The 121896-nt window shown below is 46.4% G+C and overlaps 1 protein-coding gene across 2 annotated transcripts; it reads right to left on the reverse strand.

Annotated features, from left to right (window-relative positions):
* Window positions 1–15600: 15600 nt before the first annotated feature.
* LOC138579683 (N-formyl peptide receptor 3-like) lies at window positions 15601–110798 on the reverse strand. Of its 2 annotated transcripts, XM_069649924.1 has the most exons (3): window positions 110618–110798; window positions 76047–76169; window positions 15601–17542 (listed from the first exon to the last, which is right to left on the reverse strand). In XM_069649924.1, exons 1-3 carry the CDS (start codon window positions 110792–110794, stop codon window positions 16121–16123), a joined length of 1722 nt encoding a protein of 573 aa, XP_069506025.1. In that variant the 5' UTR covers window positions 110795–110798; the 3' UTR covers window positions 15601–16120. The 2 variants fall into 2 exon arrangements, with proteins under 2 accessions (XP_069506025.1, XP_069506026.1); XM_069649925.1 differs by lacking the exon at window positions 76047–76169 and having other exon boundaries at window positions 110618–110790.
* Window positions 110799–121896: the final 11098 nt, after the last annotated feature.

The raw sequence follows: 121896 nt of genomic DNA on the forward strand, positions 1-121896 counted from the left end.
CTCTCTTCATAAATACCTTCCTACTCAAGCTCTTTGCTCCTCCACCTCCAACTCCCTCAGGGTCAGTTGCTTCTCCAAGCAACGAGTTGGTGGTAAATCTCTTTCTCAGGCTGGGGCCTCCCTCTGGAACAGCCTCCCTGCCTCTCTGAAACTTGAGGAGAACCATCTCCGGTTCCGGAAGCACCTGAAGACCTTCCTCTTTGCTTCTGCCTTCCCTCTTCCTCTCCCCTGCTGATTTCCTGTCTGATACTGCACTGGTCACCTGGCTATACTCTGATTTCGGGCCAAGGTCCCTGCCCGCCCAGTTGCACACCTGCACTGCCTCCCGGCTCCCTTGCACTTGGGTCTGTATCTGTAAACCTACCTGCTCTTTTGGACACCTGCTGTCTGCACTTACCCTTGCACTTGCAACCTGCTGGCCGCACTTCTTGTTATTGTATTGGTCCCATGTACAGCACAGCCCCCTCCACTGCTCTTCCCCCTCCCCTGCACTTGCGCGATCTCATTGTCACTTGGCCTAGTAAGATGGCTGTCTCTGTCCTCCCTCTGTTCCCCCTTCCTTGCCTCGTCGCACCTTGAAACACTTGTGTATAGGCGTGTTACAAATGCCATATCATAAGTGCTTTAAGGCTCTACGCTAGTGTCTCTGCATGCTAATTCCCAGATAGGTAAAGCTTGACACAGGGTTAGCAAGAACAGGAACAATTGTATTTGACTGTCAAAGGAGCTATTACGCTCTAGGATTGTGGTTACGTGCATAGATTTGAGGCCTTTTGGCCGAAAAAGGTCGAATAAAAAAAGCTGAATGTGCATTTGGTGCACATTCGGCATGGTAAAAAAGACAGAAGCCCATAATACGAAACAAGGGGAGCGGGGTTTGCGTGGGTGTCCCCTCTCCCCAATTTGAATATTATGGGCTGCAGAGGTTGCAGGGGGGTCCCCCACATACATTGAATGCACAGAGGGGGGTCAAATAACCAAAGTTCCAAAGGCTTGAGTTACAAAATGCGAACAAGTGGGCTTCACAATTTTGTAACTGAAGCTTTTGGGATTCGGTTTTTCAATGTAGATCCGTTTGAAGATAGGGATGTATGACAGTGGTTGGCATCTTTTCGAGTGATAGCCCTGTGCTGGCTTAGGGGAAGATAATAATTAAGCTCAGTTATGGAGAAGAGAACATAGGTGCTGTTGGCTCTAATGTGTAGTCAAGGTATTCATTTCCAGGTTGATAGATACAGACAGTCATCTTCTGGTCTTAGAGCGCGGTGCATGTTAGGTCGGGTGGCAGTGAACGTGCCTGGTCATAGCATACGATTATAGTGATTTCATGTCTTAGGTTTGGAGTCGTGGTCATTTGAGATTGGAGCGCTGGGGGGTGTCTGGTCAGCTATTTGGCAGAAGGGGGGCTGCTAGGCCATTGTAATCGAGCCAGCATCTACTAGCCCAGAGCAGTCTGATCTCTTCTCTTGATCCGGCTTTCATGCCACAACTGTTCCTACCTTTCGGTGATGCTGCCATTCAAGCCGGCTTCCATGACCTGATTGTTCCTACTTTTCTGTGATATTGCCATTCTAGCCAAATTCTGGCCATTGGTGGAGGGTTTAGCGGCCATAGGCGGTCCTGTATATGGATTAGGGAAAAACCAGCTTTTCAGTGCTTTAAGAAAGGCATGTATTCTTGGTTGTGTTGAATGTGGGGAGGCAGTGTTGGCGCAAAGGTTGAGTAGGAAGACCCTCCAACCCTGGCTGAATTGGAAGCTGGAATAACTAGCAGGACGGCCATGCTTGACCTTAGGGTGCGTGTTTGAAGGTAAGGCATAATCTTTTCTTGTAGGTATTCCAGGCCGACCTTGTTCACTACTTGGTGGGTGAAGCATAGGATTTTGAAAGTGGCCCTTCGTCCAATAGGGAGCCAGTGAAGGGTGCAGAGAGCAGGTGAGATGCGATCCCTTCCTCCCAGTGCAAGGAGGAGGATGGCAGCCGCGTTTTTTGAATCTTTGGAGTTTGTTAAGTTGGTACGCTGGAGCACCCAAGTAGATGGAGTATGGTAGTCGAGTCTGGACATGACAATGGACATAATTGCAGCCAGTCTGTTGGGGTAGGTGGGGTAAGGGAAGATGCATCTCAAAAGACTAAGGAGGTAGTAACAGGATTTAGATACATTATTGATCTGGTGAGACAGGATTAGGCCCAAGTCCATTGTGCTGCCAAGGTTTTTGACTGTGGTGAAGGTGGGGGAGAGGGGTTCTTGAGGGAGACAGGCCAGGCGAGTGGAGTAGAGCTGTATTGCCGCACACCATGATCTCTGTTTTCCTTGGTTACTTGTCATCCATAGGTCTATATTTCTGAGAAATGCTGCTAGGTCAGTCGTGGATCAGAGCTTGTTTTAGGTATTCTCAGGATAATTTGTGTATCGTCAGCATAGTTATAGCAGGTGAGGTTTTGCAAGCGGATGATCCTCTGCAGAGGGGTCATCTAGAGGTTGAACAGGAGATGTGAGAGGTAGGTGCCTTGGGGTACTCCAGTGTTCACAGGGCGTGCAGTGGAGAGGAAAGGGGGTGGTGGAAAGTGATTTGTTTTCTGTTGTTGAGGAAAGAGGCAATCCAGATGAGTGCCGAGTTTCGGACTCCTAGGGAGTGGAGTCAGTCAGGGCGGATTGAGTGGTTAATGGTCTCAAACGCTGCTGAGAGATCAAGGAGAACCAGTGCTGTGCATCCTTCAGAGTCGGACAAGGCTTTAAGGTCATCCCAGACCGAAATCAGGGTTGTTTCTGTTCCATGGCAAGGCCGAAAGCCTGACTGTGCGGGGTCTAGGAGGTTGTTGGATTCAACGAAAAGGTTGAGCTGAGAGTATGCAGAACGGTCGATGAGTTTCGCCAAGAATCCGGTGTTTGAGATGGGCCTGTAACTGGTAGCCTGGAGGGGGTCGAGCCATGCTTTCTTTAGAAGGGGTTTGGCATGCACTATTTTGAAGGGATCTGGGAAGATGCCAGAGGTGAGGGAGTCGTTGACTATGGACCTCGCCCGTTCTCTGCCACAGGTGGAGGCAAAGATTTTTTTGAGGAGAGAGGCAGGGCATGGGTCAAGGGGGGAGCGGGAAGGTCTGCTGCTGGAAAGTAGTTTGCAGGAAAGGCTGTTAGCAACATTTATTCTGCACAAAGAATGCAGCAATGTCTAGTAATAACATTTATTTTGCACACTCAACTCACAATAAATTAGCTGAAATATTTTTTACAAATGGAAGGTAGGAAGAAGCTGCATTTACAGAACATTCAAACTGCAAGACTTTGTTCCCATTAGTTTGGCAAGGGGACTGCATTCAGGACAAATAGATACATTCCTCATCATATCTGCGTTGGGCCTAATGGGCAAAGGGCAAGTTGTGTTTAAGTATACAGAATACTCTGTGCAGAGGAGACTGCAATGAACTGAACTCATTGTGGAGATAGGGTTCCTAAACCCAAATCTCAGCTACTGGCGCTGGCACACAGTTTTTCTTGGGCAGAGTCGTTCATCTTCCCTTGTCTGTGATACTACAGTGTAAAACAGGAACACCCTGAAGCGTCTGAGAGAGGAAGTAGGTGCTATAAATCTTGCAGCGTTCATCCATTAATATATTTTCTGCGCTATCTTACCTGCTTGCACCGGTCCGACCTCTCTTCTGCAACCCTTTGCAACTACCTTCATGTGCACGATCAGGAGAGTTGCTAGGTCTGGAAAAGACCCGGGGCTAAGCTGATGTTGGTACTGTTGGGACTGGGGGCTAGCTAGTCTTTTGGCTGTAGCTCCTGAGATTCTATCCTAGCCCCCTTAGCCCCCCCCTAGCAACGCCCCTGTGCACGATCACAAACTTATCTAAGTAGACATTCTGATCTTTGTAGGCCTAAAAAAACACTATCACTCATCTTTAGTCCTGCGTTCTCCTACATTATGAAGGGCTCACCTGTGCATGACTGAACATTTAAAAGAGCAGCAATGTCACTGTTTATGACTCGAAAGTGGAAGGAAACCACTAGAATTGGAAAATCTCGTCATGCAATCTCGCTTTGGTGTCTGATGTTTCATATGGTGTTTATTGAAACGTTTATTCATTTATTATATCAGTGCCGCCCTTAAGAGCACCCCAATTAGAATAGATTGTTTTCACAAATGTTTTACTGTTCATTCTTGCAACCTTGTTTGATGATTGTAAATGAGCAGCTCAGCAGACGGCATTGCCAGAGCATCTGAACTTCTGATGTCTGTCTTACATATAATGCCATCCATCTTTATTTCGTTAGAATGAACCAGTGCGTCTTGTCTTTTTGTTTAAAAAAACAAAGTCTGCTGGGCTAGCTCATGGCAAAATCAGTTGTTTTAACATGCAGTGTTGTTCACAGGGCCCACGGTTAAACAAAACTGTTTGCGGAGCAGTCAGGCAACAACATTACTTACAAAAGGGCCTGCTTCAATTCAATTGTTCTTCTAGTCCATCGACTCAAGGCCAGTGTCTGGCTCACAGACTGAATGCACTGATTCCTCACCTCATGAAAAATCATTTCTAGAACAAGCTTTCCTCACCACCACACACCCGGGTGTGGTCAGAAACACCAAGAGGAGAGAGGGGACCAAAGAGAGGCCTGAAGATCCTGCCTTGTGCTCGTGACATCATTTCTTGTCCCCGTCCCATCCTAGCTCTACACAAGCTGGGGTGGAGTCAGCAAGCTACTGACCCCCACCCAACCTTTGTGAGAGACAGGATAGGGTGCGGTCAACCTGTGCCTGGGGGTGTTTTGATTTTAACGCCCCCGGGCTTCTATTTCTGCCTGTTTGCAGAGCTTTTGCACACTACCCAGAGTCCAAACTTATCTGAGCATGTGTAGTGGGGAGGCTCTGTAGAGCGCTCCCCACTGTGCATTATATGTGTACACATAGGCAGTGCCAGATACGAGACTGGCTGATGCAAGGGTCCTTCCTGCTGGAAGGTGGGGCACCGCCCATAACGCTCCAATGGGCCAGTCACTCGTGTGTGTGTGTGTGTGTGTGTGTGTGAGCATTTGGGTGCCAGGGACATCATCTAGGAGTTGCCAGGGGTCGCTAGAGCAACCCCTGCAGTCTCCCTTGCTTGGTCTTTGCGACCCCTATCATATTGAAAAAACAGACGTAACAACATATAGGTGGCTTCCTGCCTGCACCGCTGGACTGGGCGCCACTGGGTCTCCTCCTGCTTTCCAGGGAGCCGTAACTTTTCAGTGGTTGCTTAGCAACCACGAACATGTACAGGTTTTGAAAGCATGGGAGGGGTGGTTCTAAATGACATTGTGTGTCTTCTTTCTCCTTCAGTTCATATACAAGGAAACACCTTGCCAAACATGAAAGCAGCTTTTCCAGGCGTAGCAGACCCGTAGTGCTACCTAACTCCTCTTCCAGTACTTTTGATTTCTTTAAAAAGCTGGTTGAGTACATCCATTCAGTGTTTTCTCCCATGGTACTTATTGCAGAGGAAGCATCTGCTGGCATTCAGCAGAGGAGACAGAGCCAAGCACCTGTCAGTCTCTGCTGTGCCTTTCGCAGTACTGGCGTTTCCTTCGAGTTAGTGCCTCCCGAAATGGAGGCAAAGTCCTTCCCATGCCGGCCGGGCTGAGTGGTTCCACCTCAGGCAAGCCAAGGCAACAGGGCAATGAGCGGTGCAATTGGAACCTGTGACAACACACCCAGCATAGCGACTCCAAGCAGACGAGTGCCCGAGTCAGCCACGACAAGCAAAGCAATACCTATGAGAAAATAACCTGTGCCAATAAAAGGTCTTGGCAGTTATCACAGATCCCAAGGAGAGGTGGTCTTCTTGTCTGCCAACACGAGGACACTGATAAGATCGCTGTAAACACTTCATGTTTAATGATGGGCAGTATAAAATGCACTCCACCTATGTGCTAATTGATTTGCTTTATTTTCCCAGGCTGGTGTCGCCTAGACAGAATTGGGGAACGACCCTTGCAATGACTTTGTCTAATCAGACCCTAATAAAGGCAATTTGTTTGATAAGTCTGGATCCCTTCACGCAGGGGAGTTGCTAGGTCTGGAAAAGACCCGGGGCTAAGCTGCTGTCGGAACTGTTGGGACTGGGGGCTGGCTAGTCTTTTGGCTGTAGCTCCTGAGATTCTATCCGGGGCTACAACCAAAAGATCAGGGGCTATAGCTCCCTTAGCCCCCACCCCCCCCTAGCAACGCCCCTGCCTTCACAGAATTATCCAGGCCATCTACGCAGTAACAGCTTCTGAATGGAATCTCAATAGACCTCGGATGCGTGCTTGAACATGTGGCCGCAGGGGCTTTTTTTTGTAAGAGGAACTGTTTCTCTGAAGTAGGCGGGTAGATGGCCTCATGTGTCTGTCAGACCTGGTGGCTGCGAATGCAGCCTGCGCAGTGCAGCCACAGCCCAGGAGCTTCAAACGGAATAGGATGCATGGTGCATTCACCATGCATTTGATGTTTAGTTCATAGAAGAAACAAATGCACTTTTATATGTGTTTTTAAACAGTTGAGACATTTTGTCAGCAGCACCATGCTACCTAAAACATTCTCTTCCAGTTATCTTCATGGCCTCATGAAAACTCAGATAAAAAAGTAAACAAGTATTGGCAAAGCCAATGTTTCTGTTCTGTCACATGCTAAGTGCTTTTTCACAAGCCCCCATAATGCCATCGTATGCCTGCCCCCATGTTGCCAGTCACCAGTCTTGTAACACAGAAATACATCTATTTCTCTATTTTCGTTCTAGGGCTTAAAATATGCGCTTTTCACTGATCTCGTTACAAGCTGCAATTTCTCTTCCCACAGACTATACAGAAGTGTTATCACCTTATTGCCTTCTAACACTGGTTCCTCCACATCAACAACTTGCTGATAAAGAAGGGTTTAGATCTCTTCAATGGGCATTTAGTGTTTAAGCTCCCTGCTGTCTGGCCATCTCATGATTATCGGCAGCTATTAACCTTATCTTTGTCGCCACTGTAATGTATACACCCCACAGCGGCCTCAGACTGCTTTCGCTCTAAGCAGGGGGCCCCCAAACTTCATGTTGAAATGAGCCCCACACAAATTCAGCCAGGGCTGACCTTAACTGAGAGATCTACAACCTTCACTTCTCCAGATGTGTCAGACTATACAACTCCCTTCCCTAGACTGCATAGTCAATGGTGAGTAATCATTAGAGCCACAATCGCATCCTGGAGGAACAAGAACTCCCTCCACCCACGCTGCAGGTGCAGCCCACAGCGAATCCCAGCTACTCACAGATGTGAGGTAAGGAAGCTGGCCCCGGAGTATATATTCACTCCGATTCCCCTCGACAGCCTACTATGGCACCAGCAATCTAATTACTTCCTCAGTGCTTCCGAGGCACGGAGCACCCGCCCTCCCATCCCGCAGCCATTCTCAGACCTAGGAAGGCTGAACCACGGTGATCGGCGTGGTCAGCGACACGAGAAGCCATCGCCATTCCAAAATGGCCACCAGCTTCACTGTAACACCTTCGGCATATCCTCCATCCATGGTAACGGCCCCTTGAGCCACACAGTAGCTCATTGGTTGAAGCTACGTTCATACGCGGATTCCATTCGCCGGCAGGCGAAGTAGCTGGCCCTCCCCCTAAGGCCATACCCACAAGGCCTCCCTGTCTGGAGCCATCCTCAGCCCACGATCGCATCCTGGAGGAGCAGGAGCTCCCTCCACGCACGCTGCAGGAGCAGCCCACTGCGAATCCCAGCTACTCACAGATTTGAGGTAAGGAAGCTGGCCTCGGAGCATATATTCACTCCGATTCCCCTTGACAGCCTACTACGACACCAGCAATCTAATTACTTCCTCAGTGCTTCCGAGGCACGGAGCACCCGCCCTCCCATCCCGCAGCCATTCTCAGACCTAGGAAGGCTGAACCACGGTGATCGGCGTGGTCAGCGACACGAGAAGCCATCGCCATTACAAAATGGCCGCCAGCTTCACTGTAACACCTTCGGCATATCCTGCATCCATGGTAACGGCCCCTCGAGCCACACAGTAGCTCATTGGATGAAGCTACGTTCATACGCAGATTCCATTCGCCGTCATGCAAAGTAGTTCGCCCTCCCCCTAAGGCCATACCCACAAGGCCTCCCGGTCTGGAGCCTGCCTGCGCTGTTGGTGCCAGGGGCCTGAAACGCTGCCCTATTCTTCGGATATCCCCGTTAGATAGCGATTCTACATCCACAAACCCATTGGGGTAAGTGCCTGCACTGCGCCTGATAGACCTCTTCTACCCACTTTGACACTCGCACGGTACCAAGCCGGACCCTTGCAAACAATTGTTATGACTTGTGACTTGCACCTCTATGCCTTCGGTCCTCCGATGCAACCCTTCCGCTCCACTGCACTTGAATTAGCCCCAAATAGCCCATTGTAAACATTTTGCGAGCAACTCACTCCTATGCTTCCCACATGTTGCTGCGCACACTCTTTGTCACATTAGTACATACTTCCCGAGATGCAATGACCCTGCTTAGCGGCTCTATAATGACACTTAGAGTGCTTCCTAGCAACTGCATTCAGATTGCTGTCACTTGCTTGACTCCTGGCCATACCTTCCACCGCTCTAACATATTGTACTTAGTGTATCCCAGATTCTACTTGACCATTTAAAATTGTTCCTAGACTGCCTATTAGTAACTGCATTTAGACTGCTGCAACTTGCCTGACCACTGCCTCCTTGCTGCATATTTTATTATCTTGTAACCTTGCTTGCTAAAAACTGAATCTAGTTGATTCATCGCCTGTGCATACTGCAATTGACCCTTTGTTTTTGCCCTGGCTGCTAAAATCGAATCTAGGTGATCTATTGCTTGCATTTACTGTAATTGACCCTTTGTTTTTGCCCTGGTTGCTAAATTTGAATGTAGGTGATTTATTGTTTAGTGCATACCGTAAATTGATCCCTGTGCTATACATATGCATGCTACTATGCACGGACATCCCCAATACATTGTCTGATTCCTTATCAGTTTGTTGTCCACAATGTACGTACCAATGCTATACACTGTTCTACTTAGAACTCTCCTTTACATTACTAGCCTACAAGACTACACTATGCCCATTAATCTAGCCCCACCGGCGCCAGCGCAGTATGCCTTCAAACAGGATGCCATGATAACCGTACCATGCACTGTCTCTCAGAGGAACCTCAAATTACGCACCAGACTACCTAGGCCTTATGACCCCCCCAACTAATCGTGCGCACAGCAACGCCGCTTGCAGCATGCGCAATTCAAGCCATCACCTGCGCCCACTCCAACTTAAGAGCAGACTTTTCTGTGAACCGATCATGCCCCTGAAATGTAAACTTAAATCACAACTAGCTACCTCGAAACCACCCCAGCCTGGAATTAGAGCGGCCCTTATAAACGCACACTCTATGGTAGCCCATGCTACCGATATAGCTGACTTACTACACAATGAAAACTTAGACCTTCTAGCTGTCACTGAATCCTGGCTACACCCAGCAGCAGGCCCAACAATTATGCTAGCTGTGCCAGATGACTATACCCTTCTAAGACTCGACCGCACTACCTCTTGAGGTGGTGGCCTTGCTATTATAGCCAAAACCAAGTTATCAGTGAATCTCTCACCACTACTTAACACAAGTTCATGTGAATCCTTAACGGCTAAGCTAACCATATCTAATACGCAAACTGTATCCATCCACCTAATATACAGACCTCCTGGTCCATTAGGATCTTTTGAAGATGACTTAACAAATATTGTTTCACACAATCTCAAGAACTCCTCTCAATGCATCACATTAGGTGATTTTAACCTCGGCCTCAACGACCCGTTAGACGTCAATGCTACTTTAATCAACAACTCCCTAGAGGAACTAGGTTTCACGCAGAAAATTACAGCTCCCACCCATACCAAAGGTAGAACTTTGGACTGGTTAGCTGTGCATAATTGCCCACTCACAGTCTCATCTATAATCCCACAGCCATGGTCTGATCATCACCTGATCACATTCTCCCTAAAACCCACACCATCGCTGCAACACAACAGCATAGCCCCAGCTGTACCAACCAGAAATAAGAGAAATATCACTCCTGAAAACCTCATGCCTATGATCCTTCTGACTTTCAATGCCATTCTGGAACATATGACTCCTTCAACTATGGTAGACCTCTACAATAAAGTAATGTTATACTCCCTCGATGCCATAGCACCTCTTAAAGTGAGAAAGAGCAAACCTCGTAAACATGTGAACAACTGGTTCTCTCCCCACCTTAAGGCTATTAGAAAGGAGAAACGTCGCTACGAGAAAATCTGGAGCTCAGATCCATCTGAAATCAATAAGATAAACCTAAGTAATCTAGCCTCCCAGTACAAAAAAGAAATTATCCTTCCAAAACAAACTTCATACAACCTTCGAATCTCTCAAGCAAAATCCAACACCAAAGAGCTCTTCTCAATACTGAAAGAAATAGAAACTCCTGTCCAGCCGCCTGACTCTTGCATCAAAGACAAAAACTGGTGCACAGATATTCAAAATGCTCTTGCTAATAAAATTACTTCCTTGCAAACTAAAATCAGCAACAAAAAAGATTCCCTCCTCTTCACCTCTAAACTGAACAACAACAGTTCCACTCCTCAACCTACTACGAAGTCAACTCCTGTGCCCACCCCCCTCTTCAACTTTAGCAAAGTCTCCACTAAAGAGGTTGAAAAAGTTATACTTGCACTTAAACCTTCGAACTGCCATGGAGACCTATGCCCGGCTCAACTGATAAAAGATGCAGCCAGAGAACTCTCACCATTTATTACGAAACTAATAAATGCATCCTTCACAACCGGCATCATACCTAACAACCTGAAACAATTCTGGGTCCTCCCACTCCTTAAAAAACCTAATCTAAATCCTGCCATCCCCACGAACTACCGTCCCATCACTACAGTGCCATTTCTCCTTAAAATCCTTGACAAAATAGCATACCAACAAATTCAACACTACCTCGAACTTAACCACCTTCTAGGAGTATGTCAGTCAGGTTTCAGACCGCAACACGGGACTGGGACTGCGCTTATAGATCTAAAGGCACAGATAGATGAGCTGAGAGACGAGGGCAAGACAGCACTTCTGTTACTCCTCGATCTCTCAGATGCATTTGACCTAGTCAACCATGAGATCCTCTGTGCACACTTACAGTCGGCAGCACACTTCTCCCAGGAGGCAACTGAATGGATCCAGTCCTTCCTTAATAACCGCACAATGCGAGTCTTTTCACCATCAGAAGCCGCTGACCCCATGCCCATCACCTGCGGTGTGCCACAGGGTTCTTGCGTATCCTCTACACTGTGTAACATTTTTACAAAGCCCCTTTTTGACGATCTAGATGGCCTGGGTATCACCTACACGAACTATGCCGATGATACTCAGATCCTCATCCCGTTGACGGGAGATTACGACAAGGATTTGGGCTTTGTAAATCATGTGTACCTCATCATCCAGGCATGGATGGCCTCTCATGGTCTATGCCTGAATGATGACAAGACTGAACACCTCATTTTAGGAACTGCACCTAACCTTAACAAATTGGGCCAAAACTATTCCTCTTTTGTCATAGACAATAACATCATTACCATAGCTAAGGAGGTCAAAACCTTAGGATTTTAATTAGACTCTACACTCACATTAAAAAAACAAGTCAATGCCATGGCCTCCGCTACATCGTATACCTGTAAACTCATCAGAGCATCTAAACCATTGCTCTCACCAAACAACTGCATAACTATAGCCAGCGCATTGATCCTATCCAAGTTGGATTATTCCAATGCGCTTTACATAGGCAGCAATAAATACATTACAAACAAAATTCAAATCCTACAGAACAATGCCTTAAGAGCAGCCCTATGCCCCCCGAGGAAAACACACATCTCAGACACGAGAAGATCGTATAACTGGCTCTCCGCAAAAGACAAAATCTTCCTTAAATCGGTCTCCTTGACCCATAAATGCTTACACCAAGCGGCCCCACAGTATTTAATAACAAGATTTACCAGACCGACTTCCTGCCGCCCCCCTTGAAGGGCTAACTCAAATCTCCTCACCGTCCCAAGATTCAAACGTACTATGGCTAGAGGGAATAGCTTTCCTGTTAAAGCAGCACAATTTTGGGATTCCCTACCACCACCGCTAAGGGAAGACCTTCCCTACCCACAATTCAGATCCAATACCATCCGCTGGATCAAGGAACACGATACCCAATAAGATATTTAACCACATCCACTGCGCCACCCATTGTAAATTGTGTATAAATCCCATATCTTCTCACCTTTATGCTTAGAGTTATCTATAAATTGTAAATGATGTATATTCACTTGTTAATTATACTTTGTTGTCTTGACCCAAATGTTCGATGCTCCCAACTCTGTAACCCATTGGGATCCATCTACTGCGTATTCTGTAACCTAAGCTGTAAACTCCTCTTGTTGCTTGCGCCCTGCTACCCACGGGTGAGGTGCGCCTTACAAATAATAAAAACAAACAAACAAACATAGTCCAAACTATCTGGAGAGCGACAGGTTGCAAACCCCTTTGTGGTAAGGTGTAACTAACACACACCCAGCTACTGCCATTGTATAACATCTGTAGCCTCAAATGTCTCAATATCACACTATATAAAACTTCACAACAGATAAATAAATACAGGTATAGTCATGCATGGAAGCCTACAGTTAGCTGAGAGTCCCAAGCAAGCCGTCTTCTCAGTAAGTGACCTGTTGCAATTTTGCAGTGTCTTCACCAGAGTCAAAGGTCTAACACATGCACATGGCCGGCCATCTAGAGGCACAAACCTGATATGTGGATGTTTGTGCCAGCACTGATCTTACAAAGGGCCTGCCCTGACACACTGAGCTTCAACTGGGCTGCTCGTATCATGACTGACACTATCCTATCTCCTCTTGCCTTCCTGAGAGCACTCTAGCAAGTTGGGCTGTGTTGTTTTTCTTCATTCTCTTCAGTTCCACTGGCCGTTGCCCCATTTAACACACTCTACTATTCAAACCTTGAAGACTGCAATGTGTGTGTGGGTGGGGAAGAGAGGTGGGGGGGTCAACATCTGTAATACATGTCTCCATGAAAAAGCCACAAATCTGGTACACAGAGAGACACAGATAAGTATATACTGGATAGCTCAGGGGCAACGTGTTTGTCTTAGAAGCAAGATAACACAGAGCAACACAGGCTTGAATCCAGGTGCTGTGCTTAGAAACTGGACTCCGGTATTAAGAGAGTTATAAAAGCTTAATTAATTTATCCTAGAAAGGGCTATTTAAGTACTATTTTTCAAACGCTTCATTTCATCTACGCCTGAAGTAGTTAAAGGACTTTGCAGCTCTAATATGATATTAACTTGTTTTCTTTTGGATTAACAATGTATTATATCATTGGCTAACAAGGTACAAGCAAACTGAACTTAAAATATGGTATATAGCACAATGTTATATTATAAATAGCCCACGATGGATGGAGGGTAACTCTCAAAATAAGTCATGCCTGAGCTGGGGCATGGTGCATGGCACTGCTCCTAATCATTGCAGCCACATCTAATTTGATATCACACATGCCAGCTCAGCAGTGGAAGGCGATGTGTATTCTGACCAGACTGGCTGATCCTGCCAAGTGGTAGGACATGAACCTGAATGTCCATGCCTCTTCTTTGATCTTTTTGTGAGGGTAGTCAACACCCTCCCACAGAGAGAGACACTTAACAGAAAGCCGTCATGGGCCCAGGAATCAAAGGAGCACACCCATTGAAAAGGAGTAGCCTCACACCAGAGTGCTGCAAACAAAGGGGCCATTTATCTTATTGAGAATGGAAGGGGTGGGGTAGGGGGGTGTAGACAGGGACAGCTCTGTACAGTTGGGGGAAGGTTCACCATCTTGTTTCTCTCTGCCTTCCCTTTCTGTCCCCTCAACTTCCTCTAGCACAAAGCACTTTGGGAGTAATGTCAGAAGGGCAAAGTCCAATTCTTTCAAGAACGGAGGTTGCCCATTGATCTATGAATGTTTCATAAACTAGCTGTGGCCTGTGTCAGAGATTTTGGTTACCCAGTTATTAGTACTGCATTATGTGTGTTTCAAATATAGGCCCGAGGGCCCACGTCAGATCTGGAAAATTACATTCCCCAAATGTGTGATTGTGGACAAATTGTGCCTCCCTCTGTGCCTCGGTTCTTATATGTGGCTGAAATGAGAGTGCCCGGAAACACGGGTGTTAGACACTTCTGAAGGCCATGTGCCATCCTTTCCTATGATGTCACTTGGATTACTTGTCATCATAGGTTAAGAGTCGTGTGATGTCACTTCCGCTACCCCTGGCATTTTGGTGAAATGACGTCCCTGGTGGGTGCACTGGCTGACCTGGGTTACTGAGGACAAATTAGTTTGGATAATGTAACGCATTTAAAACAGCAACATTACTTGTATTTTACATAGGGCCTCCTACCATACTATTGCAGCTTCATAACACTGTAAACACCCTGTGTTATTCCCTGAAATCAGTGATCCTCATTTTATTGATCATCATGACAGGATGAAAGGCTCTGTCTTGACCACCGAGATTGCAATCTGTGATGGTCAATGGGCCAACATAACTGTCACAATCAGCTATCATTCCTTGCGATTCTGTCTTAAATATAAAGGCTTTGAACAAAAACATTAGCAGGCGTCATGTATCAGTTGTGTTAAGGCGCTGTGCAGTACCGTCAATCACTATAACTAAGAACATGTATATTACCTGGATCGCACGTATTACATCTTTCATCCGTTGAACAGCGCTGTAAACTCATAGCAGAATATGGGGAAACTGACAAATTAACCTTAATACAGCTTCCTTGCCAGGCACTGCAAGGATCAGTGCGTGCACGCTACTCTGCCTTGCCATATGGTAAGCAGATAAGACAGCTTGGGTGCTGCAAGTGCCAGTTCCAGAGATGTGTGTGAGCAGTAGGTGCCAGGCTTGAATTCTGACAAGGCTGACTCGACATTTCACCTTTGGCTTGGCTAATAATAACACCAAGTAGTTAAGCAACAATGAACAGCAACTCACAGTTCACCAACATTCCTGGAACCTACCCTGCAATTTGCGCATATCACATGTGTAGTGTAGGATTCCTTCATATGTTTCAGAGCAAGGTGGGTACAGAGTAAACATGGCTGACTAACTGCAGGCACAGACCTTTGCACATACGCTGCCATAAGCCTTATTGTCTAGATCCAGTGTGAATTAGGCAATAACCTCTTGACTAATAGGTGCAGTCTATAATTATATAATTATAGATGCTCACCTTATGTTAAATGGCCAGAGTTGGCAATGACATATTAATTAAAAATAGATGTACAAAGAAGAACAAGACAGTAGTAAGCTTGCATATTAGTAGCGACAACCGTATGAGCATTGACAAATGTTTAGCACCTATTAAGATGCAATATTTTTGTAAGGAACAAGTCACTCAATTGCCAGTGGTACATACTTGTACACCGAACATTCTATTCGGTGTCAAGGATATTTTGAATAGTACTTCATAGAACAACGGAGCCCTTTAATTGATTTAACAAAACAATTTACTTGAAATAAATTACTTCTGAATGATCCAAATGTTAACCATATAATAAGCAGACAGTAGATGCAAAGTACTTATGATATTCATGTTCTAGGTCCAAATGCTCATGTCTAGTATTTATCGTGGCATGAGAATCCATTTTGGCTGTCTATTCTATATGTGAATCATGCTATAATTTCCACAAGCAGTAAAAATGCATTACCATATTTTTTAATACATGTCATATACAGTAAAAGGTTATTTTGCTCCCCTCTTCTGCCCTCATTATCTATGCATTCCTCCAAAGATCTCTGATACTAGAACGATTCCCACAAAGTCTGCAATCCCAATCTTCTTGAGTAAGGTGTCTAAGTAGATCAGAAAAACCCTGTCCCCTTCTGCATCGTACCAAAGCCTTATACATTATGCCATTTGATATTATCAAACCATTTTCCTCCTGACAATTGTACTTCAAAAAGATATAGTATGAAATACACTTTTTATAATATCCCCCTTTTTTTATTTGGACTGATCATGGTGAAGCATTGACTGGGAATTGTCGGTTGCGCTTTGCCATATGCCAACCATGGACTTTTTCAACTCTGCCTTAACTTTCTGACCAATTAAGACATACAAGATGGGGTTCAAGCAGCTGTTGAAGGATGCTATAGAAGATAGCAGAGGCATCACCGAGATCAGGCTGTACAAGCGCCGGAGATCCATTTGGTGTGTCGCATCCATGATCATCATCTGGACCACTGTTAATGGCATCCAAGAGAGAAAGTATGAAGCCACCATGCTCAGAATGACAGCATACAGCCTGGTGAAGTTCCCCTTCTTCCCAGACTGGGACTTGCTCACTTGTAATATGACGAGGACGTTGGATGCTATGATGACGGCCAGTGGGATGAAGATGCCAACGACTAGCAATGGCATAAGAATGGCCCCCATCGAGGAAAGCATCCGTTGCCATTTGTCCACCTCATCGGCTTTGGTACAGTTCCTTAAGGACGCCTGCCAGACCTCATTCTGGCAGTCTTGTTGATTCAATGGAAGCCGTGGAAATGACAACTGAGCATCACGTTTGACTAGCGACTGGACAACAGATTGAACCACCTGCCCCCAGTCCTCCATGACACCATAACCAGAGAAAGGGGAGCCGTTGCCTATGTTGTCATGGGACATCTCGTCCACTCGGCTGTAGTTTATTATTGCTGCTGCAGTGAAGGGTGGGTAGCCAGATGTTGAATGATCTGCATGTGAGCTGCTGAGGGTTGAAATAACAAGATGTTCAGATTGAGTTGCAGTCTTCGGCTCTGGGCCACATTCTGAAGAATTTAAGACGAGATTGCCAACATTGAACACTTCCTCTCCATAAAAGACAAGCTCACACTGCTTCCCTCCACTGCCTCTCGTCACTTTGCTGTGCAGCATAATCGGGACACTTAGCAGCACTGTGACTGTCCACAGGGCCAGGCAAACACAGAGGTAGAAACGCCTGGACACGTGCTTGCGGTGCCAGAGGGGCAGTACTATGGAAAGGCAGCGGTCGATGCTAAGACCTGTGAGGATGAAAATGCTGGCATACATGTTCACAGTGAAAGCAAAGTGATGGGTCTTGCAGAGGAAAGTGCCGAAAGGCCAGTGCTCCAGAAACAGGGAAACCAGCCATGGGGGCAAACAGAGGAGGAAGCCGAAGTCAGCCACTGCCAGGTTTAAGAACCACATGTTGCTTTTGACCTTCTTCATCTTGACTGCAGTCAACCAGATGACCACAGCGTTGCCCAAAATTCCTATGACACAGGTGACAATGGCGAGGATGACGCTGGTGATCCATATTGCATCGTGGTTGCTCCTTTTCTCCTGCAGAATGCCACTCTGTGAAAGGTTTTTCAAATTCCATAAGTAGATGCAGAGTTCCTCAAGCTTATTTGACAAAACCTTCAAAGGGAGCAAAGAGGCAACAGATGAAAAATAATGGTAACACTGTGATTCTCCAGCATCTTCCGCACATGCACTTAGCAACTGTAAAGATTCACAATTTCATATATATATTGTGCTTAATGTGTGACCATCTCACTACTAACATACCCACGATGAAGGTGTCTGATTTTGGGGTGCCATTTTGAGAAGTCAGGCTGCATATATCAGCCTGAGTTAATACCCATTGAAAGCAAGTCCACTTTAACTTTGTGCTCCCAGATGCATAGCATAAGATCACAATGATGGCATCAGAGAATTTCAAGGGTTTTGTTATACTACAGTTTCTTTGGGGATCCCACCAGTCATGGCGTTTGGCCTTGGCCACTGTACATGTTTTTTTTTTTTTTTTAACCATTTTTATTTTTCAATGGAGACATAATCAATTACAACATATAATCGTTACACTTTGTTGTCATAATGCATAGACCAACTTTCCCTTCAGGGTTAACGTCACCTGTTGCTGTGTAAATTGTCTCCAATTTCTTCATCTGTAAATCATTATCCCTCCACCCTCCCCACTGTCCCTTTATAACTTTTGTAACAGTTTTATTTTCTTGCAGAGGTCAAAATATTTTAACTTTCAACAAATGTGCAAGAGTATAACTTTTGATATTATGAGCCCACGTCATAACTTCATTGTCTGTTACTATACAATAGGTATCTCCCAGTTTTATAGTTTCATTCTTAACTTCCTTCCTCCCTCCCCTCCCAGATCTTTTTTCTCTAGGTTCCAGAGTTTTTTGTCCTTTTCGCTAAAATGTAAGAAATAGGCTTCTCTGTCTTCTACAAATTTTGGAAGGGGGGGCAAGTGGACAGGAGTCTTTGCAGTGTCTAATTCTTTCATACATAAGATCTTGGGTGTAGTAGTTACACAGTTAACTCCCTCCTCCCCTTTTTTTCCCTCCTTGTTCTCTTTTCTCATCATGCTGATTCTCTATCTCTTTCTGCCACTGTACATGTTTTACCAATACGTTTATTTGGGTTCCACTAGCCATGGCCGAAGGCTGTCGGCACTTTACATGATACACCAATAGGCTTCTTTGGGTCCAATAGCCATGGCCTTCATCATTGATGTTATCAGTGATGTCATCGGTGATGCCATTGTTGTGGTCATACGATGCACAAGAGGCACAAAGTTAAGGTGGACTTGCTTCAAAATACGAGTGCTGAATTTCAAGGGTTTTGTAGCGTTAAATCTGATTAACTTAACTCTCTCTTAACAAAGGTTTCTTCACCGAATTTCAAGGGTTTTGTTATACTATAGTTTCTTTGGAGCCCAGTAGGCATGGCTTTGGCCATGGCCAGTGGCAGAAATACCCATTACCCCTTGCCTAGTAGATGTGAACACTGCAAGTGTCAAATTTCCAGTTTTTTTCATTCTCTCCCGATACCCATGTGTTTCCCCTGATAACAGCAAGGTACTACACATACAGCAGCAATGAACTACCCATGCCTGCAGTATTCCCCACATTAGCCAAAAATGTTTGAAAAACTAAAACTCTTCCCAGTCCACTCAAGCACTTACCAAGTGACCCGCTCCTCTTTCCCCCGACTCCCTCAGCTGCTTTTTCCCTCTGTGGCCCTCCCCAATTACCCCTTTTCACTCATGTGTTCCTGTGATGTATTTTCTTTTCTGAGCGTTTCTTCCGTTGTAGCTGCAGGAATCTCACAAGATTTCTCCAGTATTCCCCAATAATCTGAAAACTTGCCAACTGTAACTGGCTCCCCAGACCACCCGCAACTCTCCAATTTCATATGGTAGTCTTATCCTGTCCCCGCCTCTAGCCTAATGCAATTGTATCTGTTTTCCGCCTCCGAATAGCTTTTTGAGCATTTTTTTAATTTTTGTATTACCCTGGTATTACCCAGGTAATCGCTCACATTGATCAAAAAACAAATAGCAAACTTTCTTTCTGAAATGTCGCTGTGCTGCAAAGCACCATTAAAAATATGCCTATATTTTTTAGAGCAGCGGGCACCGCTTTCCCCATCAAATATTTCAAAAACTACTGGACAGATTAACCCCAAACCTATCCCAGAAATCAAGTCAACTCTTTGTGCCCATGTTGTTTCCTATTTGGAGCAAATCCGCCCAGCAGTTTTTGCGCTTCAGCTTCACCAAATTTGGACGTTTTACTCGATGGTAAAATCAATGGAAGAAGACTAAAAACAGGATTTTTCCTTTCTTAATAACTTTTTGTAGTTTTTTTAACAAATCTTTCACATAATTTACAGTCTGGGGGGCCTGTGAGAAACTTTTGTTTGGAAAATGTCATCCAAATCTGTCATGCAAGTGCAAAGTTATTAGCAATAGAATTTTCGGATTTCCTACGACTCAAGCCTATCAGCTTAACTATAGGGTGGCAAGCACCACCCTATAATATTTAAATATATATATATATATATATATATATATATATATATATATATATATATATATATATATATATATATATATATATATATTCAATATATGCAGTGAAAAACTTTGTTAAAAGGACATTATGGTTACAAGTAAAATCGAAAAATCCAAGAGATTTGCCAGTTATGGTATGCTAAGCAACCATAACTTGTGCCACCACTGTGCACTGCTAAGACTAACACCCATGACAGCAAAGATGCCATCACAAATGTCACCACTGATGACATCACATATCTGGGCTACTTGTTTTTGTTCACTGACAGTGACAATTTAAAAATTCAAAAGCTGCTATATATATAGATATTAACCTCGTATGTTGTTAAAGTACTTTCCTTACGGTTTGGCCTCAGCTCCTGGTGCACATAGCTGGGGAAATAGGCAGGCCTCAAACACACAATTAATTTGTATACATGATGATGAACTCTAATGTTATTGTCATTTTCTGATGATGTTGTTTCTATCCTCCTTAATGGAATTTCCCTGTATGTGACTCAGATTTCATATGTATTGTTTGTACTAACACAAGTGTGTAGTAAGTCTTCTATTGTTAGCTATTAATTCCAAAATTAACATTAGTCAAGATTCTGATAGGCTTGCATTTATTATTTTACTGGCCAATATTACCAGATTAAAAATACTGTACTTCTATGGTGTATGCTGCACCCATTGCCTATGTGTGTTTTATTAGGTTGCTGTATTAACAACAACATTCCAATATAACGTTTTTGTAAATTAGTACATTTTTTAATACATTAAGTAGTTAATGAAAGGTCTCCCGGTCACCCCTGATATGTTGCTATCAACATGGTAAACACCTTGTAGGGACTTTCATCAGAATTAATTTGATATGTTCTGTCATCAGTGATGTCATCAATGACATTTGTGATGTCATCTTTGATGTCCTGAGTGTTAGTCTTAGCAGTGCACAGTGGTGGTGCGAGTTATGGTTGCTTAGCCTTAATTTGCTGCAACTTTTATATCATACTTAATCCAAATGTACCACCACCTGTATCGTCGGTGGACAGCAGGTAGTATTAAAAAAAATCAGAAGCATAGGGGAAAACAGAAAATGTTGTACCCTTCGACCAACCAAAACATAAACATAAAACAACATTATTAATATTTACCACATCCAAATATACCTTTTTGTACAATACAACATTTCAAAATGTAAACATTATTTTTTCATTCAGCGCACAATATAATGGAATGCAGCAAGCACAAACTATAACTGTAAACCTCATACTATCAGTTTAGTACAACTCTTCATACAGACTGAGATACACCATTGCAAAACAACCTCTTACCAAATAGTAAGTACACTGTATTTATTTCTCTATTATTACCATTCATTATATAAACATTTCTCATAAGCAAATATCATCATTTTTTATTTGGACAGAAATGGCCAACACACTTGAGTGGCTAAAAGAAAACTTTCCCAAAGAAAGAATTAGTGATGATGATTAATTATGGAGAATCCTGACAATCAGAAAGACAATCCCAATCCCAAACTGTACACAATTAAATCATGATCTTGTCTTCAAAATTGGATTAATTTAGCAAATACTTTAAAGAACTTCTAAATTATGTTAAAAATCATGTTATTAGTAATGTTAATTACCACTTTCCTACATGTACCTGTCCACCTTGCCCTCAGCAATCACCCCAATCAAATGTACAAAATGTAAATCAAAGACGGTTTGATGAAACCTCTCTCCCTCCATCCCCCGATCAAGACTTTATACGAATTCCAAATTGTCCCATTTATGTTTCCCATTTTAATAACCCATCTCTTTGATAAATAAATGTATTTTTATACTATAAATATCTTGTATATTATTCTGTGAAAAATTATTTTTTTTAAAAACCCAACTTGAGAGTCCGGAGACTATACAAATGCTCGGGGTCCATTTACACAATGGATGACATCGGCGGACAATGTGCCGTGTCCGGAAATGTCCGGTCTTGCATGACGCACTTTTAATTTTGTCTGCGGACAGCGCACCCAATTGTGGATATTCCTGCACATGTGCCCGGTGTCTCCCAGTCGCAGAGGTCCGTGGACACCCATTGGCGTCACGGATGTCCCTGGACGTCATCATGTGACTGCACCTGTGCAGCATAAAGGCGTGTCCGCGGGTGGTGTCCGTGCACCGCGGACAGTTTCAAACTGCATTTTCTGCCAATCTAGTATGTTTCAAGTTCAAAGTTTACCCTCCCAGAGCTCCGACCTAGACCCATTCCTTATTGATCTGTCAACTTTTTACAACTTTTCCAAGGCCTATTTTCAACTCGGTAGTCCATGGACAGTTGCACGGTCTGTGGCCGGTTCCTCTGAAGGGACCCACCCATTACTTTAAGTCATTCTCCATTTTGCTCTCCAGAAGACAGCACCAGCAGAGACACCTGCTTTGGAGAGCACCTTTATCTGCATTTATCTGCATCAACAGCATCTTTCATGGCCATCCCTCCTTCCCAGGGGCCACCAACTTCACCACCACCAGCGGGAGGGCCTGGACAGGGGAACAGACACAAGGATGCAGGGTAGGATGAAGAGGACCAGGATGATGAGGTAGAGGAAGTGCCTACCTTCAGCACCTACAGAGAGTCATAGGTGTGGTGGTCCTTTAAGACCGTTGGGTGGGTCCCAAAGGCTCGGGCTGCCCATGTTGAATTCATTGAGTGTGGGGTCATACTCAGTCGCGGACAACACGGAAAGTACTCCTTCGGGACCACTTCCATGCACCACCACACTCTATCCAACCATCCGGGTGCTTTGAGAAAGGCAGTTCCTTTCTCATGGAAAAGTAGGCCATCTTCCTTTACCCCATCTTCCTCAATCGCTCCTGCCACCACACAGGCTACTCCTGTGGGGCAACACAGTCGTCTGTATGTACTGTGACACACCATTCTGCAGGGTGGAGCAGTTTCAGAGTGCTTTCGAGACTACGGTCAAGGAGCACAAGAAACATTTCCTCTATCTTACAATTAAGGCATGCCCAACATCTTCTCTTGTCCACCTGTCCCTCCTTTTCTGTGGTTGGTGCCACTTCCCTCCCCCACATTACCTCATTGCCTCTTCCATAAAAAAGGGCCCAAAAAAATACAAGCCAGAAATACCCCCCAAAAGGGTTCCTTTTGGAGCCACCTTTCCCAGTTAAAAAAATAGAACTAAAAAAACAATCAAAGGACCTTTTGCAGTCTGCATAGTCCACAGACAGTATAACAGTCCACGGCCACATGGAATATTCCAGGCACAGGGGAATTCCAATCAATTAAATAGTATTTTGTAAAAATATTGTGGCTCTTAAAAGAATCTTTCTTTTAAAAAATGTAGGGGGTTTTATATCCTGAACTAATAAATGTTCTTCTGAACTTAATCATTTTTCTAAGTTTCACAAAAACTGCTTCTAATTTGTTTCTTCTATTTTTGCTTTTTATTTACTACAACTACTACAAAAGACTCCACTACATATTTCAATGCATTTTGAACATTCAAAAGAAAAATCTGATTGCCAACATCTGTCAAATGCACTCCATCTCTCCGAAAAGTATTTACGCCATCCAACTTGCAAGCCGATTCATGGAATCATTAGCGCGGCGCAAGTGGCCAAAAACGTGCGAATCGCAGTGGAATAGCGAAAATCGCAGTGCAAGTGCGAAAATCGCACGAAAAGCAGCGCACATCGATTCATGGAAGGCCGTGTGCGAGAAAACCATCGGATGTGCGATAAAAAAGTGCGCGGCGCACGTTGGCGCACAGGCCATCTAACGGCGTGCGCCAGGTTACAGCGAAAATCGCACAGGCCACAGCGAAAATCGCACATAGCGCGGCGCACGCAACAAAAGTAGGCGGAACACGGGGCGTAACACTCGGAATGGGGAACAACTTGCCAAAATGTGGGCGTCACGGGGAAGCACAGGGTACAAGTGCGCGGAACGCCCACACGCTCGCCTACAACACGTATTCATGGAATAGAATAGGGCAAAAAAGCGCACGCTCAAACCAGCGCACAGGCACAAACACGACCGCCACAAGAAAGCAGGCGGTAGCGTCTCTGCGCCTGTAAGAAATGTGCGCCAAAAGGTGCGCCAACAAATAGCACCTATATACAGCCATGATGAATGCCCAATACTGTGGCCCTCCAGGACAAATGACGTGCAAAGGGGTACCCACAAACACAGACACGCGCTGACAGAAAAAAAACGTGTGCGTGTATACCGGGGTGCGCGGGAAGTCTCACACGCGAATTGGCCAGGTACGTGGATTACAGGGGTGCGCGGGAAGTACCACACGCGATTTGTCAGGGTACGTGGATTTCAGGGGTGCGCGGGAAGTTCCACACGCGATATGGCCAGGTACGTGGATTTCAGGGGTGCGCGGGAAGTACCACACACGATTTGTCAGGGTACGTGGATTGCAGGGGTGCGCGGGAAGTTACACACGCGATTTGGCCGGGTACGTGGATTTCAGGGGTGCGCGGGAAGTTCCACACGCGATTTGGCTGGGTACGTGGATTTCAGGGGTGCGCGGGAAGTTCCACACGCGATTAGTCAGGGTACGTGGATTGCAGGGGTGCGCGGGAAGTTCCACACGCGATTTGGCCGTGTACGTGGATTTCAGGGGTGCGCGGGAAGTACCACACGCGATTTGTCAGGGTACATGGATTTCAGGGGTGCGCGGGAAGTTACACACGCGATTTGGCCGGGTACGTGGATTTCAGGAGTGCGTGGGAAGTTCCACACGCGATTTGGCCGGGTACGTGGATTTCAGGGGTGCGCGGGAAGTTACACACGCGATTTGGCCGGGTACGTGGATTTCAGGGGTGCACGGGAAGTTCCACACGCGATTTGGCCGGGTACATGGATTTCAGGGGTGCGCGGGAAGTTCCACACGCGATTAGTCAGGTTACGTGGATTGCAGGGGTGCGCGGGAAGTTCCACACGCGATTTGGCCGTGTACGTGGATTTCAGGGGTGTGCGGGAAGTACCACACGCGATTTGTCAGGGTACGTGGATTTCAGGGGTGCGCGGGAAGTTCCATACGCGATTTGGCCGTGTACGTGGATTTCAGGGGTGCGTGGGAAGTACCACACGCGATTTGTCAGGGTACGTGGATTTCAGGGGTGCGCGGGAAGTTACACACGCGATTTGGCCGGGTACGTGGATTTCAGGGGTGCGCGGGAAGTTCCACACGCGATTTGGCCGGGTACGTGGATTTCAAGGGTGCGCGGGAAGTTCCACACGCGATTAGTCAGGGTACGTGGATTGCAGGGGTGCGCGGGAAGTTACACATGCGATTTGGCCGGGTACGTGGATTTCAGGGGTGCGCGGGAAGTTCCACACGCGATTTGGCCGGGTACGTGGATTTCAGGGGTGCGCGGGAAATTCCACACGCAATTAGTCAGGGTACGTGGATTGCAGGGGTGCGCGGGAAGTTCCACACGCGATTTGGCTGTGTGCTCCCAGGTATTACCTGTACACCCTCCACGGCCCCTGCAGGCAGCACACACCACAGGGGACTACCCTGCACACCTGCTCATGTCACCCACCACCCCCACCCCCCAGCCACCAGGGGCACCCTCCACCAGGCCCCCACCCATGTCACCCACCACCCCCAGCCACCAGGGGCACCCTCCACCAGGCCCCCACCCATGTCACCCACCACCCCCACCCCCCAGCAGTGCAGGGGCATCCTCCACCAGGCCCCCACCCATGTCTCCCACCACCCCCACCCCCCAGCACTGTGGGGCACCTGCCAGCAGGCCCCCACCCATGTCCAACCCATGTCTCCCACCACCCCCACCCCCCGGCACTGTGGGGCACCCTCCACCAGGCCCCCACCCATGTCACCCACCACCCCCAGCCACCAGGGGCACCCTCCACCAGGCCCCCACCCATGTCTCCCACCACCCCCACCCCCCAGCCACCAGGGGCACCCTCCACCAGGCCCCCACCCATGTCTCCCACCACCCCCACCCCCCAGCACTGTGGGGCACCTGCCAGCAGGCCCCCACCCATGTCACCCACCACCCCCACCCCCCAGCAGTGCAGGGGCATCCTCCACCAGACCCCCACCCATGTCTCCCACCACCCCCACCCCCCAGCACTGTGGGGCAACCTCCACCAGGCCCCCACCCATGTCACCCACCACCCCCACCCCCCAGCCACCAGGGGCACCCTCCACCAGGCCCCCACCCATGTCTCCCACCACCCCCATCCCCCAGCCACCAGGGGCACCCTCCACCAGGCCCCCACCCATGTCTCCCACCACCCCCACCCCCCAGCACTGTGGGGCACCTGCCAGCAGGCCCCCACCCATGTCACCCACCACCCCCACCCCCCAGCAGTGCAGGGGCATCCTCCACCAGGCCCACACCCATGTCTCCCACCACCCCCACCCCCCAGCAGTGCAGGGGCATCCTCCACCAGGCCCCCACCCATGTCTCCCACCACCCCCACCCCCCAGCCACCAGGGGCACCCTCCACCAGGCCCCCACCCATGTCACCCACCACCCCCACCCCCCAGCCACCAGGGGCACCCTCCACCAGGCCCCCACCCATGTCACCCACCACCCCCAGCCACCAGGGGCACCCTCCACCAGGCCCTCACCCATGTCACCCACCACCCCCACCCCCCAGCAGTGCAGGGGCATCCTCCACCAGGCCCCCACCCATGTCTCCCACCACCCCCACCCCCCAGCACTGTGGGGCACCTGCCAGCAGGCCCCCACCCATGTCCAACCCATGTCTCCCACCACCCCCACCCCCCAGCACTGTGGGGCACCCTCCACCAGGCCCCCACCCATGTCACCCACCACCCCCACCCCCCAGCCACCAGGGGCACCCTCCACCAGGCCCCCACCCATGTCTCCCACCACCCCCACCCCCCAGCCACCAGGGGCACCCTCCACCAGGCCCCCACCCATGTCTCCCACCACCCCCACCCCCCAGCACTGTGGGGCACCTGCCAGCAGGCCCCCACCCATGTCACCCACCACCCCCACCCCCCAGCAGTGCAGGGGCATCCTCCACCAGGCCCCCACCCATGTCTCCCACCACCCCCACCCCCCAGCACTGTGGGGCACCCTCCACCAGGCCCCCACCCATGTCACCCACCACCCCCACCCCCCAGCCACCAGGGGCACCCTCCACCAGGCCCCCACCCATGTCTCCCACCACCCCCACCCCCCAGCCACCAGGGGCACCCTCCACCAGGCCCCCACCCATGTCTCCCACCACCCCTACCCCCCATTACTGTGGGGCACCTGTCAGCAGGCCCCCACCCATGTCACCCACCACCCCCACCCCCCAGCAGTGCAGGGGCATCCTCCACCAGGCCCCCACCCATGTCTCCCACCACCCCCACCCCCCGGCAGTGCAGGGGCATCCTCCACCAGGCCCCCACCCATGTCTCCCACCACCCCCACCCCCCAGCCACCAGGGGCACCCTCCACCAGGCCCCCACCCATGTCACCCACCACCCCCACCCCCCAGCCACCAGGGGCACCCTCCACCAGGCCCCCACCCATGTCACCCACCACCCCCACCCCCCAGCAGTGCAGGGGCATCCTCCACCAGGCCCCCACCCATGTCTCCCACCACCCCCACCCCCCAGCACTGTGGGGCACCTGCCAGCAGGCCCCACCCATGTCCAACCCATGTCTCCCACCACCCCCACCCCCCAGCACTGTGGGGCACCCTCCACCAGGCCCCCACCCATGTCTCCCACCACCCCCACCCCCCAGCCACCAGGGGCACCCTCCACCAGGCCCCCACCCATGTCTCCCACCACCCCCACCCCCCAGCCACCAGGGGCACCCTCCACCAGGCCCCCACCCATGTCACCCACCACCCCCACCCCCCAGCCACCAGGGGCACCCTCCACCAGGCCCCCACCCATGTCTCCCACCACCCCCACCCCCCAGCCACCAGGGGCACCCTCCACCAGGCCCCCACCCATGTCTCCCACCACCCCCACCCCCCAGCCACCAGGGGCACCCTCCACCAGGCCCCCACCCATGTCACCCACCACCCCCACCCCCCAGCCACCAGGGGCACCCTCCACCAGGCCCCCACCCATGTCTCCCACCACCCCCACCCCCCAGCACTGTGGGGCACCTGCCAGCAGGCCCCCACCCATGTCCAACCCATGTCCAACCCATGTCTCCCACCACCCCCACCCCCCAGCACTGTGGGGCACCTGCCAGCAGGCCCCCACCCATGTCCAACCCATGTCTCCCACCACCCCCACCCCCCAGCACTGTGGGGCACCTGCCAGCAGGCCCCCACCCATGTCTCCCACCACCCCCACCCCCCAGCACTGTGGGGCACCTGCCAGCAGGCCCCCACCCATGTCTCCCACCACCCCCCAGCCACCAGGGGCACCCTCCACCAGGCCCCCACCCATGTCACCCACCACCCCCACCCCCAGCAGTGCAGGGGCATCCTCCACCAGACCCCCACCCATGTCTCCCATCACCCCCACCCCCCAGCACTGTGGGGCACCTGCCAGCAGGCCCCCACCCATGTCCAACCCATGTCTCCCACCCCCCCCACCCCCCAGCACTGTAGGGCACCCTCCACCAGGCCCCCACCAATGTCTCCCACCACTCCCACCTCCCAGCCACCAGGGGCACCCTCCACCAGGCCTCCACCCATGTCACCCACCATCCCACCCCCCAGCAGTGCAGGGGCATCCTCCAACAGGCCCCCACCCATGTCTCCCACTGCCCCCACCCCCCAGCCACCAGGGGCACCCTCCACCAGGCCCCCACCCATGTCACCCACCACCCCCACCCCCCAGCCACCAGGGGCACCCTCCACCAGGCCCCCACCCATGTCACCCACCACCCCCACCCCTCAGCAGTGCAGGGGCATCCTCCACCAGGCCCCCACCCATGTCTCCCACCACCCCCACCCCCCAGCAGTGCAGGGGCAGCCTCCACCAGGCCCCCACCCATGTCTCCCACCACCCCCACCCCCAGCCACCAGGAGCACCCTCCACCAGGCCGCCACCCATGTCTCCCACCACCCCCACCCCCCAGCAGTGCAGGGGCATCCTCCACCAGGCCCCCACCCATGTCTCCCACCACCCCCACCCCCCAGCAGTGCAGGGGCAGCCTCCACCAGGCCCCCACCCATGTCTCCCACCACCCCCACCCCCCAGCCACCAGGGGCACCCTCCACCAGGCCCCCACCCATGTCTCCCACCACCCCCACCCCCCAGCAGTGCAGGGGCAGCCTCCACCAGGCACCCACACATGTCCCCCTGCCCCCAGGTCCTGACGATACTCAATCATGGCAGTAATGGGCAGCATACCCAGCACAAACACCCAGGCAAGGATTGCATCCACCCACATAGTGAATGCAATTACATGATACAACCCCAATGGCAAGTATGTAAATGAACACATGTCCGTCACACACACATACACAATGGGTGAAGTGAATGTCAAAACCCATATCATGACATGTATGAAACCAATGAGAAAATACCACAAGTGAAAGTTAAAAAAAATGTATTAAAGATGAAAAATAAGTAAACAAATCAAAAATACAACAATGGGGATAACAAAATAAATGGTCCATGTCCGAGAACAAATGTAAAAATAAAAAAAACAAATTAATCCAAAAACAAATGTTGTCCAAAGCAATATCATGTGGAAGGAAAATAATGAAAAACCATTTCCTCATGGTGAACACAATAATTAATAAAAAAAATGTTTCTTCAAAAAGCAAACTATATACACGAATATTCCAGGGTCCATGAGCCCAACACCATAAATGAAACCTACTACTACCTAATGAAAAAAATATATACAAAAAAGTGGCCATTGTCCGAGCGGTCCAAAAAAATAAAAATGAATAAAGGAAACCTAACACTAACTAACTAAATAACTATATACAAAGGCAGCGGGTAAGTCCTGCGGCTCACTCGGTGATGTTGCTGGCCAGGGCATCATCGAACTCCATGTCGATGTCCTGGAGGCGGGACTCTGTCCTGGCCCCGAGGTCTCGCAGGGATAACCCCATGTTCAGCTCAAACTCCCTGCGAGCTTCCTCGAGGCACTCAGCCCGCCTCAACGCCCGACGCATGGAGAACTCCGCCCTGACCATGGTGAGCCGCTCCTCTTCCGCCCGCTGCCGCTCCGCACCTATCCGCTGGACCAACTGCTCCCACACGGAAGACACCACCATCCCAGGGTTGCCCTGCCCTCCGGCCGATGCCTGCCCCTCTGATCTTGATGGCCCCGAGCCATGATGCCTCCCACGTCGAGCCTGCTGCTGCCTCCGACGCCACTGCCTCTGCCAGCACGACGGCATCCAGGCTGATGGAAACCACCAACGCCTTCGTGCACGTGCCCTGCCCGATGATGCTGTCACATCTTCCATCTGCAGGGGTCCAGTTGCTGTGTTGTCCACCCCTGCTGGACCTCCCACTCCCAACTGTGGCAGGGATGGGATCCCCACCGAGCTGGCTGCATTGGTCGGGGCAGGTCCACAGGGGGCCCTGGTGGCATCTGGGCCGGAAGACGGCAAGGAGAACGACTGGTGTATAGCCTGCACAGAGGAGGAGAGGGCCGCCAGATTGGCCAACACATGCAGCAAACCCCCGAACATGGCCGATCCCAATTGGGCCACGTCGGCACGGTGCACTTCGTGATGACGTGCGTGCTCCTCCCGGGAAGCATGCACGGCATCACGAATCACAGCCGTGCGCATCGCGACCCCAATCAGGACCTTCTCCACACGGCCAGGGGTTCCCACGTCCGCAGGTGGAGGGGAGTCAGGTGACATGGACATCCCCTCTACCTGCGGACGGGCCTGGGACGGGGCATCCCTGCTGGTGCATGGTGGTGCACTCACAGGGTCAGGGACAGCGACATGCACAGGCCCCTCCACGGTGACCTGTGCTGCCTCCTGCCCCTGGCCCTGGACTGCACCACTTGCACCAGCAGGGATGCCCCCACCAGGCCCCATGTGTGCCCCAGTGGCGGCCTCCTCCTCCTCTGTGCAAACCACCAACCTGGATGGCTCCTCACCGTCTCCCACCGTAGCAGGCCCCTGTGGGGGCTCACCCACCCCTTCCGCTGCAGCCGTGGGGGCATCCCCGCCGCCTTGCTCCACAGCGCCGTCTCCGCCCTCTTCTTCACTAGCCGCTGCGTAGAGGGAGACAAAGAACACAAGCATCAGGGTACTGTACAATGGTCCCCTAGACAGGAAGCAATAGCAGATGAGCACCACTGTCAAAGTACACTTCCATCATGTCCCTCCACAACACATGGGTCAGTCCAGGCAAAACACACACAGTAACAGGCATGGTGCATGCCATGGACATTTCCATGCATGTCCAATGGACTCTTGGAACATTCAATGATATGTAACTCACATGCATCATGGCTCATGCCTATCACATGCACACACTTCACCTCAGTCACATCCATCTGGCCCCAAACACACCAAACACAGCGGATACAAGGGTAATTTGGCTGCTTCACTGAATCTGTGCATTGTCACACACATGTGTCATGCATCCATGGCATGCACAAGTCACAGACACGCAGGTCAGGCACACAGACATGGCTACCATATATGTACCTGGCATCAGCACCCATCCCTCACCCCCACCCATGTCCAGGTACAGAGACTGGCATGCTCTCATGTTCAAAATCTGCATAGGGCTCCCCATGCGGCATTTGAACACATCAACAACCATGTGGGTCACACATCACTGGTCGCACATGCATTACTATGATGTCCCTGCACACATACATGCATACATGGCCTATGGCACACATACAGGCAAGTATCATAGAACCAGCACACCGCAACATGCCCTGTCTCACACAGTAATGCTTGGACACTTACCGCTCAACTCCAGACGGGCCTCCCTCTCAAGGATCTGGGCGTGGAGCGCTGGGCGTACGCGTTCCAGGACCCTCATCTGGATGGAACTCATGCGGCCCCGGCCCCCCTCCACGAGGCGCCGGGCCTTCACAAGGGTCCTGGACCTCAAGTCCTCCCAGCGCTTCTTGATCTTCTGGACGTTGCGGGTTGCCACCCCCTCCGCGTTGATGGCAACCACACAGTCGGCCCAGATCCTCTCCCGTCCTTCCTTGCTGGCGCGGGACGATCCAAAGAGGGCATCATACTGCCCCAGGACATGCTCCACCAGGACACCAACTTCGGTGGCAGTGAAGCTGGTGCCCCTCTGCCCCTCTGGCCTGGGGTTGCCACTGGTGCCAGATGTGGAAGTGCCCGACATGGCAACCCCAGAGGCAGGTGTGGGTGGGCAACTGGGTCCTGGGGCTGGGCTGTGGAGCGATGTAATCCCAGTCGGGAGTCTTCAGTTCCAGCAGGGGTGGACACAGCAACTGGACCCCTGCAGATGGCTGATGTGCAGGCACCAAATGGCAGGGCACGGTGGCAGCAGGCAGGCAGGCAGCAGCAGATGGCACGTGGGAGGCTGCTCGGGGCACTGGGGGGCAGTAACTCGGCCTTCTGGGCAGGAGCGTGGTCTTCCGTGTGTTTTCGCGTGGCCAGCTTGATACGGAGTGATTTGGCACGTGAAAATCCTGCACGTCAGCGTGAAATCCGAGGAAAGGCCCTTAGCGCGTAAGCGCGTCAGCACGCATACGCGATTCTATTGGACCAGAGTCCCTCAGCGCGTAAGCGCGTCTGTGACGTGACCCGCACGGGTGTTCCCCACTCAGCACGTGATGACGGAGCACACGTGGAAATACTGCACGTCAGAGTGTCATCGCGTGTAATTGGACAAAAGTGCGCGTACACGCGATTGGCCTATGTACGTGTATTTCAGGGGTGCGCGGGCACTTACACACGCAAGTACGTCAGCGCACCTGTATCCCGTGGTGCGTGGGAATTTCCACACGCTATTGGACTGGGAACTGGATTCCAGGGGTGCGCGGGTCACACGCTCGCCTAGAACACGCGCAAAGAATAAATTTGCGCACTTTAACAATAACAAGCTCAGACGCCAGGATGAACATACCGTTCCTAGCAGCAGTGGCAGTGGGCTACCAAAGGAGGAGGAGGAGGATAGTCAGGGCCAGAATATTCACACCCAGAACCAGCCTTTTCGGGATGCCTGATGACCAGGTGTATGGGAGGTACAGGTTTCCACCACACATAATACTGGACCTGGTGAGTGAGTGGGAGGATGACCTCACATCACCCACCCTGTGCTCCCAAGCACTCAGCCCCCTGGAGAAGGTCCTCAATGTACTGCACTTCTTAGCCACTGGATCATTTCAGCGGACAAGTGCCATAGTGGGTGGGGTGTCACAGGCCACCCAGTCACGCTGCCTACACCAGGTCTTGAACATCATCACTGCACGCCCATCAGTCCGCAGGCACATATACCTGCCCAGAACACCTGCAGAAAGGCATGCTGCCGCCCTGGATTTTTACGGTGTGGCACGATTCCCCAAAGTGCTAGGTGCCATCGACTGCACCCATGTGGCTCTACGTCCCCCCAGGGCATCTGAGCACATCTATAGGAACCGCAAGCACTGGCATTCCATCAACGTGCAGGTAGCATGTAATGCCAAGGGAATCATCACCTCAGTATATGCCAACTATCCCGGGTCCACCCACGACAGCTTCATTTACCGAATGTCCACCCTAAGCCGGGACCTAGAAGCTGGGCGGCATGGCGATACATGGCTGCTTGGTGAGTATGTATGCCACTGCACATGCATGCATGTTGGATACTGAGCAAGGTCACAACCCCACCAATGATACCAATCACCACCACCACAGGGGACAGTGCCTACCCTCTCAGCCCCCACATGATGACGCCAATTCGGAACCCCACCACGCCACCCGAGGTAAGATATAACACAGCCCACATTACGACCCGGGGCATAGTGGAGCGCACATTCGGAGTGCTAAAGTCACGCTTTCGCTCCCTTGACCGTTCTGGCGGGCAGCTGTTATACGCTCCCCCAGTAGTGTGCAGGATCATAGTGGCAGCATGTGTCCTGCACAACGTTGCAACACGCCGGGGCCTGGCCGTGGACATGGTGGTGGCCCCACATCCCCAACCACATGCACAGCCGCTGCGCATGGGAGGGGAAAGGGCACGGGGGGAGGCAGCCCGTACACAGCTAGTGGCTAATTACTTCACATAGTGATCACACCCGTGTGGAGTGCACACTGGCCTGGCACATTCCATCTGACAATCAATGATGACTCAACCTGACACTGATCCTGAATGTCTGGAGATTGAACCGTGAAAAGCATATCGGCCTGAGATTGTTCACCTGGAAGTGTTACAATGTGTGCATCCCTACCCACACACACCACCAATGCAGTTTTGTGAAGAAACACATTCAAGCAGCTAAAATGAATACCCACTTGCTAAATGCAACAAGAGGACAGTGCCATGTCACCCAACCCATCCCCAGCACCGCCACACAACACACTGTGCCATGTCATGCTATGTGCAGGTAAACAAAGTAATCCCCACAACATGACAAGTGTCACGATGTACAGTGTCCCCAATTGAAACTTGCTACACCTGAAATGCTCACTGTAATGCAGGACCAACAACAAACTTTAGCAGGTACTACCATTAACATGACTTCACTAATGTAATAAATCAGTAGTCTCACCACCTGGAAATACCTGCACTCCCACCACTTCCAACTGTACAGTGTTGGCGCCATGTAGAGTTGTAGGTGCACTGCTGCCAACAAGGACCCCATCTCCAGACTAGATGGCCTTGTGTAGACATGAGGAAGGGACCTGCAAATTGGGAGGCAGACACAGATGATGAGTTACACATCAATGCAACATGCAGTGTACAACAGAACAGCAATATGCACTAGGAATGTATACACAGTATTGACTAGACTACCCACACATGTAGTGGGAGTCCAATGTCACCATGTACTTCAATGTCACTTGGGCACACCCTTTGCAAGCCCATAGAAACGGGAAGCAGGAGGGGTGTGTGTGACTCAAACCCACGCATCTGAACCAAATACATGACAAGCCTGCATGTGCCCAGCCACAATGCAGCGTATGCCCACAGGAACCACGGAAGCCAACAAATTGTCCCAAAAAAATTGGGAAAAATATAAGAATAAAAATAAAAATAAAAATAAAAATAAAAATAAAAATAAAAATAAAAAAAATCAAAAATGGCCATTAATGGGCCCGGGGGGGTTGGGGAGGCCACCCAGGAGGTCCGAGGACAGGGTGCACACCAAAACCCACCTGTGTGGATCCTGGGAAAAAAAAACACCTCCATGGGCTCATGGCCCACACGGCTACCCTATTGTGGGAGTATCACTGCTGTCGCTATTATCACCCTGTGCAGCTGCATCCGGAGGTGGTTGCACTATGGGAGGCAGCCCACGCAAGGCCCTACTCTGTTCCTCCATGGCTGCAAGCATGCGGGTGTGGTAGGTCTCATTCTGGAGGATGAGGGTGCGGAGGTCCCCATGCAACAACTCACGGGATGCCCGGACCTCCGCCCTCGGTGCTTGCATCTCAGCTGAGAGCGTACGGGTGAGACGCTCCAGCTGCTGTTCTGTCCTTTGGTGTGTTGAAGCCTCAAGCTCAACAAGAGTCGTCCTGAGTTGATGGAGCTCCTGCCTCAGGGCTTCCCTGTGGCCCTGGGACTCTATGGAGATGGCCTCCTGCAGAGTCGCCAGTGCCGCCCGCCTGTCCCTGTTGGACGCCAACATGTCCTCCCTGTGTGACTGGCAGATGGAGTCGGTTGCCTGCTCTAGTCGCTCCATCAGCCTTTCAGGGGGGACAATGGAAGTGGCCACCCTAGCCATGGCCTGAGCCATCATCTCGGATGATGCTGCCTGTTGGGTAGCCATACCGTAAATGGATTGCTCCCATGCGGTATTGCCAGGTGGCGTACGGCCACCACGTCGGCGGGCACCAAACCTGTCTGGGGCAAGGCGGACTGCGCCTTGCTGTGCCGGCACTGCCTGAGGCTGCAGGACTGCATTCCCCCTCTGATCTGCTGGCCCAGGAACAGGATCAGATGTCGCGGAGTGTGACCCTGCATCCGTAACCACCAAAGGCCTAGCTGCCAACACTGACATCCCCATTGAGGGTTCTGACCCTGGTGCAGGTGGGTGGGACAGAAGAGAATCCCTCCCTGGAACACTCACCTGCGACGGCACGTAGGTCTCATCATCCGAATCAACAGCTGAGTACAGCTCGGGGGAGGTGCAGCCAGAGACACCCCTTGAGAGCACGACCTGCAGCACTTGTGGGTTCTCACCCACCAGCACACCACGTCCCTCACTGGTGGTTGGTCGGCCCTCGGACCCCTCCTGGCTCTGCACCATCTCCACAACCCCAGCAGTATCAGGTGCGTCTTCCCCTGCAAAGACATAATAACAAAGAAATGGAAACAGGCATTAGCACCATGGCACACAATGAGGGCTGAGAAGCAAGAGAACCAGTACTTGATTGACACATGTCCCACATGACTAAGACCCTCCCATGCATGCACCCTCACTGCGTATGAAGGGCAGGCAAATGGCACACACTGATGACACAAAGATGGAAGATGAACACATTTCCTGCATGCTGCCTGGCAGTGGCATCACACATTGGCCTGTGATTGCCAGGTGACACAAACATGCCTTCACACAGATGGCATGTACCATTGCTATTGAGGCAAGATGGAGAGGAGGGCAGCACTTATTCATTCAGTCCAGTTCCCGCATGTAATAGCTTTTCTAAATCAAACAGGTCTGATTTTCACCTGGCGCTGGCAGTCCTAAATGGTCCAATTGCACAGGGACATGTGTGAACATATGATATCCAGGTAACAGTCACTCCACTTTACCATAGCCATGCCAGACATGTGACTAGAGGACTGAGAAATGCCTAGTATAAGTGGTGGAATGCAAACAATCTGTCTGAATGAACAGAGAAAAATAAGCAACAATGTTGTGGCAAGGTGACACTTCAAGGTCAACTGGCGTGCTGTTGGGCTAGATGTCTACTGTTGGCAGAAGGGATACTGCAATGGCCAAATGCAGCTGCGCAGGATGTATTGCATGAAGCACATGGCTGACCCATACGACTCAGGCGCACACACTCTCACCTGGCACACAAACAGAAGCCCTCACACACACACCATGCACATGGATGACACACACATGCATGTGCACTCACCGGACAATGCCTCGTAATCAGGAAGATCTCCCACGCCTTGGATCTGTTCCTCCGTGACGTAGGTCCCAGCGACTGACTCATGTGGAGTGAGTTCCATGTCTACTACTGGAGACCCACCTCCAGTCACTAGAGTTGCGGCATGACTTGAGGCCAGCTTCTTCTTTGCCCTGCGCTTTAGGTCATTCCAGCGCTTATAGCAATCATTGGCTGTGCGCCTCACGATTCCAAGGGCACTTACGATGTCCGCAACGGTCTGCCAGTGTGCCTGGCGTTGTGCAGGTGTGGTCTTGGATCCTGCAACAATGACCATCTCGTTATCATGTCCGGACACATACTCGACAAGTGCATTCAGTTCGTCATCCGTGAAGCTGGGCTTCCTCGACGGGCCGGACTGTGTAGCCGTGTCTGGGGCATCAGCCTGTGCCGGACGAGCACTCTTCCTCTTCCGCTTGGAAGGTGGTGGTGATCCTGAGTGTCCTGCGCCGCTCTGGACACTAGGGGCAGGAGCCCTGGTGGGCTCTGTATCAGGTGTGTGGGATTGCACACTCAGCATGGGAGTTGGTGCAGGCATTGGCTCAAGTGTAATGGTGTCAGGGGGAATGTCAGCAGGATGGACTAGGACCGACACTGTCCTGGCTGGGTGTGTGAGAGCTTGGGTGGATGGAGCCGCAGCTGCCCCTGCAGCTTCTCCGCCCTGCCTACTTGGGGCAGCAGATGACCTTGCTGCCCCAGATCCACGTGGCATGATGGCATCAACGTGCACCAGCGCACGTTTCGTAGCCCTGCTGACCTGGAAGTCAGCCATGGAGTCAGCCAGGTCTGGTGCACACAATGGGCTGGTCCAACAAGGGCTGAGCATGGATGGTGTCAGCCACATCAGCCTCAACGGGAGGGGGGAGGAGGGGATTATGGGTGCCCTTGACTGGTCCTCCACACATGGGGGGACAGGCTCACCCTGCAAGTTACGACCACGTCCCCTATCGGATCCACCACGGCCACCATTTGTGGCTCTTCCACCTTTGCCACCCTTACGGAATCCTCGCCTCCCAGCCATGGCACTGATATTAATGTGCGTATGGGAGTGGCTGTAGACTATTGTCCTGGGCAATTGGGGGTCAAAGGGGTTGGGTACCAGATGGTAATTGTACCCTAGTGCTCTAGCAAGGCTGAATGTAACCCCTGGGGAAAGATGACGGGTCACGCAACGCACAGGAGGCCCAAAAAAGGGAGATGACGTGCACGCAACCCCTCCTAGACCACGTGTGCAGAAAGAAAAACCTGCACTATGCTGTGGCACCCAGTAACACAAGAATGAACGTATGCGTGTCACACGCAGCCTAGAATGACCTCTGAAGGGGTAGGCTACACACGGGGCAAGCACAGATGTTAGATACGTGCGTGACTCACCGTCTGCCAGGTAAAAGAGCGTGAAAAATGAGCGCGTTTGGTTGGCAACACCCCCGCCAAAAGAAGATATGTACGCTGTCTGAGGAGACAGGACAACAGTAGAAGGGAACACTGTTTGAGGGAACAGGCCCAGGTAAACCAGTACAAGAGAAAAAATAGAAAAAGCTGTCAGAGGTAACAGGGAGTACGAACTTGAAACGCCGTGAAGTAAATCGCGTGTGAAACGACAAGAAGTACAGAATTCACCCACTCGCTCTCCACGAAAAGCACGTACAAGGAATTAGTGTTCTACACTTACCTTATATGCAGGCCCACACGTACAGCGTCACTTACGCGGCGTGTACGTGCTAGGCCCATTCCCACCAATTACACGCTTTGTCACTTCTGCGTGTAGGTCCATTTGCACCAATTACACGCTTTGACACTTCTGCGTGTAGGTCCATTTGCACCAATTACACGCTTTGACACTTCTGCGTGTAGGTCCATTTGCACCAATTACACGCTTTGACACTTCTGCGTGTAGGTCCATTTTCACCAATTACACGCTTTGTAACTTCTGCGTGTAGGGCTATTTCCACCAATAACACGCTTTGACACTCGGACGTGTCACGCAACTTTTTCCTACGCGTGCACGTGACTTCATAGACGCGCATACGCTAGTGACGCGTTTACGCGCTAAGGGCCTTTCATCGATTTACACGCAGACGTGTGGGATTTTCACGTGCAAAATCACTCCGTATCAAGCTGTCCACGCGTTCACACACGAAAGACCACGCTCCTGCCCAGGAGGCCAAATTACTGCCCCCCAGAGCCCTGAGCACGCTCCCACCTGCCATCTGCTGCTGCCTGACTGCCTGCTGCCCACGTGCCCTGCCATTTGCTGCCTGCACATCAGCCAGGGGTGCTGTTGCTGTGACCACCCCTGCTGGAACCAAAGGCTCCCGACTGCTTTTCCGTCGCCCCACAGCTCAGCCCCAGGACCCAGTTGCCCACCCACTCCTGCCTCTGGGGTTGCCATGTCGGGCACTACAACATCTGGCACCAGTGGCAACCCCCGGCCAAGGAGGCAGAGGGGCACCAGCTTCAGTGCCAGGGAAGTTGGTGTCCTGGTGGAGCATGTCCTGGGGCAGTATGATGCCCTCTTCGGAAGGTTGCGTGCCGACAAGGAAGGACGGACTCGGATCTGGATGGACATCGTGACTGCCATCAACGCGGAGGAGGTGGCAGTCCGCGACTACGAACGTGTCAGGAAGCGCTGGGAGGACTTCAGGTCCAGGACCCTCAACAAGGCCCGGCGCCTCATGATGGCAGCAGATGCTAAGGGGCGGGCGGGGCCACTTGTCGGAAGATCAGATGAGTGTCCTGGAACGCATATCCCCAGCGCTCCACATCCAGGTCCTTGAGAAGCAGACTCGTCTGGAGTCGAGCGGTAAGTGTACATGCATACTGATTGTAAGCTGTGCGTGTGGTGGTGTGCCAGGAGTGTGCAGGTTGAACATGTATTTTTATGTGGCCAAGTAGGGGGGTTGTACAGGGCTGTGAGGGTGACACGTGCGAGGGGTCTCATGTGTGACACATGGATGGTGCTTGTGTGTGTGGGCTTGCATGGCACAGGATGTGGAGGAATGATTGTCAGGTGTGACATGGATGTCGATCGAGACACTGCGACAGTTGGCGGAGGTGTACACATGCATGCAGGTTTGGTGTTGTGTGTGCATGTGTAGTGTACTCCCTATGTTGCATGTGATGTGTGGATGACCTTTGGCTGCCCATGCTGTTGTATGTGAATGGATGGTGCTGGCTGTTGCATTATGGCTGTGGTATGGCTCATGTGTGCAAGTTGAAATGACATGTGTGTTGGGGATTGTGATGCCATGTGTGAGGTTTACCAATGCCACTCATGTATAACTGTCATGTGTGTATGAGTCCATTTTACAGTGCCCTGATGCCTGTGTTTTCTTTCTCCCTGTCTGCAGCGTCAACTGATGAAGAGGGCGGAGAAGGTGCTGTTGAGCACAGCGGCAGGGGTCGCACCACCAGCCGAAGACGCAAGGCCCGGATCCCCTCCCAAGTTGTGATCTCGTCGGGGAGTGAGGAGTCTGGTGCGGCGTCCCAGGCCGCAGCTGGCGAGGGGAGGTCCAAGAGGCGGAGGTCGGAGTTGGACTCCTCGGCAGCAGAAGGGGCAGCTGGGGCCCCACAGGGCCCAACGGGGGAAGATGGCACGGAGTCATCCAGGATGTTGGGGTGTTTGGTGGAGGGTGCCCCTGCACTGCTGGGGGGTGGGGGTGGTGGGAGACATGGGTGGGGGCCTGGTGGAGGGTGCCCCTGGTGGCTGGGGCGTGGGGGTGGTGGGTGACATGGGTGGGGGCCTGGTGGAGGGTGCCCCACAGTGCTGGGGGGTGGGGGTTGTGGGAGACATGGGTTGGACATGGGTGGGGGCCTGCTGGCAGGTGCCCCACAGTGCTGGGGGGTGGGGGTGGTGGGTGACATGGGTGGGGGCCTGGTGGAGGGTGCCCCTGGTGGCTGGGGGGTGGGGGTGGTGGGAGACATGGGTGGGGGCCTGGTGGAGGATGCCCCTGCACTGCTGGGGGGTGGGGGTGGTGGGAGACATGGGTTGGACATGGGTGGGGGCCTGCTGGCAGGTGCCCCACAGTGCTGGGGGGTGGGGGTGGTAGGAGACATGGGTGGGGGCCTGGTGGAGGATGCCCCTGGTGGCTGGGGGGTGGGGGTGGTGGGAGACATGAGTCGGGCATGAGTGGGGGCCTGGTGGAGGGTGCCCCTGGGGGGTGGGGGTGGTGGGAGACATGAGTGGGGGCCTGGTGGAGGCTGCCCCTGCACTGCTGGGGGGTGGGGGTGGTGGGAGACATGAGTTGGGCATGAGTGGGGGCCTGGTGGAGGCTGCCCCTGGTGGCTGGGGGGTGGGGGTGGTGGGAGACATGGGTGGGGGCCTGGTGGAGGCTGCCCCTGGGGGGTGGGGGTGCTGGGAGACATGGGTGGGGGCCTGGTGGAGGCTGCCCCTGCACTGCTGGTGGGTGGGGGTGGTGGGAGACATGGGTGGGGGCCTGGTGGAGGCTGCCCCTGGTGGCTGGTGGGTGGGGGTGGTGGGAGACATGAGTTGGGCATGAGTGGGGGCCTGGTGGAGGGTGCCCCTGGTGGCTGGGGGGTGGGGGTGGTGGGAGACATGGGTTGGACATGGGTGGGGGCCTGCTGGCAGGTGCCCCACAGCGCTGGGGGGTGGGGGTGGTAGGAGACATGAGTTGGGCATGAGTGGGGGCCTGGTGGAGGCTGCCCCTGGTGGCTGGGGGGTGGGGGTGGTGGGAGACATGAGTGGAGGCCTGGTGGAGGCTGCCCCTGCACTGCTGGGGGGTGGGGGTGGTGGGAGACATGGGTTGGACATGGGTGGGGGCCTGCTGGCAGGTGCCCCACAGCGCTGGGGGGTGGGGGTGGTAGGAGACATGGGTGGGGGCCTGGTGGTGGGTGCCCCTGGTGGCTGGGGGGTGGGGGTGCTGGGAGACATGGGTGGGGGCCTGGTGGAGGATGCCCCTGGTGGCTGGGGGGTGGGGGTGGTGGGAGACATGAGTCGGGCATGAGTGGGGGCCTGGTGGAGGGTGCCCCTGGTGGCTGGGGGGTGGGGGTGGTGGGAGACATGGGTGGGGGCCTGGTGGAGGCTGCCCCTGCACTGCTGGTGGGTGGGGGTGGTGGGAGACATGGGTGGGGGCCTGGTGGAGGCTGCCCCTGGTGGCTGGGGGGTGGGGGTGGTGGGAGACATGAGTTGGGCATGAGTGGGGGCCTGGTGGAGGCTGCCCCTGGTGGCTGGGGGGTGGGGGTGGTGGGAGACATGAGTGGGGGCCTGGTGGAGGCTGCCCCTGCACTGCTGGGGGGTGGGGGTGGTAGGAGACATGGGTGGGGGCCTGGTGGTGGGTGCCCCTGGTGGCTGGGGGGTGGGGGTGCAGGGGGACATGAGCAGGTGTGCAGGGTAGTCCCCTGTTTTGTGGGCTGCCTGCAGGGGCCGTGGAGGGTGTACAGGGAACACCTGTGAGGACCCACCCAGCCTAATCGCGTGTGATAATTCCCACGCACCCCTGTAATGCACGTACCCAGCAAAATGGCGTGTGATAATTCCCACGCACCCCTGTAATTCACGTACCCTGCCAAATCGCGTGTGATAATTCCCGCGTACCCCTGTATTACACGTGCCCTGGCTAATCGCATGTAAGACTTCACGCGTACCCCTGTAATACACGTTCCCTGGACAATCACGTGTTGAACTTCCCGCGTACCCCTGTAATACACGTACCCTGGCTAATCGCGTGTAAAACTTCCCGCGTACTCCTGATATGAAGGTTGCCCGCTTTGCGTTCCTTGTTTGGCAGCCCTGTAAACTGGTCCAGGGTTAGCGCAGCCCTTTGCGATGATTTAGCGATGTTGATGGCTTTTCCTTGCGCGAGGGCGTTCTTGGGGGCGTTACTGGCGCTGCTGCAGGCTCGCTGCGATACTCTGCGCCACGGCTAGTTTGGGAGCATGAAATCCATGAATACGCTGTGCGCGGAAATCGGTTTTAGCGCACGTGCCTGGCGCACACAATCGCACGCGGACACTCTGCGCCAGCCGCTTGCGACACTTTTCTGCGAAATTCTATGAATTGCCCTGTTGATATTTTCATTGTCAAAGGATGCCATTCCTAAACCATATAAAAAAAAGTACATATACTTTTATTGACATGCTGCCTAGCTTCTCCCATTTTTGGACAAAACAAGTTTGGACGTCGCCATATTTGCCTTTGATTGATTTCAGAAAAATATTTCTTCGCAGCTGAAAACAGTTCCATTAGGCTTTTCAACATATTCTTCATGGCAAACTGCAAAGATACTGCAGTCACATAGCCCAAACTGTTGCCTCCACAATGCACAATAATAATATCTGGATGTTCAAAGTGAGCCATACTCTCACAGAATGGTAATAAGGTTGCCCGGTTTAACCCACAAACTGCATACCACAGAACTTCCATTTCTCCCCGTCCAATAGTAGCAGAGATGCTAAGACATTCAGTGTAAACCTTCAATGAATGGATCAAAGAATCTTCCACCATCCACACACTCTGCTTCTTCATAGCCATTTTTTACTTTTGTGTTTGTAACACTCCCTCATTAGCTGCTTTCAAGCAGTCACACATCCATCCATCCATCAATCACATCCAAAAACTCTACATGTAACACTGTCATCTCAGTTCAACACGTCAGATGTACTCTTGACATCTCAGAGTATATGTCTCCTTTTAGTCACAGTCACCTGCATCAAAAACTACTGTGAAACTCTCCAAGATTTCTATTTGCAGATTCAACAATATCTACATTTAACAAAACATACTATAGGTATGCATATATTTTTAAAGTAATATTTTAAAACATCTCTATAAATAGATGTATATATATATATGTAGGGTTACTACCACGTACCCTGCAATAAACTTCTCAATAAGCATATTCTCTTTTTTAACCACTCTATCAAATGCCATATATTGCAGCATTCTGCAGCTGGTCACATCAAGTGGCAGTTACTTACATGTACTGTGAACATATTAAACTTCCACACACCAAGTGCCACTTAATAATGTTCTACAAATCTTTTGCATCTGGGTTTTCTTTCTTTTAGAAATAGGTTACACCCACTGATGCTGTGAATGCACATATGCATTTTTTAACTGTCAACAAAATGCTCCTAAAAAGAAACATTTTTAAACGCAGATCATTTTGCATTTTTTCTTCCATATACATGTCATAATTTCCAACCTTTCTCATTACATCCCTCATGGTGCCACCATTCTCCACCTGCTCACATATATGGGTATACTGCAGTATATATACAACACTTCTCCTTATATGTATAATGTACTCTTCTTTTCCAACAACTACTATAAGATGCCGCACAGTGCTCCAACTGCAACCTTCCATTGCATTACCACTAGGCCACAGTTTCCCTATTCTTTAAAAACACTACAACACATTACAAATACCAGTACCACAAACATAGCACTTCTCTTATTAAAATCACAAGGACAACAATTGCCCTACAGCAAAAACAAACATTTTTCATCCATTTTTACATGTAGCCAAACTTTGCTGCACAACTTACATATTAGCCCTACAAGATACTTTCCTGTGCTGCAAAAGTAGCCTAGATATTCATCTTTTTTTACATACCCATTTTTGCCCTATGTCTTATAATGTCCCAAATAGCATCAAAGTCCAATTGTTCTAACAACATAGTTAACATACTTTACTACACCACCCATAACACAACTTTATTAACTCCTTTTCTCAACAACTCCTCCCACCTTAATAAATAACAACCTCTCTTACTAAAATACTTCACAATTACCACATATACCCACTAACTTTCTTTTACAATTTACAGGTAAAAGAAGATTGACAAAGACAGCCACCAAAGAAAAAACACCCTTCACATCCTACACAGTAAGTATAGTAATATAGCATGTATATCTCTCTAATTGTAACAACATGCTTTCACTATATATTATCCTAGAGTATTCTTTTCTACTCAACAATATTGTATTCCATTCTTACTCATTATATTGCAACATTCACACTCTTTCTATAACCATCTAAATATTGCTATTTATTCAATGCACCACCCATTCCTTACTGCCTAACAAATCCATCTCACATCAACATCTATACCACAATTTCACTTCCTTACTATCCCATACCCCATCCACATGCGGACCTAATTCCAACCCAACAACTTTCAAACTCATTGCATTCCAAATCACTAACACACATTAGCACACATACACAAACTTCCTCGTCCCTTTTCAATAACACCCACACAACCTTCATACCTATTCACTAAATCACACCATTATAACAACCACTATTTTCCTCAAAACATCATAATGTCCATACTTATTCAATCACACCACCACTCCCTTACTCACTAAACCAAGCCCATCACACCTGTACAGCCTCTTAATCGTACAACCTTTCCAACCACATGTATCATCCCACTGCACAAGCACACAGCACTCTATTCATCTCTGCAATCACATCCACACACCCATGCATAATAGATACATATACATTCCACAAGTTTCAAACCCACACTTTCGTTGTTTGCAACAGACAGAACAGAATGCCTCCTAAAAACCTACTCCGTAGAAAACAAAGAAAAAATAGAGCAGATAAAAATAAAAAAGCCATATAGTCATCCAGCTCTAAAACAATTTATAGAAAACATTAAAACAGAACAGCTAGTTACCTCACTGAACAAAACTAAACCAACCAGCACTAAAAAAAGTAAGGCCTCTCTTGCAAAAACTAAAAGTAAAAAAAGATGTACAAACAAAAGCAGACCTATTAATGAACCTAACACTATATCTAATAATGTTAACGTAGCCATAGTAAAGCATTCCAAAAAAATAAAAGTCCACCGTAGAGTTCTTCATCTTATAAAGACAGCTAAAATTCACGATTTACCCTTAAACACAACCGCAGAAAATGAATCCTCGAAATTTACAGTGCATTTCTACTAAAGAAAAAGTTGTTTATATTAATTTTAAACAGAATGAAACCACTAACTAAATTAATCAATAAATTACAAAAAGTACTTCTAAACATGTACAATGTCAATATATATATATTTTCAAACTTCTGTGAAGGTGAATGGATGCACACAAGCAGCACAAAACCATATTTCAATGAAGAGGCGTATAAACATGAACACTAAAAAAAACAATTGCCATAGACAACAATGGCTGAGGGTATAAAATGGTAGGAGACACAAATATTTCAAAAGAAACCCTTATAGAAAAAATATCCCCAACTAACTTTCAACGAACTGATCCTTTCGGCCAAACAAACCACCCAGTGTAAAAATAGACATGCAGGTCAATATGTAACTTCTGCCAACAAATCTTCAAATCTTTACGACAATTTCTCAAACACTATGTGAAACTAAAAGACAAAAGAAGAATGAAAACTTTACAAACCATGGACTCCTACTCAGTGCACATCCACACTGGACTGCGAGAACATTCATTAGCCTGCATTTCGGGAACTGCTTGCAAAAGCACCTTCCACAGCAAACTGTTACAACACACCATTACGTTATATGAAATCTTGTGCACAGCCTGTACTATGCAAAACGTCCTGCGCTAGAACTGCAACTATAATAATCTAATTGGAACAGCCAAATAACTCCTTTGAGAAATAGAGCACATCCAAAGTAAACACCAACCTCCTTACAAACACATACAAAAAAGAAATAGCTAAGCTTCAAAACACATCTGCTGAAATAACAGATAAAGTATGTATCTGTTGTCGCAGAACTTTTTTTATAAAAAGTGCACAAAAATAGTACATATGGCTTACAAAATAGAGGACAATGAGGAATCCCAATGGTTCCAACTAGCTTTATATCTAACAACAGTAAATAAATGCAAAATAATGGACCCCTCAATAGAAATGTTTGTACATACTGCAACACAAAGCTTGACAATAACCAAATGTCATCACGTGCTATCACTAATAACTTAGAAATATACTCACTTCCAAAAGCTCTCCAACAGCTTAACTTGTATGAGAGCATTATAAACAGTGCACCCATTTCAAGCTATGATACTCCTTCAACCGAAAACAGACAAATCACCTCCATCTGAGTTACTAAAAGGAATGTGTGGCAAAGTAGTATATTTGCTGTTAGATGTTAAAGAAAATGTAGAAACTCTAGCAGTACAATGGCCAATAGATCATTTTTCGATTGTACTAGTTAATGGTGTACTGGCAAAATGAATTGGCAACAACTAGTTGACTTAAACAAAGTAAGACAAGCCCTACAAAATCTCAAAGAAAACAATGAATACCACAAAGACATAAACATAGAGGAAAACTTAAGAGTAACCACCTAAATAATTCTAGATTTACCACAAACTGGCCAATTTAAATGTGTAGATCCTCTTACTGCAGCCAACATTTTAGACCAGTATACAATTCACCCACCACACACCAAAGACACCATAGAAGATGCATTGGAAACATATGAAATGTGTCAAGCCAAAGGATCCCCAATCAGCATAAGGGAGAAAAGTGTAGAAGCACGTTCTTTTCCTCTGCTCTTTCCTACAGGAAAAGGGTGACAATATGATGAAAGATCCACACAAATTAGTACATCAGAATATCGCTCTTTGCAAATGTTACTAAAGACCCCAGATTCAGACAAAATGTAGAATACATTTTCCTCCTCCTGTTTGAAAGTGAACTAACAACTCTATGTTGTGGAGTTGCACACACATTTAAAACAGGCTCTAATTTTTTGTAATATGTCCGTCCGCATCCCTCCTGCTTCAAAAGATAAAAAACAAAGATGACGTTTTGCAGTCAAGTATCACAAATCTCTTTGCAAACATACGTGGTACAAAGGAACATTAGTCCCGATGTCACGCTGATGTAGGTTGTATGCTAAGGAACCTAGCTCAACCCACATGGTTTGTTACTTTAAGTTGTGCAGAATGTGCATGGGATAACTTGCATGACTTATAACGCAGTGCAAACCAAAATAAAGAGGGAATAGATATAAAAACACAAGGAGAACTCTGTTCTCTTGATTCTGTAAATGTATCAAGGTACTTTCACCATCACTTCATTGCCATGCTGCACTTCATCTGCAGTAAAGTACCCCTCCACTTGGAGAAGTGGATCACTACTTTTGGAGAAAGGAATATCCATCCAGAGGAGCACCACACATCCACATGCTTTTGAGGCTAAAAGATGCTCCCAAATTTGGCCATGACAGTGATGCCACTGTTTTACAATTGATTTAAAAATGCATTATCTGTAACATCCCTTCAGAAACCACACATAGTGACCGACATACACAAATCTTAAGCTTCCAAAAACATAAGTGTGGCAAAAACTACGATTTTGTAATCAAAACAAACAAAGGTAAATACTATATCAAATGTCGCTTTGCCTTCCCTAGACCAGTTGTCACAAAAGGACAAGTAAATACCTTGATATCTTCTGTTAGACACAGTGTAAAAGACAAATCCCCTTAAAACACATACAACATTAAAAGGGAGGAAGCATCCAAGTACATCAATGATTACAATGCAATCATTGCCCTCTTGTGGAATGCAAAAATAGAAATGCAATACATTGCAGACAATTCCACTGTAGTTGCAAGATATGTCACTGCCTATCTTACCAAAGTTGCAAAGCCGAGAAAACAGAGCTAAAAAACCCCTAGGATGACATATTATCTGACAAAACACTGTCAAAAAAAGTTTCGGTATAAAAATGCTCTCCCATAGAGAATGTGGGTGCTACGAAGCTGCAGACCATTTAACAGGTATACCCTCCTATGGGAAATCAGAAAACATTGTCTGGCTAAACCTTGGTACAGCTTCATCACGAAAAAGGGTATTAAAATACTCCCAAGAGATAGAAACAATTGCCACAAATGATCCTAACAGCAAAGACATTTTAAAAAACAATGTAATTGACACATACTACACAAACAGGAGTACTGCTTTCGCAAACATGTGGCTGTACAACATAGCTCAAAACTACTCCTACAAAAACAATGCCACATCAGATGAGACAAGTCGCAAATACTCAGTCTGAACCTGTGAAGGAAGCCTAATAAAACTTACCAAACCACACATAATTAATTATATAAAGTTATCATTTAAATCTCTGCAACATAGTGACCTTTATTACTTGGCCCTACTACAACTTTTCAAACCTTGGAGAAAAGAAGAAGAATTATTAGGTGACCATGACTCATTTGAAGCTGCATTCAATGCAAATGAAAGCAGTATAACACATTTCAATGTTAAACAATGCAAGCAAATGTTGGACAATGAACAGCAACAAGAGGAAGAAATTAAAGCTCTACCAAATGAAGACACTCCTGAAGGCAAACAACCTTCTCTTACAGGAAGCCATGAACCACTTGGAGAACCACTCATTCTAAATGAAGCAGAAATAGCCATGACTGAGGTAGAAAATACCATGTATCAATCTGGACAATCTGAACAAGACTTGTCGGCTCAAATCAGAGATAAATAATGAACAACTCACCATTTACCTAGAGGTCACTGATGAAATTGAACATGGTTCTAAACATGAAAATAAAATGTGTAGCTGTAAACATGATACATGATAAACCTCTGCTCCTGTATGCAATTGGTGAAGCTGGTTCTGGCAAAACATTCTTAATTAAAATAATCAGCACATTTCTCCAAGACTTAACAAATAACAACCTTTCAGCTGTTGTAACAAACCCCTCAGGTCTAGCTGTCTACAACATGTGAAGTGTACCTTTACACTGCCTACTGCTCCTCCAAGTAGAACACCAAAACAAATTAGAGTACTATAAATGATCAGCAGAAGCTGCTACTGAAGTACGCAGAATTCTGTAACAAAAGAAAGTGCTCCTGGTAGATGAAGTAAGCCTGGTTTCGAACCTCATGCTAGCTTTAAATCTTCTGAGAATGCAAGAAGTCCTAAAAACCAACTATGAAGAACTATTTGGAGGAAAACACATTTTTGTTTTCTGAGACCTTCAACAGTTGACACCAGTAAAAGGTCAACCTATGTTCAAAACATTAGGACACAAACAATGCTGTAACAAACTCAGCAGCATTGGAAATGTAAACTCTGGCAAAATTTTTGCTAGAGAGAACTAACTCAAAACATGTTTCAGTCTGCAGATCTCACCCATGCTAACATATTAAAAAGCATTCGGATTGGTCTGCTTACTAAAGATGCTAAATCCATCTTAAAAACTAGACTAATCTATGAGCTATATGGACAAAACACATCTTCCCCTAATGTCATGGAACAATTAACTCAACAAAATATAGAATGCATGTCCTTAATGCCAACCCTTGCAAGCTGTAGTTAATTCAATGATACAATGTTGAAAAAAGAAACACAACACATACTGCATATCAGCTCCACAGGCAAACTAGAATGTCACGGCATGATACTCCCTATGTGTCAACAAGCAACAGCACAACTAAATAGCTTAGAAAAAAATATCTCCAACACAGATGGATTAGAAAAAGTATTAACTATATGTCTAAACTGCAAAGCAATTGGTACAGTTGTTGGATTCCAAACATATTCACATGACAACAACATTCAGTTTGTCAACATCTATTTTGTCAAACTTGCAGAAGTTTAAAAAAATAGGCTGCACAATAGCATGTTTCCTCCTTTTCAAAGACATGTACGTAAGTAGAGAACAATTCTCTCTATCTCTTGCATATGCTGTCACTATTCACAAATCACAAGGTTTAACCCTAGCTCACACATTGTTTGACATTTGCAGCACAGTCTTCAAAGAATGTATGAGTTACATAGCACTTTCACGTCTGCGTACACTCAATGGTCTATTCCTAGTTAAGTTTGATGCAAACAAAGTCAATGCTGGCATTCCTTACATCCTAGAACACAACAGACTACGTGCACTGTACACCCCATCTAGATATGTACCCAGTACCTCAAAAAAGAAAGCCTTTACAAAGAAAATGAATACAAAAAGAACCTATAGCAAATCTCCCAGCAATGCCACTAAAAAAACAAAGAACAACGGCTGCTCCATCAAATAATGCAACCACAAAACTCTGTAGTCCACAAACAACTGCACATCCATGAGAAGACAAAGAGACAAATGTCTCTTCTCAAAAAACAACTGCAGGCCCATCAAAGGATACAAAGGCACACAACTCGCGGGTTCATTTAAATTTAGAAAGATAACTGGAGTTCATTACTATGCAAATGTAGTAATCAATCTTCTCTTCCAATTGCCACCAATTGTTCATAACATTTACTTAAACGGCTTGGACAGTGGTGTTCGCAAATGCTCGTCCTTCATAGAAATGACAAAAATAATACTAACAGCACTTACAGTGTCTCAGGTATAAAGCAAGAAATGGACTACTGTACAGGAAGATAATATTCACCATAAGCACACAGGAAGATCCACAAGAATTCCTAATGAACTTACTACAAGTACTAGAAACCAAAAACATCCCTATAAATGAAATCTTCAGATTTCTTACATGTGGAAACATACATACACTCTCTGCAACCATGTTTCACAAGAGCACATCCCTAATGAATAATTTCTGCATGTATCCATACCAAATTGTGAATCCATTCCATTTCATCAGCTTCTGCAGAATGCAAATCATGGCATATTATGCCCTTTTTGCAATTCAGACAATCGTTTCAGCATACAAATAAACTCACATGGCCAATATGTGATAGTAATGCTTCTAAGGTACAAGTCAGATGGTACCAAAAAGAACGTTAACCTTACTAGCTTCACACACAGCCAAGTATCTCCTTGTAAGAAGACCTTCACAACAGTGGGCATAATCTACTAGCTTCACACACAGCCAAGTATCTCCTTGTAAGAAGACCTTCACAACAGTGTGCATAATCTACCACACTGGTGCCACAAGCACTTCAGGTCACTATGCTGCATATGTCAAAAAAATAAGTGGTTGGTTTGGATGTAACAGCACTTTCATTACTCCAAAACATAGGTTACCAGCAAATCTAACAAATGCCCACTTAATATTCCTTCAATGCAAATGTACTCACTAAAATATAGTACAACAAACAGTTATAATATGCCAACGGGCTAACTACATCCATAATACTACAATACTTTTAAAATCCAAGACAATTAGAATACACCAACGGGTATATAACTACTTTAAAAATACCCTTCAATGTAATGCACTTCAAATATGCCATCACAGTTATTGTTACTGCAAAACATCTTGTAAAGTCCAAATATGCCAATGGGTATCTCACTACTGTAAGCCAGTCAAGTGGCACAGCGAGTAGAGCGCTCGCTTTGACATCTGTGCAGAGCCTGCTGACGGAGGTTCGAATCCCGGCAGGGCCAAACTCAGCCTTTCATCCTTCCGAGGTCAATAAATGAGCACCACACACCGTGGGTAATAATAAGCAGCGCTCAGACACCTGAGGGTATGTAGCGCTATATAAATGCCAAATTATTAATTACAACACACTTCAAACATCCTATAACACTTACACTCACATAATATATCCATGCTACCACACACATGCATTCTGTAATATGTATATTCCATAAAGCTATGTAAATGCCAGAAACTGTATGTAAATACAGAAGTTTCTTTTTAAACCACTATGGATTATTTTTCCCAATGACCCAATGATTATTTCATGTTGATGCAACAACAGTATATCACAAACTAATTTTGTACCAAACATAGTACATATAATGTACTATTTATCATTGTTTCTCATGCTCCTTGATTACAGCAGTGGTGGTGTCTCTTGGGGAGGAGGGATGGCATTAGCTGATTCTATTTTAAGATAAATAGCAGTTTTGCTAAAAGTATGTACTGTGTACTAAATTGTTAATGGATGAGTAGCAATAGGTGTTGGCGCTGTGCAAGGGAAATTTTGAAGTTGAAAGTTCCTAGATCAATAGAAAATGCAGTTCCGAACTGTCCGCAAAGCACAGATCTTATCGTGAAGTGCGTACGGGTTCTCGGACACGTCATCATGCCGCACGCCAGCATATGGTCATCTGGCACTCTCCAGAAGAAATTCAGTAAAAAAACTTTGTTAAAGGGACATTATGGTTCAAAGTAAAACCGAAAAACCCCTGAAATTCGCTAGTTATGGTAAGCTAAGCAACCATAACTCGCGCCACCACCGTGCATTGCTAAGACTAACACCCAGGACATCAAAGATGACATCACAAATGTCACTGATGACATCACTGATGGCATCACATGTTATTTTACTTTTCATGAAAGTCTGTACAAGGGATTCATATTATAATATTGACAAAAAAGGGTCAAGGATCATTGGAATAAATATTATGAGCTATGAAGTGCATTAAGCAATGCTTTGATATAAATAGAATTCTATTATGAAGTTCTTCATAGTACAGTAAGCTACTCATGTATAATCATAAGCATTGTGTGCAGCATACATGATGGAAGTGCAATATTCATAATCTTCCCATGTTGAATAGTGAAATGATAAATGCTTTCTTATCAGAGTTTTGCGTACTGTGCAACAAGTAATAAGTATCTAATAAAACCCACTTACAACATAATTTCATTATTACATATAAATCCCAAAGACAGAGCAATAAATACAAATATGGGTATATAAAGGGAAAGTGAAGTACGCAAAAAAGCAGCAGTAGAAGCAGAAAGTGTTCACAGAAAAGGTTGCTCTGCTTCAAACCTACTACTTTCCTATGTACAAATATCACATGATGTGACTGCACCCTAAAGAAACTAATGCAAATACAAATATGAGTACATCCAGAGAAAGTACAGTAATAAAAAAATAGCAAAAGCATAAGAAAGTGTTCATAACCTTACTGATTGTGTATTTTTCCTATGTATATGTTTTATATGGTGTGAGTGGACCCTAAGAGAAATATTGTAAGAACATATTTAAAGTATAAGTCTACAAATATAGTACTTTTTGATTTTTTTATGCCTAACTATTACTCTGAGATATATCACTAAAGGAAAAAACAGCGAGTCAGACATGTGATGTTATCAGTGATGTCATCAATGACATTTGTGATGTCATCTTTGATGTCCTGGGTGTTAGTCTTAGCAGTGCACGGTGGTGGTGCGAGTTATGGTTGCTTATCTTACCATATCTGGCGAATTTCAGGGGTTTTTCGGTTTTACTTGGAACCATAACGTCCCTTTAACAACGTTTTTTTAATGAATTTCATAGGTTTTTAGTGGCACAACTTAACCATAACGTCCCTTTAACAAACTTTTTTTACTGAATAAAATATATATATATATATATATATATCCTTCCCTTTTTTACCCAAATTCATACTGAACACTGATTCTGATTTTTATGTGAGATGTTGTGCAAACTGAACATCTGTCTGCTCTGTCAAAACAAGCAAGGCTGGCAGCAGAGGTGGTGGAGCTTGAGAATCCATGGATGGAGCCAATCCAGAGATTAACCTCTGATCTTTCTTGTCTTTTTAAGAGCCAAACATGAGACAATTTGACAAAAGTCCCATACCTGGCCTTCTGACGCCACGCTACCACAGCACAAAATCCACACCTGGCATCTGCCCTCTTCGCCACCAAAAACACAATCTTTAACTGGTTGCTCAATCGTGGCAGATACAGAACTGTGTGATAAAATGATATGCCCAGGATTGCACACTTTATTTATTAATTGAAGCCAGGATGTAAACCCAGTCTGCACTTTAGACATCTAACCATGTATCCTTTCAGCTCTAGCCTATACAGATATTAGTTAATGTATGTCTTTTGTCACAGAAGGCCTCAACATATCCTAATTATATACACAGGCCTCATTCCGAGTATGAAGGTAATCATGGCGCTATTTGCGCCATGAATACCTCCCATACCGGTACCGAGTCCGCCCTGGTTCAATGGGGCCTTACCAGTCTAATCCGACCTTTGCGGGACCGGTAAATCCCCATTGAAAAAGGCAATCCCCATTCTCATTTGAGCCCCCATAGGGCTCAATGGGAATGGGGAGGGAGCTAATAACGGTACCACAATTTGCGGTACCGTTATTTGCTCCCTGGTCCCTTTGCGGCTCCCGCTAAGGGTGCCTGGTAAAACCAGGTGCCCATAGCGGGACCCGCTAAGGGACCTCGGCATAGGGCGCAAAGGGATTACCGGCACCGATGCCCTTAACGGTGCCCGGTATCCCTTTGCGCCCACCTCGTAATGAGGCCCACAGACAAGGATAAAATAGATTTTCACAATGTATTAAGATTTTTGAAAGAATCTCTGGAAGATGGTGGTGGGTCTGGACTAGGGGGTGCCTTAGGATTTTCCTCAAACTTCACGGTCTCCCTGAAAAACTAGCCCTGGTGCTCCTATGTGCCATCACAGTACACAAGACTGGAACTAAAGCAAGTTGCCCACGACTGTCTAAGCCAGACTACTCCAAAGGAAGGACCTACAGGGCAAAGATGTATTTGTCTGGCACCCTTAGGGTCTTTCTAAAATCGGTTGTGCTCTAGCAGGTGTTCTCACTGCAATGTTCTCTCACTTCCTCTCTCATTCCACCAGTCACACTCTTCACCTCTCGCTCCCTCGTTGTCTCATGCCTTCCTCCTCTCCCTCCACCTGCTCTACTGCCTCTCCTATCCAACTCTGTTCTGCACCCACCTTTCACCTTTTTTTGTCTACCTTTTCCAATTTTCTCCCTCTCAGTTCTGATCTTCTCCCACTTTTTTCTCTCTCTTCGCTAATCTCCCTCTTTCTCCTGGTTTCTCTGGGTTTTCTCTTCCTCCCTCTTGTTCCATCTACACCTGCCCTCTTTCTCTGTCTCTCTCCTTATACCACCACTCTCCCCCGATCTCCTCTCTCTCACACTCGTTCACTCTGACCCCTCCACCTTCCCTGTCTACACTCACTTTCCCTTCACTCTCTCACCCTCTCCTTCCTTCTCTTTCTCTCTCTCTCTCGCTCTACCCCAGTCACTTCCTCTCACTCAATTCACTCTAACTTGATACCACTCTCTCTCATACACAACACCTTACCTGCATTCTCTCGCAAAAAACTGCCACCTTCCTTGCACCACTCCATGTTACTGTCCACTTCCCACCATATGGTCTTTTGGTTTACCAACTCCACCTCTGAGCTCTCCAAAGCACCTTTTGTCTACTGTTTGTCTGGGCTTTTCGGGCCCAGTTCAACCTGCACAATCACCCCATCTCCTCTGTTCCCATAGTCACCTGTACTATATGGGGCAGAACTAGGCCTGACCTTTCCCCCCCAGGTGGCTGGGTCTTCAGAGCATATATTTTAAAACTCCTCGTTACCCACGTCCTCATTCCGGTCTCTAGCATCACAGCACCAGCCAAGTGTTTTTCTTTTTCCGTGGCAACGGGTTGGGGTCTCGCAATGACCTGCTGAGATAGATTGAAGATGAGTGCTGCGTGGTGCCCCACTTCATCTTTATGGCTCCAGTCTGGGTTGACATTGACATGGGGCTTCTGGTGAGGGTAGTCCTGAAAAGAAAACAGGAAAGACCTGGCAAGGACAGAAGTTGGGAAGCACTGTGGATGGGACAGTGGTACCAACAGTTATACAGGTAACATACTCTGGGGAGTCAGGGACTGGGGCCTCCTTTGGGGTAGGATTGGCTCCGACAATGCCCTATTAGGCCAGCTAACCCAGGCTGGTAGGGGTCCTGGTCCCTTTTGACAGGATCCTGACCCTGTCACACTTTAAAGAGTTAAAATAAAAAAAATTGCACACTGTCAGACACCTGTTGCGTCATGTTGGAGTTGAGCAGCTGCCATCATGAGGCCCACACACCACAATGGTGGACCATCGCCTTCAGCTTACAGAGCCACGGCCACCCAAACAGGCATACACTTACACATGAAAGAAGGAAGAATAGTAGTCCAATTGTGAAAACAAAATCAAAATATCGAGGCTGAGTACCCCAAAAGGAAACACACAGAACATGGAATACAAAGGAACATACTAAGTACTTTCTTTTATACTGAATCCAGTTACTGCAACAGAGCAAAAATCAGATAGCTATCGGCCCTCAGTACAACACAACGAACTCCAGCGTGGTTCAATGTGTTCAGTGAGGGACGCTGTACATTAGAATGCATTGGTTTTTTATACTTTTTGTGAGCACGATGTCCAGCCCCACTTCGGGTTAATATTCCACTAGTACATCACCGATCTAGGGTTCATGCCAAGTCTCACACATGCGCATATAACTGGTTTGCTTTTAATACATATGTCAACAAGCCTATACGGTAACTGTGTATTCTGGGATTTCCCATGTAGGTCTTCTTAAACATTAATACAATGTAGTTAAACAAGAGTTCTATGTTCAGTATTCGAATACATTGTCTTCATCGTATACTCGTGGATTAGTTTCATTGCACGAGTAATCCTTTACACACGGGTCAGCGAAGGACAAGGTCTCAGTTCACGACCTCAACAAATGGCCTGCAGGCAAGATGCATATTAGCTACGTACAGAGGTCAAGACGGCCATGTTGTATTTTGGAATGACATCGTCCACCATTTTAACTCACAGGGTGGCTTTACAAAGCGAATCCTAAAATGGCAGATTGACCTAAAATGGCAGCTTACATTGATTTTAAGGTCAGGACCTTGCAACACGGATTCTTTCGCAAGCGACTAACAAGCAGCTTGGGGTAGGCCAATATACATATTTTTATTGCATTAGGAGGCACGATATAATTTCTCTTTTGACAAACCCTCCTTTTGGCCTATGCCAAGTGCTAAAACTACCTTGGATCTCCTTGCAAATAACTCCATGCATCATCGTCCATGCCCCCTGAATCGCTGTCGGAAATATCTATTGCCATTAGGTCATTCGCAAAAAATTCTTTCAACGCATGGAAGTTTTATCTGGGGCATACACTTTATATCCTATCGAACCTATCACTTGTGCGCAACATCCCCCTAGCATCGAACATATACCAGGTAGACACTGAATACAGCAACAAAGAAACAACAGGATTCCCAAAATAATCAGCAAGACCGAAAGGACTTTCCAACCCCAAGATCGCAAGAAGTCCAAAACCAAGCGCTAAGATTCCAGCTTCCCTCGGGAACATGCACTTCTGAACTAAGGACGTGCAGATTCTGTATTGCCTTGAAGATGGTTGGGGAGGAATCTGGTACGAAAACACAGCAAGCGGACCCCACTAATTTACACACTCCACCACATTCAGCCAGAATGACATCTAATGCCATCCGGTTTTGAAGTGCTACTAGTCTTATTGCCTTCTGTTCTAATGTCATATTATAGAGTATGTCCCTGGTCCGGTTGATGGTTCTCTCCAGTACTCTCACTAGTCTGATATCCTCTGAATTCGCTATCTGCCCCCAAAATAGCACAACTGATTTTGCTATATCTCCCAAGATTTGTGCTGGGGTGGCACCATTCTCGTCCCGCCGTGGACGAGCCTTTGAAACTTCTTTTGTACTAGCTATAAACACCCTAGGTAACAGGATCCCTAAATAACAGGTTCCCTGCCAATCCCTGGGCAACCATGGGAATGCTACATTACCGCAGACAAAGCAGACAGGTTCGCCTACATACAAAGGTCTGTTTTCCCCAGTCGAATTTGCAACGTTGGAACAACCTAGAAAATCTCCCATGGACTGAGTTCCATTCCTCTGTATGCAAAAAGAAACTGAATCGGGGCTATAATTAACAGTGTAAGAAGGAGGCATGGCATCCTTATTGCCTATTGGAGCCAACTTAAAGGAAATCAAAGATTGGAAAGGACGAGACAGTTTATCAGAAGGCCTAATAGAAGCAACGTTAGGTTTACTCCTGTTTGCGAAAAGCGAGCATCCCAGGGGAGTCAAAACACGTTTCTCAAAACTATTCAAATTGGTGCCATCAAAGTTCCCTGAGATGCTATCATTCCAACGGCCAAAGAACAGTGCTCTATGAGAAGCATAGCAAGCAGTTGTCAGAGGCAAAGGGTGAATATACCAACCTAAACCCTTATCCCTGTGTTGTGGTAAATGTGAGCAGACCCAACAGTTAGACTTATTAAAAATGGCATGCGTAGCATTCATGATAAGTAGTAGAGTATTATTGTGGTACCTTTGTCTATGCTGGGAGTCCCTAGGGGACAGAGTATGCAAATGTACAAAGGGAGTAGGAACAGCAGGTATACTTTCAGTGGGCAACAAAGATTCTAAAGGATGCATTTCCTCAAAGTACCACAATCCTAAAACAGTGACTATTATAAACCCAAATATCATTACGAAAACACAGCAATACGTTTTCGGGGCCCAGGCATTTTGTCCATTGTCCCGGTTGGTCACCCCCTCATTTACAAGTCCCATACGAGCGGTAGCGGTAGCAGGCATTGTAGTCTTCAGATGGATACCCCAATGTTTGTTGCTGGCGACCTCCCGGCCGTGCGACCCCTTAGTCCTTCCACAACCCTAACCAACAGAATCCCCTTTCCCAAATTTGGGCAAAAACAAGTCCTCCGTGATCCTTTTCTTCTTCGAATGCACAGCCGAACCGTGCCGTAAATCTATCAGATGCACAGCAAAACTGTGCCGTAACTCTAATATCTCGGACACAGTTTGTACCTTGCTTTTCCCGGTACTGATTGATCCGGAAACAATATGTCGTCACTTCCTGTTGGAAGCAACATGTCAGAGACAAGTGAAGATGCTGAATTTGATACAGCAGTTTCCGGATGCAAAACTTTTGGAGAGTGTGGAGACAAAACGGCGGCTTCCCCAAGCCTCACGGGCTCAGAGAGATTCTTCGACACACTCTCGGCGCTACTTACTGCTTTTGGATCGTTGATTGCAGCATTAGCGAGGGGTTCTGTTTCTTCTGTAACGTGTGGCACTGGGTGAGGAAGTTTCTTGACGTGGGAAGCGTGGATCCAGTTCTTTCTTCTAGAGACCCGCACCGCTGTTTGTGTGACCAACAGGACATGCAACGGCCCATGCCAGCGAGGTGCAAGGCAGGAAGAGCGCTCGAATACCTTGACAAGCACCCAACTCCCAGGCCATATACTGTGGCGCGGGCCCTCGTATCGCACAGATAAAGCTTCTCGTACCTGGTGATAAATCAAATACAGGTTTTTAGTCAACTGGCTGCAATAGTCTGAGAGTAATACATTTTCAACATTTCTCAATGAATTGCTTTTAGGAAGGTTCCAAATATTGGCAGGTCTCCCCGTTACCACCTCAAATGGAGAGAGCCCAGTCTTAGTTTGAGGGGTTGTACGCATAGATAATAACACGATCGGTAAGGCGTCCGGCCATTTCAGTTTGGTGCCGGCACACGTCTTAGCGAGCTTGTTCTTGATAATACTGTTGTGTCTTTCTACTAGTCCGGCGCTCTGAGCATGTCTGGCCGAATGGAACCATTTGTCAATTTGTAACGCTGCACCTATCTGCAGAATTACAGCAGCGACAAAATGTGGACCATTGTCCGACCAGATAACTCTTGGTAGCCCGAACCGCGGGAAGTATTCCCTTAACATAGTTTTTGCAGTAGTCATGGCTGTAGCATCCTTAACAGGGAAAGCCTCATCCCATTTACTAAAAGCACAGATGACCACCAGTACATATTTCTTATTGTCACATTGTTCCATTTCAATAAAGTCAAAGTGGATAACTTCAAAGGGGACGGAGGGTGGCCCAAAACTTCCCCTTGGAGTTACTGTCCCCTTTCCCACATTGTGTTGTAGGCAAATCATGCAATCCTGGACGCAGCGCTGGGCAATTTTCGAAATGTTGTCATTTACCCAAACTTTCTCAAACATTTTTGTCATCTTCTGGGCACATACATGCGTAGGACCATGGGCCATGATGACCATCATCATTACATACGCGTCAGGGAGTAGCCATTTCCCTTCCGCTATATCCACCCAACACCCGTCATCATCAAGTTTCCCCAAGCCTGCAGCCCACCTTTTGGATTCTTCTAACGTGGCATCAGCTTGGATATCCCGTACAGACCCAACACCCTCATCCATTGCATAGCATTTACAGTCTCCCTCGAAACATACATCTCTGTAAGGGGATTGGTAGCAGTTCGTCTAGCTATCTGATCAGCGAAAGCATTCCCTTTCCCTATGTCATCTGTAATTTTTTGATGTGCCGCACATTTCATAACTGCTAACTGAGTAGGGAGCGCAAGCGCTGAGAGTAGTTGTACTATTAGGGAGCCATGTTAGATTTTGGTGCCATGTGAAGTTAGGAACCCTCTCTCTGACCAAAGTCTCCCAAAGTTGTGAACCACCCCAAAGGCATACTGACTATCAGTATATATATTTACTGCAAGCCCTTCGGAAAGTTCACAAGCTCGGGTCAATGCTATAATCTCTGCGGCCTGCGCAGAATTATGCGTGATTCTCTTAGTTTCCACAACCGTGCTTAATGTAGTGATTGCATAAGCAGCTGTGGATGTACCATCCGGAAGTTTGAAGCAAGAGCCATCACAGAACAGTTCTCCTTGCGGATTATCCAAAGAAGTGTCTTTCAAATCAAATCTACCCTTTGTCTCTTGTTCGGTAGTATACAGACAGTCATGTGACTCTTCATCGCCGCAAGTAGTATCTTGCGAGAAAGGTAGGAGTTCAACCGGATTAAGAACACAACACCTCTTAATTTGAATGTGAGAAGCAAACAAGATCAATTCATATCTTGTCAACCGTGCAGAAGTGAGGTGTTCCGTTTGGGTTCGATTCAGTAAAACATCTACAGAGTGAGGCACCATCAGGGTTAGATCATGGCCTAGGACCATTCCCTCACTCTGTTTTACAGACGCAGCAGCAGCAGCGACAGCTCGCAAACATCTTGGCAAAGCGCATGCTACAGGATCAAGGGCGGAAGAAAAGTAACCGAAGGCCTATTCTTCCCTCCATGTTCCTGCGTTAATACAGCCATAGCACCTCCATCACATTCATGCACAAACAACACAAAGGCCTTTTCATAGTTTGGTGTGCCACAAACTGGTGCAGAGCATAATGCATTCTTAAGCAAGTCAAACGATTGCTGGTGTTCCGCGTTCCATGGCAATGGTGAAGAAATGCCCTTCTTTGTCAAAGCCAACATCGGTTTGATCACTAGTGAAAAATTTGGGATCCACAACCTAGAATAAGAAGCCATACCTATCAAAGCTCTAACTTCCTTCTGTGTATTTGGGACAGACTTGCCAGAAATGTGTTTTATTCTTTCAGGTGTCAATCTTCTCCCCTCCTTTGACAGGAAATAGCCTAAATAGGCGACCTCCTGGCAACAATATTGAAATTTTTTTAAGCAAAGCTTTGTGACCATGCTTAGCTGGATGGATAAGCAATAACACAGTGCCCTCCTTACAGGCGCTCTCAGAGTCAGCAGCTAAGAGCAAGTCATCAACATACTGAAGCAATGTACAAGTAGAGGGTAATTCAAGGGTATCAAGTTGTTCTTTCAAAGCCCTACTATAGATGCTATGACTCTCTGTGTACCCGTGAGGTGCACGAGTAAATGTGAACGAGCGTCCCCCTAGGGTGAACGCGAACAAGTATCTACTATCCTTGTGTACAGGAATACTAAAGAAAGCATTCTTTAGATCCACCACACTAACGTAAGTAGCTGTAGCTAGAATCATGGTTAATATTGTCGTTACATCAGGCACAATTGGAAATTGTGGGGCGACGACTTTATTAATGGGACATAAATCAATTATGAAACGGAATGGAATTGCATTATCGCTTTTCTTGTACACGGGTAAAATCAGACTATTACACAAACTTCCTGAAATTTTTTTCAATCACCCCGCGATGCACACAATCAGAAACAATGCATTTCACGGCTCAGCCCACAAGCACTCTGGTACATTAATGAATTCTGGCGGCAAAGGTCTAGTCAAGAATTGCGAGACAGAAAATTGCTGGGGTGAAATCGTCAAGCGCACTCCATCAGAAGAACAATAAATCACTGCATTTAATTCTTTTAACATATTCAACCCCAGCAAGTTCTCTCCACAATTCGAAGTCAACAGAAATGGACAGTGGTCCATAAAGGGACCCAAAGAAATGGGTACCGGCGAAGAAACCGGACAAACAACTGGTGTTCCAGAAAACCCTACAGAAACATTGGTTTGCCCTGACAGTGGAATGTTTGCAACCCGTGAATGATCAATGGAACACTTCTGTGCTCCAGTGTCTATCAAAAACTGATGTTTCCTATTTCCCACCATCATTTCAACGTAGGAAGCTTTCTGATTGACGGAATAGGTGTAGGTTCCAAACCTTGCTTCGGGCAATCCTAACGAAACAGAATGTCATCAAAAGGAAGCTCTTCAGATAAATATGCAGCGGAAGGATGATCAAAAATGTTCCTGTTGTCCACACTCGAAATCTGATTGTCCTGTGAAAAAGGCTGCTGAGGATCCTGTGTAAACTGACCTCTACCAGGGCCCCCTACACCCGGGCGACCTCTGGATCGTCTACCCATACTCCCGAATATGTTATTCGACCTTTGTCGAAGGACGGGACATTGTGCACGCCAATGACCCTCTTGACGACAATAGGCGCACTGGTTAATGTTCACAGGACCCAAGAGCACATTCCCTTGCGGGACATACTGACCTCTAATCTGAGAACTACCCCCTTTGGGGCCTCTAACAATTTGCTGCAATAGCACTTTAGTTTTTAAATCACCTTTTCGTTTTTCAGCTCGATCTTTTTCATTATTGACATGGTTCTCGTAGTACTGAGCCATGTGCAGTACTTCTGATTGCGATTTCGCCTGCCAAGCGCTCTCAGAAGACATAATTTGTGACTGGATGTCAGGCAGCAATCCACGCACAAATTTGGCCACAAATAACCTTTTCCCATACTCTTATTTATTTTATTTATTTATTAAATTTATATAGCGCGCAGGCAGCCCGGGGGCATTGTGGCACTGTTACTTGCAAGGAAGACTTAGTTACAATGTGAGCAGGTTGTGCCTTGGGTTACAGTAAGGCAGTGACCTGTGATCAGATATATCACATAATATTTCATAGAATACAATTATGAGGGCTAGGCCATGTAATTGTTAGATGAACAGGGTCGTTTTCAGGGTTTTCCGAAAGGCGGTCAGTGAGGGTTCAGAGCGCAGGGAGCTAGGGAGGGTGTTCCAGTGTACGGCAGCGAGGTACGGGAAACTGGAGCCCCCTGCTCTGGTCCTTTTTACCCTGGGTACTGAGAGCATGCTGGCATACGGTGACCTAGTGGGTCTTGTGGAGGAGACCAGGTGGATCCTCTGCGAAAGGTACATTGGGGCGGCAAGATGGACACATTTGTGGGTGATGCTTAGAGCCTTGAATAGGATCCTCTCCTTTATGGGGAGCCAGTGGGAAGCTTTTCTGGCAGCGGTGATGTGCTCTCTCTTGGCAATGCCTTGTGCAGCGCGTAGGGCACTGTTCTGTATTACTTGGAGCTTCTCAAGATTTTTGTTGGAGGTCCCAAGGAAAAGAATATTGCAGTAATCAAGTCGCGAGCCGGTTATGGCCCTGGCTATGTTAGTGCAGGTGTCTTTTGACAGATAAGGTCTGATTGCGTTAAGGAGTTTTGCATGGTAAGCGGCCGAGGAGGCAATGGCGTTTACTTGTCTGGTCATGGATAGATTGGAGTCTAGGTAGACGCCTAGTGTTTTTACCGTGTCAAGTACTGGGATCGTGATTGAGTCAATGGTGAAATGGCTGAACTGAGCGTCAAGTTTCTTGATGGTGTCAGGGGAGCCTACGAGTAGGAGCTCAGTTTTGTCGGAGTTAAGGCAGAGGCCGTTGATAGCCATCCACATTTGAATTGTGTTGTAGATGTTGTTGAGGGTAGCAGAGTCCGTGTCATAGTCGCCTGTCAGAGTGAGAAGGATCTGTGTGTCGTCGGCGTAGTTGGTGTAAGAGATGCCCATGGCGTCAAGGATGAGGAAGAGGGGGCGGTTGAAGATGTTGTAGAGGGTGGGGGAGAGGCAGGAGCCTTGGGGCACCCCACATAGCATGATAGAGGGTGATGCAGTGGCTAGGTCAGAGAAGACCTGCATGGTCCTGCCTTGGAGGAAGGAGGTGATCCATGTAATGGCTTCTTGAGAGAAGTTGGCTGTGGAGGAGAGGTGGTGGCAGAGGATGTCGTGGTCTACAAGATCAAAAGCTGCCGACAGATCCAGGAGAAGGAGCAAGACAGGTTTGCCTTGGTCCCTTGCGTCGTCCATTTGGTTTTTTAGGTCGAGTAGGGCGGTCTCTGTCCCATGCCTAGGGCGAAAGCCGGATTGTCTCAGTCCAAGGAGGTTCTGTTCTTCGAGGAAGTGCTGGACCTGCAGGTAGGCTGCTTTGTCTAGAATCTTGAGGAGGAAAGGGACAGTGGTGATGGGGCGGTAGTTATTAGGGGAGGTGGGGACAAGTGTGGGTTTCTTTATGAGGGGTCGGACCCATGCTTCCTTTAGGCAGGCGGGGACTCTCCCAGTGGTGAAGGAGGCGTTGACGAAGGCTGTTAGAAAAGGGGCCAAGGTGTCTGCGCAGTCTTTGATGATGGAGGCAGGACAGGGGTCGCCTTTGCAATTGGAGGGTTTTATGTTTTTCATAATGTTGATCATGTCGTTTTCTTGGACGGTTTTAAACAAGAAGGTGGGTGGGGCCTCAGTGGGTGATGGGGGCAGTGGTGGTGGGGAGGGTGTAGTGTGGGTGGAGAGAGTTAGTTTGGTGTTCAAGATTTTGGCTTGGAGAGAGCTGATCTTATTGCGCATGGCTGTTTGGATGTTGTCACACCATTCTTTGTCCTTAGTGAAGTTTTGGTGGGTGGGTGTGGGGTTCTCAAGTTCCCTGAAAATGGCGAACATTTCCTTGGTGTTTGACTTGGCCTCAGCAATTCTCTCTTCGAAGGATTTAGCTTTGGCTTTAATGATGGCTTTCTTGTAATTAATTGCAAGGGATTTGAAGTTGAGTTTGTCTTTCTCATCCCGTGATGTTTGCCAAAGAGCTAATGCTGCCCGTTTGTCGGAGCGTAGTTTTAGAAGGTCTTGGGTGAACCACGCATTAGCGTGTCTAGTGGGTTTGGTTTTCCGAAGTTTAAGTGGGGCAATGGTATTGATTGCTGCTGTGATGGCCGTATCATAATTTTTTGCCAGAGTTTCCGGGTCGTTGGAGAATGGGGCTGTGAAGGCAGGTCCCTGTAAGAAGGGTAGGAGTCTTTCTTTGGTCAGTTGACGGGCACTCCTTGTAAGGGCAGGAGGCAAGGGAGGAGGGGGGTGGGATGTGGTTGTAGTGGTGGGGATGTTAAAGGTGATGGTGTGGTGGTCGGACCATGGGGTGGGGGTGTTGCCCGTGACTGTGATGGGGCAATTGTGGTGGGCGATCCAGTCTAGTGATCTGCCTAGGGCGTGTGTGGGGTTGTTGATGGTGTTGATGAATCCTAGGGTGGCTAGAGCTGTGTCAAGTGCTTTGGCTGTAGGGTCTTTGGCGTCATTCAGGCCAAGGTTGATGTCTCCAAGGAGAATGGCTTTGGATGACTTTTTGAGGTTGTCCGCCAGGAGGTGGGTGATGGAGGCCTGGAAGTCTCCTAGGGGGCCTGGTGGTCGATAGATGAGGTGTAGGGTGATGGTGCATTGGTGCGAGATGGTGAGTTTTAATTGAAGGTAGTCGCTGTTATTGTTGATAGTTTTGTCAGCACTTCTGATGGTGATTGAGTCTTTGGCTATGAGTGCGACACCGCCTCCAGTGGTCATGCGATCTTGTCTTGTGATGGCATAGCCGGGTGGGAGAGCAAGGGATATGGCAGGGCCTGAGGCTTCATTTAGCCAAGTTTCGGTGACCATTAGAAGATCGAGATCTAGGGTGGTAATAAGGTCGTGGATGTCTAGTGCATGCGCATTGATGGAGCGGGCGTTGATGAGGGCACATTTGAGGTGCGGTTCAGGGGTGACATTGATGGTCGGGGGTGGCCTATCCGAACCGGTGGGAGGCATGTTTCCTGGGGTCATAGACACAGATAAAGTGGCATTTGCATCATTAGGTAGCAAGGCAGTGGTAGAAGAATTGCAAATAGCGGTAATTTCATTCAAACCAGTGGGGGGCATGTTTTCTGGGGTCATAGACACAGATAAAGTGGCATTTGCATCATTAGGTAGCAAGGCAGTGGTAGAAGAATTGCAAATAGCGGTAAATTCATTCAAACCAGTGGGGGGCATGTTTTCTGGGGTCATAGACACAGATAAAGTGGCATTTGCATCATTAGGTAGCAAGGCAGTGGTAGAAGAATTGCAAATAGCGGTAAATTCATTCAAACCAGTGGGGGGCATGTTTTCTGGGGTCATAGACACAGATAAAGTGGCATTTGCATCATTAGGTAGCAAGGCAGTGGTAGAAGAATTGCAAATAGCGGTAATTTCATTCAAACCAGTGGGGGGCACACTCTGTGCCTAGGTCTTGTCCACTGAAATCCGAGAACACCTGTTTGAACCGATTAAAGAACTCGGTAGCACCCTCAGACTTTCCTTGGACGTAGGCCGTAAGTTTGTCCCAAATAATTCTTTTCTCTGGAATTATGGTTTTCAATTTAGCAATGATTCTATCAGGTAAAGTTAATATTACCTGAGGCGGTCTTTCTCCAGCTGGCCTTTCTCCATCGAGTCTAGTTATATTCACCCATGTATCTCCCAACCCTGGCACGTCGTCTATAGTTCTAACTTGTTTCCACAAATCTACGGGCAGGAGTACAGTGAATAACAAATCAATATCACCTAAGGTGAACACTGAGGATTGCAAAATGGACTCTTTCTTTATAGAATCCTGTCGGATTTTTCCTAATATCAGGAATAGATTGTCTAATAGTATTCACTTCCTGTCTTGAGAACGGGACATGAACGAACTGCAATACATAATGTGCAGGAATGTTCATAGCGACTGTATTTCGTGCAGCATCGGCCGCAATCTCAACCTTTGGGACAAATGTCAGAGGATCCTCTCTCATAGGCAACTGAGAAGTAGGTGACTCCGAACGCTTACTAAGCAACAGAGCTAAATCGAGCGCTAAAGCAGTCGAAAAAGTGTCAAGTGAAAAAGCTCTCTTGTAAATATTCAATAACTCTGTGGGACAACTAATCTTTCTTTTTACACAATCATCCTGTAGGTACTCTATCATTACCTGTATCACTTTCCTCTGCATTTCTGGTGTATGCTGACTATACGTGTCATATACTTCAACTGGAGTTATCGACATATCCAAAATCCATCTAAGTGCGTCCTTCGTACAAATTCATGCTTCCTCAGATATCGATTTACAACAAGGAATGAACCGTTTCTGTACATACATACTTTCCCCCTCGTCATCCTCATTCTGCAACACTTTTAACTCCTTTCTATACCCAAAATAACCTCTCGACATGCTCATTTACTTTCTCCACAGTGTCTCTAGAAAACGCTGAAGTATTTAGATCCCTTAACCCTTGCGGGAGATCTGTATTATTTAATTTTCCCCACATTATACATAAATGAATCCCTAAATCTTCAATAAAAACATTTTTCTCAGGAAAATTATCCATATTACAAAGTGTGGCAAAAACATTAGCTTGATCATCCCTCTCCATACAATGCTTAGCCCATGCAATCAAATCACATTTCTTCTCTGGTGGTACAGTATTGCGAGTGACAACCTTCGACCCTGCACCTCGATCGACTACAAGCGGCTCAGGACCACTTGGAAGAGAGGGAGCAGGCAAATTCAATGGAGGTACTGTCACTGGTGCGATAAGAAGAGGTGGAGGAGCTGGAGGAAGGGGAACATTAGGAGGAGCAGGAACAACGGGAACAACAGCAGGTAGAGCAGGAATAACAGGAGGAAGAGGCAAAGCAGCAGGAAGAGGAACATACGGAGGTGGCGCAGAGGCACCAGGCCTTCGTTCATTTAACAATTTATCTATAAATTTATCAGAAGCATGGAGTTCTTTGCAAGGATATATTTTTTTGAATTCCAAGTGAGAAAGCCCTATCCATATTCCTAGTCGATTCAGAATGTTTATCTTGGTCATACAGTAATGCTTTTTCGGCGTTCGTCTTATGACGGCGCGCATGTTTTTCTCTACTTTTAAGTTGTTGCAACGCTTCTTTTTTCCAATTCTGCAAAACATCAAATGCTGCAGGTCTAGCCTTTTTCTTTAATAGAATTGAGTCTAAATACTCAATACGAGGGATTTCAAAACTACCATTGATTGGCCACTGAAGTTCGGAGGCATGTCTGGTTTGTCATGGGCCAAATGTCATTAAATACTATACTTCCAATGCCATGCTTACAGTACATAGTACATGCCGGCGACCCCTCCTGTGGTGCGGGACGGCTAAATTCCAAAGATTGTCTATCGCTGCGTAACAACGCCCTGAAGCAGATAGACAATTTCCCAGGCATATCAAATTATTGGTGTTACTTGGTCAATAATTGTGTCTCCAGATACAATGCGCCAAATTCAAATGATCGGGGTTGAATTAAGAGTCGGGTCACGACTCACCTGAACAAACCTAAGGAGGTCTTATCGGATTTCAAAGAATCTTACCCAACTAATCTTACCTTGTGTACGGTGATTTCGGCAAATCTGCCCGCCTCGATAAGTGGACCCTCGTCAAGATGTCGTCTCGGACCACAAGATAATCGTCCAGGGATTGGGTCGTGCAGCGCTGCTGAGGTGTCGCGTCTCGTTCAGTGGGGCCCCGTTTTGTCACACCGTCCGATCACGGTCCGATAGCCTGCGTCAACCTTCAACAATCCGACATCAATCTTGAGGGTCCCTATTCGGGCGCCAACTGTGAAAACAAAATCAAAATATTGAGGCTGAGTACCCCAAAAGGAAACACACCGAACACGGGTTACAAAGGAACATACAAAGTACTTTATTTTATACTGAATCCAGTTACTACAACAGAGAAAAAATCAGATAGCTATCGGCCCTCAGTACAATACAACAAACTCCAGCGTGGTTCAATGTGTTCAGTGAGAAACGCTGTACATTAGAATGCATTGGTTTTTTTAATACTTTTTGTGAGCACAATGTCCAGCCCCACTTCGGGTTAATATTCCACCAATACATCACCGATCTAGGGTTCATGCCAAGTCTCGCACATCTGCATATAACTGGTTTACTTTTAATACATATATCAACAAGCCTATACGGCAATTGTGTATTCTGGGATTTCCCATGTAGGTCTTCTTAAACATTAATACAATGTAGTTAAACAAGAGTTCTATGTTCAGTATTTGAATACATTGTCTTCATCGTATACTCGTGGATTAGTTTCATTGCACGAGTAATCCTTTACACTGTCACGCTCACCTGATTCCTACGGAGGCGCAGGTCTGGCTTCGAGTGCTGATGCTTGTTCAATGGTGAAGCGCAGGACTCTGAGGATGGACAGGTAGGGCCCCTCTACTCTGGCTTCTCTGGCTCGCAGGAATATTCCCCTGTGCGTGAAAAGGGAGTATTACCTACTGACGGAATAATGCTCAAGCCTCCCACTCCCTTCCAACCCTCCACGATACCCTTCCACGATTCCCCATGAAGTCTCACCTTAGGGTCTGGAAGGATGAGTTCTCCATCCTGCTTCTGATGCAGGGGCGCGTTCAAACCCAGTTACTTCACTGGATTGAGGTTTGATGGGAGTTCAAATAAGCTTGACTATTCAGGTAAGGCGCTGTAAGAGTTCTGTAGCAAGTTCAAAAGTTCAAGCTTAATAATAATGTTCATTGTCTTATTGCAGCAAGCGCTAACGCTTATGTCTTTCCCCCCTTAGGGCCGGGGTTTGGTATGCCGGAGATATGGCGCCGACCCGAAGTGAAACGTGCAGTTCCAGTAAATGACAGGTAAGTTCTGGATGAGCGTTCGGGTAATGTCTTTGCATTCGCTCATTCAATGTCTTTGTCTTTTTTCCCCATAGGGGCCGGGGTCCGGAATGCCAGGAAGCGGCAGGACCCGAAATGAAATGGGAATGACCCAACAGGTAAGTCTTAGAAGGAAACTGAGCTTTTCCTATTCCCTTCCTTCTCTCACCTTGTGTTCTTGTCTTTTTCTCTCTAGGATCTGGGAAGTGGCTGCGGATCCGGATGATCGCTGCTGAAGATGGAGGTGCCCAGGAAAGGTGAGTGAAATGCAGCGCTGCAGCGATCAAAGCAAAATGCTTTTAAAAATGATGTCTTCCCTTTCAGGATCGTCGGTGTGATGTCTCCGTGATGCAGCTTTAGCAGGTAAGGTCTTCCTTCTCCCCAATTCTCTCTTATCTCCCTTTGCAGGTGACCCAGGATGCTGACAGGCGTGGCTGAAGTCCAGATGCAGGAGCTGACATGGTGAGCGTCCAGCTGCGAGGAGCAGAACAATGCGAAGCGTGAGTTGCTGATCGGGCGTGGTTTAAATAGCTTTGGAAGAAGTTCCAGGTATGTATCCTTCCACCGATCAGGTATGTATCCTTCCCCGACCACACCCAGGTGGAAAGTAGTCCCACAGGTAAAGTAGTTCCATTCAGGCCTCAAGAGGGCCTGGATGTAGCAGCATGGTCTGCATCAGGTAAGTGCACATTAAAACACTTGCACACATGTCTAGCTTTATGAGCCTGGCGCCTAAGGCGCCAGGACAGGGGTCCAACATGAGCCTGGCGCCTAAGGTGCCAGGACTGTGTCCAAAGGGCCCCAGCTTGGGCCCACTGGCACTTCCCTGGGGGGAATGATGCCTGCCTCTGGGGTTGCTGGGTCGGACCTGGCTCCTTGGAGGTAGGCATCATGACATACAGACAGGTCAACGAATGACAAGGTCTCAGTTCACGACCTCAACAAGTGGCCTACAGGCAAGTTACATATTAGCTACGTACAGAGGTCAAGACGGCCATGTTGTATTTTGGAATGACATCGTCCACCATTTTAACTCACAGGGTGACTTTACAAAGCGAATCCTAAAATGGCGGATTGACCTAAAATGGCGGCTTACATTGATATTAAGGTCAGGACCTTGCAACACGGATTCTTACGCAAAAGACTTACAAGCAGCTTGGCGTAGGCCAATATACATATTTTTATTGCATTAGGAGGCACAATATAATTTCTCTTTTGACACAGTGAGGGCTCAGCAAGTCATAAGGCCCCATTCATTGTCCAACACTGGTGTGGTTAAATGTCATAATCCTGACTGTTGAAGGCCACACCAAAAAAAGGGTGCTTTTTCTGCAACCTTTGGGATTATGATGATTTCAGGGGTTTTCACCCCCAAACCTCTGTAGGGGTTGCTCGCTTACTCGCAACGTGCCCCTACTGTTTTCAATCAGGTTTCACCCCACAAAACCCTCCTTGCCTCCCATCCTCCACACAAATATTGCGTCCATGCCCATCCAACACCCCCATACCTCTATCCCCACACACACACACTTGCCTGGTCCCCATGTATTCCCTATCCACAATGGCCACACCTGTCAGTCCTTGTGAGCACTTGTGTGCATGGAGGGGCATGGCTTGGCAGGTTGGCTTGTGGGCATTGGTATTCAGTATATTTTGCCCACGATCAATAGATTGTCGGCAAAAGACCTAGTGCTCATTAGTGGACCCAAATAAAAGCAGACAGGACAAACATGGACTTCATTTGGGGGTTGCCAGGGGTAGCAGGTGCTACCCCTGGCTCCTCCTATGCTACTCCTATACCTGTGCTTGCTATACCTGGGCCACTGGACAAAGAGGCAGTGCGAAGAGCAGATATCTGTATTGCACCTGAAAAAGGTGGCTGTGAATGCAGCTAAATGTGCCACAGATCTTTTCACCTGGAATCTCGACCCTGTTAGCTGGAGATATAAAAGGCTTGCAGGAAAAACCATGAAGCCGCCATCACTAACTGGTTGGCAATCCTTTAGTGAAGAATGCCTGAATGGTTGGGTTCAGAGGCGGATGTCTGTGCACCTCATACACAGTACTGTAGCAACAGGAAGAGTATAGGGCTTGGTCTAGCTAGCTGGGAATGGGTAAGAGAAACCTGCAGTACTCAGTGACAGCACAGCATGAACGCAAATCTCATCAGTGTTTCTTGTTGTCTGCTTTGCACATCCAGTGAGCCACTAGGCCTGTGATGAGAGGAGTGTGCCCCAGTGGCTTTTGCCACCAATCCTGCCTGGGCACTGTGTGACCTGACTCAGATATGCGAGACCTACACAACAGGCACACTGTAGAAAGACACAAGGTGAGATAATTAATTTACATGAAGTTGCCCTTCGCCTTTGAAGTAAACCATCTGTTGCTTCCTCAAGCAAAATAAATATATATTTGGAAGGATAGCTCAGGGGCAACACACTTGCTTTGGGAACAAGAGGATGCAGTGCAACACAGGTTCAGTTCCTGTTCCAGTGCTTAGAAGCTGGAGGAGGCAGGCATTAAGCAAAATTTTAAACACCAAAGAAAATAATAAAATGGGCCTTTTCTAGGGGTGATGTAATTGAGCTGCTGCTGCTGTTTACAATTCAAAATTAAAAAACCCTGCAATTACTGTGACCTGCAACACATCCTTCCCCTCTATCTCCCAACTAACAAAATAACTGTGGGTTACTTACCAAATAAACACAACAGAAAGGTGATAGCTGGAAGGTTTCAAATCATTCATAACCACTGGGCAACCCTCCAGACCATCATTTTTCTGGTTGGACTTCTGGTAGTAAGTTGCTGTTACCAGTCTTTGGCCAGACACTCGACAGGCACTGGATGTCTGCGCTTTGGGGTTTAGGCCTCTTTGAGACGCTCTGCCTGTTTAAAGTTTAGCAAGAGTGATGTACAATAGTCAAGGTTGTTGTGTTGGACGTCTGCTTACATGCACAGTAATTTGGTCATATGTACCTATATACACTGATATTAATGCTACACATGGTGATCCATTCTTGTATGAAGTGTAAATCATATTAGAGTGATATCCTAACCATATTTTCCTTAGTGTACTGAGGAACAATGCTATGTGATGGCACTTCCTGTTTTGTCAAGCAATGAAAGGCTGTGTGCCATCACTCCTGTGATGTCTTCAGAGGTCACGGGTCATGTGATGTCACTTATGCTTCCCCTGGCATTTTGATGAAACGACGTCCATGAGGACAAGGAGAGAGTATGGACATTTGGAGCACAACTGCAAACAGAGAGTGAAAGTGACAGAGGGAGGGAGGAAGAGAGAGAGATAGAGAGAGAGATAGAGAGATAGAGAGATAGAGAGATAGAGAGAGAGAGAGAGAGAGAGAGAGAGAGAGAGAGAGAGAGAAAGTAAGAGAGAGTGAGAGAGAGAGAGAGAGAGAGAGAGAGAGAGAGAGAGAGAGAGAGAGAGAGCAAGCAAGAGAAAGGAGCTAGGAGTTTTCATTGCAGAGACAAAGAGCACGAGGGTGAAGAGGTGAGGAACGTGAAAGGAAGAAGGAAGAAAGAGTGAGAGTAAGGTTGCTCAGGAAGCATTGTAAAATTGTAAGGGTTAAGGGTTACAGTAGGGAGAGGAGTGGGTCAGAGACCACGCCTTGATATGTGAAGTAAGCTACAGAGCAGGAAATTATGGCTTACTCAGTCCATCCCTAACCGGTTATGTTTAACTGGACTCTGCACTGTCCACGACCTGCTGCTCAGTACTAACGGACATCCACATCTGGGCTAAGGCTACCTCTATCACTGCAGTCACCACTGGTTATTAAAACCATTGGGGGACCGACCAGTAGCAAAGACTTTGCTTTCTGGAGACTAACCATGAAGCAGCAGCCAGCTCAAGGGATTTTAGCCAGAAAGTTGTTTTCACATTACCAATGTGGGAAACGGTGAGTACAGGATCCCATTCCATGTCTCTTCTAAGTATTTTCTCTGTGTGTGGCACTGCAATTTTTGTGGGCACAACTAACTTATCAGGTAAACTGACGATGAGGGATCTATGATGTTAACTAGAGTCAATTTAGCTGAATTACATTTCACCAAATGTTTTTTTACCATTTGTTTCACTGAAAAATCTCAGGGGAGACCCCCGCAACCTCCACTAACTACTCCCCCCTTTCTATATACCTTATCGAAACCTATCATCTACCTGTTTTGTGTTAAGAAACAATGATAAACAATAAGTCAAAATGTAATTTGGCCACATTTTTGGTTGAAAAAGTGAGGAATACTGCAAAAGTACTGCGATGAATCACAGATGATTCCCACAGAAACCCTGGCCTGGGACCCTTCCCATGTGGCCAGGGAAAGGCAGACGCGTTCTGATCCTGAGCCTGGGGGTGGAGTTCTGTGAGAGGATCACGTGCGGTAGGGATCAGGTCAGAAGGCATGGGATAATAACTTTACCAACTTTCCCAGAGACAATAGACTATTTATGGCCTATTGTAAAATTGAAACTGTAGAAGGAAAAGCTAATTGTAACTTTGCCCAAAGCACTGGGACGAGGAAGAGGGATTTGTAGGCACTAGACTACAGAGTGCAGTCTAGTGATTGTAATGACCCACAACTGGGAGGAACTTGTGGATATAAAAGACCCCTTCAGGTGCAGGCTAAAGGAAGTAGCAATAGGAGAAGCAGAAGGTGGAGTTCTAGTCGAGACTCCACATTGCAGTGGCAGCAGAAGTTTCAGGGAAGCAGAGACGCCAGAGCCGCCGCTGATTGTAAAGCGGATGCCGGTTTCATGAGGGTCTCTACCCATAAGAACCATGTATGCAGCTTTCACACAGCGGGAAGCGTTGCTCCAGAAGGTTTTCCCTTGAGGATCTTGTATGCAGAGGGTGTGTTGGGGGAAGCGTTAATTCCAAATGCTTTCCCCAAAGTAAAGTGAGCTCCGATGGCAGGTCAGAACCGGAGTGTTCGAGGAGTGAGAACGCTCCTCTCCCGACTAGTGTGCCACGGGATACAGAAGAAAACAGCTTACCTTGTAGCGGGAAGCGGAGGAAGCAGAAGACACAGAGGCAGCGGAGCGAGCGGACGTGTATGCAGCACCCAGTGAGTTCACTAGTTGTGTGTGACCCCGGAACGCTCCGTAATTTCCGCTAGCCTGTGTTAATAATATCAAATATAAAGAAGCGGAATTGGCAGACGAAGAATAACTTTGCATATCAATCTGATGCTTACCAGCTAAATTGGCAGAATAGGAACATTGGGGGCGATTGTAATTTCAAAGGTAACAAAGATCACCAATGCCAAAACCAAGAAAGGGCAATAATCAAATACCTTAACAACAACCAATATTGCCAAAACCTGAAGAGGATTAAGAAGCAGACCAATTGTAAACCCTATTTTTTTTGTTTTTTATATGATTTAGTTTATTTGAAAACTTTTTCATCTGGTTCTTTAAAATGTGGAGAAATAAAAAAAAACTATTGTCACAGAGAAGAAGAGCTAATAGTTAATAAAGACCCAAACAAGCATGTCCAAGCCAAAGAAAACAAGTATGATAAAAAGCATTTATCAGCATTTGGTTGAAGTAGGAGTGGGAAAAGAAGTATGGCAGAAGAGCTGCCCTCCTGATAGCCAACATTGAAGAGGAGAGGAGTATAATCTGCGTTACATGTGGCATAAAAAGCACCAATGTGGTTCATGTCTTTTCAGAAAAAGTATTGATTACTGAAGTTGTTGAAAGTCAAAAGACTTTAACAAATTGTTTGAAGCAAACTTTACCACATAAGTACTTGCAGTAGAGTTAGAAGCATTTAGTCCTGGCAGGTGAGTATACCAGAAGGGACCTTGTAGTGGTAGACCTAGCAGGTGAGTGGACCAGCTAATAAAGTACTGTTTTGTGGTTACAGATTATGCAGAAGGAGAAGTGGCAATGCCACTACATGATTTTGTGAAACATTGTGGAATCATCCGGACAAACTATTTCTGTTGCTATCAAGGAACAATTCAATTGTTTTTGCTTCTTAAGAAGAAGTTGTGTTGAACGTTTGATTACAAGTGGAGACACCAAGAGTTGTTATCTCCCCACTGAGAGACCGATGGAGCAAAAAGAAATGTATTACCAGATCTTTGTTATAAAATTGAACTTTCCTATTTTCAACTGTTGCTACAAATTCCTGCTTTTAATCTGGGGAAGGGAACGTTACCCAGGCCACAAGGATAAAATGTTAAGTATATGTTTGACGTAACTGTAATTTTGTTCTATTTTGAATTGTCATATATTACCTTCATATGTTTATTGTGTGTATGAGTGTGAGGAACAGATTCCTTTTGTTTGAGTGTTTCCTTTAGTTTATAATTTGTAGGGAAATTATCTTTAGGGTCGGGATAGTGAGCCCTTACCAGAGCTGTCCACCTCACATTTCTGACCCCTCACAGTACCTATCAAGCTATCACCAAACAAAGGGTTGTTTACAGTGATTTCCAACAACTCCAACAAAAACAATCTTTCAACAAATTTAAGCTGAATAATATATTATAATGGAGACACTTTTTTCAAGCTATTATGGATTAGGAGAAATTGGTTTCAGAGGGAATTCTGAAAGTGAGATCTAGGCACAAATCAAATTTCAAAGATTTGACACAGTCCCGATCTTCATTACTAACATGCAGCAGAAGACAAATATGTGCCTGTTAGAAGCAATGATACTGTGCTCCTTTACAGAAAATCGCATAGTGCCCTGAGGCACAGAAAACATGTTTGAAAGAATATGCCCAACTGAAAAAGTATAGCACACAGCACAAATTGTTCAACTATCATAACATCATAAAAACATTTTTAAAAAGATAGCATGCGCCCCTCTCCAGAAGAAAGAACATGGCATGATAATCTGTTCTGTAGTTTTTACCCACTATGAGAGTTTGCAGCCATTGCTTTTTGCTCACTGTACCTTTCACAGATGGGAAATATCCATTTGCATATCAGTCTTTGTCCCACCGACACAGCAGTCCAGCACCGAAATGCTATGGCAATTTCCTTCTGAACAAGAGTACCAACTGTAACCCCATGCACGTGTTTCAGCCTTGTTGGGCCTCATCAGTGAGTTGTAGCTGTGCCTCTCTGAGCAAAGTGAGCAGTGAGTCCATGTCTAGGTTCCCCCTGGTAACTCATGGTGACCAACCCCAAGTTCCTTGCAAAAAAATCTTTTCCAAAAAGGTAGCATGCGCCCCTCTCCAGAAGAAACAACATGGCATGATAACCTGTTATGTGGTTTCTACCCACCATGAGAGTTTGCAGTCATCACTTTTTGCCCACTGTACCTTTCACAGATGGGAACTATCCAATTGCATATCAGCCTTTGTCCCGCCCACATGGGCAGTCCAGCACCAAAATGCTATGGCAATTGCCTTCTGAACAAGATTACCAACAGCAACCCCATGCCCGTGTTTCAGCCGTGTTGGGCCTCATCAGTGAGGTGGAGCTGTGCCTCTCTGAGCACAGTGATCAGGGAGTCCACGTCTGGGTTCCCCCAGGTAACTCAGGGTGACCAACCCCAAGTTCCTTGTGCTGAGCTAGATATCAGGAATACTAGTGGTGAGATTCACCAAGCACCGGCAGCGCCTGCCTAAGAGTCCACGGTGTCGATGAATGAACCAGAGACTAGACCGTTGCATTGCCTTCCAGGAGTAATGCCAGGTAACTCCCGAACAGTGTCTCCAGGCTGCCCACAAGGACCTGGGGTGAAAAGGTATGACACTACGACACTCTCGAGAGTGTGCAGAAGCAAGGGAATGCAGCAGAATTGGGGAGCACAATACTAGCAGACATACCAGGGTTAACAGGGAGACTATTATACGCAGGACCAACCACAGCTACAGCAAGGACAGATACAGGGCGGGCATCAGCAGGCACCTCAGCCTATGACACAGACACCACAGATGCAAGTACCGATACCACAGTATTTACAAGCACCACAGATTCAAGGGAACACAGAGCAGTTGCCACAGATCCAGGACAACACACAGCAGAATGACAGTACAGTGTCACAAATGGACTCCCTGGGAACGGCCTCCATTAGAAAACTGTGAGGGGTCACCATTGTAGGGAACAACCCCTTTTCAGGAAATGGGACAAGACATTATGATCAGATTCAACATGACAATTTCATTCACAGACAAGGGGATAGTGTGCTCCATGCAAGGAATACACATACTCAATGTAAGAGAGATCATTCAAGCCTATTGTGGATAGAAGTTACAGAGTGGGCTGCCAGTGGCTGGGGAGAGGTTCCAGTACGGGACTGACATTGCTATTGCATGGCTCCCAGGGATCGCAGGGAAAATGTGGTGTCTTCCAAACAAATATATTTTCAGGCCTGAGATGCCATTGAACGTTGCTGAGGGGAAAATAGTGCCCATAGAAATCGAGGCAGTAGTTATGAGAGATGTTTAGATAATAGTACATGGGATGGATGACACAGGATGCCCATGGCAAGCAGTGATCGCGGTGGCAGAAGGATGCAGGCTAACAACAGTGACAGATGAAGAGCTAGTCAGGGACGAGAGGTCAGAGAACAAGATGGTGTTCGAAATGAGTGTGATCTATTGGTTGAAAATACATTACAGAGAAGTAGCACAGAGGATGGTGATGGCACTGAAAGCACCACCTTCCTTCTGCGAGGAGGGTCTAGCCAAGATACCCAGAATCCTATGGACCACAAGTCCCTATGATGTGGGACTTCTGAAAGGCATAGGCGGAGTGAAGATTAAGCGGAGACCAGGAGCAATTCTATCGAGAGAAACCAGGAGCAATTATACCGAGAGTAAAACAGTATCCACTCTCAAATGAAGCAGATGAGGGCATTTATGAGACAATTGCAGCACTAGTGGAGAGAGGCATCCTAGTGCCATCAGAATCACCATGCAAGTATAGAGGAGGTGCCAAGCTCGATTCACAATCCAACAGCCCATTTTGAAGTACCAGGAACGTTCACGCCAAAATATGTGAAGTATGATGAACAAATAAACCAGCAGAGAGCCGCAGTTGGGCTCTGCCCAGTACCTATTAGAAGAACAGCACCTGTTGAAGTACCGACATCTAAGAACACCTGGACAGTAAGGTACCCATTGAGGGAACCATATCGACACATGAGACAGAATGACGATTGTCAGAATGCACTCCCTGAAGAAGCTAAAAAGATACTGAAGGAAGACGAATGGTGACGTCACAAGAACCCGGACTGACTCTCATATAGAAGAAATGACCTGTGAATGATGAAAAGAGACGCAACACCATGAACAAGTGACATCCTGAGCCTAAAGTGAAATAATCAATGTCAAAATGTCAGAAATGATGCCACATGCACAATGAAGATATTCGGTTAGTCTAAACGTGTACATATGCAAGGAACCACAAGAAGCAAGAAATCGTGAGGCTTGCTTATGCTTAGTAGTAAAATAGATTGCGGCAAGCGCCACCTATACATATCTCGCTCAAAAGGAGCACATTATATAAGTATACTTCCCTATGCACAAGAGCAGAATCAACCAAAGGTTACTAAAGGCCTCAAGAGGAGAGCTTTGCAGCAAACAAATCAAGAATTAAAGACGGAGAGAAACTCAGGCGAAGGTAAATCTTGCCAAGAAGCCAAGGTCGTATCCGCTGAAATAGACCAACAGTGGATACAATTAATGAGAAGAAGAACAGAGCATCCTGTTCAGAAAGGTCTAGATAAGCCACAGATGGCAGACAGCTGGCAGAATTAAATCAAATACACGAAATTGCATGAAGAATAAGACAATTTCACGGTGTCGAAATCACGTGATCAGACGAGCAAGAAGGGATGAAACTTTCACACCTGCGCATGGACCTGTGCCATGACCAGACGCCTTAACTTGTCCAGACCAAGAAAATGTTTCGAGGCCAACCACAAAGAAATAATTGACACATGACCACCGTGGTGATGATTGATTGTAGCAATAATTGGAGGGAAGCTGGGGGTGCAGACAAACTCCCTGCACCTGGCCGACTATTCTGCATGCCGCTAAGCAAATGGAAAAGTATGAATGGGGTTGATGCCAACCCAATCATAGTGGACCAAGTAATCTAAGGTCCTAAAGTTAGTAGAACCAATGAGACGTCGTACTTTTAATGACGTCTACAGTAGCCATTTTGAAGGAAGGGCTTAGAAGCCCCACCTGACAGTGTTTATCCAATCCCCACTACCCGTTACCATATACAGATATAGTACCTATATTAAAGTTACCTTCCTAGTACCAATAGAGTTGCATGCTAAAATTTTAAGAGTTACATGTCAGTGATGATGAGTTTTTGTTATAAATACTATGTTTTTTCTGAAATTAATTGGAGTTGAAGCGAGAAGGAAGATCGAGCGATTGCTGATATTCATGAACTCTCTGTTTTTTTGTACTTGTCATTAAACGGACTCCCTTTGCCAAACTATCAAGTTGTCATTATTGATTTGATATGAGAGTATTAATCTGCATCACCATCCATCTCAAGGGTGCTGCTGCTCATCTTAAAGTGCTGTTGGGAAACCCCCAGTCCTATGGGCCAGCTGGGGTCCTACTGCACGCAACACTGTGGTGTACCCAGTCAGAAAATCAAAGGGAGGGTTGTGACATTTTATCCAGGACTAAAGGCCTCTTAATCACATTGTAGAAGCAGTGTATCCTTTGGTTTCAAATCCAGCGACAATTTCTTGCAACATTCCGGTGGAAGCAGCATGCTTCACAGTCATAGACTTGAAAAACGCATTCTTCTCAGTACCATTACACCCAGACTCACAAGACTTGACACAAAACAAGACTTGACTTCCTTTATGTATAGAAACCGGAAGTGGAAACATACAAGACTTCATCAAGGATACTGCGAGTCACCATCAATATTCAACAGGGTCATCCAGATGGACTTATGCAATGTACAGATGGAGAGCATAGTCCTAAAGTACGTAGATGACATTTTGATTTGCAGCAAAACAGAGGACGAGTGTAGGAGAGACTCAGTAAACATGCTGACAGTGTTAGCTCACAAGGGATATAAGGTGGACAAGGCCAAACTACAGTACTGTCAGAAGGAGGTGCTATATATTGGACTCCCAAAATGGCTGACAGATCACACCAGAAAGGGCAGAGACAATATGCAAGACAGCCAAACCCATGACGGTGAGAGAGATGCAGCTGTTCTTGGGGTTGTGCAATTACTGCAGAGCATGGGTTTTGTGACTAAAGCACATACACAAGGCTCATATTGGGCTCTCTGAAAGAAGCACAGAAGGGAGTCAAGGCAATAAACTGGATGACAGATATGACTGAGGCATTTGTGGAGCTGAGGGAAGCCATATGCACAGCTCCAGTGTTAGGGATGCCAGACTACAAAAAGGAATTCTTCCTATTCTCACACACTGACGGAGTAATGATAAAGGCAGTACTGACACAGAAGACGAGCTTGGGATACTAGCCAATACCATACAACAGTGGTATGCTTGACCCAGTAATGAGAGTACACTATCAATGCGAACATGCTTTGGCTGCTGCCGCATTCACGTTAGAGAAGTCAGCAGGGATTACCATGGGGTGCACCACCACCCTTTATGTGGAGCACACCCTTTTTGCGATACTGCAGAAGCCAAAGAGCCTATTGACAACACAGAGAGCATCGGGTACGAAGTGCTACTATCGAACACATCACTAAAGATAATGAAGTGCAGAGTTTTTAACCCACGATCTTCCTAGCAACCATTTTACAAGAAGGTGACTATGCACATGACTGTGCAGAAAACATACAGGAATTCAGTGACACTTGCAAGGTACACAAGGACTCACTTGAGGGGAGGAGACGTGTTGTACATTGACAGGTCTTCGACAATTGACCAGATAGATGGGGTTATGCATACAGGAACTGCAGTGGTGAGGTTAAGGGAAGATGGAACGAGTGAGACAGTGGTGAGTGTGCATCTGCCATCACACTACTCAGCACAAGCAGCAGAGTTAATGGCCTTAATAGCATTGTAAAACAGCAAGGGAAAGGAGGTGACAGTGTATTCTGACGCTGCGTACGTGACGTCAACAGTACACTCAAGATTTTCACGTTGGATGAGGAGAGTCTTTAGGAGGGCAGATGGGACACCAGTACAGCATGCACTTCTATTGGGCAAATTGAATGACGTTATTCAGTACCCTGCACAGATAGCAATTGTAAAGTGCCAAGCACACACACAAGAGGAAGTTCCAATCTCAAGGGGGAAATGAAGCATCAGACTCAGAAACAAAATGCACAGCATTATTTGGAGAGCTACTAGAAATGGGGACAGCCTCAAATGCCTGGGATAATGCAAGGAACATGGTACTGAAAGAAGTGTACAATGCATTGCCAGAAACACAGATTATGGAGTTGCAGGGAGCTACACCCATGGAGGAGAAAGACTTGTGGACTAGGAGGGGATTTACAGTATCCCCTACAGATGCCCTATGGCGACAAAATAACACAGGCAAAGTGGTGATGCCACTAGCATTATTGAACACCGCACTGACACAGTTACACTATCCAACACACACGGGAAAAGAGGTCATTGCTGCCCATATTGGGGAAACATGGTTTTGTCCTAATTTGGCAGAACACGTGTCTGAATTTGTAAGCAACTTTTTGACATGAAAGCAGTATACAGTAGGACATACGTTGAGAGTTGTGAGAGGAGCCATGTAACGCTCACCTGGTTCCCCTGGAGGCGCAGGTCTTGATCTGGCGAGGATACTGTCTTCAGTGTTAGGCGCAGGGTTCGTTTTGCTCCCGGACTGGGCCCCCTTCCCACCGACAGTTTAAGCTGAAGAGTGAGATGTCTGCAAGGGTAAACCAAGGTATTAGTGTTTGGAAGGTTCGGAAAGTTCCTAGCCCCTCTCGCCCTTTCTTTCCCCGTGGAACTGGGTTGATATTGCGCTTACCTTATATAGGTAAATGCCGGGCTCTCCATCCTGCGTCTTGTGCAGGGGCGCTGGGTGCAGTTGCTTCACTGGATGCGAGCTCTGCCTCTTGATAGCAGAGGATTTGCTGAGAGCGAAGACGCCGTTAATGCACGAGCGTGCCTTGTAAGTATTAAAGTTCCTTTTGCGTTGTTCTCTTCTCTTTCAAAAGTCGTAAGTCTGTAAAGTCTATGTCTTTCCCTTTTCAGATGCTGTGACGATGAAGATTATCCTTCTAATGGCACGTGAGTAGAAAGACTGCACTAGCGCTGGAGAATGCTCCGTAATGTCTCTTTTGTCTTTGCAGGTACTGAGGTGCAGCGCAAACAGATTGAAAGCGAACGTAACACAGGTAAGCAGTCTTGTAACTAAGCGTTACTAACCGATGTATCTTGCCTTGCAGGTGCCGGAATGCAGCGCGAGCTGAGTTGGAACGGGCGTAACACAGGTAAGCAGAACTTGTAGTTGAATATTACTGACCCATGTTCTCTCTCTTTGCAGATGTCGGATGCCGGAAGAGAAAGGCAGAAAAAGGCGCCTTGGATGCTGCCGTTGGATTAGGCAAGTAGATTCACTGCCTTTACTTTAGCCTAACCTGTGCCTTTGTTTTGCAGGAGCTGCAGAAGAATGAAGAAGACTGAAGATTGGATTCCAGCAGGTTATTTCGTGTTCACAGGATCTGGAGCTGGAGGTTTCCTGGAGCTGACACGGTGAGCGTCCTGCTGCAGATGCAGAATAACGCGAAGCACGTGAAACCAATCGGGTGTGGTTTAAATAGCCTTCTGTAGTGCTTAGGCGTCTCCTTCCACGGCCCCACCCAGGTAAGAAAAGAGTTCCAGATTTCTAAAAGAGTTCCTGTGTTCTGCTTCCAGGGAGTGGCTCCTGCTCCACCCAGACAGAAAAAGTAGTTCCAGGCAGAGAAGGATCAGGAGACCAGTTAGCTGGTAAGTAAGCAGCATGGTCTGCTACAGGTAGGTCCACCAAGCACTCTTATCTAATATGAGCCCGACGCTTCCTGTGCCGGGACCAGTCATCATCATGAGCCTGGCGCCACTGGCGCCAGGACAAGGTCCAGAGGGTCCCTATAGGGACTGGCTGGTTCCTGGGATCAGAGTCATGGGCCTGCTTCCAAGGTCGTGGGGCAAGTCCTGACCCCTTGGAAGCAGGGATCATGACAGCACCCCCCCTCAAGGCCCCTCCCAAGGTTGACTTCTCCGGAGGTCTTGGTTTGTTAGGAAATGTCCGATGAAATTTCTTGATTAGTCGGGGTGCGTGTACATGTTCTGCAGGTTCCCAAGATCTTTCTTGGGGGCCGTAGCCTTTCCAGTCAATCAGGTAGTGTAGTTTTGATTTGGAGATCTTGGAATCCAGGATATTTTTGATTTCAAACTCAAGTTCTCCGTCAACTAGGATAGGTTCAGGAGATTTAGTCAATCGGGTTTCTGGTTGAACAGGTTTTAGTAGTGAGACATGGAAGACTGGGTGCATTTTCATGCGAGGGGGTAACTCCAACTTGACCGCTACTGGATTTATTATGGCAGTAACAGAGTAGGGTCCAGGTATCTTGGGTTAAAGGTGCGTGGTCCTTTTAGGGGTAAATATTTGGTGGATAACCAGACTTGATGTCCTATTTGGTATTGAGGGGCTTCCTTTCGATGTTGATCTGCTCCTTTCTTATATTGTTCCTTGGCCCTTTGAAGGTGGGTAGTAGCTTCCTTGAAGGCTTGGGTGATGGTTGAATGTAGGTGGTCAACTGCTGGTGTTCCAAGATCCTGAGGTGGATCCAGGTTAGAGGTTCGAGGATGATTACCATACAAAAGAAAAAACGGAGTCTTTCCAGTTCCAGAGTGGACTGAGTTATTGTAAGCGTACTCGGCTATCCAAAGGATGTCCTTCCAAGTTCCTCTTGTCTGTTGCAGCATGCAGCGTAGGTACTGTTCCAAAATCTGATTGGTCCTTTCGGTCTGACCATCGGTTTGTGGGTGGTGACTGGTGGAAAGCCTCACATCAATTTGAGCTAACCGACAGCAACTCCGCCAGAAGTGGGAGATGAATTGACTTCCTCTGTCTGAGATTAAAACTGAAGGAAAGCCGTGCAACCGAACGATGTTTTCAAGAAATTCTCGAGCCAGGATTGCTACTGACGGTAACCCCTTTAGTGGGATGAAATGTGCCATTTTTGAAAATAAGTCTACGATTACCAGGATTGTATTGTATCCGGAACAGGGAGGTAAGTCAGTGATAAAGTCCATGGAAAGGGTATGCCAGGGATGAGGTGGGATTTCAAGTGGTTGTAAGAGGCCTGCTGGTTTTTCCTTAGGAGTCTTGTTCTGGGCGCACACTCCACAGGACATGACAAAGTTTCTGATGTCTTTTCTCCAAGATGGCCACCAAAAGTGACGCTTGACCTTTTCCGAGGTCTTGGCCATACCCGGGTGTCCTTCCATTAAGGAGTCGTGATAACAAGAGATGACTTGATTTTGTAAGCTGGTACAGGGTAGATAAAGTCGTTCCTTGAAGTATAATAAGTCGTTCTTTACTGTGAAGTCTTCCCCCTGAAGCTGCCATTTTTGTATGTCCGTTGGAGTTACAAGTTGTTTAACCTGGGTTTCAATTTCTTCAATGGATTGCATGCTGATCAAACCCAGGATTCTTTGTTCAGGAATAACAGGTACGAGCTCAGGGTTAACCATGTGTTCCTCTACTCCGATTCGAGAGAGGGCATCCGCTTTACCATTCTTATTGCCTGGTCGGTAAGTGATTATAAAATCAAATTCGGCAAAAAATAATGCCCAGCGAAGTTGTCTGGAGGATTGAGCTTTGGCTGATTTAAGATACTGTAGATTACGATGGTCAGTAATGACAGTGACTGTGTGTCGGGCTCCTAAGAGGTAATGCCGCCAGGCCTTAAAGGCGGACTTAATAGCCAACAGTTCCTTATTGGTAATGGTGTAATTGATTTCTGGGGCTGATAATTTGCGAGACCAAAACGCCACGGGGTGCAACTGGTTGGTTTCTGGATCTCTTTGTGAAAGCACTGCTCCCATAGCAAGGCTGGAGGCATCGGTCTCGACGATGTAAGGTAGTTCCGGGCGGGGATGTTTTAAAATCGGGGCGGAGGTAAATTTAGTCTTTAGCTCCTGAAAGGCTTGTTCTGCCTCGGTAGACCATTCAAAACATTTGTTTTTTCTGAGGAGAGCTGTAATGGGTTGGACTACCTGAGAAAAGTCTGGAATAAACCTGCGATAGAAGTTGGCGAAGCCCAACATACTTTGAACCCCTTTTACAGATGATGGTGAGGGCCACTTGATTATTGCATCTACTTTCCTCGAGTCCATGTGAACTCCGTTAGGTGACAAAATAAATCCCAGAAATTCGACCTCAGTAACATGAAAGACGCACTTCTCTAATTTTGCAAAAAGTTTGTGTTTGCGGAGCCTCTCCAGTACTGCGGTTACATGTTTTCGGTGTTCTGCCTCAGAGGACGAATAAACCAGAATGTCGTCAATGTATACAACTACACACACATCAATGAGTTCACGGAGCACGTCATTCATAAAGAACTGGAATGCGGCCGGTGCGTTACACAACCCGAAGGGCATCACTTGATACTCGAACAGTCCATACTTGGTACGAAAGGCCGTCTTCCATTCATCGCCCTCCTTTATTCGCACCAAATGGTAGGCTCCTCTGAGGTCTAACTTAGTATATATGCAGGCGTTCTTGACTTGGTCAAGTAGTTCTGGGATCAATGGCAATGGATACCTGTTCTTAATTGTAATCTGGTTCAGGGCACGGTAGTCTATACACGTTCTTAAGTCTCCCTCCTTTTTTGGCACGAAGAACAGAGCTGAGGAGGCCGGGGACTTCGAAGGACGGATGAATCCGTTAGCCAGGTACTAGTCCAAATATTGCCTTAGGTGGAGATTTTCAGGTTCAGTAAGGGCATAAATCCGACTGCACGGAGGAGTGGATCCGGGAATCAGGTCTATCTGACAGTCGTATGATCTGTGGGGAGGCAAAGAATTAGCTTGGTCTTTCCGAAAGACATCTTGGAATTCCTGGTATTCAGGAGGCAGTTGCGGACTCTCAGAAACAGTTGCAGCTAGTTTGGTGGAGAGCGGAGGGTAGCAGGTAGAAGCGCATTCTGGAAACCGGATTGTCTTTGCTCGCCAATCAATTTGAGGATTGTGTTTCTCCAACCAAGGAACTCCCAAGATGACTTGAAACTGAGGGGCCTTGATCACATCAAACACGATCTTCTCTTGATGCCCATCTTGGCTTACTAACGTTACTTCCATGGTGGTGTGAGTTACGGGTCCGGAAGCTATTTCCGTCCCATCCACGGTGGTAATGACGTCTTTCACCGTCTTTGGACAAAGAGATAGATTCATCCTGGCGGCCAGCTCACAGTCCAAGTAATTCCCGATTGCGCCACTATCAATGTATGCTTTAATGGCATGCATACGATTAGGTTGTTCAGGACTCACGAGGACCATGGGCATGATGAAATGCGAGGTCAAATAACTGGTTTTAACGCTCGGCAAGCGGACCTCTACACTTGCCGGGCGAGATCGTTTCCCGGCTCAGAATTTTCGGTACCTTTATCAGACGCCCCTACTATCTTCTTCTTGGGCTTCACTGGACAATCTCGAAGAAAGTGCCCTGAGTTTCCGCAATAGAGGCATAATTGCAGTTGTCTCCTCCTTTCCCTCTCCTTTTGGGTTAAAGGTCCTTTTACACCCCCTATTTGCATGGGTTCCACGGAATCAGTTCCTTTCGTAGAACTTTGTGGCCTTGAAAAAAGTCGGGTTTCAAATCTGGATCGATCGGCTTTCCGATTCTGTAGTCGATGATCCAATTGCACTACCAGATCGATATATTCGGAACAGTCTTGTGGAGGATTTACCACTTGAGCCAGAACGTCTTTTAATTCCCCACGCAGACCTCTGTAAAACAGTGTGATCCTCTTATCCTCCGGCCATCCGGTTTCCACCACTAGTCTGTTAAATGATGCAATATAAGTCAGAAGATCTTGATTGCCCTGTCGTAGTGAAAGAAGTTCATTGTCCAAGGCCTGTCCCTGATAGTGCCTTGCGAACAGTTTTTCCATACTGGCTTGGAAGTCCTGGAAGTTATGGAGAATGGGGTCATCTTGAGACACTAAAGGAACAGACCAATCTGCAGCACTGCCACTGAGATAAGAGAGCACGAAGGCCACTTTAGCCTGGTCCGTTGGAAAAGCGGCGGGTCTGCACAAAAAGTGCAAGCGACATTGATTGAAGAACACAGCAAACCTTTTTGGATCACCTGAAAAGCGTTCGGGCGGAGCCAAAGGTATATTTCCTGGTAGATTGATTTGTACCGGATTCGAGGAAGCTGGAGGAGCGTGGCCCCCACTTGGGGTTGGTAGAGGAGTTTGTCCAGCTTGGGCTTGCAGCAATTGTCTAGCCAAATCGTCTGTTCGCTCTTTGGAGACCACTAACTCCCTCCTTAGGGCATTTGTTTCCTGACATGCAGCGTGTACTTCCGCCCTCAACTCCCCGAGTAATTGGGCCAACTGGTCTGTGTCTGAGGTTTCCATTGCGCCTGGGCGGGAATTTTGTGGTAAGGCTTCGCGTTCTGTAACGCTCACCTGGTTCCCCCGGAGGCGCAGGTCTTGATCTGGCGAGGATACTGTCTTCAGTGTTAGGCGCAGGGTTCGTTTTGCTCCCGGACTGGGCCCCCTTCCCACCGACAGTTTAAGCTGAAGAGTGAGATGTCTGCAAGGGTAAACCAAGGTATTAGTGTTTGGAAGGTTCGGAAAGTTCCTAGCCCCTCTCGCCCTTTCTTTCCCCATGGAACTGGGTTGATATTGCGCTTACCTTATATAGGTAAATTCCGGGCTCTCCATCCTGCGTCTTGTGCAGGGGCGCTGGGTCCAGTTGCTTCACTGGATGCGAGCTCTGCCTCTTGATAGCAGAGGATTTGCTGAGAGCGAAGACGCCGTTAATGCACGAGCGTGCCTTGTAAGTATTAAAGTTCCTTTTGCATTGTTCTCTTCTCTTTCAAAAGTCGTAAGTCTGTAAAGTCTATGTCTTTCCCTTTTCAGATGCTGTGACGATGAAGATTATCCTTCTAATGGCACGTGAGTAGAAAGACTGCACTAGCGCTGGAGAATGCTCCGTAATGTCTCTTTTGTCTTTGCAGGTACTGAGGTGCAGCGCAAACAGATTGAAAGCGAACGTAACACAGGTAAGCAGTCTTGTAACTAAGCGTTACTAACCGATGTATCTTGCCTTGCAGGTGCCGGAATGCAGCGCGAGCTGAGTTGGAACGGGCGTAACACAGGTAAGCAGAACTTGTAGTTGAATATTACTGACCCATGTTCTCTCTCTTTGCAGATGTCGGATACCGGAAGAGAAAGGCAGAAAAAGGCGCCTTGGATGCTGCCGTTGGATTAGGTGAGTAGATTCACTGCCTTTACTTTAGCCTAACCTGTGCCTTTGTTTTGCAGGAGCTGCAGAAGACTGAAGAAGACTGAAGATTGGATTCCAGCAGGTTATTTCGTGTTCACAGGATCTGGAGCTGGAGGTTTCCTGGAGCTGACACGGTGAGCGTCCTGCTGCAGATGCAGAATAACGCGAAGCACGTGAAACCAATCGGGTGTGGTTTAAATAGCCTTCTGTAGTGCTTAGGCGTCTCCTTCCACGGCCCCACCCAGGTAAGAAAAGAGTTCCAGATTTCTAAAAGAGTTCCTGTGTTCTGCTTCCAGGGAGTGGCTCCTGCTCCACCCAGACAGAAAAAGTAGTTCCAGGCAGAGAAGGATCAGGAGACCAGTTAGCTGGTAAGTAAGCAGCATGGTCTGCTACAGGTAGGTCCACCAAGCACTCTTATCTAATATGAGCCCGGCGCTTCCTGTGCCGGGACCAGTCATCATCATGAGCCTGGCGCCACTGGCACCAGGACAAGGTCCAGAGGGTCCCTATAGGGACTGGCTGGTTCCTGGGATCAGAGTCATGGGCCTGCTTCCAAGGTCGTGGGGCACGTCCTGACCCCTTGGAAGCAGGGATCATGACAAGCCATACCTCGGCCAGTAGGCCCATTCCAGCATTTACAAGTCACCTATGTTGACATAATCCAAGTGTGTCAAGGATACCACTACATAATAGTGGTTGTGTGCCCATTCTCGAGATGGATTGATGCAGGTCCCTGTTCGCACCCTGATGCTGTCAGAGCAGTGAGGTTTTTGGTCCTGGAGATATTCCCAAGATGGGGTGTGTGTGAGAGGTCCTGCGGTCTGACAACAGCCCTCACATCGCCAATTAGATGTTCCAGCACATAACCACTTTGTTGGGCATTCAGCATAAATTCTCCTGTGCGTACCACCCGCAAGCAAATGGGTTGTGTGAACTAAACAACTAAAACAAATCAGAGCACAAAGAAACATTAGTTACACTGTTTTCCCCTTGCATTGTTCGCTGTGCGCAATAAGCCTGGGGCGGACCACCATTTAACACCCCACGAAGTGGTCATAGGACGACGCATGCAACTCCCATTGGCTCCTCCCACTAGAGCACTGAAAGAATGTGAGAGTAGTGCAGATGTGTTAGGTCAGGAAATGTATGACAACATTACTTCCTTAATTGCTAGTGCCTCTTTTATCTCTCGCTAGATACAACGGTTCGGGGCAGGCCCAGAAGTCAGCAAAGAAAGCAACTGTGACAACGAACCAAAGGACTCTGAGATTAAGAGTCAGGTTAATGTTGGGGACTTGGTCTTACTACGTAATTTCATCCGAAGGTGGGACGCACCAAGGTTCACTGGTCCCCACACCGTGGAGAAGGTGGCAGACCGAGCGGTCAGACTTGAAGGGAAAACGGTTTGGAACCACCTCTCCAACATCAAGCCATACCAAACAGCGGCCTCGTCTGGCAACGAGTTCAACACCCCACTTTACATTTAACTCTATAAACCCCAGTCCCTGACAGATTAAGGGCCAACCCTCTCGTTTCTGAGAATGAGTTCAACAGGGCCAACGATCAGCAGCAAGAAGAGCAACCAAGCGATTCCAGCCTTACACTGCCGAGTGGAGGACACCCAATGGTCACTCACTCAAGGGCAGCAGAGTTAGGGAATGGACTATTGATAACTTTAGAGTGAAGATACCCTGTCTGTTTGTTATTTTATACTCTACATACATTTGTCAAGAAAGCCGACTGCAATAATTGATGATTGTCTATGTTGCCCACTATCACCCAGATACTTTCTCGAACCAATTTGCCAGACCCAGTAGTTTCCGAGCACGATCACCCAGAGTGTATTATCTCGTCTTTGTAGAATATTTGGCCCAAGCTTACCCACAACTCGAACAAGGCGACCCTCCTATTCTCGCCACACTGAGAGACCCAGCAGTAAGGGTGGTGTGGGAGCAGGTGTTTATTTTTGCAGTGAATGACTACTTGGTCCACGGGGCTTAACAAATTAACTGAATACTAACAAAATAACGCACACTTTTGTGCATTTCAGGCAGGCAACTATATCTTCAAGCTGCACAAGAATCAAGCAGCACAGGTAAAGATGGGTGAAATAATAAAGAATGTGATTATATTGTTGTGTCTCCTGATTTGGTATTTGCTTTTTTATTTTGGAGAGTTTCGCTGGTTGCTAGTGCTACCGCTGTATCCTCTAACATTACCCCGACCCCAGCAGGTGGAACGACCATGTCAGGTGGACAGGAAGGCACTACGAGCATGATAAGGAGAGGTAAGAACAGTGCTGACACAGACATGAAAGGGGTAAACCTCTATCTCACTGACACTACTCGAATGTCTAACAACATGTGGTACAAGCACATAACAAAAGTAGGTAAGTAAACCACAGGGGAGAGCTGTTCTGTCGGTTCATTAATCCCCTATGCCATAAGTGCATCCAGAACGTTCATAGCAACTGAAATACCAGCAGCAGGAGCTCAATGCCTGATGTACCTGTCGATGGTAACAACTCGAGGGAGATTTCAAAGGAAGACAGTAACACTGAACTGGATGCCCCGAGCAACGTTCCAGTATGAAGACAATTACATAAAGACATTAGCCATGATGAGCAATTATTGACAGCTAGATGAAGCAATACAGTATATCAATGATGGGCCCAAGAAGGGGGAGACAAAGACTATAACACTGAAAGAATTGCCATGTCCATGGACAAGAGTGAAACAGATAGGTGGAGAACCTGGGTGCTGGGAAAGACCACAGAAATGAGTGTATGGCCAGTTTACACGAACGATGGATGGAAGAATGGAGTGGTGAGGAGCAAGGCACTCACCCTAGTACAATCACCAGTGAACACGGTACAAGAAGAAAATGACAAGTGCCTGAAGGAATGGGATAAGAGCAAACAATTGATCGCATACCAACAAAAGGAAGAGGAGGTCTGTGGAGGAGGAACAAATGAGAAAGAGCAAAAAGACAGCTGAATTGAGTAGAGTAAAGAGGTGAGGCAATACCTTCTCAGAAGCATCAGAAACAGCACTGTATGAAGTGCCAGCAGAACACAGACTGTTCAGGAGGAAGCTAATGTTTTTTTGCATCAGTAATACCATCCGCACAGACATATATAAATGCGAAATGGCTGCAGATAACCCCTTGGGAGCTGATGGTAATGATAAACTCAAAAGTGAATGGGTTCAATGCAATAAAAGAAGAGCTCCGAGCAGTGAGGTTGGTGGCACACCAATATAGATATGTTTTGGATTTGCTAACAGCAATGGAAGGAAGAGTTTGAGCAAAAATCGAGAGTTCCTGTTGCACGTTCATACCTGCCAGTGGCAAAGATAATGGTACACTAACAGAAGCAGTAACTCAGCTGTCACAGATGCATGCCAAAATGGAAGAAGAAGCAAAGTGGATGGAAAGGGATCAGAACTGGAAAGCATTTGTATGGTCGTGGAAGCCATCATGGCTATCAGACGGGCTGAAGGTGATATTGGGAGTGCTGATATTGGCAGGGGTGACAATGTGCATGGTAAAGATTTTCCTCACTCGTTGCCAGAAGACAGCAGAAGAAACAATTGGAATGAAGGTCTTGATGGATGTGAACATCGGAGGAGCAAGCAATAAAACAGTGGAGGAAAGAGATAAGCTGAGAGAGAGAATAGCAAACTGACCAGCATTTCTATTTGAAGCAATGTAATTGGACAATCCGTTCAATGCAAAATGCTATGAAGTAAAATGGGCGTGGTGCAACCCGAAAGGAGTGTGCAGTTACATGGAATGGACCTTCGATGACCATGTGAATTATTATGGACACCTGAGAGGAATGTATGGCAACCAAGAGCTAAATGATTGAGATAAGGACTTTTTGAGATGTGGTCCACAGGTCGACCAGAGGGGGGGACTGAAGTGGGAGTCCTGGGGGTCCCGAGACCACCCCCCCCACTCTTAGAAGTTCTTGATGAGACGAAAGGCCAGAAACGCCCACAGCCACCCATCTTATTGTGGACAGATCCCGAGTGCACCAATGATTGACAAATACACTGAAAGGTATTCTCTCGGCCAGCCATGCAGACCGAATACAATGCAAATCTTTCCATGTGTGGGAGAAGAGCCCATGATCCTGGACAGCGAAGCCTATATGGACAGCCTCGACTGAGCACCAAGAAGCCATGGTACTGATGTCATTATTGACACAACGACATAGCAGCGTTACACATGAATCACATGTGCAGGCCGCACTGCACCACATAAACACACACTCGTATACATGAAGAACACAGTTCTATAGCTAGAGCACAGATACATATACATACTTTCGATGCTTTTATTATTTTTGCTATTAGCCAAATGCAGTAACACAGAACCGCAAGCCACAAGAGATCCTGAGCATGCTTGGTGATGCTCAAAGCCAATAGTCGTGTGGACATACAGGAGTATATTTGGAACCTGATCGAGCCACTTATAGCTAACCCATAGGGAACGTAGCACAACATGGACAATGTAGTGACCCACATTATAAGGTTTAGGAAAATTACAGCAGGCCTCAAGCCACTCAGCATGAGACGAGCAGAGCTGACTAAAGGCTGCACAGAGAGTAAGACGTTTGAGACAGGCCCACAGCCAAGGTCAGAGATATGAAGACACATTCCAATCCCCAGACGAAAAAGGGACCAGCTGCAGAGAAACTGAATAAATCCTTATAATTGTGAGCTGCAGAGCTCAAATTTGTGGTCTCTAAACACGTGATGCAGCCAAGTAAGACAACAGACAGTCATGCACAGTGAGAAAGAGGAGCCTATCTCAGCAAACCAGATGCAGACCGCAACAAGTGATGCAACTGTAAGGAGAATATTCTCATTGGTAAAGGTGATGTACACAAGTTACAATACATACACATAATCGTTCACATCACCTTGAAGAGGTGCACAGCAAGCTGAGAACTTGATTGGTCCCAAGCCTGGGCGCATGAGCTCTAACCAATCACAGTTTAGTATTCCAGGGGTGGATGGCAAAGGGCAAGAGCCAATGGTAAGCCCATTACTCTGCAACAATGTAGTAGATAGTTCCTTGGGGATGGGACAGGCCAGCCACCTGACATGCAAAGACCAGTAGAATAACAACTAGAATAACACCTATAGGGTCCACTATAGGTGGTAGAGACTCTCAGTAGCCAATCCCTCATGGTTATAGGTTTTTATGAGAAGGGCCCGAGTGATGATGCAAGAATGATAGAAAACCGGCCTGCGCACCATGGATCCTCGAGCTGTACCTGAATCTCCCTGTGTTCTTGTGCTGATCCCTCTTGGTTTTGTTTGCAATAAACCACAGTTTGTACTTGCCGTTGACTGAGTTCTCTGTCCTGGGAAGGGTATTGGGCCCTCTGAGTACACAGACTCCCAGCATCGTCCTGGCATACCTGGGAGTCCCACCCAACAAACATTTAAATTGACAGTGTCCACAATGCCAGTAATATTGCCATGCAACTATATAAAAACATGTCCATGTAGGTTATGCCACAATGGGCCAGTATCCCCCATAACATTATTCATGTTGGCTTTTCCCATAATGACAGTAATATATTGCCATCCAAATGTATAAAAACAACTTGCTGCAGGGTGTTCCAACAAAAGTCCAGTATTCTTACGTAAGAACACGCCTGTTGTCTTTGCCCATAAATCCAGTAATAGTGCTATGCCACATTAAGAAAACCTGTCCATGCTGGTGTGTGCTAGCTAACTCCCACCCCTAAAGCAGCCTTGCACTAGCTCCTCTCTTCACAATTCCCCAATCCCCTCTCTCTATCACATTACACACAACACCTTGCACACAAAGACTCCATCTTACTTGAGCATTCATAAACACATTCGCTCACATCACATTCACACACCTTTCCAACACTCAAAGATAAACACACACATACATTCACATTTTTAAACACTTACTTATGGGCTGGGGCAGCATCATCTTCTCCAAATGACTCCACCCACACAAGAGCTGCGCTGCCTTAAGGGTAGGAGCCTGCCTTCACTCCTCCCTCTCCTAGCTCTGGATCAAGTCGGGACAGGGTCAGCATTCTGCCCCACACCCAGCCTGAGACAGAGAGGGAGAAGGAGGAATGGAGAGGAATGTGTTTCCCCGGACAGGTTGGATTTTCAGTGCCGGTTCAGTGAAATGGGTGCTGTGACATCAAGCATGCTTTCCCTAATGACCGTCATACGGCTGTTCATAAAACAGTGCCAGGGTGCTGGCATTTTACGGGCCTGGCCCATGTACGGGCCTGGCCTATGAAAGAAGTTAGGACCATCGCCAGTGTTTGCATTTGCAAAGAACCTACATTTTGTTTTATTCTTTGCAAATGCAAATGATACATTTAAATGATGTAATTCAGATGAAACACATGTTTTCCTGGGTTCGATTTTGTAACCTGGTGGGTACCAGAAATGAGGGGCAGTGCCCTAGCCCCTATGAGCGAGCTTCACTGGGCGACTCCGTGTTCAGAATGCAGTTACTCCTGCAACAATGCAAAAACAGAGCTGTTGATTTTAAGTACCCAGAAAAATCTGAAGAAACTTGACACAAAATATGACAACTTTCTGATTGGCCAACATATAATTCCCGTATCTAAGTCCGTAAAGACCTTGGGAGTTTACTTTGACCCGCAGCTATCCTTCACCCGTCAGGCCATTTATCTCAAATCCTCGTGTCATTATTATATTCAGCTTTTATGGCAGATTTGTCCTTATCTGTCTAAAGAGAACCTTGCTGTGATTGCAGCCGCCATTGTAAACTGCAAGCTTCATTATTGTAACAGTCTAATGATCGGTACCTCCCAGGCCAACATTAAAACCTTGCAGATTATACAAAACAATGCAGCACGCGCTGTAATGGGCCTTAAGCGCAACATGCACGTCTCTGACGCCAGGCGCAGCCTTCATTGGCACCCTGTGAAACAGCGCTTACACCACAAAGGCCTTACTACTGTGTTTAAATGCCTTCATGGCCAAGCTCCATCCTATCTCGCTACTAGGATCAAAAAGAAACCTGTCACCCGTTTCTTGCGCTCAAGTAGCAACACCGTCTTGGTTCAGCCCCCATCTATCCTGAAAAGATTTGGGGGTATTAGCTTTGACTCTTGGGCCCCAGCTCTCTGGAATGCTCTCCCTAAATACCTCTCTAATAGTGAGTCTCTGCCCATCTTCAAAAAGCAATTGAAGACCTTCCTGTTTGACAAAGGATAGGTCTCTTCCGTCTTCTTAGCATAGCCCTCTCGGTATTGAAATCAGTCTTCCGCTATCTTTTCCTCATTTTGCTGGTCTTTATGAGGTTTAGGTTTCACCAAGTCTCCATGTCTCCTCGTTCTCCTTGTCTGACATTGTTTTTTGTTGTTCTGTCTCCTTCCTCCTCTTTGTGTGCGCCCTGAGGCCTATGCGTTAGTGGCGCAATACAAGAATACAGATAGATAGATAGATATCAATTCCATGATGGCATCCCGAGCGCTGGAGGTGTGCACAAATGTTTCGGGGAGCGAGGGGGACTGGTTTACAAGCTGATCTGAGGGTCATCGGTGTACGAACAGAGAGTGAGGCAGAGGGCTCTAAAAGTGGAGATCAACATGAGGAACATCTAGGTGTTGAAGTCAAAAGTGTATTGGTGCGAGGGCATCCATCGAGGACCCAAAAATACTGGGCTTGAGCTCTAAGAGAAAAGGCACAGGCTGAACATTTTGGATTGCGTCAGAGAAAGAATGAGAGTCAGTTAAGAGAGGGTCTTGAGCCTGCAGAGGTGTGATGGAGTCTATCCATCAGGTCACCAAAGTGGGATGTATTGAAAACACAGAGGTGTCGATGGGAACTAAGAAAGGCAAGTTTATTCATGTATTGTTTTTTTTTTTGTTTTTTTTTTTAACGCGCTAAGCGCGCCTCCGGGATTCGAACCTCTGTTGCTCTGCGTGGTCTTGCTAACATAGGAAGATATCTGGCAGCAAGGGTTCCCTCGGAGAGTTGGAGCAGTAAGTGTATTACCGTTCCATTAACATGAAGTAGGCATTTGGCCGCTGATTCAACCTTAGTTTCCCCAATCGGTTCAGTCGAAAGAGATTTCTTTTTAAAGGAGGGTGGGATTCTTTGTGGTATTTAAGGTGGACCTGCTGATGAGCGAGCAGTCGATTAGGTCCATGATGTAGAGCGCAGAAAAGGTGGCCCAAACTTTCAGGGGTTGGAGGGAAGGGCATCGAAGGTGGGATTTGTATGGCTGTGTTCTAGAGTTTTCTTCATGACTCATGATTAGTCTGTAGTTTTTGCTGCCTGTCAGAGTATTTCTGTATGTTTGTGATGGCAGTAAGTTGTTCATGTGTGTCCTGTTGGCAAGTCTCACAACGGGCACATGCAGGAGCCAAAGGTTAAAGCTCTGTGTCAATCAGTGACATCTTCAGCAAATCTTGTAGCTAAAGTAGTTTCACAGTTCAGATGAAAATTATCTGATACGCCGATTGTAATCGGTTATTTATAACGCGCTTAATACCCAGAGGTTTCCAAGCACAGACCCGGGGATCGAACCTGCGTTGCTCTGCCTCGGCGAGCCCGTTGCCCATAAATTATCCTCCTGATACAGAAATTACAGTATTAATGAATTCTAGAATGTCATTTTGGGGTAAAATGGAAGGTATTTTCCAAACAGGTGTGTTACACTACTATGTTTCATGCAGGGTACTAATACTCTTATTTGAATGAGAAAATGTGTAGAATGTTTGTATTGGACAAGGTTTCGAGATCATGCATGCTTTCTCTAGAGTCTAGAAGCAATGTTTTGCGCACGCTGCATCTGAACATGGGTTCTATTCCGTCTATGAAAGTACGTGGAACTCAGTCATATCACAGAATCAATTCTTGGACGGTGACCAACCTCTTAAACAAAATGCAAAATGGGCTTATCACATACAAAATGGTCCCCAGAGAGCAACATGACTGAGCTCTCAGGGCTCTGGTGATAGGGGAAACAACTTGCACTGTGCTCTCCTGCTTTATAATGTCAACATAATCCCAATGCCCAGTGTTTAACAGACTTCAGCCTCATAGAGGCTCATTTATATATGGGATAAAGTGCCCAAAACTGTAGGCTATAAGTACAATGTGAGTGAACGAGTGAATAGAGTTACAAGAGTGCAACCCAGTTGCTTTTATAAGGCAGCAAAATACTGAGGTCGCTAGAAAGGTCATTTTTGTTTTTGGCAGATTTTTGTGGCGCTTGCAACACAAAAATGCCGAAAGCATTGTTAGAAGAGAGAGAGGCAAGGGGGGCTCTGAACTGAGAACATCTGGTTGGCATAGCAACTGGCAATGCCACAGCATGAAAAACACCAAATCACTCAGGTTTATTTTTCCAAACTCCTCCGCCTTATTCTCCAAAGAAGAGTATCCTAGCAATATTTGTTCCAATCAGCATCTTTGTAAGAAGCAAGTTGGGTGCCAGGCTTTCCATTTCCCAGACGCGCAGTGATTTGTAAGGTTGCAATATTTAGCTATGTTGGCATGGACTTAATTATAGGGTGGGACGGGGGTTTTGTCCTCCCCCCCAACTTCTGTGGCATGCCTTTTTGTCCCCCCATCTTTTGGAGGGAGGGCAGGGGGACCACAATCATCAATTATGTTATTGGACAGCGCAAGCCGGGCTGGGGTGCTCAGCAATGCTTGCGCTGTCCCATTACATAATGCAGAGATGCCTAGCAGAAATTGCTCAACACACATTATCCTGCCAGCAGGACACTTTTGCCGTTGGGCACCCTCTTTGAGGTGCCGAATGGGAGAGGTGTCCCAATGACAAATGTCCCGGTTAGGCTCTTAAAAGAGTTATGGGGGGGCAGCTTGACCACCCTCTTGTGACTCTCCCTCTTGGTACTCCACTGGTTGGAGCCATTTGAACACAGGAAAACATACATTAATTTTAATCAGTCAGAATCTTGTAAAAAATATCTATCAGCACATCGACAGATAAGGTGCTGTGCAGAACCCAAGTTTGGAGATATATGGCATTTCAAAATCTATACCAATTATACTTGTTCACCCACTGCACTGCATTAACCGATGGCTTCTGCCTTTGAATGAAAGGAAAAATCTGGCAAATTGCTGACATTCCAGTGAATCTGGTCCCCTTCGACCATGGCTTTATAGTTCAGCTAGGTCAAGTCAACATAGCCCAAAATTTCAGCTATCAGGGGGTGATAAAGTCTGGTCTGCTCAATGGACGTTGCACCACTGTTTCCATGTGTTATTGTAAATGTGCATATAAATGTTGTGTGCACACAGTGTATGTCAGTGGAGGGCCTTTGTGCATTTGTGTGTGACTGAGAGTGTGTGCAAGCATATGTGTGTTGACTTTTATGCCTGAATGAATGATAAATGATGCATTGTTTGTATGTTCTAGTGGAATTAAGTTTGTGAATGTTATGTTGTGTCACTGGGTGCATGGCAGGCCGGCTGAAGATGTGTGTGTGCCTGTCAAGTTGGCCCGACTCGTGATCAGGAGGCCTGGTAGGAGAACTCAAAGTGTAGCCATTGAGTTCTTCCTACCAATGTGTCCCTTTGTATTTCTAAGTAAAATTACAAAGGAACCAATTAGTCGAAAGATGGTTCCACTATTGCAGCTGGAGATGGAGACCGACGCCGTGGAGCGTAGAAAAGCAGCTGATCAAGGAACACTGTAATGATGGCTGATGTACACTGAGAATAGAGGTTGTAGGGGTTAAACCAGATATCAGAAAACTAAGCGTATAGAGCGGAACACAAACAATTTCAGAAAAGGACAAAAACGATAATCAGGAATCAGGTAATAGGCAGTGAAAACTTACCAATGGTAGACAAGGGAAGGACACTACTGAGCAAACTCTGCAAACCCAACCTATCCTTAACTCACGACGAAACGAGGATGCCTAGACAGAGTTTGGCAGTCTCAAGTCCACAGACTATCCCGTCGAAACGAGGACGCCTAACGACCTGAGTGCCGGGAATCAGTCTCTAGTTTGTTGCGCTATTCTTTTCGGGCATGCAGATTTGCTCAGTTAGGTGATGAATAGTGCCACAGTGTAAAAAGTTGTTGTTCCTTAATCCGGCGTGTTGAGTCCGAAATGTTGAAAAGGACTTTGCTGGGAAGCCGGTGCGAACAGTAGAGGTAGAGCAGGTCCAATAACGTTCCGTGGTTTGGCAGCGTGCGGACAATAGGGCAGAACAGAATCAGCAGGCAAGGCAGGTTAAATTGCGTTCCGGGGTTCGGCAGCGTGCGGACAGAGATGCAGATCAGAATCAGCAGGCAAGGCAGGTCAATTAGCGTTCCGGAGTCTGGCAACGTGGAAGCAGTTCAGGAAGTAACAAACAGTAAACAGACAAGGAAGCAAGAGTTCAAGAAACACAGACTGCGGTCCAAAAACAAAGCCAGGAAAAGATAAACGCAGTCAAAGGGAACAAGATGTGGGTTCAGGAGCTTTCAGCGATTTTGACGAAAATCAGAAGCAGCGATGCAGCTACCCGGAAGCGTTATAACGGGTAGCCGTGAACTTGATTGGCCCCTCCTCTTCCTTGCAGTGTGATAATTTGTATGTGGAGAGGACGCCATAGTCGCCATGGCAACATGGCAGCACGGGTTCGGAAAGGGTGTTTTGGCTTTTTATCAAAGGAACGGAGTTTCTTTGAAACGGGCAAGGGTCGTCGTCGAACACTTTGGGTTGGATGTTTTGCGGTGATCTTGACAGTACCTAGTTGAATTTTGAAGATATGCCACCACTCTTATTAAAGTTATAACAGAGTGTCAGCAATGGACTCTTGTGGTGTAGTAGTTTAGTGTTTTCCCTCAGGGATTTAGGTTGTTTGACCGAGGTACAAAATCACAGCGGAATAAACCGTAGTCATTTTCACTGCGAATATGTTTATACCTCGGTACAAAAAAAACAAACCCATGTGGCCTCAAACCACCAGTACACCCATAAATCCACCACTTACCTTTTCTCCATCCGCTGCCTCTCCTGTGACCTGCAGCATCAGATCCATCCCTTGAACGCGGGTCGGATCTGATGCTGCAGCGTCCCTTTTTTTCTTTTTTTTGTTGGGTCCCCTGCCACCAATGCTGAGTAAGCGGGTTACACCCCCGCAACCCCCGACGCCAAAAATACTGAACATGGGCTGAGGGGGCCACCCCTGCAACCACTGCTCTTCATGTTCGATATCCTTCGGCTTTGAAGTAATGGTGGTGACCGAATTCGGTCATATCTACCATTCGAGCACATTTTTTAACAATTTGGCCGAAATCATCCCTCAGGGCCACCATCCACCCTCCCTTCACCCCACCCCTTTATTAAGTTGTCATGTCCCCCCCAACATTTTCAGAAAAGTTACTCCACTGTATGTTGCGCTATTTTACGCACAAGTGGGCTACTAAAACATCAATTGTATGGGAAATGACCAGCATGTGCATGTTTTTCGGCTATTTTGGGTTACTTTCAATGAGAGTTCTCTCTTTTTTAAAGTCCTCCTGAGGCTACCTCTCCACCATCACCTACCCAACCCACACCCACTTTCTCTACCACCACCCAATATGGCATCAACATAATAGTTATCATAACCCACATATAATCCATACAATAGAGTCACCATACGGATCTGTTTGCATGCCAGTAACATACCCATCAAACTATGACCAGCCATTTTCTGGCCAAATCTTTTTCACTTAACCATTAAGGAAAGCGACTGCCAAAATGTGTTTTCTTTCAATTCACTGTTAAAGCTACAGGACGATATCTCATGTACGAGATACGTGTAAGACCTGTTTTGTTCATTTACACCAGCCAGGGCCTCTTACAGTTGAAGCTGACATTTATTTGGGGTGAATTGAAGCACATGAATTTAGTTGAGGTTGATTGCAAATCATTGTCTTTTGCATACAGACAGAGCTCTCTTGCACTTCTTTCCAAGACGATGTATGTATGATTAAAAATGATTACGTTCCTCGGCGTAAGCAAGTCAATATACATGAGCCACGCCAGTTTTAGGCCGATAATTATTAATATGGGTATGCTTCTCGCCAAGTCAAAAAAGGAGAGGCTGAACAGCATATTAGCAAGAACACATCCCCGCTTCAAGCCTTGATATGTAGAGATCTCATTAGTAAGAGATCCCATGGTGCGGAACCTCACCTGTACCCTTGTATCACTATGTAATTGTATTGAAAATGATAATAATCCCACTGGGTTCCTCCACTCTCTCAGTTCAGCACACATACATGTGTGAATAATGGAAAGCAGGGCTTAATACAATTACCAACTGACTCGATGTACCGGTACTGAGTGAAGTTCGTTTTCACTGTACCGAAATAACAAAAAAAAAAGGTCACTTTAGAAAGACCCTTCTGAGACCGCTCAGAGCAGTCTTTCTAAAGCGTACTGTCACACCCCTGAACGCACACAAGTGCGCACAGGGGCTGACAGGAGGAGCCGGGCCACAAGAGGGAAGTCGGGGGGAGCGAGAGATGGCTGTGTCTGGGGGTTGAGGGGAGGGGGAGAATGTAAGATGTTGTGTGTTTGTGTAAGTCGAGGAGGAGTGTTTGTTTCATGGAAGGGATGTGGCGGGTGGGTGAACAAGTGTGTGTGATTCTGTTTGTGTAGGTGTGTCTGTGTGCGTGCCTGTGAGGGGAGGGGGTTTTAGGGAGTAATGTTTATGGCGGGGTGGGGGTAGGATAAGAAAGGTCCTTTTCTTTTTTTCTTCAAAGTCTGAGGGGGCACAGGGGACCAGTTTCAACTGGGGTTTGAAGGGGGGAAACCCAGGAACAGCGATTTACCAAAATGCCTAGGGTAGCGGATTTGATATCACACACCTGATGACATCTGGTGGTATCCCCAGAAGTGACATCACCGGAAGTGGCTTGCTCATAAAATAAAGTACATAATTGTGCAATTTCGACAATACCAAATAAGACAAGAATATTTTAAATACCAACCACATTTTAACAATAGTGCAGCCTTCATATGCCATGGATCGGGTCATGATATGACAGGGTTGGACCCAATATAATCAACATAGGACAAGGCACTGCCATAGATATACCACGTCAGCACTGTATATCGAGTTTCTTCCACGTAATGCCAATTATAGCTGAATGTCAGGTATTGTCATTATATGGTAAGTATAGCCCTTACATTTCCAGGTGTTAATGCAGTATCCAAAAATCTAAGTTACCAACAGTGCACAGGAGAATTAATGCTTTCATTAATGATTTGTTATTTATATAGCGCTTTTTCCAAAGTACTGTAAATTGCATATATTTACATATGTTTTTCATCCCAACAGAAGTTGGTACTCTTTTTCCAATCTTGGAAGAATGAAAGGCTGAGTTGGACTTGCTAGAATATGGACCTGTGACTTTCAGATCACACATAGTTCGTACCAGTAAGAGCTCAACGGTGACCTATCTAACTACTTTGCTATTAAAAATGCAATGCCACAATGAAAAAACATGTCCAAACTGGCTGCACAATGTAGGCCAGACAATAAAGAAACACACTTTGAAACACAGCATCCAGCATGAGAATCTTTTATTGATAAGATTCAACAACAAAAATACTTCCTTTTGCAAGGTAACCAGGACCTTTCCACTATTTCCCTGTAAGAGGTGTTGGATTCACCTCTTCCCACCTGTGACCTTGCACAGAACTATTACAACCAAACAAACTAAATACCGAGCTCAGCACAGGAGGGTTCAGTTCTAGAGTCCACCCTTCCCCTTTTCTCCAGACATATAATAACACTTATCATGTTTGCTGTAGCTTTAATTATACACAGTAAAAGAAATGCATGCCACAGTAAGACATACCTAGACTGGCTGCACCAAAAGGCCAATCTAACCATTTACTAACACTTATCAATCTTACTTTATCACAGATGCTGTTGGGAAGGAGAAAGTGTCTTCCCACCCCCCAGGTGACACTGAATGAAAATAAACACTAAGAGAGCCCATCCAGGGAGCAGGACGGAAGGGGGTGCACATAAAGGAGACTGTGCGATCACCTTAGTGCATGCATTACAAGCTATATGGTAGACGTGGGTGCAAATGCCATCTTGAGAAATGGCAGTCATCTTAGAACTTAGACCGAAGAATGGCCAACAGCATTTTGTGTGTTAGCATTAGATCCATTGCATGAGTCCGAACCCTACCCCCAGTCCAGCCAGGTCTCACAGAGTCAAAGAGATCCTCCATTGTTCTAAGAGTTGCAGGCCCTCACGCCCTGGGAATAATCTGCCTTGCAAGGTCATGAGAAGGGAGCAGAGTGCCTCTTGGCAGTACCATCCCATGGGACAGATAGCAAGGCCCTTCTGCACCCAATGATCCCCCACAAAAAATACAGCTTGGCAATGCTTTTATCCTGAAACTCTTGCATGCCACAAGACCATCCAAATACAGAAGACCATAAAACCTTTACAACGTTTGGTCGATCACTAAAATCAGAAGGCAAGGTTGTCACGCCTCAGAAATGGGTCACGTGATTTGTGCAGCGCGGTGCAGGGTAGCATCAAAATGATAGCCTAAAACTAAGGTGGAGAACCTTAGGAGTTGCTGATCTGTCTGAAAGTGAGTGAAGCATGTGAGTTAGTGTGACCTCGGCTCTCCCCACAAGCCCATCCCTGAATCTACCAGATGTTTGTTACAGGGAAAAAAATAACATTGTTTGTGTCATTAGCCAATTAATTGTTAAGCCAGCTTCACCTCAGATGACAAGCTCAGCAGCACACACGTGGACAGAGATGAACAGATGAAGATGGACCAATGGCCTTGCATCCCATATGTAGAAGGCCTTATATGTATAGCGCTCGTCCATTTAGGATTGTAGAATTGTACTATCTATGATTACATCATAAGTGACGTTATTTGAGCTTATAATGTGCTGCACGTGTCTACGGAGCTCAGAACGATCACATGGCAGCAGAGTTCTTTGCTGATGCATTTGTATTTTGGAGAAATAAATACTTTTTATCGTTGCAAGCGTGTCTTGGGACTTTTTCTAGCATGCTGTATTTTTTCTGGTGTAAGCATGCAGGGCGTAATTGCAATGCTCAGAAAAATATCCAATGCCATAGTAAGGAAAGGCTAGACTGGCTGCACCCAAATGTTAGTCTAGCCAGGTAATTACACTTAAGATGCTAACTTCATTATAGATGTAAAAGAAAATGCATGACACAGTACGAAATGGGTAGACCGGCTGCACCAAAAGGCCAGTCTACAGAGGTAATAACACTTATGCTTATTTTATTATAGATGCCCAGAAAAAATGTCATACCACTTTAAGAAATGTCACACCCTTTTGCGCTCTGAAACACGTGTGTACGAGCGCGATAGAAATAAAATATCAATATCAAAAGACATGAGTAGACTGGCTGTACCAAAATGCCAGTTTAGCCACTAATAACACATATCATGCCTGCTTTATCATGGATGCACATTATGTTTTTGCACACCACCCTCCTGCCCCACCATACCCACATGTTCCCTTTCCCTCCCACTCACCACCTCCAACTTCCAAGACCAGCTCCTTGGCCCAGCATTACCTCCACACCCATCTACCTTGTCCTAGCACTTGCATATGAGTCAAGGTGCTTCATAGGGAAGTACTCGGATAAGGAAGAATAGGACTAGGAGTAAAGAGGATTGCTGGTAAGTAATCCAAGTATTGAACGCAAGTGCACACATTTGCACACCATTCACTTGCTCATTTACACGTGTACCCATTCACCATTCACTCACACGCACACCCAGCCACCCATATAACATGCATTCACTCATTCACACACATTACATAATATACATACATACATACATACACACAAACACACCCTTGCTTGCACACTCATTTACAAAAAATACACTTTCTCACCTTTTCATGAATCGTTGCTTGAGGAACTCCTCTGCAGGCAGCCCTCTAGCTCTGATGCTTCACGGACAGAAGCAACCAGAACTGGTTCCTGTCATGCCCAGAGGAGCCAGAGGCTTCCATGTTCTGTTGGGGGGGGGGCATGGATATAAAAAATAAATGCTTTTTGAAGTCACTCTGACTTCGAAAAGAAATTATTTGCGTTACGGAAAAGCAGACATGTGGCTGAGCCTGCTTTACTTTCGGTTTCTCTCTGCCTCCATCACGCTTAACCAGGGGTCACAGAAGCAGTGTCAAAAGTCACAGGGGAATTTGCATTTGCGTTCCCTGGTGACCCCCAAATGACTTAAATGGTAAAACCACACTGAAAAGTAATATTTGCAAATATTGAAGGACACACCAAATCCACCAAAGGAAATCAACCTTTTTGACATACAGCCTTCGAATATTCTAAAATATCACATGGAACCATTGCACCTGGTCCTAAAAACATTGTCTGTACAACAATAATGTTCCTTTTGATGAATGGGCACACAGCATGCAGTTCCCATTCATCAAAATGGATTAAAGTCAGTTGAAAGATGGCCGCCAAAGAGTAAGCAAGAGGGGCTTGAGAGCAATGCCTTCTCGTTTTTCAAGAGGATCATCCCGGAAGACAGAGGTAGGGGAAATCTAGTGGTAAGGGGCTAGGTCATAGCAAGCATACTGGAGACTGGTGCACCATGGAAAAGAAATCAGCTATCCCGAAAGGCAGGCTTGTACCAGTGGTTCCAGCTGAGCATTCCAGGATGCTGACTGCCCGGCTTCCCTGTGCCCGATGTAATATTTATTATAATACAGACAATAACAAAAGGCATCCTAAACACTGATATAAAATGTTGAAAATAATGTGATTACAGGCTGGCTGTGACCTCACATATGATCTGTAGTAAGAAATGGACATCACTACCCTGACTGTAATAAGTTACTACAGTTGCTGGTGATGTCACAATGCCTGGTACTGTAGGCAGACCTGCTATTGCTGCACCACTTTATTCAAGCAGTGACACACTTTGCAGATGGCTGTCTACCTAACACACTGTAGAGCCATATTGTGATAAGTAAATGTTTATTGGTAGTATGTTTGTGCACTGCTGCAGTCTAACACAGAAGAGCAATGTTATCAATGGTATCATTTATGGTAAACCACAAAACTGTTTTAGATGCATTTTACTAAACTACTTCGAGTATTCTTCTGAAAAGCATAATAAGCTGCATGTTGTTTAAAAATATATATATATATATATATATTAATCCAAACCGATTCCACATTGATTATGTGTACCATCAACCAAGGGTGGACTGGGAAACATAAGAGGCCCTGGAAATATTTTTCGAAGTGGCCCCATATTACACATTTTAGCAAGCCCAACCCTTTTCCTATGGGACATTTTGGAAATACCTACACAAAAGAGGCCCAGTGTGTAGAGGCCTACCGGGAAATCGAAAGGCCAGTCCACCCTTGCCATCAACTGGAAGATCACTAGCATTAGATAATGCACGGAGCTACTTATTGAAGGAGGTAGCAGTGTGCGGTCAGGCATTGTTGCCCTTTGTGTTCATGAAACTGCTCGTGAACTGCGCGGTGACTCGGTCATATCCCTAGGAGACAGGATGGGTCCTTTTGTCCATTTATGACATACTCCAACCAGGGCTGACCCATCCACTGATCTGTCAGCCAATGATACACACGGCTACATGTTCATGACGCAGAAAGCTGGACATCCTCGTGTTTGCTTATTAATTGCTTGCTCGTGACACTCCCGAAAGGCAGCTCTCTTGAAAAAAAAGAAATGCATCCCGTGTCAGAAAACCCAGGGTGCAGTGCAACAGATCAATTTCATGATTATGTATTAGGTTTCAGTTCAAAAATTCAAGTTTGAAAAAAACAAGTTTGAAAATGCAATGTTTGAAAAATAAGTGTACTTCGGAATGAAGACACAGCTGAAGTTAAAAGAGAGTGATCAGTGGAGAAAATAACCCCTGCATTCAAATTCAATAAGAACATGAGAAGGGAGCAAATGGCCCTTCACTTTTGAGACATAGAAAAAAAGAAGGGTCAGCGTTGTCTCTTGCGCGAGAAATACGTCATGCGGAAAATAATTAGAATCTAGAGCATGGATTCGAGAATAGAAAGGGGACCTAGACAGAGGTGACAGGTGGGTTATAGAGCAGTTTGGAAAAAACAAAGTAAATTATAAGCAGCAAGAAGGTTTTTTTTCAGGATATGGTGGTTTTCGTTTGCACAAATTTAAAGTGATACATTTGGTCAACCTAAATTTGGTTGTGGCGGTAAAACATACATATAGAGAGGGGGGAGAGAAACAACATAGAACCAAGTTTTTCAAACTTACGTAACTTGCAGCCACAGGTGCATACAAACTCGAATGTTCTCACCAATGACATCTACGCCATGTATCAGACGAAACCGAGATGACAGAAACCGTACATAGAAACTAGCAGGAGATGCCAAGGATTCCGTGTAGAGGTAACAGGCTGCAGAGGCACACACATGGGTAGTGCCATCATACCACCACAATGAGATCTGCCGACTTCTATTCCCTCTAACCAAAAACATTGTCACCGGGCGAAAGATTCAGAGGGTTCTGTCAGTGCCGCTCGCTGGTGTCCGAAGCAACTATTCAGCTGATGAAATAGCACTGCGAGTTAAGCGCTTCCCTCGGAGATCTGGATTTGGTTTACAGTCGCAGGTGTGATTCCTGCGAGGGGTTACCCAGGCCGTTATCCTCCTGAGGACAACAAACTGAGCACCATTACCTCGGGATAAAAAATTAAATTTTACAGTGTTTAAAAAACACAGGGGGAGCAGATCAGCCTGTCTTCGGTCAGGTGGGAGTGGTGGATGTGCAGACCAGGGTGTTGGCTGTGGGCACAGCCTCAAAGCATCTTCAAGTGTGCCAGAGTTAAACATTGCTTGAGCAAGAGGCCCCTCCTGTTTGCAGCAGAAGCACCGATTCACCCTTATTGTGCCACGGTGCGTATTGCTCAGGATTGCCACCATTATGGTGCCCGCAGGGCATTGCAAACAACTCATATTCATGTGTTATATTCGATTCAATGATTCTGATTACTTGGCTTCTTTTTTTATTTTTTTTTATTTTTTTTTGGAACCAATTTATTCAAAATGTACTTATGCCCATGGAACTAATAATGTCCCTGTCCCAAGTCCCCGTCCTGGCCGGATGGGCTTACCTGAGGAGAGAGCTCCATTGTTTTCCCGTGAAATACAGAGGCAGTGCTGCTGCTCAGCTCCCGGACTGCAGAGAGTGGCTGGCATTCAGCAGGTTTCAACCAAAACCTTTTAAGTCCGTCCATCCTCGGGGAGACATCACCCTTCTGCCCGCATCCTCTTTGAGTGCTTGCGGCCATTTTATTTCCGCGTCGGCCTCTCCATCACACATTCCCGCAATTCCTCGTCATTTCAGAATTCATTTGAGAAAGTGAAGAACAGCTCTGCACACCATCAGTCCACTTGATCATTTCAAATGACCATGTATGTTGCGTTATTATTATATTCCAGAACACATGATGGCACGTTTATTGCAAACAGGGGTCATGTACAGCTCACAAACGATTACGGGAAATATAATATTTGTCACTGATTATATTTAATAAGATGGTATCCAGAAAGCCCCACTCCGCCAAGCGTATCTCACTTATTATCCTTCACTGGCAAAGTACTCGTTCTCGGAGTGGGTTTTGTAGACAGACATGATAACACTGATCCTGTAGGTCGCTGTTCAGAGTCACTTATCACTTGATGTGTAAAAAAAAAAAGAGGAAGGCAAGGTGTGCACTCCAGTTCCCAGTTAATTATTCCTGTTGCAAGAAGTAACTGGGTTAGGTCCCAAAAATGAACAAGTAGTAACAGGGTTGAATCCCATCTGCTGCAGTTGAGTTGCTCTGTTGTTGTTCTTCTCCTCCAAGCGCTTTCTTGTCACAAACAATCATCAGGGCGGCTGTATTTCTTTACAGGTGTTACTTATTAGTTGCTCTTTCAGTCTCAAAGGATTCTGGTAACTGTAGTGATAACATTTTGACAATTCTAGTGACCAGGAACCAACACCCCCTCCAAGAGCACAAATCTTTCCCAAAATTGGGGCAGGGGAGAAAACCATCATTATGGCTCTCTGAAGTGGGGCACAGTAACCCCGGGGCTGCTGCCTCTGGAGCCCGGGACTCCCATAGGTTCTTGGTCACCAGAATTGTCAAAATGTTATTACTACAGCTACCAGAATCCTTTGAGACTGAAAGAGCAACTAATTAGTAACACCTGTAAAGAAATACAGCCGCCCTGATGATTGTTTGTGACAAGAAAGCGCTTGGAGGAGAAGAACAACAACAGAGCAACTGAACTGCAGCAGATGGGATTCAACCCTGATACTACTTGTTCATTTTTGGGACCTAACCCAGTTACTTCTTGCAACAGGTATAATTAACTGGGAACTGGAGTGCACGCCTTGCCTTCCTCTTTTTTTACATATCACTTAATGTGCTTTGCACCCTAAAGTAAATTGCACTGAGAATGGGCAGGTGTGGCTGGCTGACATTCCCGGGAGCACAGTTAGCCCTTGAAGTGCCTGCAAGTGTTTTTTTTTCAAAGCAGTCTTCTGCGAGTTAATGCGTTAATTGGAGTTGTAAAGACTACTGGTGTAATTAAAATGTCAGAACCAGGTCTGCCTTTAGCCTCGATTTATAAGCACCCTGTGTGTCCTTCACTGAAGTCCTGTTACAAACAAGCATTGGCAAAGTCAACAGTTTTGGCTTGTGTGTATCAGGCAGTTGCCAGGCACTGCTGTTACATGTTCAGGGTTTTCCACCATTTTGAACCTGCTACCATCAGTGGGCAGTTAATATCGCTAAGGCTGTGCCTGGCAAGTGCTTTTCCAATTCCTACACAAAAGCCAAAACTGTTGGCATTGCCAGTGCTTGTTATTAATTGTGGGCCGATCTTAACCTTACTGCATGCGCCTCAGTCCCCTAAAGCAATTGAGTCCCTTGTGGGTAGCTTGCATTCTGTGACTTGATGGATGCGAGTGGAGACCTCTGCAAATCCTACAGTAACTCTGCCGGCTCAGCTTGTTGATATTCACTGGCTGGTCCACCCTGGGACGTGTGGTGAGAAAACATGCGTTGGTTCGAATCGTCCAGTTCCCTGCATGACTATTGACTGACTCACACTTGGTGGGCAGGCATACCTGTGATCAAAGTCAAAGGTCAGCACTCACCAAAAGAATGAGACACTGCACCCCACCACTGTGGTAAAATGGAGTCAAAAATAAAAATGCGCCACAGCAGTTATCTGACTCACTGGCCAGTTCCTGAGCTGGAATACAGGCTTGCTAGTTGCGAGATCAGAGCCTACTCATCCCCTAGCCTCACTCAATCCGTCTGCAGCTGGTAGCACAGCACACTCTCGGTGGCAGGGGAGAGGCTCGGGTGCTCTGTTCATCAACATGATCAAGGCAAAGGTCTGTGTGCAAACCTCTGCTGTAGATCTCGGCAGCAGGCATTTAATCCCAGGAGCTGCTTTAAAAACGATCACCTGTGTCCACTCTTGAAAGGAGGCTCATATATCCTACTATTCTGTAGGCACAAAGCCAAAGAGGCCCAGATAGTCTAGGTCTGTATATTCTGAGATGGAGGAGGTGGGATTAGTGTCTGGATCCCGCAAGAGCAGAGGGGAAGGGGAAAGTTGAGGGCTTGGTTTTAGGGCAATGGTTATGTCTTTCCACCTTTAGTAACATGTATTTAGGAGCGGTCTCCCCACTCAAACCAACACACCCCAGAGATGATCTGGAACCAGGACCTGACCCGAAGCACCCCTCAAGGCAGTAGGGCCTTATTCTTGCAAGGAGGGTTCCAGAGAGAGAAAGACATCTCTCAGCTGAGACGCTGCTCACCACAGCTTTATGGATGCACCTCATTCTGAACAGTGCACAGCCTCGTGGGAGAAGAGTGCGAGGTTATGCGCCAAGCACATCCTTTTAGTATGAACCTGCACTTGGAAGCGTTTGGGATGAAAACCACCCGCCTCCCTCTGGACCCCAGGGTCTCATGGAGGAGCAGAGGGCAAAGAATCAGAACCCATTTACAATTATTTGATGGAGTTTGGCTTTTGTTTGCTTTAATGATAATGAAATATGCTGATGAGCACTTCTTAGTGTTTTTGGAGTTTAATGCTGTCTGAAAAGAATGAAGTCCCCAAATAAGCTCGTAAAATGTATAAGCGTTGTTTTGGATTTACTTTTGTCGGTACCCAGTGATTTCATTGAGGAATATTCAAACAAACCCATTTTTCAGTGTAGAATATTGATCACCAAAAAATTCAGCTCCAATATATAATTTAAAAAAAGGTACAGATATTAAGTCTGGGGAAAATACATTTGCAGGATCTGTGGCACTTGCATCTTATACACAAGCATGTGCCATCCCTAACCAGTGCACCACAGCACTAACTGCAATCCCTGTCCACATATTTCTAAAATCATCCCAATCAATCAAACCGGAAGTGTGCAAGTGTGCTGGGACATATGTTAATTTGTTGGCCCTGGTGTCCCTAGTTGAATATTCTTGGCAGGCCCTTCAGCAAACCGTGTTTGTGGCCTTTGTCGATTTAAGTTCTGCCTTTGACACCATCCGGCGAGACATATTGTGGCAGAAGCTGTCTAAATGGGGTATACCTCGGTCCTATTTAAAATGTTCATACTGCTCCACGCCAACTCTAAGGTCAAAGTTAGGCTATCCCTGAATGGAGCGGTCACTAAATCTATGCCAACATATGTAGGCCTCAAGCAGGGGTTCATCCTAGCCCCCCAGCCTGTTTAACCTAAATTTCACGGATTTAGGTTTTCATTTAACAACACACGAAGACTCTCCTCTCCAACTGGGATTCTCGCGCTTGCTGTGGTTAGGCTACGCAGACGATCTGACCTTACGCGATTAAAACTGCTAGAGGATTATAACATCAGCTTAATAGCCTGGAATGGTACTACGAGAGTAATGGCTTGATTGCTAATGTGAACTAAACGATGATTAGGATCTTCATTCCTTGCTCATGTTCTACTAAACGTGACCATGCTTGGTGGCTTGGCCAAGACAAACTTGAAAATGTCTGCAATTATGACTACCTTCGGGTGACTATTGATAACAAATTGACTGGGAAACCTCAGCCGGACAAAGCTGAGAATAAAGTGTAGCGACAATTGTGGGTGGTCATGCACAACCTGCTAGGAATCATTCAGGTTATTCTTTGAATACAGTTATCCAAGTATAAAAAGCCAAACTTCCTCCAGTTCTCCTCTATGGCACTGGGATGTGAGGAACCAAATACACGGCCAGGCACCATCCAATAGAAGGGAAATGTTCAAAGATGCCAACACACTGTCCTAGCAGCCTACCTGATGAGTAGTTATATACGAAGCTGAAACTCATCAGTATTACGAGCCACCTAAAACTACACTGTATGTTCCTATATTGGAAGTTAGTGAGCAGCCCTGAACTGTTTCTGATGAGACTTATTCTACATGCTAACTATCTCAATATTAGGGTCTTGTTGGCACTCAGTTACAGTCTCTAGTCACTGAAGCAGGATCTAGGTGAGCCAAACACGCTATCGGCCCAAATTACATTACTCTCACAGATTTTAGAGGCCGGTCTAAGAACATAATTTGTGCATTGGATCGGGAACAAATTGAGATTGATGTTGCCCCTAAATTCCATTGTGGTGAATTTCTAACTCAGCACTCAAAGTGCATCACTTATCCTCTTTACTTATTTGACTTACCCAATAACTGTATGTAGCATGAATATATATGTTTTAAGATTCATTTAGTTACCCTACATATTATGGGTTCGAGGATGGGTTTAATTGTTGACGTAAGAGGTTATAGATTATGTGGTGGCAAGATGCTTGAAATGACCAACCATGTTTTGACTGAATGCGTAAGCTTGGATGAGATTTGTAAATGTACATTAAGGGCCATTTGGCAACCTATAAGTACTTTGTAAATGTATATTAAGGGCCATTTGGTAACCTATTAGTACGTATGGACCTGAGCTGATCTGGGATATTTTCTACTGGGGAAATTACTCTGTGCACTTGTATCATATGACAAAGTTGTGGCTCAGTATCAAATCAATCTTAGACATTATGTCCTTCTAAGTCTCTTGACCCACGGTATGTTATTAAATCTGCATGACATACGCAGGGCACATGAATTTGTTTATTCTAGTTTATTTTACTATTTTTGCTTTTAACTTGTGCTATTTCAATCTCTGTATCTTTTTTAAAATGTTCCCGTGAATTATGCTATTGTGTAATACAATTGTATTCTGTTTCCTTTATGACACATAAAAAGCCTTAATTGGATGCTTTGTCATACTAATACAAAAATATGAAAAAATACAATAATCTGGGGGCAACATTTTAGTGGGGATGGAGGAAGGCTGTATGAAGGAAAGGGGACTATGGACTTGGAATACAGAAGACACTACGATAAGTAACATTTCCTTACTCATAGTTACGGTCCCATTACAACCATACTGATGGAGACTGCATTTAAACAGTATGAAAGCAAGAGGAATAAATGATATGATAGGTTATTTATAACAAGCTTAATACCCAGAGGTTTCTAAGCACGGACCCAGAGATCGAACCTGTGTTGCTCCGTGTCGTCTTGCTTGAAAGGCGAGCACGTTGCCCCTAAGCGATCCTCCCATGACAATGTGTTAATTCATTCAGCTAACAAAGTTCTTGAGAACTCTCTAACCAAATGCTGGGTCAGAATCCAAGCAATTGCACTTATAGAAAACAAAACGAGTGCATCAAATGCATCATGTGGCTGCTATGCAGATATCCTCAAAGAGAACACTTGAAATAGGAAAGTGACAATTTCTGCTTTAGTCCTTGCCAGTTGTGCGTGGATACTCCAGGGAGATTCAAGGCCTCAAATCAAGTTGCATGCAGAGATGCATGGGACTATTGCGATAGTGACCTTTGATGTCTAGGAGCCAGATGATTTCCTACCATTATTTAACAAATGTTGAATGAGGAGCTAAAAGCTTACATCAAGATACGCCTTCAGCTATCACTGCCACAGGGTGCACAGAAAAGCATATCTTTTAATCTTGCTCAGTGATTTATTTAGCCTCCAAGTGTTTGATAGAAGGAGCTGTCATATGATGTTTTCCCAAGATTTCTGTTCAGTCTTTAAAAATTCTTCTTAGAATGGAATCCAAGTTAATTCTACTGTAGAAGAAAACAGTGCAGCATAAATACCTCACAGTTTGAAGGGGTGGTTAGGGACATTTTATTGCAATATGTCCATAACCCGCAAAACCTTCGCCTGGGTGGCACAATCTTATGACGGCAAGTGTTTGTCACATTCTTGGTCTGAGGCATGACCTGGGGAAGAATCTGCACCCAAAGGGTCACTGCTGAAGGCAGGGATACCACCACATCAAGATTGAAGGCACAGTTTGAGTTACCTAATTAGCGGTTGTTTGGCTAAAGGTTGCAGAAGTTTATTTGGAAAGTAACAGAACTTTTTCTTGATGTGGTGTGTGACGAAAGTTAAAGTTGTGAAACATACAGAAGAGTCAGAATCTCTGGGCCCTGAGGAAAGGACAGAGCTGTTGCTAAATGTACACCTCTACAACAATGACCCTAAAATAGGGTCTCATAGCAGAAGATGCCTTACTCATGTTAAGTCTATCAAATTGGGGTCCTGTTGAACAAGCAGTGTCCTCAGTACAGATGCAATCAGCCTTGGTGTGAGAAAGGGTAACAGGTGCAGATGGCAGCAGCAAATGTGACACAGATATATAGCATACCAAGCTTGACTTATTGATCTGGCAGCCTATGGTACATCGATTATACAGTTGACGAAAGTAGCACATGTTGAGTTGTCAACTAATGTCCATTCAACTATGGGAAATATCAGTGGTCTGTCTGAAAGACTGAACCCTTAATTACCAAAGCCCTGTTTTTTACAGAATGCTAGCTCTAATAAAGATGGATCAATGAAACAGAGATTCCAAAATTGGTAAAATTGGTGCCTCCTAATAAAGTCACACCGTAGCGGACAGGAAACACGTAAAAGGATTCTGAGGGCCCTGGATCCTCTATCCCTCAGAAAATGAACACAACAAGGGTAATGCTGTCTTGCGCTAAGACCTAAACACTAGAATTAAGCTAAATAAAATGAACAAATAACGCTTGTATCCAGTGAGTCCATTTAATTTCAACAGCCAACACGTGTTTCGACCGGTGGGTCGTTCTCAAGGCTGTTGGAATTGATTCCAAATGACAATAAGTAAACAAAGTTCCACAAAAGTATGTGTTTGTGAAGTACAGAAACATAGAAACAAAAAATATTATATACAATGATTACATACCAGAATAGATCCAAGGCAGTGGCGTTCAGGCAGAACAGAAGGAATAAAATCAAATCAAATAAACCATGTAGGTAATTATTCAAACCATAGTACAACAAGACGTGTAGTGAATTTCTAAATGTGTTAGACATGCATTGCGAAGTCCATGTCACACACCAAAACAAGTGACCAATTAACCAGTAAAACCCCCAAGAAAACCGAGTTGGGCACCGTCATTGACTGTATAAAACCATATTGTTCATGGTTAGTGAATAAATTGTGTTGATCTTAATAGTGTGGTGATAAATGCAAATATTGTCACTTGTGAGAATAGGTAGTTGAGGACTTGTCCAGTCTGGAAGTCACTGTGTGAATATTGAATCAAATAAAATGCGGTATATGTTATCGAGTTTGGAAGCGTATCATTATAGCAGAAATAATATAAGTGCAGTGGATATAGTCACAAGCTCAATGCTTGACGTTTAATGACAAAAATATGTGTGCTTAACATGAATTTCACTTTCATCCATGGGTTCAAATACCTAAAATAAAAGATTGCAACTGGAATGAGTTGGATAGCGAGTTACGCTCAAAATGAATAATGTGAGCATCGTTATATATAAAGATTCTAAGTGGCGTTGTAGATTGCGCGTTTCACTTACCCTCCTACATGGATTGTTCGGATTAAATACCCATCAGTTTTGAGCTGCTCGCGTGCAAGACGCTTACAAATATATCTCGAAAAAGAGCTTGAGAGAGTGCTGTGAAACGTTCCACGGCATCATCCGGTACGTGATTATAACGTGATCGGCGTGGACAGTCGCTTGTATGCATGCGCAGGATGATTAGTGTGATCTATATGGTGAGCTATGTATAATATGTTAGCTACATGACACCGATCGTGATACATGTATAATTATAATTATATATCGATATGCCGAAAAATACACTAAGGTCCAGAACAAACGTTATGTTGTAAATCAATAATGATTGTTACCACATTATGACATGTGCAAAATTTTGGAATATGTTTTTCAAGGTATGGTGTGCACCATATAACTCAGTATAAATTTGATATAATAAGTCTAGTGTACAGAATTGTGGTGTAATGTCTGAATAAGTAATGATATGATTACTCAATTCCATGGTGTGTTGTAAATGAATAGATAATGCAGGGTCAAAATTAAAATGTCAATTGACAGATCAGTAAATCCTCGGAATACAGAACATTTTAACAAAATGTTACCCGTTGTGGTGTCCCATGGATCTGGCAAAGCACTTACATCGAAATTGGTTAACACAACTCTATTACCTTATAATCATATTTACATTCAATGTCAAAAGGGAAGTATCATGTTAATAGTTCAAATTGTGGAGTATAATAGTAACTTATGCGATGAGTAAACTGGAATGATGTTGACAAGTTGATATTAAATACATTGTATGCGAGAAGCAGATATGCAAGTCTATTACAACATGTTTCCCATTTCATGATCAGTATTGAGTCCAATATGTACACATCTCAACTTACATATATATTTGGATTCCAATTGTCTTAACTTAAGTTGCAGGTCCCCTCCACGTTTACCCAAGTGGGCTTTCTTTAGCCCAATGAACCTTATATCTTTAACATGATCCAATTGATGGCAACCTTGCCAATGGTTAGTCAGTGGAAAATTGTGATCTACTTTATTTAATGAAGAGATCTGCTCCCTTATTCTAACACGCAATTCTCTAATTGTGCTTCCCACATAAATTTTGCGGCATACACAGACAATTGCATGAATCACAAACTTGCTACGGCAATTTATAAACTCCTCAATAGAGACTTTTATGCCCAAGTCATTTTGAAATTCAGAACAATCAGAAAGTGCAAACGGCACATGCTGCATGTCCCACATTTTGTGAAGCCCTTCAAGGGTTTCATCCAATCAGTTCCTTTCGGAGTGGGATTTAATACCAATGACGGACACAGATGATCTCTTAAGTTTGGAGCTTTAGTGTAAGTAAAAGAGGGTTTGTCATACAGAAAGGGAGCAATATCTCTATCAAGATGCAATATGCTCCAGTGCTTTTTCACAATATTATATAATAAGCCAGCGTATCTGTTGTATCTAGTTATAATACTTATTTTGCGTGGAGATCCATTGTGATTATCTACAGTTTGTTTACTCAACATGTTGTCCTCGATCTGGCTTTAACCTTCTGATAGTCTTTGGAAATTGTCTTATCACTGTATCCTCTCTCAGAAAATGTTTTCATTAGGAGATCACATTCTCGTTTGAACGTTTCATCAGTGGAACAGTTGCGACGTGCCCTAAAATATTAACCCACTGGTATGTTGGTGATAACTGATCTTTTGTGACAACTCTCTGCATGAAGTGTGGAGTTTACTTCTGTCGGTTTTCTGAATGTTTTAGTCTCAATCTTGCCATTCTCGATATAAATAGTCAGGTCAAGAAAATTAATTGAGGAGGTACTATATTCAGCTGTTAGTTTGATCCCAAAATTATTCATATTCAAGTATTCAATAAAATGTAATAAATCTTGTTCAGTTCCTTTCCATATCATCAAAATACCATCGATAAATCTTTTCCATAGTATCAGATTATCCTTATACTTGTCTTGACAGTACACATGCTTCTTTTCAAAGTAACTCATAAATAGATTGGCCAGTGAAGGCGCAAATTTAGCCCCCATAGCAACACCCTTCACCTGGGAATAGTAAGTATCATTAAATAGGAAAACATTGTTGTTCAAGGCAAACCTTAAACATTGCTTCAACATGTCAATCTGTAATTTATAGGATGCAGACAAGTCTTGAAAAACAAAATCAATTGTGTGCAGAGCTAGTTTGTGACTAATAGAAGTATATAAAGCAGTGATATCAATCGTTACCAAGAAAAAATCCTTATTCCATATTGTATCCATCAATATTTGTAGAACGTGTGTGCTATCCTTGATAAAGGAGGGCATCAACAATACATGTTCTTTGAGAATATTGTCTATATATTGTGAAAGTCCCTCGGTGACCCAACCTATGCCACTCATTATGGGCCGAACATCCAGTAGTCTGTCGTAATTCTTATGTATTTTAGGCAGAAAGTACATTATGGGCATTGTAGGGTGTGAAATCTTGAGAAATGCACTCTCATCATCAGTTAAAGCTCCCCTTTTAAATCAATAGTCAACCAACTGATGTCATTCTTTGGTAATTGTTTTAGATGGATTAGTAGTCAAGGAAAGATAACAGCCTGGGGTGTTCAAATGCTTATTGGCCTTTTCAATGTAGTCATTATAAAGTTCAACAAGACGATATTTCCTCTTTTATCAGCTTCACGTATTACAACAGAATTATCTTGTCTCAGAGATTTTAAAACTTCACGTTCCTTCAGTGTGAAGTTGTTATAATAATGATTGGTATGCTCTTTGCACTATCCAAATAATGATGTATATCATGAGTGACCGCTCGCTGAAAGGTGTCAATGATATTGTCATTCGCCAGGGATGGTGTAAATTTAGATTTAGTCTTTAATTCAGTGATAGCTAAGGAAAGAGTCTGTATATCCAGGTCTCTTCTAGTTTCACTAATGAGTTGTTTTTTTTCTGAGGAAAGAGACAAAAGCATGTTGATATTCTCAATATCTTTGATCGTGTATGTGCTCGGTGGCTCAAATATTTTCCGTGGAATAAACTCTAAACTCTTTAATTTGTGTAGCAAAACATTTTTTTGTAACTTTCATTTACGGGTAATTTTGAAGAGATCTATTTGAAAATTCACAAAATCAGTCCCAAACGTCGGTGCAAATGATGAACCTTTATTTAACACTTTGACCTCTAACGGTGTGAGAATTTTGTCAGATAAATTGACAACCAGATCTATCGGTTCTGAGTCCCCAATTGTTTCCTCGAACCTGCTCTTGTTAATATGCCTGATCGTGGTCTGTTTGGGCTTCGGTTTCCTCCTGTTTCCCCTCCCCCTTCTGCCCCTTGGTCGTCCCACCTTGGCATATCTTCTACTTGTACTCCTTGAAATCTGACTTGCTTGCCTCCCAGTAATGTACCTTTTTTGTATCTCTTGATTTGATCTAAAA

Source organism: Ambystoma mexicanum, chromosome 3p, assembly GCF_040938575.1.
Source record: "Ambystoma mexicanum isolate Mex_15411 chromosome 3p, UKY_AmexF1_1, whole genome shotgun sequence".
Classification (NCBI taxonomy): domain Eukaryota; kingdom Metazoa; phylum Chordata; class Amphibia; order Caudata; family Ambystomatidae; genus Ambystoma; species Ambystoma mexicanum.

What these genes read in the sequence shown, in the direction of transcription:
- LOC138579683 (XM_069649924.1), bottom strand. Translation starts at nt 110,794, where the DNA reads ATGGCCGCAAGCACTCAAAGAGGATGCGGGCAGAAGGGTGATGTCTCC. An exon ending in CAATGGAGCTCTCTCCTCAG is followed by an intron (nt 76,170 to 110,617) that starts GTAAGCCCATCC and finishes TTATTAACACAG; the next exon opens with GCTAGCGGAAATTACGGAGC. An exon ending in CCTCCGCTTCCCGCTACAAG is followed by an intron (nt 17,543 to 76,046) that starts GTAAGCTGTTTT and finishes CTCCCTTTGAAG; the next exon opens with GTTTTGTCAAATAAGCTTGA.